Source organism: Manacus vitellinus, unplaced genomic scaffold, assembly GCF_001715985.3.
Source record: "Manacus vitellinus isolate BGI_N305 unplaced genomic scaffold, ASM171598v3 scaffold_33_pilon, whole genome shotgun sequence".
NCBI lineage: Eukaryota > Metazoa > Chordata > Aves > Passeriformes > Pipridae > Manacus > Manacus vitellinus.
Genome location: NW_021940478.1, coordinates 2,560,126 through 2,704,304, shown reverse-complemented (window position 1 = coordinate 2,704,304; position 144,179 = coordinate 2,560,126). Strand labels below are relative to the sequence as shown.

General features: G+C 35.0%; 1 protein-coding gene across 1 annotated transcript; it reads left to right on the top strand.

Annotated features, from left to right (window-relative positions):
• Positions 1-40,924: 40,924 nt before the first annotated feature.
• On the top strand, positions 40,925-112,319 carry CDH9 (cadherin 9). The gene is made up of 11 exons (XM_008919460.2): positions 40,925-41,167; positions 63,621-63,915; positions 87,176-87,295; positions 89,934-90,101; positions 93,920-94,107; positions 95,381-95,634; positions 96,904-97,040; positions 98,418-98,539; positions 108,260-108,377; positions 108,463-108,714; positions 111,417-112,319. Exons 1-11 carry the CDS (start codon positions 40,937-40,939, stop codon positions 111,902-111,904), a joined length of 2,373 nt encoding a protein of 790 aa, XP_008917708.2. The 5' UTR covers positions 40,925-40,936; the 3' UTR covers positions 111,905-112,319.
• The last annotated feature ends 31,860 nt before the right edge of the window (positions 112,320-144,179 follow it).

The window sequence follows — 144,179 nt, the reverse complement described above, 5'->3', positions numbered from 1 at the left end:
ATGGGGGTGGACTGTTTTCCCTTTCCCCCTTCTTCCACTGGGGGAAGGGTCCCCATTTTCTTTTCAGCTTCTCCGGCGATCCGAGACCACCCCCCAGACCCCCCTTCCCGCGTGGTGACCACCAGAGCCCAACAGCGCCCCCTGCAGGTAAACACAGAGCACTGCAGGCTCTGCACCTCCAGCGATCCAACAGCGCCCCCTGCCAACTGTGATTAGAACTGCACTAGAAGATAGAGAAGTATTCAGACTTTTTCTTTTGTTTGAATGGAAATTCTGGGTACAGGACTATTGTTTAGTTGTTTTTATGTTCTGTTACTGTTCTTGCCAATATAAATATTTCTTTTAATAAAGGGTTGTTATTTCTTCTTTTTTTTTTTTTTTCCCACACTTCCTCGATTAAAACCCCTTAATTTTTGAATTTACAATTGCTGAGAGAGAGGAGTTTGATTTGTCATAATTCATCCTCTTTAGCAAACATTCCAGTCTCTTCAAACTGAGACATTGTTCCAAAACAAAATTTAAAAAATGATGTGCACAACAGCTTAGATCAGAAACAGTAACACTTACTTTTTCCAGCTCATCTTTTCAGAACAATGTCTTTGGACATGTTTTGTTTTAATTCCAGTAACTGGCTAACGTCGCGACGGAAAGCTCTAGACACCTCAATATGAGAATCCAGGAACTTCGTTTATTGTAGATTGACAGTAGCTTAATATACACTCTATAATAGGTTCATGAATATTACAGAAATCAGGCTCATTATTGGTACTCGGTTAGGTGGTGATATCATCTTAGCTGCTTCCCATTGTTTACACAGGTGGCTCGTTAAGTGCCTTTGTTTTGGTAATGCCTAGCTCCTGTTTCTCAGCTCAATTTAGGATACCCAAGGACGCTGCTGCTTTCTCACGGCCCTGCTATCTCAGACTTTCTCATGGGCCTAGTCAGACTGCGTCTTATACTTTAGCAGCTCATCCATAGCCTTAGCCATGTTCATATGTCCTCGCATTTCTAACCAATCCACTACAACTGGCTTCACAAGTTTTGATCTTTGGTTGCACAAATTCTTCTGGCCACTCTTTTAATCAAATAATAAATAATTTTCTTAAGACAGAGGACTCTAAAAAGAAAGAAATGGGAAACTGGCAGGATATGAATATATTCATGTGAATGCTGTGATTTGCAACTGGACAAAATGTGCAAGTAAATGGAGCTCTGTTATTGCTACTTTAACTTCCTGAACAATGTGTGTAACAGTCATTTGGTCACTGAATGCAGTGGTTAGAGCTGAGAAACACTGAATGTCTCCTGACAAGATAGAAGACAGCTCAACATTGCTAAAGGTAAGCTACATTTTTGCCGATGGTAGTCTAATACTGTATGACCTTTAGAGGGAAAAATCCTCATCTAGGCACAGGTGGTATGTTGAACTGTACTGGAGAAAGACATACCTGTCCCCTCTCCCATCCCCAAACAACAGCAACAACAACAAAAACAAATAAGCAAACAAAAACCAGCAAAAAACCCACAATAAAAACTCCACCACCACCACCACCAAAACAAAACAGAACAAAACAAAACAAAACAAAACAAAACAACCCATCCTAAACAACCTCCCAAAAAGTCCCACAGACAAACAGAAAAATCTAAAACATCTCCATGTCAAAAACTGCTGCTGCTCAACTTGCAGGCAGCACACTGCTGAAGTTCTTACTGTGGTGTTAGACAGCAGAAGCTGCATATTCTCTATCTGCTAACCAGGGCAATGTGATGACAATTAAGTTTCCACAGGTTCAGCTAAAGTGGTTTGAAATCAGCATTATCAGGGGAAGGAAGATGCAGCACACAAGGGGAAATGCCTTAAGGTGCTTTATGATTGAGAGGAGTAATCTCAGCAGTTTGATATGTGCTGTTACTTTGCATCCTATACACTCACATTAAAATATCTTTGTCTATTTAAATTGTACCTTAGAATTACAGAATTGTTTAGTTTGGAAAAGACCGCTAAGATCATCAAGTCTAACCGTTAACCCAGCACTGCCAAATCCACCACTAAACTATGTCCCTAAGCACCACAACTACATGTCTTTTAAATACCTCCAAGGATGGTGAATCATCTATTTCGTTAGGCAGCCTGTTCCAGTGCTTGACAATCCTTTCCACGATGGAGTTTTTCTCAATATCTAGTCTAAACTTACACTCCATAATGTAAAATCAGTGTCTTGCCACATGTTTTCAAAACACTTTGCATAATATGTTGTCAAGTCCTTCAAAAGCCCTCTATTCTCCACAATAATAGAAATAGGTAATAGTAAAGACTGACTGTCACAACATAGAGACCCATTCAAACACAAGTTTATAAAACCAGCTACATCTAAACCACTTCTAGTCTGTCTGCTGAAGTAACTTGAATGTTTTGCTGTTTGGGGGGACTCAGAAACAAAGTACTCCAACACTCCATTTGGCCTTCATCCTAAGAGGGTGCCTATTCATTCCAGGACATTATTTTGAAGCTTGAGTTGTTCTGTGCCTCTTAGAATAATGCTTTTATGAGCACTGTTTAATGTTGTTCATAACATGCAAATATATTTTGGACTTTGAATAAATTCTGAGTCTGAATAATTTCTGGATGCTTTATTAGAAAAGAAGATAACCAGATAATAGGGCCTCGTATTTGGATGCATTTATCTAATATATTTTCTGCTCATCCATCTCTTCTTTTTATTCTTATTGTGAGTTATGGTGCCTCCTGTTTTCTTTTTTTCTCCCCATTTCCATACCTAATTTAAGGTGCTTGGAAAACAACAGAGAAGAGTTACTGATTTCAGGTCACATAAAGACAATAGGTAAATAAAAAGTATAGCATTTTCATCTTAACCTCTATAAGTTCAAGTGTTGCTGTGTACATACTTACAGAATATGATAATGGGGTTTCCATTACCCTCCTGATAATATCAAGGATTTCAATATAACCTAGACAATATTGCCTCTGATATTTGTAAACAACTTACACAGCCCCCACAAGGGGCTCTCCTTTAAAAATTACACTGCTGTGACTAGAGTAACATTTATCAAAAATGCCTGTATTTTAGAGAAAACTGATTACATGAGACTTGAAGCCACATAAGTTTTCTAGTTAAGATAATTCACATTAAAACAATCACAGTTTTATGAAAACAAAGGCCAGGGAAACAAGAACTGTGTAGTTTACAATTCTGAAAAACAAGGCATAGGGTTTTCATAATAAAAGGGTAGGCATATAAACATGAAGGCACAATATTAGTTCTCTTTCTCTTCTCCTCCTATCAGAGAGCACTGCTATTAGAGTTGACTGAAACAGAATTTTTTTAAGTAGCCGAGAGTGGCTTTTATATTTTCAAACCAAAATTAAAGGCAAAAAAGCTAATAATTGAAACAAAAATCAAGAGTAATAAATATGATGTTGTTGTTTACTTGTTTTTCTACTTTAAAATATTTTAATTAGAAAAATCTGAATCATCTGCTAATGCATGCACAACCAGTAGAATCTATGAATCATTAAACACAACTGGTGTGACCAAGTCAAACCACTTGATAGCATTGCTTAACCTCTCAGAACTGCTACATTTGTATGATCTACATAGATACCTTCTTGTAATTCAGCAGTATGACAAAGCCAAGCACTGAGATAACACTCATATTTTTTTACAAATAATAATATGCCAAAATCTTCTTTCTTGCCCTCTTTTTCTGGTTACCCTTTCATTCTTTCCTTCCAACCATGATGACTAGTAACATACTTAAATAAGAAATTGGGGAAAAATATGAGTCTCAAATAATTGGCATCATGAATTATAGACATTTCAGAACTCTGAGAGCTGGAACTGGAGGACAGGGCTCATCTCACCTATCAGGAGCAGTTGAAAGTTAGGCAAAGAGCTGAGTTCCTCAGCAGGGTTCCCTCCATAGACAGCAGAGAGAAAGAAAAAAAAAATCCAGATGAGGTTGCTTAGCAACTTCAATTTCTTCAAATATCTTAAACAGATATCTTAAAATGGGATGAATCTTCCTCTGGAGACCTCTTTTACCTTCCAAGCATTATACATGAAATAACTTGAAGTGGCTGCCTAACTTCTGGACTAGTAAAAGACGTGAAATTAATTCCATCTCAAGATCCAATTACAGCAAAATTAGAGATTTTGACTGTGCTCCAAGGACTGTAGTGGAAGGAAACTTGAATATTGCCACACAGAAGGTAAAGAATTTCATCCAAATAACCTGATGTTAAAAGAATAGATATTTCCCAAACTGGTGGAGTACAGCAATGGCGTGTGCTGAGAAGATTATGCATTTATGTGTTGTTTTACATCCATAAGCGCAGAGCAACATGGGAGAGGTCTGGGAATATTTTGCACCAACAGACTAAGATCACTGTTAATAGACTTATTTATGCATGCACATTTATCTCAGTTTAAAAAGAGTGAAAGCTAATTCATTCAGTTTTGGGTTCATGCTTTACCTTTGTCATTTCAAGGGGCAAAACATCATCTGACAGAGCTTTGTTTCATTTTAAAAAAAAGATCATGCTTCTGCTATTTCCTTTATTCTAAACCAGCTTCTTCTCCAATATTAGAGGAAAAGAACTCTCCTCCCACGATTTTTTTCAGAAACTCTTCACAACTGTCATATATCACACACTCTAAGTAAAGAACCTCGGCATCAAGTTTATGAAGAAATGACAGCTGAACAGTTAGTTGTTCGCCTTGATTAATTTTTGAATGCACATACAAAGCTCCTAAGGACTCTTGCTGTGGAATTAAGAATGGAAATTTCACGTGGAGTTAACATACTTTCTGGTTGTGCCTTAGCAATCACAAATAACACAGTATTTATTTTTATTTTCAGAAATTTTAACTGTGTCTATAGTTAGCTGGTGACATTTACACTCCAGAGCACTTTACTTATGTCTCTTCTGAGCTACAAGTATTTCTATTGTACCCTGATTTTTTTTTGTGTGTGTGTATAAACCTGAATGAGAGTGGGAGCAGTCTGAAATCAATGTGTCTGATCTAAGATGAGTGCTTTGCTGTGGACCATTAAAATCGTGTTTCTATAATATGAAAGTGAGGGTGGGTAATGTTTACCCATGGAAGTGGCACTGTTTCTAAAAGGTACTACATGTTTTGTTTATCTGCTTATTTTCTCTAGAAGATACTTAAACACTATTGTAGATTTAGTCTTCTGTTCTATAAGTGGTATATGTGGAGGTTTACCCTGTGCTGGGACATATGTTCCATTGGAGTCTTACATATTTTTATTAATATTTAATATTTAAGAAACCCTATTTTCTTAATGTTTGGAGATCAGTGTGATTTTTGGTTTTGAGTAGAAAGTGGATTCAGGTTATCCAGATCAAATTATTGCCTTAACTTTATTTCCTGTACCAGAAGAATATTTAACTTCATTGTTTCACCTCTGCAGGTAAACTAATTTGCTCCACAAGTACATCTTGTAAAAGTGTATTGCTATTGCAATTAATTGCATAGTTACTGTAGAGAGGTCAATAAATTTTCCACTCAGTGTGATTTTTCAAATTTCTGGGAAATGAGAGGCTTTATTCCCAAGCAAAATTGTTTCAAAACATTTGCAGACTAAGATGCAAATGAGAGCTATTAAGATTAGGTCAATCAAAACAGTGCATTTAAATAATTTTATAAAGTTGCATTTCATGCATGAATCATATGCTCACAATTTTGTTCCCAAAAGAATTGATACAGGAAAAAAACGAGGAGCAATCAATATTTGTCAATACTTTCAGTGAATCAGTATTTCCAAGAAAAAAATCTGTGTTAAAGATTGTTACCAGGTCTACAAATTCATGCAAAAAATGTTTATATAAGAATAAAAAATAAAGTTCTAAGCAAATCAGTTTATAAAGCAGTTGTGACTTGAAACTCAGCTTGACACACTTTCATGTAGATGACTATTTTCACTTTCTCTTCAAGTGTCTCTACCATCCATCCAATATTTGTCATTTTTACTTTAGCATACTGCACTTTACTTTTTGTGTATGCAATAAATCACACTCTATGACAACTTTGGTAAATTGATTGAAAATCTGCACATTTCAATTCTTATACATAGTTCCATTGGTTATTATGTACTTTCAAAATCTTAACCAGCTTTGAACTGATTAAAGGTGTGGAAATCATTAAGGCCTTGCTGCTGTAAAATCTGGTCTGTTGTTTTAAAACTTCAGTCAGTTCAGCAGAACCTAACCCAGATTTATCTTATCGTAATATTTCAAAACAGTATATCTGCAGACCGAGGAAAGAAAGCAAGATAGCAGTGGTCAATACCATTGATTTATGGATGATGAAAAAAACAATTCAAAATAAATTAATAAATTTGAAATGACTAGGTTTTTCTAAAACTATTTTTCTACACATTTAACCCATAAAATCAAGTTAAATATGATATTGAATTCAAGTTTTGAATCTTGACTTACTAAGATAAATAAGTTTTCTCATTGAAATAAATGGATAAAGGGTGCATGTATGCAAATATGTATATGCATGTGTGCGTATGCAAATGACTCCAATAATTTTGCACCAACTATCTAAATAAATCACTGGGTTTTTACCAAACCAGGAAATATTTTAATTTAGGGAATTAATTTACTTTAAAAATGCTGTATACAGACTAAGCTATGAAATGGATTATCACATATATTCTTAACTAAATATTTTACTACTGTATTTCTTAAACCGGAAATATAAATACGTCTGGAGATGTTAGCCTAATTCCATGGTCTGTGTTACACTAGATTGCTTTATACACGTGTTTTAACTTTGAGCTGTTTAAAACAAAGCAAAGTTTAGCAATGTCTAATTGTTCTTATCACATTTTGGTCTTGATATATGTTCCTTCCCACATACGTCTTCCATCCTCTCGTGTCTTTTTTGGGAATTTGGAGCCATATAAAGAAATATATTTTTCCTTCAAACAAGACAGAGTGGCTGTTCCTTGCATAATTGTATCAAAGGAAGAGGTTCAAAAGTGGGAAAGAAGTAGGAGATTTTTTATTCTCTCTCTTATGACCCATCCTCTGTATAGGATACACATAGGCTGGGGCCAGCCAAAGTCTAGTGCTTACCAGGTCTGACTCAGCAATTCTTGGGAAGAAAGGGTTAAAACTGGAAGAATGGCAAGGAGGATGGTAGATTCACTCAAGTGACCTTGCAGCTGGGATTGCTGAGGCCTGGACAATAACAGTGTGGGAAATCCCCTATATTACACCTGCTGCTGTTTATCTTCTATCTGTTTTGAGAAGCAGAATTTCTGTGTAGAGATAACGTAGGTGTTCTGAGAGACTGGGAGGCACTCTCGCTGATATTCTTGAGCTTCCTGTTTTGGGAGAGAGAAGATCAAAACTTAGAGATCATGAAAAAGCACAGAGATGACAGCATAGTGATAAACTACACATGCATGGGCCCTTGATAAATGGGTTCAAATAGCAGACCCTCCTCCCGCCAGAATGGACTGAGCATTACAATGCCTATGGTCTTACTTGTGTGTGTCTGCCCAGGTGTTGCTTCGTGATCCTCCAGTTAGTGAGGTAATGAAATAAATTTACTCTTTGCATTTCAGTAGTGGTTTTGTGGTGTTCTGGCTGCCTGCCTGTGGCTATTCACACAATGATGTTCCTACAGTCTTTCAAAGTTATGCACTTTATCATATTCTTTGACAAATGGATCATACAAAGTCTTTCACAGAAAGAGAGAAGAAAGCTAGAAGAAAAGCTGGAAAAGAAGCTAATGGCAATCTTTTGAAATGATTAACTAAGTAAAAATATAGATATGTTTCAGATTAGTTTTTCAACTAGTGGTAATTATTTGATCCAGTTTCTTTTTGTATCAAAATCTTAAAGGCTCTGGTGAAAACAAGCAGAGCTGAAGCTATCCAACTGTTAGCTTTGTTCATGTGTATCTCAGGGAGCTTTTCTTATTTATATGTTTCTTGATTGTTCCATTCTGTTCAGCACTGTTCTTTTTTGGCATCACACAGGGTCTCTTATTTAAGAAAGATTAAATACATATTTAAGATTTCTGACTATGGAAAAAACTCGAAGTGGCATAATGAAGGGAAGTTGTTACTACTAAACCCCAGACTAAGATTTCTTTGCAGACCCTAGGAGATTTGTGGGAAAATAGATTTGTGAAAATTCAGCTCTACCTTGGCTTATAAGAAGCATGAGAAGGGATCACATAAGATATCAGTTCCACTGGCAGATGTCTGGATATCATCTGCTGACTACATATAGGTAGAAAAACCTAGGGATAAAAATAGATTATTCCTTTCCCCTTCTGAAGTTTTATTTGCTTTTAGTTTTGCTTAAACTGGTTAAGTACAAACATGTCAGGAAACGAAAAAACGATGGGAAACTGTGATTGAACTCCGAATGATTTAACATGGCAACCAGCCCAAGTCTGTGCACTGCTGAGTGATCTTAGTCTCCGTGAAACAAGCAAATGTTTGGAATTTCAACGAAGAGTGGATATGTAACCGCTGTTTCCCATGGATGCTAGTCAGACAAATCTTTATAAATGTAAAAAAAGAAAGATGAATATAATATTTATATGAAATATGAAACACAAGTACAGCCTATCTTGCAATAAAAGCAATCCTGCCTTATCCTTTTGGTGCACTTTCTGTTTTTCCATATCTTTCCACTGCCCACGCTTTTTCAGAAGGAGCATTTTGTATTCCTCCCCTATATGGAGTAGCCTTTTGCATGTTAGAGCACAGGCTTAGATTTCCATCCATCTCTCCCTATTTGCTGTCACACCTACGCTTTTTCCTTTTTGGTCTACTTTTGATGTATATTCCATTTACAGTGTATGTTACAAAACTTTTTACCCCCATCATGCAACACCATTTTCATTAAAAAATGCTTCTTTTTTTTGGTGAACGCATGTAATTTCAATATTTTTCCTCTGTAGTAGTCACTGTGCCATATTTACAGCACAATGAAAAATACATGTTACAGAGCAGGCATTACACTGTCTAATATAAATAAAGTTGCTTGTTTTACTGCAAACCTGTAGATGGCATTAAGAAAAATGGGGCCACTCCCATTTATCTGAGTGTCCTATGACTGTTATGAACAGATCTATGACAGTATTTAATCAGGGGCCTGTTCCTCAGATGCCACTGAATAAGCTCAAGACAGTATTGTGAAAAGGTATTTTGTTCCTCTCACATTTCAGGGATTCCTCTGTACCTGAATGATCTCATATTATTGATTAGAGTAGCCACAATGTTCCCAAACAGAAGCCAAAAGAGCAAAAAAAAGCCAATACAATGAAAAAAGTAGAGCCATTACTCATGCCTTCTTATCATCCAGACATCTTCCTATTAGGAAAATATCTTTTTAGGATCCACAAGATTTAAGGCTACACTGGGACCTTAGGACATCAGAGATATACACTTGTCTGTAACTTTTCTTTTTGCTCTCCCATAGAACTACTGAGACAGAAGTTGTGCTAAGTATTTTTTTTCAGTAGTTCCACTGTTAAAGTGGACCAACTTTGGGATGAAACTACTAATTAAAACTTCGCTTTATGTGTTTTACCCGAAGTACATTAATTGATTTTTTTCTGGCTCTAGATTTGGTTTTTGATTTCAGAAATATTAGACCAAATTCTGCAGCCCGTTATGGATACACAAATATTGTTTTCATGGATGTGTAGCATTCACAGAGAAGATCTAGTTCATTCAGAGCCAAATTTGACTGCCATTTAAATCGATGAAAGGCTCTGACTTATGTCTATGTGAATTGCATTAGTCACTTAATAATTTCAGAGGAGATCTAATGGTGAATTGGTTCTCACTAAGAACAGTATACAGTGAGTATATTAGTCTGTTGAGCTCCTAAATGGTAGTATTAAAGCAATAACAAGAGCCTAAAGAAAAAATAAATAGTTTGCTTAGGTTTCCCACTTGTCTATTTGATGTAAACCTTCCTTTTGTTACAGCACAGTTTCTCCACAAGAATAAACTGGTATCTTCTTTCACTCCAACTACTGAAAGCACAGCCCTAATAACATTTCATAACTACAAATTAGACTCATGATTCATCTAAGAGGAAATTTTGGTCCTAAATTAATTATGCAACAAGACCGGAAAACTACACTTTGCAGCATTTCATGTTATTCTATTGATGCCCACAGTGGACTTTTGATGAAAGCTATCTTCAGGGTTTGTCAGTACCGCAACCAGTTCCTGAGAGTCCCATTTCAAAAGTTTATCTTATGTTGTTGACTGAAATAGTCATTAGTACCCAGAAACCCACAAAAAAATGAACAAATACATACATATATATATATATACACATATGTATATCCAAATTCAGAACTTACAATACTTTAGTTCTCTCATTTTATTAGGAGACATGCTTCACTTGAAATGTTAGTTCAAGCAAACCACAATATTCTGTGATATTGAACATCTATTGTGAGCAGTGATTACTTGTACCCAAACAGGCTGCGCCGGAAAGCAGGAAACTCATTACTGTTCTGGTAAAACTGTGTATTTCAGACAATGATTTGAACAATATTAGTCACAATTCCCAAAACATCCCTTGCAACTTTGTATTATGTCCACTTTCAGGTACAATGACAAGTCCATCATTATCAATAGCTGTAAGTGATGCTAGAGCTGTAAACCTACTGAGTTCAGGGGGAAATCTCACGCACCTTGCCTTCTTTCACCTTGAAATCATTTGTCACTGTAGTAGTGTTAGACGACAATTTTGCATTCTCCAATGTGTATTGCACACAAATGGCACTGTATTGCTAGTGTAGATATTTAAAATGATTTTTTTCTCCACATAATGCACAGGTTATGGGTATGCCTTTACTCCTATTATTAAAAAAGACCAAACTGAGGTGATAGCATGAGTCTCTGTATTTAAGCCTCAGTTAATAAGAGGGTCCTTAACAAAGCCCTCCTCTTTGAACCCTCCCACTGCATTCAGTTGCAAATCACTGTTTGGCTGACAAAGCCGTCGTCCTGTCCCCCACAGCCCCAAACCTTCTCACGCTGAGCACTGCGGCTCTATCAGCAGTAACATCTCTGTGAGGGGCAGCAACACCTCTTCCTGTGAGGAACTGTTCTTATTAATCAGGGGCACTGAATGGAAACCAATCAGATAGAGAGTCCCTTTTGCTTCTGCTCGCTGCCTGCCTGACTTAAAAGTGATGCTGGGAGAGAGAGAGCCCTAGAGAGATGCAAGTGCATTCAGCGCTGGAGATACGGTAACATGCAGAAGGGAGGAAGCAGGTAGAGAAGCAGCAATGAACGGACAGAGCTAGGCTCACGCTGACAGACTCGGTGAGTAGATTAACTTTCTTTAGCACCGGAATTCCTGACAGCAGAAGAGCAGATGCTTTCTTTAGGAGTGTGTTAAAGATGTCTTACAGACACTTTTTGGGGGGGGGGGGGGTGTGGAGGGGCAGTATCAGCAGAACACTTTGGGGGTATTTCTCTTATACAATTCATAAACACCTCCCTGCACACTAAATTGCTGAAATCTAAACATTTGTTTCTGTATATATGACAACTGATGTGCATATTAGAAAACTAGCAATGCATATGCTATTTGGCAATACTATTTGACATTACTCAGTTTTTATTGCCATATAGCAGTAACGATACAGCCTAACTTTTGTGCAGGATGCTTTTTCACCTGTCCAGATAGAAGGTATCCTCTTTTTCTTTCTTTCACATTTGTTTTCCTGATAAACATCTAGGATGAAAAAAATAGAGGTCTTTACTACTACTAAGAATGAAGTACCAATGCTTTAGCTTGTTTTTCTTTAGTGGGAGTAGCAAAATTAGCAGGTTTTTTTAATATGCATTGTAGGGAGAAGTGGCAACTCAGGGTTCAGAAAGACTGAGATCTGAGGGAGATGTCCCTTTGGATATCCATAGCAGTAAGTCAACAGACTTAAAGTGCAAGGATGCTTTCCAGAAGTGCTTCCAAACAACCTTGTCAGCCCAATATATATAATCAGAGATTCACACAAGAAAGCAAGACAGAAGGCACAAAAGGTCACACTGACCACTTGATTCTGAAGTAACCAGCAGAAAACAATTGCCTGATGAATGACATTTTGCCTTTTCTTCTCACATGCAAGAAACACGCTGTCACATCCATTCAATTTCACTCTATAAGCTTAAAAGACAGAATGATGCTTATGAATTGAAAGGTAATTTATATACTTTGCTGTTGTAAGGCAATGTGCATACAGTAGCTACTCACCTTGTCACAGAGTTAAGTCATAGGTCAGAAAATAGAATGGTATTTTCTTAAGATAATTTCCATTTTCAGTAGACAAATTTACAACCAATGTGTCAGTCTTGCTTTTATTAAAGTCAGTGTTAAAACTTGTATTTTACTGAAATTACAGCAAGATTATATTTCATTGCTGAATGTTACACTAGCTACTCATGGTAAGGATAAGTACGGATAAAAACACAAGTGTGATACTTGTAATAGTTTCAGTGATATGATCAAAAGGTTTGTTTGATAAATAATATTGGCTGTAGCGCTAGGAATTGCTAATGACAGATCTTTAAAAATATTGTTTCCAAGTCATTTTCCCTATTTGAAATGTTAATTTCTATTCCAAAAATTGAGTGGACTAATTAAATATTAATAAGCCTTGTGTTATTATTTTTCTATGATTTTTAAGAACTCTATTTAAAGAACTATCTTAGTTTAAAAAAAAAAGCATTTTGCTGTCTGTACGTCAATTTGACAGGTAAAATACATTGCCCTGTCATTTGTACTTCACTATGTAATAATGTAAATTCAAGACAGAATTAAATATGTTTATAGCTAATGTGATTTTTTATTAAAAAACATAAAACTTTTACAAGGTTACATTATAAAGTCAAATATCTATGAAAGAAATAATTCTTTTTTTAAAGTTAGATAAACAAGATTAATTTTAAATGGAGAAATGTAACTGTATTAGTATTACTAATACGTACTAATCTTGTGCTAAAATTGTTGCCAAGTCTTTTTAAACTTGATGGGGTGATTTCAGCAATCAAAGTTTTTCATGTTTATCCTGTGAATGAAGTAGAGTATTTAATTTCAGAGGTTGTCTTGCAGCCATTATTGTGGAAAATTATGTTTTGTATGCAACCAATACCTCTCACCTAAACATGAAAAGCAGTTTGGTGATGCAGTTTGTAAAGAAAATGTGGAGAGAAACAGCTCTGCCCTATGTTTTGTACAGCTCCACAGTAAAAGTGCTTCAAGCTTTCAGCATTTGCATGCTTTTCAGCAGAAGTGACCATTTTGAAAAGGCTTTCCTTCCCTTCAGGTGGCAACCCATGTGCAGGGATCTGTGCTCTACCCTCACCTAGCTGTTGCTCCACAAGGATGCTGATCCCAGCAGCAGTTGCATGGTGCTGGCAGAGACGCCCTCTCATCATGGGATTAACCAATAAGGATGACTGCATTCCCCAATTTATGCACCAAAAAAAATGTAATAACTCAAATCCACTAGTTTAAATGTCATCACCCACAATGCTGCAGAAAGAACTTAATTCTGACAGTCACTTATACCCTGGCATCAGGACATGGTTTCTGAATTTGTAAAATATGGGTTGCAAGTAATCTACTGGCAGAAGCGTTTGAGAAGTAGAGCCAGAAAATAACAGGACTGACAATTTCCTCTGAAGACAAGTTTGTTTGGCAGATAAAACAAGGTAGACTAGTGTCTCCTGTTGACTGATGATAACCGGACACATGAAGAAACAACCATTACCTCAGAATTTTCATTTATTATAGGATGCCACAAACACACAGATTCTTACAACTATTTTCAGAGAGAAACAGAAGCACAGAACTGTTCTCCTTTTCTTTCTCCTTCCCCATCTTTTCCCAATTTTGAAAACTGTTCTGCAGTCACAGGAAGACCTTACTGAAAATCAGAATTCAGTAATGATCACCGACTAAAAATTCTCCCAACTTCTGCACAAACCTTATGCTTATAAAAAAACTGGATTATATAGACTGGGATATAAGACAGTAAGACACTATAGATATATAATGTTATGTGTTTCTTCTATGAAGTCAGAACTATTTAACTGCAGAAGGCAACTGGAGCAAAAGCCTAGAGAAAAATGCATCTCCCACTCATATCAGAACATCTTCTGAATTTCTAAGGCTTGCAGCAGGTGTTACATGCAAATGTTATCTGTAGAAGCACTAATGTTTGAACATGAATAGGGATGCCTGAAAGCTAACTACATTCCACATGTGAGAGAGTTTATGAAAAGTCATTTGTAGGAATAAATTCAAAATTTTGCTAAAGGGGGTGGAAAGAGAAGGAAAATAAAGCAAAGGGAAATGAATAAAAAGAATTTTTATAAAAGCAGTCATGGTCATTTTAACAACTTTCTCCTTTTGCCTTTTAAACACATGTGAAATTTCTGAATGGCTAAAGGTGACTTATTTTCCTGACTTTCAGTGACTGATCATGATAAAAATACCCCAGTGGCATCAAGGACTACTTGCCGAGCATGATTGGAGAGGCATATCTTAAGCAGATCATATCATGTGTTTGCAGTAAAAAATCCCAGCAAAACTGAGCCTTGGTTACTCCCAGGAAAATGTTGTTACTAACTTCAGGAGAAAGAAAAAATACTGGATGTATGGTGCAGCTCAAAAGAAAGCTCTAAAATGAGTATGTTTTGGAAAGAAAATAATTTTTTAATGCCTAGTATGTAAAGTTATTATAGAAAAGATAGGAAATTAAGTATGCTACTTATAATCTCTGATCCACAATCTTGGAAAGATAATAGAAGGACGTGGGTGGCACTGTTTTCATCCCACACACAGGTATTATCGCACAGAAAGTTGACTTGATCTCAGTTATGGAGTAGCTCTGTGTCAGAGCCAAGGGTAGAATGGGGCCTCCCCTTTCACAGTCCTTCAATTTCTCTGTATGAGTACATCAATATTCATATATCCTTGAATACTTAAATTTGATACCATAAACAACCACAGATGTTTCTCTGGAAATATATTTCTGCCACTGCAAAATAGAATGCTTAAAGTGATGGCCAATGCATTCCATTGTTAGTAAAATGCAAAAGTCTATAATCAAGTTTCACACCTTTTAACAGTAAGAGTAATAGCAACAGGAAGACAGAATCGTTTTAGATTCTGTTTCCCTATCTCATACAAACATAGCTTTCATATTCGCTAACTCCTGATACGAAAATGCAAATACTAGAGAGGTTTATGAAAGTAAAAATATTCTGTGTGCTGGACAATATTCAAGTTGCTCCCTCAAAAACCCTATTTGAGGGAAATAACCCCCAGCTTCATGGAAATTCTGCCTGGAAGGATATTACAGTTTTAGACCATGCATGTTGATACTTAGAGATTCCAATTTCCAAAAAATACTAACAGCATTTTCCTATTGTATATAAGGATATTAAGAAAAGCTTCTAAACCAATTGCCCAAATTCAAAACATGATCTTTGTAAATTACACTCAAGAAAGACTCTGTGAAATAAAGAAAACTGGGAATAATATTTTTATGTTTGGGGATGGAAACAGTAGGCCTTTCCATCCTTTTAGACAAACTACACAACAACTTTCATAAGGAGATTATCTCAATTTACATATTTTTAATAGTTCAGTTGAAGTCAATTAATAATGCATACAGGCCTATTTGCAATATACACATGAATAATTAGATTTAGCCATTACTTTCAAAAAATTATGACCTATAATAATGATAATCAGTGGTGTAGAATTTGACATTTATATTTTGGCACCTCTTAAAAAAGAATTCAATAAAACATCGAGTTGTAAAAGAGTGTTCAATAAAGGAAATGTAAAAAATATAGTGATCTAACAACCTCAGTTAAAGATCTTACCAAAATAATTGTTCTTTATTTCCTCTGTATTCCATCATTCAATATTTGCTCCTAGGGAGATGATGAGGAGGCAAAGTGAAAAAGGTGTGAGTTGGGGATAAAGGAGAAGTTAATCCCATTACTTCTGTTTGAAAGAAAAGTAGTTACAGTAGAAATTAAAATTAGTATTTTGAAATCCAGCAGTGATAAGTTCTGTATGACTGGAAAGTATCAGTAAACTATTCAAAGCTGGTTTTAACAAATACAAATAACCCCAGTTTATGAACAGAACTTTTATATATGTATATATATACATATATATACATTTATTCATATATACATACAAATAGAAATGTAAACCCAAGCATAACTTATGCAAATTCTAAGAATGATAACATATTTTTAAAAAGAATATATTAAAATGGGTTTGTTTAAGTTTGCAGTGCTGTTTTCTGGATGAATTTGCCTGCTTCCTTTGTTGTTTATCAAAATACTTTTACATGGTTTGAATTATTCTTTGTAATTTTTTTTTATATTAATGGATTTAAATATCAAGCGTTGCAGCGAGAAGCTATTGCAAAAAAGTTCTTTCTTCTGATTCTTAAGACAGAGGTGCTGGTTGTGGGTAATCTCCTGGAACTCATTTTACCTGTGTAGTAAAAGAAAAACAATCAGGAAAACATACTTATTTCAAAAGGAAATTCTTGTAGTTGTTTAAACTACATGTCAGGAGAGCTGTTTGTACTTGTGCCACATTCCGGAACCCGTATTTAGAATGACTAACATTTTGCAATAAGACTAGTCCCACTGAAGCCAGTGAAATTGCTTTTGTGCATTTCCCTTACCCAGAGTAAAAATGAGCGCTGAATCTGTGTTCTTATAACAATTCTATCTGATGAAAATTTCTATTTCCCTCAGAGTAAACATAAAAATATTATGTTACAGAAAATATTTTCCCATTTCCTGAAAGATTTGCAATAATCCTTACATTTGCTTCCCAAATGTAAAAGGTAATTTCATTCTTAATGAGAATTCAGACTTGCTGAAAAAATGGAAATATATTTAAAAAATAATGTAGACTCTTCATTCCTTTCTGTTAATAGCATCCCATGGATTACCAGAAATTAAGCCAGATCTTGCTCTTAGTGGTTTAAATTTTTGTTATACATGACTTCTGTCCTTACCAAGACAGCTTTCTGGATTGTATTTATACCTTTTCTAGAGGTAAGATAATAAGTAAAACTTGTATTCTAAATAAAATTAACTAATCTCTTCAATTTCCTTAATGGAAATAGAACTACTTTATCTATAACACTGAAGATATTGTTCTTTGCTTAGTAGCAGTAGTAGTAGTAGTAATAGCAGCAGCATCAAGGCTGAGAACTCATGTATCACTTGAAGTAATGATTTTGTAATGTTTTAATAGCATTTGTCACATTTTGATAAAATCCAAGCTTCTGGTAGTGCCTGCTGTTCCCATTATTGTCCTTCTGAAAAATCTACCCATGATGGTAAACCATGCATGCAGCAAACAAAAGGACTTTCAAATCAGAAAAGTATATAATGCGTTTAATGTACTTCTAACCACTTTTTAAGGCAATTAAAGATGAGAAACTCTCAAAGACATTGGTACAGCTACAAGTGGCCAAAAAACCCCTACTGGTTAAGAACCTTTCCCTGAAGCTTTCATTCAAGAAAGGGGGAAATAACATCAGTGAAGTCAAAAGGGGGAGTAAATTAGGAAGTGGCTAGACTGCACCATAGTTTGATGGTTTTGTCCAAAATAAAAGAGAAACAAAAATTAAAATAAAAGATGTTCACCCATACTGAAAGGTTAAATTTAATAGATAATGCCTTAGGAATATACATAGTGTTGCACATTCAGAAATGTAACTCTTAGCACTGCTAGAATGCAAGATTTAGCACTTCTGACAATGGTGCTCATTATAATAATTTATTTGCCATTTGAACTTGTGCTCATGCAACTCACATTTACATTTCAGAGCAAATTTTCCTAACAGCTCCCTACAATGTAGATCCACAAAAAATAAACTTCTCAAATACATAAAGGCCCTCTGTGTTTTTTTCTCTCCCAAATATGTTGAGACTCTAGTTCATAATGCTCCCAAAACTAGAAGCTTACAGGTTGAATAGATTTTTAACTACTTTAAAGATTATGTTTGCAAAGCATTTGTTTGATTAAATAGTGAACTGCTGTTATACACAGACACAGGACCATAGTTACCTTGATTACTCAAGAGATACACTCAGCAACATCTAGTAATATATAAATGACGATTTCAAATAAATAGAAAAGATTTCCTAAAAATTGCATATGAGAACAAATGGTTCCTGTGTAGTTTGTGTCTAACACACTAGGAGAAGCATATATTCATAGTTTAAGTTTTGATTAGAACTAAAATGGGTCTTAAGGATTAACCAGTACAGGATTAAAGTTCCTGGTCTCATGACATAAAATGGATCTCAATTTCTATTTAAAAAGTATTTCACTACTTTTTAATTGGCAGATAAAGTATATAAACTCAGGAGAAAGTGATACTTTTCTGAAAGTGCAGATAGTTAGAAACAGTAGCATTGTATGTCACTGAGAACTTTCATGAGATCTACATGTGGTGGTCCCAAACAATACAAAGCCAAGGCTTTGTATTTACATGCATTGAGTAACCCCATGTAATTGGTAAAGTGCTGAGAGCTATTAGAAGAAACCTTACCAACCTGGTACAAAGTATCACTAGTTGGAAGGAATGAAGGAAGGGAGAAAGGAAGGAGGGAAGGAAGGAAGGAAGGCAGGCTTCCTCTCCAAGAAGAGTAGATTAACAAAGCTGAAGCAGCATAAAGATTTATGTAAACAAGGAGAAGATTCTAGATTACTTGTTTTGAGGTAATTTAAAATGTAATAGTGTGGGTAGCTCAATAAAAATAGGACCAAAATGAATGTTATAATTTATCTATACCCTTTCTGTTCAAATAGCATCAGAATCAATAATTTGTACAGACTGAAAACTGAAATCTGAAAAAAAATGCTTTAAGGAACATAAATAGGGGGGCATTGCAGTAGAATTGAAAATAAATGAGTCACATTAATTTTCTGCTTCCTTCACCTCTAGTTAATTGGCACTAATTAAATTTCATGCTAGTCAGCCTGTGAGTTTGGTAGGTAATTAAAAAAAGCCCTGAAATTTCATTGCTTGTGGTGAAAATATACATATATTAGTGTATACATATATCTATATCAACATCTGTGTCACTACTGATATAATTTTAGAGGCAGAGGTGACATAAAGAGATTTAGAGATCTAGATATATCCACACATGTATCTACATATATCTGTGTAAATATAGCTATACCTTTATATGTATAATTACATCGATAATTATACATATAATTTTTGTTTTATTTTTTATTTGCTCAGTATCTGTGTCATGAAAGTCATGCATGTACTTGCACTGTAAGGTCTCCAGTGGTACACTGAGTTCTAAACAGGAACTGGTAAGGTAAGATGCCTACATGCTCTGCGTTGAGGAGGACTCTGCAGGTCATTTCAAGTTTCTATTCTATCACCTCAAACCCAGAGAGGTAAATATCAGAGGAAAACACAGCAAAACATCTGTTCTGTCTACATTATCAATCCAGAATCATAGAATGGTTTGAGTTGGAAGGCAACTTTAAAGAACTTCTAGTTCAACCCCTCTGCCATGGACAGGGACACCTTGCACTAGATCAGGTTGCTCTAAGCCCCATTCAACACAGTCTTCAACACTTTCAGTAACAGAACTTCTACAACTTCTCTGGGCAACCTGTTCCAGTGTCTCAACACCTTTGCTGTAAAATATTTCTTCCTTATGTCCAATCTAAACCTTTCCCTGTTTCAGTTTAAAGTCATTGTTTTGCATTGAGTTTTTTATCTACCAGTGCTCCCAAGTCCTTCTCAATGGGGCTACTCTCAATTTTTTCATCCCAGTCTGTAATACTGGGAATTACCCCAACCAAGGTGCAGGACCTAGGAATTGGCCTTGCTGAACTTCATGAGATTTGCACAGGCAGAATCCTCAAGCCTGTCGAGGTCCCTCTGGATGATGTCCCTTCCCTCAAGTATATCAACTGCACCACTCATCTTAGTCTCATCTGAAAACTCTGAGTGTGCATTTAATCTCACTGTCTATATGGTTAATAAAGACATAAAATAGTATTGGTCCCATTAGAGAGCCTTAAGGAACACCACTGATTACTGGTTTCCACTTGGACATTGAGACATTGACAGTAAATTTTTGGATGAAGCCATCCAGCCAATTCCTTATCCATCTAACAGTCCAACCATCCAACCTGTAAGTCTCCAATTTAGTAGCAGGACTATTGTGGGGGCCTCAAAGGCCTTACAGAAGTCCAGGTACATGACCTTTGTAGGTCCTTGTCCACTGATGCAGTCAGTCCATCATCGAAGGCCACGAGATTAGTCAGGCAGGAGTCACCCTTGGTAAAGCCGTGTTGGCTGTCCCTAATTAACTCTTTGCCTTCCTTGTGCTTTAACAGGAGGATCTGTTTCATAATCACACCAGGCACAGAGGTGAAGCTGACTGGTCAGCAGTTCCCAGGGTCCTCTGTCAAATCAGCGTCATTTTATTCCTTCAAGATTATAGAAAAAAAATTCCAGTTCATTCAATAAATTTCTTTTTGAGGGAAAAATTCCATGAAAGAGGAACTTTTGACTATATCACATTAATACAATTACATGGCATGACTGGTTGGTAACTTTCAGTGAAGCACTTAAATAGCCATACACTGTCTACCTCACTACATGTATTGACAATTTTTGTACCTTCAGAAAATTCAAGCAATATTTTCAACATGGGCTTTTTAGCTTCTATCACTGTTTCTCATCTGAAAGAGCAAAGATTCAGGAAATCTGGAATCCTTTAGCTACAATGCAGTTTTTGGAATATCTTCAGCCTTACTGTGTGGTCATCTAAATGATCAGCCCCAAGGTAGACAAAGCAATATCTCTAATGACTTGAATTTAAATGTCCCTTTACAATGCAAATAAAAGTTGACTTCTTATTCCTACTTCACTTAATTTGTCCTGAAGTTGAGCTGTATCCTGATAACTGACAGGTCAAATGATGTGATAATCTACCTTAAACAGAAATTTTCAACCCAGTAACCACTATCAAGTATCTGAAGGACAGCAAGGACCAGGAAGACATAGACATGTTCTTTGGGTTTTTCAGGTAGTCAGTAGTCATTAATTCTAGGGCACACTGAACGAAGAATGAGATTTTCATCATTACCACAGAGCATCCAAGATTTTTTATACTACTTATAAAAAAAGACAATTGAAGATTTCAAGATTTAAATATGAAAGTAGTCATAGAACAGTTACCAACTTAATTTACAAGCACTTGCTTTCTCAGGTGTGGTTGGCAAACAGCAGCACCAATCCCGTTTAAAAGATGGAGAACTGTTATTTGCCCTGAAATATAATGGTGTTCATATTTGAAGGTAGAATGTATCGTAGTGTTTTTTTTTCTTCAAGACATGGAATGTTACCATATGATATGTTAAACAGTTGTAACTAGGAATTGATTTACCTTAATACTCTTCCAGTAATATTCATTACTGTATGTTAAAACTTGTAGGTTGTCTCACTGAGAATTTAATGAGTATTTGTCAATGTTCATTTGTTTTATTGACTATGGTCCTACAAAAGTACATGCAAAAGAAATTTAAACTCAGTGTAAAAAACTCAATATTTAAATGCAAAAACTTACATATCCTATATTTTGTTGATATATATATATATTTATGTGCATTTATGAGCATAAGTAAATGTAATTAAAAGTAGCAGCTGAAGTACTTGGTCATGAGAGTCATGTACATTATAATTTCTTAGAGTGCATTTGGTCATGAGCGGGAGTACCACAATATCCCAGTAGAATATTAATTTACGTGAAGCCACTTACAAAAATTATTATCTGAAAGAATGGCAACAGTATCGTAACATTTCCAACATTTATCTCTTTTCATACTCTGTACAACTCCCTTGGATCTAGCCTCACTGCCTTCTGGAGCAACCAGCCCCATTGTATTCCTGATGTGGTTTGAGCCAGAAAACTGTTGAGTTTTATGGGGACAGAGAGACATGCAGATTTGAAGAGAGGAAAGTAGAGAGTTCAGAGGTATCCTTGAGTGATCCTCAACCTGAAGGAAGCGAGGAAAAAGAGGGTTGGCAGCCTCCACTGTAGTGTGATGTATCAGCAAAAAAATCCTTTTCCCTTATTCTGGAGATGAAACTGGTGCAACAAGTGTAGGAAAAGATCTTTCTCCTTACTCCAAGTCTCACTGATCTGTTATCCAAAAGAATTAATGTCATCATCATGTTTATCTTAACAATTTATTGATATGAAAACAATGACATATTGAGAAGGTTAAGATTAAGAATCATTACTGTCTGTACTCCATCATTAGGAGAACTCCAGGAAAGGCCAAGAATTGGGCTAAAGCAACCCGGCCTAAGTACATGTACCCACAGGGTTGGATATCCAGAGCTTATCATACTCTTAGGGCAGCCATTGTTCAGATGAGTTATATACTCTTCTATCATATTTATGTCCCCTGATAGTCACTGCCTGGCAAAAATTATAATAATTAAGTAATATAACGGTTAATATTTCTGCATTCCCTCAACATGGAAAATACTACCTATTAGTGAAAGTCAACTTATCCTTTGTAAATTAAAGATACTGAACCCAGTTCTCACAGAACAGCACAATACTACCTAGATCACTAGGGATACACTGGTTTAAGTGAATGTTTCTCACCCTATGAGACTGCAAATTTTTAAGGAATCCATTTCTAGGACACCTACACAAAAATATACAGGGCAATTACAAGCAACTTGAAATTTGTCATACAGAATCCTGCTTTCTTGATGGAAAATATTTATAGTGTCTGTAATCTGTACTAATAAAAAAGAAAAAAAAAATAGAACAATATATATCTACTGCATTTTCAATAGAAAATGGTTTATAAAAAAAGATATGTGGCCTAAGTAGCCTTGTTTGTGTTCATAGACCGAAAATACTGAAGGAAAACAAAGGCAGAGATTGTAAAAGGATAGGGAGTGGAGAATTTTTTATTCATGCTTTGTTTTGATTCTGATACCACTAAGAAATCTGAAGGACAAGACAATAATCAGGAAGGCGCAGACAGTGAAGTTTTAAAAGAGAGATGTTTTAACCATTCTAGTTTTAATATGAAGCTATTAACAAGTTGCATGGATACAAGCCTGCATTTTTTAAGTTCAAGTTTTGCCTTTGACTTCCCCTTAGATAAGAATAACCAAATAATTTTACTTCTGAATTTGAATCCTGTCAATTTCCTGGTTCAACAGGATAGTGTAAACAGTCATAGCTTATTGTTCGGTAAAAAAAAATACATGAACTCGAATAATAGGCTTTTTGATTGAGCATAGAATAAAATACTGAAACCTTGAAGAAGAAATACTAGAACACAAGAAAATTATACAAATAGTATTATCACATCATATGCAGTGTCTTTGCAAAGATATGATTCTATCTCACTGATCTGAAAGAAGATCACTGTTATATTAGAGACCAAGTAAATTAGTATTCCCATTGTGTCCCTCAGAAATTGCCAATTATCAGTCAGTAATTACAACAAAGTATTTCAAAGTGTTCTATGAGAGCAGTCAAGTATAAGCTTCAGGTAAACAACAGAAGTGCACATAGTCCTGATGTAAGGCTCATCATGGTCCAGCTGAATATTCCCATGGACATCAGTAACATTTAGATACAATCTTTATAAAGGGAGGAAATATTGTCACAGTCATTAACAGGCCAAGCAGAGGACTGGAGAGCTGCAAAGGGACAGAAAATGCACTGCACGCTTGAGCACCAGCTTGTTCAGGAATGCCTGAAGTACCTGACCCTCACCAGGGTCTGCAGGCTGGGCGGTAGCAATAGGGTGGAAATGGTCAACTGTTGTACAGTAAGGGCTAATGTTAAATTATTAGATATTTTTCTTTCCAGTCTCTTCATATCCTTCCTGCTGCACAGAGGTCACTATGTGTGCAGAATCCATGTTAATTTGTATAATGTGCATGTGTATATAAAGTGAGTAGACAGCATTACATGGCAAAGTCAATTATGATACAATATGTGAACAAAATTATTTGAATAACTATTTTTTTTAAATGCATTCTGTTCTGTGCAGAAGTCATCAGTATTCAAACAAATAAGTGGAATAAAATCCATGTTCCTTTTAAGGTAAACGTCAGAGGAAACAGTATTGCAAAATGCCAACAGACTGATTACTAATACATCAGAAGATAAAGTTAGAGGAAAATACAGATAGTGTAAAGAGGCTTCTTTCTGCATAGGCTGAGAGAGAAAGTATAGCTTGTTCAGCTACCAAAATGAGATTGAAATATAATTTTAATATAACTTAAAATTATATAAATAGAATATTGTGAACTTATTGCTTATAAAAAATAAATTCTTTTATCAGATAAAATAAATATTTATACATGAGTACTGCCTAATAAGAACAATAGCTAAACACACAGTACAGATTTATAAATTGTACAGAGGGCTAAAAATCTTTGGTTAAAAAAATCAAAATCAAATATATACATATAAAATGTTGAAGAAGCCATGGCTTTAGAAGGCATTCAAATGTATATATCAGTGAATAAAATTTCATTAAAATTAATGACAGACAAAATGGAAAAAACGTAGAAATGCAGCAAAAACCTAACTGCAAGTTACTGCAGTTAGCAGAATATTTTTACTGACTTATATGACTTGGAAGAAAGTTCTATGTCCTGAAAATGCTAAAACAGGGAAAAATATGAACAATGTTATGCATACCTAAGAAGAGAAAATGCAGTGCATGTAGGAAATGGAAAAAAACCCAAAACATCCCTACAAAAATTAATTGCATATTGAAATAATGTCGTGTGTAAGTGATGAAGCAAAAAAGAATGGAAATAAGGAGTGCCTTACCACACTTAAGCTTTGAACAAATGACAAAATAAAGACATACTGAAATAAACACATCAGAAAAATGCAGAATACATAGGTTTTCAGAAAGAAAATGTAAAATTATAATTTTATGAGTCATAGAGAAGTCACCAGAAATTGGGAATTCCAACTATGAAGTAACTACCTAAATTCTTAGTAAGGCCACTTTTTAGTGTAGGTGAAGATACAACCTGCATTAAAAACAGACAGTAATTAAGTAATCATAGTTCACTGTACGACAGAGGACTTACATGATTAAGACAAGACAAATTGAAATTATGAATGTTTTTGACTTTGTTATGGAGTATTCAAAGTCGGATGACACATAAAAAAACTTCATTGAATATAATTAGAGTAAACATGAACATATTTTCAAATGCCAACAGGGAAAAGAGAAAGTAAAAACATGGCTAGAGTAAGCACTTTTATTTTTAATTACATTTGCAAGGATCGTATCCAAATGATGAAAGTTTCACATGTAGCATATTTTCTGATGCATTGTCTTTTATAATTTCTAAACACACAAGCTAGTGTCAACAAATGTATTTTCTTACGAATTCATCAGGACAAAAAGGGGCAGCTATAGATCAAGAAAGTTCAACCTCAAGTTCATAATTTCTTTTATGATGACTTAATAGCGGCTGATAATGTATTTTTTTATGGTATGAAATTAACTGCTCTGCAAGATTACTCACTTTCATTATGACAGAAATGGAAGGGGGGTTCAATCTGGAAATTAAGATAAAGGATTCCATTTTGTATTAGATAACAAGGCCTTCAACAATTAAAGTGATGTTATTATTTCATCTAAACTACTAAAAAATTCCATGTCGCAACAGAAATGGTGAAGTGGAAAGCTGTTTTGATATTGTAAGGCAATAAAATAAAAGATCATAAAATATCAATAGTAAAACTGAAAAGCACAAATTTTAAAAGATACCAACTAAAGAATGTCTCTTTTACAGGAAATTTGAAAAAATACTGGTAATGAGAGTAAATTAAAAAAGGTGAAATATTCTTAACAAATAAAACTTGTTGAAGATAAATATCTGTAAATGAACTTCTCTTTTTTTGTAGATTTTGAGTTCAAATGTTGGATAATTTGAATGTTTGAATGTTGAATAATTTGCTGTAGTAAATTATTGGGAGGCCAAGTCACAAGCTGTTACAACAAGGTGCATCATAGGTTGGATTGACCATAGGTCATAAAGAGATATGAGATAAGCAAAAACTATCTAAAGAATTTCAGACTGCAGAAGAAACTTCCTAGATGTTTTTTTTTTTTCAGCTAAACTCTTTTAAGGTGGAATGCTTATTCTCTTATGCTTTGTTTAGTTGTTTGCCTCACTCAAGAAAATCTGCAGTCCTTCTTGTCTACTTTGCAATGGAGTCACTCTTAAAACTTATCATAACCCAAATAACACAGAAATTTTCCTAAATCCTGTCTATATATTTTATTGCAGTAGAAACTGTTAGGTGACTTCAGATACCACTGGAAAAAATATTGATTTGTGTGAATGATGGTTACTCCCAGACGTGTATCTTTATGTTCCACTAAAAGTAGTAGAGACTCTTAAATACATGGAGAAAGTACTGTTATTAAGTATATTTCCCGTGAGAAAAAAAAATCTCAAAATAAATGAAACCGTAGATCCAGTGTAACATATCTGTTACAGAACTTCTGAACATTTATAAAACTAGTTTAATTTCTGGGCCCACTCAGCAGCTCTGAAAAAGTCAGATCCATGTTTCTTGAGATGTTTAACTGGAAAAAGTGATTCTAATGTACAGCCAAACTTTATCTAACAAATAGATGCTATGGATGGAATGTTTACATTTAACTTTATCCACTTCTCTGAAGAATACTTATTCTCCTATCCTGCAGCTTTGTTGTTCTCAAGTGTTTGTAACCTCTCTCCTTTTTCCTCATCTCCTTGATACATTTACTTTTTCCCTTCTTATTTACTCAGCATTCATTTCACCATGGTTTAGATTACATAGTTCAGGGTATGAAGTTTCATTTTACTTAAGAATAGGAATGAAAATACTAGAAGAAATCACATTCTATACAAGGAGGAGCATATTTTCATATATGCTTTCAGCCACAGACTTTGTATTTGGACTTGAATCTCTAGGATGTAGTCTGTCTTTTCTCAGTGACCAAATAGGTCTGTAATATCAACATTTATGTTTCTTTCTGCCAATTACATTGCTACAAAAGAATGAGATATAGTCACAGATAAACCATCAGGAGAGCTTTTTATCTACAAATCAACATGAAAATCAAACATTTAGTTATCAACATGAAAATCAAATACTTTAGTTAAAAAAAATATTACAAAGTGATTAAACAACTGTCAATACTCCTCTGATGCTAAGAATACCACAAGTCCTTCCTCACATAGGCTGATTGGGCTGTGCTGGAAGCCCAGTGTGGCACAGAGAACTCTCAGGAAGAGGAAAAGAGAATGCTGAAAAGAAATTATGAAAGTAAAGCCCATATTATTCATCACTATGTGCTTTTCTATTCTATTCTTTCGGATACATTGTTGTCCACTGACCCTTCAGATATGAAGGCATTCCAGTCCATTTTTTCCAAAATATAGGGAATGCATTTCTGAATACCGTGTTCCTCCAAGCAAAGGTTTAATAACTGGATGTCTCATTGGTATTAAGAGTGATATTTTATGTCAATCTCACTTTTTACAGAGATAAGCACAGTATGTTTAGAAAATACCTCAGACACTTTCCTTTGATAGTTGTGTATATATATATTCTATTTCAAAAGACAAAAAAAAAAGTAAAAAGGCACTAATCTCTTTTCTCAAAATTGATAAAATGAATGTAGTGGAATTAAGAGCAAGAAAAATCATTCCAACCTTTTTTTTTTTTATGACAGGATGTTTTGTTAAAGCATATTTGGTTTTAGTGTAACCATTTCACTCAGCTCCATCAAGATCATGAACATGTATTATCTAGTTTTGGGCTGTATTGCTTATCAATATGAAAAAACAAAAGAGTAAAAAGCCACCTCAGAGCAAGCATCATCTTTAAGAAAAAAGGAATAGAAGAATTTATGCAGTGGAAAGATATAGTATAATGTTATGGCTCCCTCTTTTGGATAGCAGATATCTAGTATTCAATAATAAGAAAACTCATTATGCCCTTAATGCAAAAAAATAACACAAGACTCTACTTTTCCCCCAGACCCAGTGCAACAGTAATTAATGCAGTCAATATAAACAAGATTTTTGTCAGTTTCTTGCAAAATGCAATAATATTGCAGGTCTCTACATTACATAATAGACATGCACTTCCCACACAGCACTGTAGTTAGAATATTTTTGAAATACGTTAAACATTAGTCTATCAAGTACCTATAAGAACTGGAACATGAAATTCTCTGATGGATTGCTCTTTATTTTAGCAGTGTTGTTGATACAGAATAAAGAACAATAAATGGAAGATTGATGAAAGCACTTGATCTAACTTACCCTCTGGACAAGTGACCAGAAAGGAACAAATTTTATTCCTAAAGTGTTATTACTTCATTTATAACTGTGAGTGAAAAATAAAATGAATGGTCATGTGGATTCTTTGCTTAAAATTTTCAGCATAAATACAGCTTAGTTGAAAAGCCACAGATTTATATGCATTGATTTGGGGAAATTTTTAAACATACCTTTGAAGAATAAAGAGAAGTATAGCATTTTTAGAATTAAAAAAAAGTAAATCTGTAAAATAAAATGTGTTTTATTAAATGGGAAAGTGAGAAAAGAGTAAAACTGTTAAAAGATGTCAATCAACACAAAACAGTGACTCCTGACAGAGCCTAAATTCCTATGGTTTAAGATTTTTCCTAATGTAAAAACTGGTAATCAATGCTAGCTTTAATTCTGCTATTTAATTCTGAATTCGGATTTTACTTTCACAAGTATTGGCAGCATATCATCATTCTTCTACATTAGTATCTAAACATAATTTCATGTTACATGACAGGTTCAATTTTCTCCATATATCCATGTATGCTGCTGTGAGACAAGTAGGAATAAAATTTTTGGAAAAAAATGTCCCTGAATTATTCAGTAACACTATTCATGACTTCAGCTGTGTCAGCTAGAAGTCAGTTTATTTCACTCAAAACCTCTTCCTGTTGCTTTCTTATTACCTTTATGTAAAATATTGATGGGGGCAGATATATAAAAATTAATTGGTTTACAGGTTTTGTTTAGCACTTTCTATTTCTAAAAATAGCCATTCCTGAACATTCATTAAGATGCTGAGCTATACAATTTTAAAATTATCTGGATTTATATCAACTAACTTAAAATTGTTATGGCATGATGCTCATTTTTATTACACCATTGCAATACGTTTTCCCTTCACAGCACCCTGACTGCAATAAGAAAATTGCATTTGGCTATGCTGGATCATTATTATTCATTCTATTTATTTGTAACAGTTACTATAACATGTTTATTATATAATCAACACTGCAGCAATGAGATTTAGACGAAGGTACATCTCTTCCATGAAGAACTGCCTGTGGACAGTGCATATAATGGCAGTTTTTCAGAGTCAGGAAAAAAAGGACAATTTAGCATGCCTTATTGAAAGTAGAAATTAAGCTGCTTCACTAACTGATACTTTGTACTCCAAGCCATATTACTAAAACATGACAAAAATATTGGCTATAATAATGATTGAAGAATCACAAAGGTAAAAAGAAGGAGGAAATTCACTTAAAGAAAGCATAAGTTTGTTTCATGTAAAATATCTATTCCTATTCAAACCAAGAAACGATTAAAAAAGAGTGCCTGGCACACACATCCCTATGGTTAGATGAACTATGCAATTTCTTTTTTCCTGTTACGTGCTTAAGTTGTTTTCTATGAAGTCACATGTTCTTGATTTGTCCTAACAGTATGAAGCTCACAAAGTTATATCTCCTCCTATAACCTTTTCCCTCATTTTTGTTTTGAATGCAAGAAGGAAGGGAGAAAGTCACAGGCATTTGAGTTTATTCAATAAAGTTTTGAAGTCTTTTCAGGCAAAGCTAGACAAAACACAAAGCAGAAATAGAGCAGGAAACATAAAGCAAATGTTTTGCTATACCAACTTTTTTCAACTGTATTTCTAAATTTTTTTCACTCTGAAATTGAAACCGTATACAAGTTTTCATGTAGTTATATTTTTTGCTTCTTACTGACTTTTAACAAAAAGGACAAGTAAAATATAGGGGATAATTCTGGAATGATATATGAAAAGTACTCTGTGTGTTTGGAATTGATCCTAATAAATCACATTAAAATCTGCATGTTCTGGGAATTCAGTCTAAGATATAGATTATTAAACTCTTACATCTGGTTCAGGTTTTACTGAAGGAAACATACCACATGCCATTTTAAGAGAAATAAACTGGTTAATTCCTTTTCTGGTAGCTAGAAACAAAGGAACAAAATAACAAAAGACATAGCAAAACAGTTGGTGTCTGCAATAATAACTGCAGTGTCATCAGAGTACAATTAAATTATTAAATGCATATGCAGATGACATATTTCTCTACCATTAGACTCAGTTCCAGGTGGGTCTGAAGTCTTCTGAAGTTGCCTATCATGGGAGCAACAATAAACCAACATATAAAGTCTTCACTTGTGGTACAAATTTGAGGGCAAATTCAGGAAATACTACAGAAAATCTTGAAACCTCATTGGGGAAAAGATGTAATCAAAACTTCAACACAAAACTGAACATTAACACCAGCAGTAGCTCAGAGTTCTCGGTGGGCTTCTCTGCAGGACCGACAAGCACCAGAGAGAGTTTGACTGGCCGCATCTAGGCTACTAGATCTTGGGAGAGAGTATAAACCCTTGCAAAACAAATAGCAGAACAGGTCTTCACTAAAAAACTTATACACCCAACATCCAGGGCTATGTATCAGTGTGATACACTGACTGTCATTTCCTCAGAGGCTGGGGAAACGAACTGCAGCGATTAAGAACTAAAAACTTGTTTTGGAAGTTCCATGAAAAACTTTACCATCAGTGCTGTGCTTGTTTCTACGCCATGTTCTGTGGTTCATTTGTCACGGTTTTCAGGAAAATATAGGAGTTATAAACCTCTAAGGAATAAATGCCACATTGGTTTGTTTGTTTATTAATTTATTTGACCAGGGACTCAGCAGAAAATCTCATTTCAGTACAGCAGGATTTCAAGTTGTAGTAAACGGTAGGGACCTCATGCATACTATCAAGAATCTTAAAAATTTCAGTATTGAAACCAATGAAATATTCATTATTTATTCTAAACTTTCACTTAAATTTCCTTGATACTTGAGGGTATCAAAAGCAATAAAGAGTTTTAAAAACAGTCTCAGTTCAATGAGGAATAAGTTGCAGGAACAAAGTCTGAGACCCAAATGAATGAAACTGTTAACAACACTAGCAAAGAACACAGTAGCTTCAGACCTAGACGAGTCCTCTGAAAGAGTCATCAAGCATGAGGATAGCTTTGATCACTTTGATATGATCTAGTTTTGCGAGAAGGCTTTTGACAGGCCACTCACCAAAAGCTCTCAAGCATTCATGAAGTAGAAGTGAAGGTCCCTGCATATATCAGTAATTGATTAAATAAAAATAATTTTAATTAATGCTATTTTAATTTAATTTAAATAAGTAATATTTAAATAAATCAATTTAATTTATTAAATTGATTAAATTATTGAAATCAGCAGGAAGAAGTAAATATGAGTTTTCACACTGAAATCTATGATGCAGCGTTCTGCAGGGATCTGTACTAGGGCCAGTACTATACATACTCATAAATGAAATGAGAACAGGCTTGAATACCATGTGATAAACTTTGCAAGTGACATTCAGCATGAGCTGGGATAAAGTTAATTTTCTTCATAGTGACTACTATGGGGCTGTGTTTTGGATTTATGGTGAAAACAGCACTGATAATGCAGAATAGTTTTCATTATTGCTGAACAGTGCTTACACAGAGTCAAGGCCTTTTCTGCTCCTCACAGCATCCCACCATTGAGCAGGCTGTGGGTGCACAAGAAGTTGAGAGAGGACACAGCTGGAACTGCTGACCCTAACTGATCCAAGGGGTATTCCAGACCATATAGCACCATGCTCAGCATATAAAACTGTGGGGAGAAATATACTTCATCTGGCAAAGAAACTTTGTAATGTACTTGTCCATAACTTTTCAGTGTTATTATGTCAATTTAGCTTGTACCAACTGGCACTCTCCCAGAAAATTCCTGGGGTGATTTCTCGTAGGTAGTATTGACATGGTAACGCTACTTTGGACTGAGGCAGGGGAGAGAAGAAGAAGAGAGTTTAGCCATATGGATTTGAGCCTTGCCATGCCAACTGATTTCTACCTTACAGTGCTCTAGTAGTAAGTGGTTTGTCATATTTACATTTGAAATCTATGTAATAGAGTGAGCGGGCACCCAAATGATGCATGATTAAATTGTTATGAAATTATGTAAAGCCACACACATTTTAAACCCCAGATTATACATTTAAAATAACAAAGTCTGGCTACTGCCATGGGGAATAACAACATAATGTAACAATAGATAATAACAGGAAAACTTTAACCCAGGACTCTGCAGCAGTTAAAAAAAGGTAAACGATGCCATATATCATGATGAAATTAAGTAGAGAAAGCAATTAAGATGCTGTTTATATATTCACAAAGCAACAAATTATGATTGCCAATCTCAAGAGACATACCAAAAAACCAGAAGAGATTCAAAAGAGAGCTACAGGTGCAATCAAGTCTGGCACAGCTTTCACACAAGAAATGATTAAGCAGGCAGTCCCAGAACTTTCCATCTTGGAAAAGAGACAGCTGAAGGAGAAATTGATTTGTCTATACATTCATCAGTGGGCGGAGAAGGAATGACTATTTATTGTGGCTTCCAACAACAGTACTAGTTGTCAAATGAAGATGTCAGTTACAATGTTCAAAAAACAAGCAAAAAGAGTTGATTCTTTTCACAAGTTCATTAAAATATGTGTCTCCTTGCAGAATATTGTTTCTCTGAGAAGCACATGTGCTTCCAAAGCAAAAGTTGAGAAAGTCATGGTGAAGAGAATCTACTGGGGACTATTAGATACCTAACATTTGGAGACTGAGAAAACATACTGAAGAAAAACCATTACATGCTTCTCCATGCTTATGCACTATCATGGGTATCTGTTTGTTAAAGACACTCACATTTTGTACTATCAGGATACTAACAGAATAAGCAATGCTTTTATTACACTTATTTTGAATTTATTCATATTTTGCATTTATCTTTCGTTAATCAAGTCAAATGACGTGCAAGTGAAAGATGCTTTTGTTGGAAGAATATTTTTAGTTATTTCAGACCCAGAAATAAGGAAAAGGAAAGTCATTGTACTTTGTGTTTCTGAGACCCATATTATTCTTGCAAGTGATAGAAATATGATTTGTAGGTATTTTAAGGTGTTTATTACAGAAATAAAGGATGAGGCCTCAGCTGCATCAAACTCCTTTCAGATTACTTTGAATAAACAAATTAAAAAAATTATGTTAAGTTTATGCACTATTTCTGTGTACAAATTCTTGTGTTTCCAAGAGTCCTGTTCAGCTCTGAGAATGAGACTTTTCTTGATTTTGTGATCCCATTGCAGACAGCAGAAGGGCATAAAGGAGGTTGAACTCTAATAAATGACAGCATTCAGCAGCTGCTCAATTCCTTCAGGAAGGAAGCAGCAACAATGGGCTACAATTACCTTCCGAATTTGCTAAGTAACTTTAATTGGTCAGCAATTAAGTTTTTCCAGTCCAGAGAAGTGAATGTATATTCCCTTGCAGGCAGTAATTAAGTCCTTCTCCATAGGAACAAGATTTCTAATGACTCAGATGTACATGAGTACAATCCCCCAACAAAAACATAAAAGGATGGCAGAGATTAAAGTTTTTTAAAAATCTTTGGGATACTAGCTTGAAGATATCTTTATTCTGGGAAATTCTGGCTTGTAACAAGCTCTTGGACCATTATAAAAGCTGTAGACTCAGAAAGTTTTTCAAACTCTCATCCTGGTACATGCCATGCTTAGGAAATATGCAGAGACAGAAGGTACATGATGTAGACTCTTAGAATGCCTAGTTAGTTGCTGATTGTGTGACCAGAGTAGATTGCTGTATAATGAAGCAATAAGAAAGAGGCATTTGGCAAAAGAATGTAGTCCTAGTTAACAGAACTGGTAAATCCAGTCATTAACAGTGCTGCCATAGGTGAATCTCATCTGCTTCATGCAGAGAGACTAATGAGAATTGATGTGGCTGGAAAATAGGGGCGTATGCCTCCAGATATGGCTTGGGTTTGTATCTGGCAGATAGAAGGCTATGCTGTTTACAAAAAGTAAAACAATCAATCAACCAACCAACCAAAAAAAAAAACAAACATAAAATCTCACAAAAATAAATGCCTTAATTTTGGCACCTGCAGGGTATCAATGTCAAAGTACAGACAATATGTTTATGAATGACAGAACATGAGACAATCTTAAAGGGGAAGCAAAGACAGGAATTTTGCTTTGAGGACAGCATTTATTTTTCTTCATGTGTCTGAAGGCTATTCTTTAAAACCATGAATGTAATGAATGTGTTGCATTTGTAAATAAGGTGTGGTATAAAAACTTATAATGCAGTTTCATTATATGATGAGTGAAATGTGTTCCCTCTAGAGAAAAATCAATACTAAAGATCAAAGGAATATCTTCAAAAGACCTTGCTTTAAGGGTTTACAAGTGCTATATTTCCTAGTTTCCCTCATGCTGATGAAAAGCAGATCCTGTAAAAATGTTCATTATTGGAGAAAAAGAGTAATCTTTTTATTTTTCAGTGTGAAATTGTACATTTCACATTTGTAATCTAGTGACCTGCTGCCTCAGAAGTAGATGTTTTAAAACTCTCTTTTTAGCTTCATTGAATGCCATTGCTAAGAATTGAAAGACTCATATATAGGATGGGTCAGAAGTGCTGCAGGCTTCATTCACTAACTGATAGGAGGGTGGTTGGAGGACGAACTGTTCAGAAACAGTTTCATTTGCTCTTCAGAAGATACTTGCTCCAGAGAAGGGCAGATGGCATTTTCATTGCCCAGGGACAGTTAAATCACAGCTGTATCTCTGCACAATTCTGCCATCAGGGATTGTTCAAATATGAATCAACACATTCTCTTGCCAGATCCACCCACCTTGGGCACTGGTGTTACTCACTGTATGTGCTATAGAGAAGGTGACTGAGGCCACAATGAGGTGAATTTGAACCTGTGTTTCCAATGTACATACCCAAGAGGCTGGTAAAGCTCTGAAATAACCCTCTTTTGTCGCAGCAAGATAAATGTTTCTTACAACGCACCTACAAACCATAGGTTCATTTACCTAAAGACAGTAATTCAACAGGCATTCCAGTACAAATTGCTATTATTTCACACTCCCTAAAACTTTATTTGTATTAGTGTGACTCCTTGAGTGAGGTAGCTACGGAAACCTGCACTGGTGTCCAAGACATAAAGAATTGCATTCAGCTGTTTCCTAGCAAAATTTTCAGATGAGCTTACCTCTACCGTATGTAGTGCTGAACAGATCAGCAACACAATGGCAAAAAGCAGTTCTGAAAATCTATTCTGAAAGGTTTGCAGTGGTAGCTGCTGAGTAGAGAAGTGTTTCTTTATTAGTGTGGCCCCTACTTCTGTGCCTGAATTAGATTTGAGTACTTGTATTCAAAGAATGGGTGTTCATCAGCCAAAAAACTATTCCTTAAGTTTTGGGGATCCCTCAAAAACTAATTCAGGTCTCATAGAAATAAATGAAAACACCTTTCTTGATTACCTCAGATTCAGTCTATATGCACATTGTTTCCTTTTAATCCTTTCAATCTCAGCCCCAAACCAATCTTTATCCATGAAGAAGAGAGAGAGAAGAAAAAAACTTTAGGAAGAAGATATATTCATGTCTATAGGATGACTGCTCTCAGAGGATGTGAATGCTGCAGCATGTGTATGCATACCTGGGCTATCTTTAGCGAGGGAAGTGATAAAAGTGAACCTACAGTGGCACAGATCCAGTCTCTACCTAAGCCTAGGTATTATCAGTGGCAGTGTGCGGTTTATTGCACAGCCTCTTGTTGCTATAGCTTCATCATTCTTAGTGTTCAGTCTAGGTGGATTAAAGCTACATTCAGATATTTTGTTTTCAAAAGAAAGACTGACAAAGCCAGTGAGACTTCTGCCCAATGAGACTTCTTCCGTTCATGCAGGCTACACAAGATTTATACTTGGTATACATTGTTAAAATACATACTTCAGTTTTACAGATTCTTTGGATCATCCTGAACATTAGTTGCATCTTTGTTATTTAGACATTAAAGCTCAATATCAAGTGCTGCTGCTGCAGTTAACTCTGCTATTTTTAGCTATACACGAGCACCACATCCTTTTTCTTTTAGAACAGAATTCTACTTCGCTGTTAACAAATGGAACAAACTAATGTGGGATACATCATCAAGTTGCCGAAGGTTAGCTTTTCTTCATGTCATGCTTGTGAGTGACTGCGCTGCACTAATTAAAAACATTGCCATGGCAATTGCTATAGAAACATTTAAATTGGCATCATCAGTAACAAATCCCTGCTATTGATCCCAGCAAGGCTTATTTCACACTACACCTGAAGAATCTAAATAGAATATTTTGCATTCAAAAGGACTTTAAAAGATAGTTTTTTCCAGTTGTTACTGTGCTCAGGAGGATAATATTTTTCATACAGAAATAATTCATTTACCTGGAACTGTTGCAGGATTCTGATATCACTCCTTACTGCAAGGAGACACTGCAGTGGTTCTAGACTACACCATATATCCCTCAAACCACACAAAAGAAAAAATACTTATTACCTCCACTCAGATCCGCTGATTTGCAAAATGGGGAAGAAGTGCAGGTTCTCCAAAATTTTTGGCTTTAAAATGTTTAACACATGAACACCCCGAGTGGAAGAGAAGTTTCCAATACAAATAGGAAGAAAACCATTTTCCGCTGTTTGACAAGAACAATAAATTGACATTGTACTGATTAAATGATGGAAGTGGAACAAAGTGGGAGAGAGTACATGTAGAATATTGATTGATGGCTTAGAAAAAAAATATTCTCTCTGTTTTCAGACTAAAGACCTTTGCTCCTCTTAGAAGAAATCAATTTAGATATTTATCATAATGTTCAGCAGACCCTATTAGATCGAGACTAATAACCCTCTCTTTACACCTAGTAGCACCAATTATTGTTAAAAAAGAAAAAAAAAACAACCAGGAAAAAATGGGTTGTAACTCTGTTTGTTTGTTTGCTTGTTTTTATTCTTCTTGACATTAAGGTTTCTTTCTCTTCGGTACTAGTGAATTTCTTCTCTTAATTATCAAGGAAATCAGTAGAGGGCAGCGCTACACAGAAAACCACATGTTTTCAGCAATCTCAGTTTAACTTCTGCCCTGGCTGGGACAAACTGTTGGAACCTTGATTCCTCTGAGAAAAAAACCTCCGTGAAAAATTGGTATTTGCAAAGAGATAATTTCTTACAGCGGGGTCAGAACATCTGTGTACAGTGCATTGAGTTCCTTTGAAGCTGGTCTTACTTTTCCGTACTACACCAGAATCCTTTGTTTTAGTGTTAAACTACACCTTCTGAGTGTACTAAATGCAACTGCTGACCCACTTCGACAGCTGACTATAAGATAAATTGTAAAAGCCAATGACCCCCCTGAAGAGTTTCTTTGAGTACAAAGAAAAGAGTAGTATAAACATCATATGGCAAATAGTGTTTGGACAGAAAGGAATTAGGGCAATTTCAGGAAATTAAAAATGTGTCGTTTTGAAAAATAAAAGTGAAGCATTTGAAATTTTATTTACATTTGAAATTATCATGAAACCGAACATGCAATCACACATCTCAAAATGGCCAAATGAAAATATATTGATATCACCTGTATCTCCCCTTGTTTCCAAAAAAGAGTAAAAACAAAACAGACTGAATCATCTGAGTGTTAGGCTTGTCTAAGTTTTGATATGAAGACATTTTAAAGAGAAAATTTGAACTGTTTGAAATTTTTGCATAACTTGCCTTTGACAGCAGTCTTTTAAGGATAAGAGGTTTTGTAAAATATATTTTTAGGATTTTTAGTAGTTTCATAGATTCATTATTTATTAAAATTTTGCCAAATTTGTACATAATTTTCAGAACTTTTTGTCTATTTTATGGTTTGTTATGTTTTAATCCAGAAAAGCTGATACGCTCCAAGAAATTAGAGAAATAAGTCAGTCATGACCTTAAATATATAAAAACATGTTTTATATATATATATATGTATATATATAAAATAACACGTATTAGAATAGTTGAGAAGTAAAACATAATTGGTATCAAAGTAAAAGTAATCAAATCCAAAATTTAATCAGTACAAACATTTGAACATTATCATTCAGAATGTTGTGATGATGAATTCTTGAATGACAGTCCAACAAAAAGTGTTGTGATGGAGCTATGAAGGAGCACTATTTGAGGGCACATTAAGCAAGACCATCTCCAGAAGACAAGAGATTTAATAAGAGTTACAGAGTATGCCATTTTTTGAAGGTGTCTCTCTTCAAATCGGAATCACACTCTAAAGCCAAAGTCTCAGCCTCACACTTTATATATATTGTGTGCAAAATTGTGTGTATGTATATTGTGTGTAAAATGCAGGCCCTGCATTTTACTTCATTGGACAAACTTGATAGTCTGCCTTTCGAATACTGTATTTCCAACACATCTACTTTCATTTTGCAACACCTTAAGCAGGATCTAATTTACAAAGCATGAAGAGTCTCTGCAATTTGCCTCAGATGTTGCAGTGCGATGAATTTGAAACACATATGATAATGTTCTACATTGATAAATAGTTTTATTCAGTGATAAAACCTGCTTCAGTCTATATTATACAGGGAATTCGAATCATCAAACTTAAACATGGATAAAAGATTGGCTGAGGGTTTTTTTCTTTTGATCTGTGTCCAGTAAATTTCAATCACTAGGCAAGATCATCATGTACTCAAATGTTTTCCAGTTAACGTCAAAATTTACTGGTATTAAATTAGCCACAGGAGAGTTGTACTTTGTCCCTCTGCCTGCAACAGGAACATACTGAGCATTACAAGGGAGAAAACAAGAATTCAAAGAAAATACATCCACAAATGTATGCCAAGATCTATGCACATTCATAATTTTATGCAAATAGAGTTAATTTACTTTACTCTTTGATTCTTCAATTAAAATAAAAAGCAAAAGAAAACAAGCTTTCCTGAACTATATACATGATCTTCTGCATAAATCTGACACCTATTGAATTGTTTTCTTTTCGTTTTGGAACATGATCTTAGAAAGTGATAAATATTCCAAGCCTTCACTTCTTTCTCAGCTAAAACTCTGTTTGAAGTTACTAAAACGTTGAGACTTTGATCCTCCTTCAGGATTGCTAGCTAAGATCCTGAGTCCATGCAGGATATAATCATTTTAAGAAAACTTCACACAAGGGTACAATTCTATTAATTTAATCATTAAGGTCTTTAGAGTACAATTCATTGAATGTTTTCCATTAAACAGACTCTCAACAGACTAATAATTTTCACAAAAAGCATCTTATTTCCAAAATATCTTTTTGTACAAAAAGAGACTGCCTCCCCTTCCACCAAAAAATAACACAACAAACAGCAGAGTGAAAGTAACTGTTAGTAATATTGGGTTGCAGAAGAAAGAAGGATAGGTTTATATGTGTTTTTTTTAATTTAAAGATTCCATTATTCTAAAATTTTTGAGTGCTGTGACCCCATGCTACAATCACTGTTAACGGACTAGGACTCTAAAAGAAAATGTACTTTTGCTGCTGAATTATTTTCCTATGATTTCTGTAATATACAATGACAGCTCAGCAAAAGATATCCTAATGCAAAAACAGATTTATCATGAAAAAGTTTGTGGAAAAGACTGAGACATTAGGTACCTAAGCTGCACTGCCAGATAAAGAGTATGAATTTAATTTGGTTTGATTAAATATTGCTTACAAACTTCCACACAAACCATCAAAGCCATTTTCAGAGAAATAATAATTACAGTAAAGTTCTATATCATGAAATTTTCCATTCATTCGTCCAGGATTCAGGGAAAAATAAATACATTCCAAATGGAGAATTCTGTTCCAAATGCAGAGGTTTTTTTAACCCCAGAAGGATTCCTATGAACCCATACTTATCTAAAAAGTAATTTTCTTTCTTGTTTAAAGAACTTGTTAAAGACATTAGTAACACTTTATAAATTTCATTTTATGAGTTCTTTTCTGCAGAAATAGAAGAAGATACTCTGGACAACTGGGGGCTAACAAGGAGGAAGAATGGGTTGTATTAATCACGAAGTAACAGACAATTCATATTTGCAGACCATTCTGAACAGATATTAAGGGAGGATACATCAGACTGAGTTGGGAGAGATTACATTGGAAGGCTTCTTGTTATTTGTGCTGTTTCCTTGTGTCAGGATGCTGGTGGTAGCTAAAGTTTTCAGATGAACTATTTTACTCAGATTGTGTTTTAAATCAATGTCTATATACCATGTGAGAGAGTGAACTAGAAAAAGATGAAAAAGACATTAAAGAACTTGATCTAAAACTCTCTGAGTAATTTTTATGATTATTTGTCACTGACATGAAGTATTGTTGTGATCACCAGATTGTGTTCCTGTTTCCTCAGGGAAAAAAAGTTGTTGCAACTTACCCAAATACTTTTCTCCATCCCCTAGGTTCTACTTACAAGAGGAATATAACATTTGAAAAAATTTTTTCTGGTGAATTATTAGAGGAGTGGAGGCTAACAGCATCTCTGTAAATGATGAGGACTTACTCCTTCCTGACAGTTTTGCTTTGGAGCTATATGTTTCATGTGATTCACATGATGCCATTCCAAAAAAGGACTAACAAGCACTCACACAGTGAAAAGATAACAGAATTGTCAGAGAATGATGGAAAAACACTGCACCGCACCAAGCGTGGTTGGATGTGGAATCAATTTTTCTTGCTGGAGGAGTACACAGGTCCAGATACTCAATACGTGGGCAAGGTAAGCCTTGTGTTTAAAGGATTCTCTAAAGATGATGCATCTGACACCCTTGGTAATTTCACTCCTTCTTCACAGCTGTTTTGCTTTTTATACAGCAGTGGCCCCAATTTCTCATTAAGTCAAAGCACACCACAGACCCCCTGGGGTTACCACGATTGTTAGAAGTTGTGAGAGATGTGAAGTAGTTCAGTGAAAAGAAAATAGGAAACTGTTCAGACTAAAACATTCCAATTTCTTATTACATATGCCTATGCAAGTTTTATAACTTTTTCAACTGTTAAACATAAATATTAGATAAGGGAATAGAAAAGTTATGCCTTCATTCATCTACCTTGAGGCATTTGCCAGTATACTGGGCTGTGTACTTCCTCAAGTGAAATCTAGAATTCTGTTAATAATAAAATTGCTGTCTATCCACAATTCCAAGTATGGATGAAGTGTTGGAGGTGAAAAAAATCTAGTTTTCATCACTTCTGAAATAAACTGATATCTTTAATTAATGACTTGAAGGACTTTACATTCTTTGAAATCTGTCTACATCCATTATTGCCAACAATGCCACCCCTGAATTAGTTGTCTGCCGTCCGATCTTTTCTGATAACACAAGACTCAAAGATTTCCAGATATTTAGTCGATTGTGGAGTCTCACCATCCATAGATATGACTTGTGGTCTGGTACAACCAAACAAACTTGGTAAATATCTAGAATATATCCAGAATTACTTAAAAATTAAGGAAATGTCTATCTTAATGGTTTAAGGTGAAAAATATCCTTTCTAGTTTCTGTCATTTATCCCCAGTGTTGTCACTGGCTCTTATTGTCAAGTAACTCTCTCATTTTGGGGTGCCTAGATACGAAATTGATTGAGACATTTATAGTCAAAAGTTCCAAAATGTTTCTGACCATTAACTAGTGTCTCTGGTCATGGAAGACATGATCATCTGGAAAATGTGAAAATCATCTCTCTCTATTAAGAAACCAATGTCAAAGAAGCTAAACGTGGTAACTATGAACTTGATTCTGACCTTGTTTCTAGCAACACTACACCATACAATTTTGGTTTTAGTGAAAGAAATTCTGACTGGCAGTAGCAGAAATGAGAGCAAATAATCCTATTGCTAGATCTGTTTATTAGTGTGTAAAATAGGAAGTTTTGTTGTAGAAAAAGGGGTCTTCAATAAAGAGTGAACTAATTGCATAGAGATATTTCTCAAAAAAATTGTTTGCAAGTATAATTTAGTATTGAGTAGACTTGCCAAGAAAACATACAAAAAGGTACACAATAATATAGAATTCCATAGATGTAAGTTCTACCTAGACTCACAGAATTATTTTTTTTAATAGAAAGCTCTCATAGAGAAGTGTCAAACATAAGAGCTGATTCCATCTTACGATTTTTCACACGTCACTGACAAATATTACACAAAGACCAGGAGAGAGGTCAACATCACTGATTCTCTAAAGAGATGGAAATCACCCCAAATATTACCCTGTGTTCCAAAGAGAAGGAGTTGCATTGAAGTGATGAACTCCATATGGTTGCATAAATTTTATAACAGTTTATAAGATGATGAAATTATCATAGTTCTGTCCTCTGTGGTATAAAACCATGGTAAATCTGTTTGAGTTAGTTCAAATTATCCTAGGTACGTGTGACATACAGAACCAAGAGAAGCTGCTACAACAAGAAGTCAAATAAGGAATCTTTTTTAAAGAAAAAAAAACCCAACAACTTCTTTGAACAATATTACTCTGAGGAAGGCTTAAATCTCAGGTTTACTATTCTCCTGCTCAAAGTGATGATAATTAGCAAATTGGTATGTGTGAAGAAAGAACACTTTTATTCCAACCCATGGGAACTAGTTCATAGCAAGTATTCTTATCCAAGCCCTTTTTAAGATGGATATGCACAGGCAGATGGATTACTGGGGTAGAATAATAAATGTAGCACTAAAAATTAAATAAACTGAATTAAGAAACTATCAGGAAATAAAATTCTTAGAGATCATAGCCATAATACTAAAAAATTATTTTTCCTACTCTAGTTCAATTTTCATACAATTTTTATCTGTTAGGTCATTGAATGTGTTTTGTTACTAATGCCATTTTATTGAAGCTTTATTTTGTTATGAGTGCATTCTGTTATTGGCAGTGGGGGAGCATCACTCAGTATGACATAATGAGATAAAATTTGTTTCCTAAGAAGGATGGGTACATAGAATGGGGAGCTATTCTGTGAAATCCACACACCTCTCACTGCTCAGACGCCAGCCCAGTTTAGACCAGAGCAGGGAAACTGGGTACTTGCTTTTACCGGTGGACTGTCCAAGTCCTGACTGGCAGTCTGGTTCCATGAGAGGACTTCCTGTGCTCAGGGTCCACTCAACATCAAATGTTCCTGAAGTGCAAAGTTTCTCCCTCATATCTAAGATATTATAATCTTAAATATTACTTTTTAATGTTAGATTGTTGTCAGCCAATGGTCTCACTAGCCAAGTAGCCCCAGGATCTCTTTCCCCATAACTAAGGCCAAGGAGCAGTTTTGTTGGGACCACTCTCAGCCTGTGGTCTTCTTCCCAAATATCCTCCAAGAATGGAAAGTTATCAACAGCTCCATGCCTGATTTTTTATTTCTTTCCTATACATGCCAAATTAATCTAAGCACTTAGAGCTGGCAAATGCAATCATGCCTCATTTATCTGAGTTGGTAGGTCTCACCCTGTGACAAGAAGTAAATAAAAAAAAGATCTCTGGTGTACTTGTAAGGTAGATGAAAAACTGAGCTCCATGCAAACCTGGTGCATGGCTCACAGGTTGCTAACAGAGCTAACACAGTGTTAATGGACCCTGAAAAGCTAGAACAGAGCTTATTTTGCTAATCACAGTTAGATAGCTTTTAGGTAAAAACAGTGATAGTGTTGATAGGTGACATAAAATACAGGCCACTAAGTGCATCTGATACGCTTGGCAGAAATTGAAAATATTGTTTGATGAGCAAAGGAAGTTAGCATTCAACAGCTGCCAAAAGGCTTGATGGCTAGAGCAATTTTAGTAAGGAAATTTCTCAGAGAACAATCACCCTTCAAGGACAGGGGATATATGCAGGACAGCTGTCTTGTGAACGTGATGGGAGTCAAAGTAAATCCAGACAACTTACAGTGTATCCCTCTCTCATCTTTCTTTTCTTCTCTTCTCTCTATTCAGAGGATCCGTCTCATATACAGGCAAATGCATAAAAAATAAGTGCATGGGAACTCTTTAAACTTGGGTTCTACTACTCATACCTGCAAAAATGCAAGAACTGCTTATGGTATCCTTTATTCTCTTATCCTTTTAAATTATATTCAGGAAATTATTAGAGAAACCAGTGGATCCATCATGCTAGATATTGTTTAAAAAATGCACAGGGAGATAAACAAACTCTGGAGAGTTTGCAACTGCAATATTCAGTCAGACACAGGTAAGGTAAGCAGTATCACAGTCCTGCTTAAAAATTTAACCAAGAAGAAAAAATAAATTCTAAAACATAAAAATGACCATATTCTCTCAAGATACCTGTTACCTAGTGTGAATGCTGAATATTTCAATGAGATCATTAATGTGAGGAATTTTCAGAGGATATAGTGAGAGGAATTGTAACTCATTCTGCCTACTGAAGTGGATTCAATATAGCATTCAGAATTAAATTTATGAGATTAATTTCTTTTTAAAGGAAAAAAAAAACTGATAAGTATTTTTGTGAAATATAATGGTGTTGAGAAAATAAGCACCTGGCGATATATCATACTGTGGCATTATTTGGTTTCTGAAATTTCTTTTTTTTTCACTAGTGAGGATCAATAGATCCAACTTCTCAGTTGCTACTAACTTTAAGCCTCATGCAGAACCTAAAAAATAAATGTTAAAACTGACTTTTTATGAGAAAGCATATCAAATGTACTCACTAACAAACGCTACAAAGAGACAATAATCTAAAAAAAAGGACATGCAATCCAGGAAGTATTAAAATCTTGATGAGGATGACGTTCATTAATTAAAGAAAAAACTAATAAAATACACAGAAGGCTTTTACCAGGTAGCCCTTGAGGAACAATTGGTTTTATTTTCCAAAGATAATATTGATTTTATGTGTCTCTATTTCTACATGACATACCTGACACCCACTGAATGGACATCACTTGTGCAAAATGAGAAATACCATGAACTCTGTCATTATGAAGTATCCCTAGACAAGAAGAAATAGGCCTAAGCAAAATCATCAGCCATTTTGGAAAACACAGTCCTTTACGTTTTGCAACAGTATACTGAAATGATTTCAAGGGACAAGATTTTTCCTTCCTTAAGTCATTCAATTACATTTTTTACATGAAAGTTAGTCTCACCCTATATTAAAAAGGCACTTTACTAATCAAAGGATGATAATCTTGATAGGCAGATAATGTGTGAAGTTTCATGCAAGATATGTTGGACCCAGTCATAAGCTTACAATCAAACACCTGCTGTATCCCAGAATTTTAAAATGAAGAAACAAACAGGAATAAAAACATTTTTGTAAGCTATCTGCAACTGTTCTTTCTCATATTAAGGGGGGAAATACAAAAGCAAATAAAAAATAAATTACACTGTTCAAAATTAGTTCCTCCATAAATAGACTCCTTTTTAATTACTTCCATAAAAATAAATGAAGTGGGTTTTGCATGTTATAAGCATCATTTAGACTGGATGCAAACCGAAGAAAAAACTGTTCTACCTCCAGCTGACCAATGAATTTGATTCATGACTCCTTTCAGTGTGTCTTCATAAGAAATATAAGGTGAAAATAAAAATAATCAGAGAGTGGATTTTTTGGGGAGGAGCGTTTGTTTTGGGTTTTGGTGGGGTAGGGTATAACATATATTAAATACAACCATTTATTTCTTGTAACCTACATTTAAAAATATTCAGATATCTGCAAATGAGGGCGTATGCTATAGCAATCTGCCATACAGAAAAGAGAGATACAAAACCAAAAGAACTTCATATAACAACTAAAGAAGTCTCACTGAATTGCCAACAGATTTGCTGTTATTTAATACAGAACTTCACTCAATTTCCCTTTTGTACTGTACATTATGTTTTTTTTCTTATTTAATGGAATTGGATAGTAGTTCCTTGTAAATATAGAATGAAAATGTACTAATGCCTGAAAATATTATTTCACAGTACTTTGCAGTTTGCCTTTGGTACACCACAGAATTCCAGAACAGGCTCCTTCTTAATAAGCAAAGCAGCAGAAAAGTCATAAAACGAGATCAGTAAAGCCCTTCCTTCTTTAGTCTTATCCCCACTTATTAATGTCTTTTCAACTTGTTGCTGAGGCCTTGGCCATACTCAGCCTCTGCTTTGAGCAGTTTGGGAAGAAGAAGCTTATGGCCCAAACAGGTGACCCACTGAGCTGACTCGACAGCACTACAGTGCCCAAATTGGCAGTAAACTTAATTGCTCCATCCCGAAGCATAATGTTCTCAGCCATAATAGTTTTTATTAATTATGTAATATTATTTTCTTTATGTAATGAAATCTTATCTTGATCTTGCCTTTAGAGTATGGGAGAGAACTTTTCTGCTTGTGACTTTAATCAATTTAAGCAATTTCTCCATAGGGATTTCTTTACAGCATTTGTTATTTTCCCTCTGTAGAGTCATTTTAAGAATGACCTGTTCTTAGGATGGGAGAACATGCAGATGCACTATCTTTTCAGTCTTTCAAATGTGTTCTCTACTTTATTATATCTGCATCCCACTTGTAAAACTGTTGCAATGAGTACAGCATATAAATGCTGCTAAAAACAGCATGTTTTTTGATATCTTTTAACTTAGCAGTATGGTAAGTTTCAAGAAAACAACAGAATCATAAACAATCATATGCTACTGACCCACAATCATTTAGAAGTATAATTAAACTGGGGGCAGACTTCATCACAATCTTAGTATGTCCCATCTAGTATGCACTATATCCCAAAGCCATCTTATAAACTCCAAATTTTGAAGAAGATTAAATAATATCTATTGATTAGAATCTCTGCTATTAAAGTAAAATCAATATTTTAAGATTAAACAAAAGAAGAAAATTTAGTGGGGTCTCCTCTGTCTCCTCCTTTTGTCTTTACTTTCCTCTCTCAGACCTCAAGTTCTTCCTTGTATTTGAATAAATACAGGGAAATAATGATGTATTAAAAGAGAAAGGAAAAAAAAGTAAGGACAGAAAATATCAAAGGAATGAGAAAAAGTCTGACCAATATTTTAAAAAATACAGAACAGAAAATTTATTTGATTAATAAATTAATAAAGTATCTCCACTTACATTGCATTCTTCAGTTAGTACATTTCTTCAGCAAATATTTGGTCTAGTTTCAAGCAGATATATCTCTAGGCAGATGTATTTCCTAAATAAAATTGAAACAGGCAAACAAACAAAAAAAAAGATAAAAAAGTGCCATAACAAGTTCTTGTCTTAGATACATGCGTAACTTAACTGCAAACACCAATGAAGAGCCATAGGTTTACTTGTTTAAAAATAATTTATTTTCTGAAGGTCAGCATAAACCTTATTGAAAAATTGTTGGAAGTAAAATTTATTTTTGTTGAAAAATAGTAAGAACCAAAGTTTTCAATAAAATTTCATTGCTAAAATGAAGGCTGAAGGGCCAGGGAAGAAAGAAGAAAATTGTGAAAGACAATTGTTACATCTTCCAAACACAATAGAACTGTTTTGTTTTGAAGGAAGGACAGCAGTTCATTTCTGATAACCTAAATACATTTTTAATTGAAGTTTCAAAAATAATGAAGAGATCTAGTCACATCATGCATAACCGGAGTATAAACAGTTTAAACACAAAAAAACTTGAATGTTACATTGCAATAATAGGCCTAAGCTAGAATTTTGCTGTCAAATTTGAACATCATATTTCACAAAGTAAAGAATTATTTCTGAAAACAACTGCAATGATCAGAGACTTCAAAGACATGAATAACAAGAGTGAGTTGGCATTGTTTGGTACAGATGGAGCAGCTGTCATGAGATCTGACAGCTTCTGTTTCTTCAACTACATAAAAGACTGCTAAAATATCTGAAGTTCTTGTCATGTTCAGGGCAAGAAGTTGGGTTCATATTGTCACAAGATTGATTTACATTCACCATCAGAAAAAAGTTTTTGATAGTAAATACAGTCAATATAGTGAAGTACTAGGTAAAGAATGCTCAGAGAAGCAGAATTGTCTTCTTACTGCAGGTTTTCACGAAAAACTAAAAAAAAACCACAGGTCAGAAAGTTGAGATTGATCCTACCTGGAGGCAGGAGGATGGGTATCTCTTTTGGTCCGTGTTTGTTTTCCTCTCAAGGATTCTGTGTGTGTTTTTCAAGTTCAATAGCTAAATTAGTTGGATTGGTTGTGGGAAAAAAAACAACCAAACAACAAAAAATAAATCCAAAGGATAAGAAATACAAAATAAGGAAATCCTCAAACCTTTTATTGCGAACTTTTCCCTTTCTCCTTTTCCTTGCTTTTTCCATTTCCTTGTCCCTTCTCCTCCCCTATCCTCTTCTGGGACAGAACATCCAGTATGCAATGATTTTCAATTTAAAAAAAAAAAAAAGCTGCCAAATATGTGCCTTTATAGGTGTTTTGCACTTAATGAAAAAAGGAGAATCTGCAAGATAATTTTCTAAAATTTTGCAAATCTAACTTAAAACTTCATCCGTGGCATAAATGCATCTAAAAAATTATTGAGCTATTTTTAAAGCCAAAGCCAATGCAAGACAATTCAACAAAGGCAAAATGACAATAATTTTGCAATTCTTTTCCCTTTTTCCTCTTTCCCTCCATGCTTCTTTTTGGAAAAAAATTACGATCGCCCAGCCCCCAACGTAGCAAAAGCTATTGTTTGGTGTTTAGTTTATAGTTCATTACAACACTTGCTTTTGGTTTAGCCACAGCTTCCCTTCCCCGGGTTTCTCCTGAGTGTACTCAGAGGACAAGGGAGGTGAGACAGGAAAACAGTAATGGAGGTCAGGGGCCGTGCACAGTGGAGGCCCCCCAGTGGAGTTTGCTGGGATTGAGGGTGTTGACAAGCTAATAAAAAATAAGACTTGAAGTAAAAACATCTGGTTTAAACATATAGTGAGCATGGAAAATGAAGTCCTCTTCTGCCTCCGGTGGTAATTTCCAGCTGCCATTTAAAATATAACTGTCATTTTAATAAAAAGTGACTTTTCTGAGCTTAAAAGGCTCTTGTTCTTGTCAAGCTCCTCATGTGAAAAGGTCTAAGAAGATCTGCCTCCAAGACCTGGCTGGCTCTGGAACCTGGCTCTAAAAGTAATTGTTATTCGTAGAATAGCCCTATCTTTTTACAATTTCATGGGCTGATATTTCTCAGCTTTGCAGCTTTAAGCCTGGAAAGAGAAGATTAGACTTCTGGCAATCTGCAGACCTATCATTGTCTGTTATCAGGTAATCACTTAGGGTGCATAAAAAGGTGAAAGGGTAAGGAAAATTGCATTTCACAAGATATTATTCATTATCTTGTTTATTTATTCCATTGATTACATTAGGGGAGCAATTCTGAAGAGGGGAAGTGTTTCGACTATATTGTGGTTTACTGATACCTACCAGCCTGTTGATAAAAACTGCTCAAAACTCGTCAGAACAAAACAATATATGACTACCTAAAAAGATCAATTTGACTGCATCGGAGGATGGTATGGTGCAATGTCTTGTCTCTCGGACATGTGTTTATGAATAGTCACCTTGATGACAAATAGGGAGACTGTCAACAAACAACTGCCAAGAAGAGCAAGTCTTTTATCTCTGTATGTGCCTGATACATCAACTCCTATCTATTGCAGGATTCATCACATGTTTCAGTCTTCTGAAAACTGAAAAAAAATGTTAGTCTAGTCCATGTAATTAGTCAATTTAGCACTATGCCAGGCATCAATCAAAAGAGGAACTTGTAATCTCTCATCAGTTACAGAAATACATAATTATGGACATATCATTTCTGTATGTATTGCTGTAGCAGTACAAACACACTGGGGTAACTTCTGCTCGCTCTTACATAACTCTAAGGTCAAGGAACTGATGAAATCGCTCTTTTCTGTTTTTACGCAGCAGAATTTAATAAAAATTATGAGAAAGCATTACAGCCTCCATGAACATTTTAAAAGTTACCAATTTCTCCCTGTCTTGTTTCACATTTTAGGGAAGTATCCCCATTTCAGATGTCAAATTGTGAGTGTGAAGAAACGACAACCAGGATGATAATATTAAATGAGTTCTTTAACTGAAGAGAAATTTTTGTTATGTATTCTCCATTTCTGTAGAAGGAGCCTAAGGAAAAATTCTCCTTTTTTTAAGTTGTAAAACTCTTAACAAAATCTCAAAGAGGTCTTTGGAATGGCTAATTCAGCTACAGGTGTAAATTTTTAGCCTAGATCCCATAAAAATAATAATTGGTATAATAAATACTTGATAATGCTGAAAATAATTATTAATAAAATTTGATTAAATATTTGCTTTGTATAAATTTTGCTTTTTTTTCCATCTGTAAAATGTAATTGCCAACACTTCTCTAACAACGCTTTTCCTCTTAACATGTCTATGTATGAGGTGTTTCCACACAATATTACAAAAAAAGCTCTAGAATATAATGAAAACAGTCATGAAGTATTGGGTCGAACAATATATCAGGACACACTATGAAAAGGAGGAAAATACAGAACCAAATATTTAATATCTGCTTACTTTGTGAACAGTGCTTGAATGCTTGAATTTGTGATACAAATGACAGCTTTAACTTTACCTATTGTATAACAATAACAAAGATAGAAATACTAAGTGGGATATTGTTATACTTCTAGTCAAGCATTCATAAAATGCATTTACTTAACTTAAAATTTGTGATTGTTGTCCACACCTCTAGCTATTTTTGCCCCTTGAACTTTCAGCTGTTGCTACATATTTCTGGTTAAGAGTTGAAATAAATTAAGTTTCCAAATATTGAGGATAAATATGGTTCTCATAAAAAAGTTCTGGTTTACAACTTCTACGCAGCTTAAGTGGAATTAACACTAATATATCAAACTGATAAAAATGTTGCAAGTACTGATGCAACTTTTAAAAATGGTGCTTTTCTGATAGTTCAGTCTTACAGGGACTGTGGAAGTAAACATATTTTTCTTTCTAATAAGCATTTGTGATGAATAAACACTGTCAAATACCAGGAGGTAACAGAGCATTAAATCTTCATATGTAACTGGGTCAGGTAGCTGACTGATAGGACCAAAGTAACAAATGAAAAACAAAATATTGAAAGTGTTTGCTTACCTTGTCTCTCTAGCACTGTAGCATTTGCATTTAAAATGGTAAGACTAAAGTTCCACATTAATTTAAAAAAATGGAAAAAATACTGTAGGTTCTGTGTAAAACAAGTAACTAAAAGAAATAATCATGTATATTTACCTTTTATTTTAAACCTATATTATATATAAACAAGTGGTGTGGACAATAAAATGAATTTAAAGAGAAATTTGGCATAGGAGCAAGTATTTCTGTATATATTGTCACTGAAGTAAATGGAAGTAGGGTTGTAGTAAAAAAGCAAAATCAATTATTCAAATTTTTTTTTTTACTATCTTTCTAAGTTTCACTGAACATTCAAATACACTAATCTCTGTAAAGCCTAGCAATTATGAAGTCAAAGAGGTAACAGTTTGATTCTCATCCATTCCATATGAAAAATGTAGAATCACATGCAGAAAGGCGTGAAGGGCAAAATGTGAATCTATAGCAGAAGGAATTCTTTAGTCCTTCAAAAGTACTGATAGAAACAGGAATCACTCATTCTGTTTTCATCTTTAATAGTGGTACTGCAGTTAATTTTCTTTGTATTTGAGGTGGCTAAATCTGGTCTAACTTCAAAATATGTAAAAGAAAAAGCAATAACAAAAAAGAGTTTAAAGTCATTCTATGCTCCTAAAATACTATGAGAAAATGTGTGTGTGTGTATCTCTATATATAACACTGTTTTATCTTCGGGATAAAGAAAGGATTTATGTTTATCCCTTTGATGAGGATAAAAGAGAACAGGATAAGTAAAATGTTATAATAATGATGCTGGGATTATTTGTAATAATTTCCACTTGCATAAGTATCATTCAATAAAATATATCAAAGTATTTTCCATTAAATGAACAGTACCTGTTGTGAGACAGGCAATTCCATATCTCTTCTTCTGAGGAGAAAACTGCAGCAAAATTGCTGAAACAGTGATTTGAGGTCAGAGAGTGAGTCAATGACAACAGTTAGATGCAGAACTGAATAGCCACTGTATAGGGACAAATTTAGCACAATGGCAAGGCTTATGTATTTGTAGAGGTCCAGACAAGAAAGGACAGTTCTCCTAAAGAGTAAAAACTAGTTGAAAAAAAAAAGAAAAAAAGAAAAAAAGAGTAGTTCTAATACCTTATTTCGAATATTAGCAAAATCTCAAGTTCTGTCTTAAAACCTATCTCCAAATGATTAACAAGACCATGGTAAACATTTGACTCCAGACAAAGTCATAGGATAATTAGTAAAACAATACGGTTTTATTTTATGTGCTGTGTGCTTTTCCAAAGTACAGAGCAATTCTTTAGACAAAAAATGATTTCACCAAAGAATGAAGACTGTCAGCACTGAAGACTCCAGTTCCCCCCCAAAAATCTATTTTTTTTCATAAATTTAATAGAAAGTTAATGTCAATAGATTCAGACTTTTTTCTGGTCTAATTATGTGCAAAAGTCTTGACTATCCTTGCTGTTAAACTAACAATAATTTAACTATTCCCTTATGTTCTTCCTGCTGGGCTTCTTTTTCATTAATATTTGCACTATGAATTTCAAAAAAAAAACCACACAACAAAAAAGCAAAACTCTTCAATAACTCCTGAATTTCTTAATGTCTCCATATTAATATCACTTCATAAGATCAGCTTGCAGATTCAGCTATTAAATTAAAAATTCTTTCGATGAAGCAACCTGTTCATCTACAGGGCTTTATGCTTGCTTTAGGGCCTTATGCTTTGATTTGTCTAGGCATAGACTTCTCTTTCATGGAGTTTTTATCTGAAGCCTCAGGCAGCCTTATCCTGGCTGTCCTCTAAGTCAAAGTCTTCATAGTCTTCATGTTTATTCAGACAGGTACAATCAGCCTCTGGTTTATGCAGAACCCGAAGCCCATCTCAGGCCCCTTCCAAATAGAGTTACACTTATCAGTTTCTGTTTTGCTATGAAAGTTATTAAGTAGTTTTGTTAACTATTCCAGCCACCACCTTGTCTTTGCCCCCATTACAGTTATGACCTTCCAAAGATGGTATTTTGAAACAAGATTTAAAAGAACCATACAAGTAAGCAATGAAAATTTCAGTAAATACAAAATCAATGACAAATAAGAAAAAGAAAAATAGTTACCCTAAATATTCCTTTCCTAACTACTGGTTTTCATCATGCTCTTCTTGAAAAAATAGCTTCACTTAGAAAGCTACATTATCACAAGACAAATTCAAGGCTTGATGCTTATTGAGTCCTGTCCTGATTACAAACCTTTTTCTTTGATATACCTTCCTTTGAGAATCTGCTTCCCAGATTTTACCAGGAGTTGGGCATGTGCCTATGTACCTTGGAGCAGGCATGGGGCAGGAGAATTGCAGGCAGGCTGATGAAGGCATGACATCGATACCTCTACAGTGTACCTTCACTGAGTACTCTTCAACTGGCATGGCAGTTTACATTTGCAATACAGTCACCAGGATAGAGAAACAGTATAATACTTTAATGTGTCTGTTTCTTTTTTTTTTGCTTGATGCTTTAAGTTAAGCAATGACCTTACCTACTTTCTACCACTGTTCATTTGAAAATTCAGTTGTAGATAAACATTCAAAATATCTAAAGTGTCACCACTTAACAACAGCATTCTGAAATGAATATTGAGGAATGAACAAAAATCTTTTTGTAAGGTGTGTACAGTGTCCACAAAATATTTAGTTTATCAGTTTGCAAAACAGGATCATAGGAAAAATGCGTCATTTTAAAGTGAAGCTTTGTGATAGAGATCATTATGGATCAATAGTTCAACGTAATATTTTTTTAGGTTTGAAATGCATTCATGTAAAAGCAAATATGGTTTAGGAATAGTAAATAATTTAAAATATTTTTAATATTTCTGGAAACTACATATAGTTGAACAGCTTAAGAAAAATGCGTATTCTGGGATCTGCTTCCTTTGAGTCAGCAGGACAACAGTCTGGTTTTGTTTGTTTGGTGCTGCAAACCTAGAAGTCTGTTTACATTTTTAAAGCCAAAAAAGACGCTTATCATATTGGTTTACATCTCAACATCTTACCATTCCATTATACTATATGAATTTCTAAAAATCATGCAGTTCTGATCTATAGATATTTGCCTGCATATATATCTGTATACACATATATATACATAAAATTATGACTAGAAGTGGTAAACTACTCCTGTTATTGATGTGTCCTTCAGGTCATTGTGGATGACCCATCCCTAGAAACAGTATGGCATTCAGGATATTCAGCCAATGCAGTACTTGTCCAGAGGTAGGGCAATGAGTAACCATACAAGTTCAAGGACATCAGATTCATAAAACAAAACAAAACATAACACAACACAAACCCACACACAGGTCTATTCTAATCTGAAAGTTCTAGATGCTGGGGCCAGGGAGGCAGGGACTGTAAAATAATTAAAAATTATAGTGGCCATACTGAATACTCTCTCAAACCAGCATCTCCTATTGCTTCTGAAATAAAGCATTTGGCTAGAAGAACAATTGGTCTCCCCTATTAGAGTATTTCTTATAAGGGTATTGGTGTAGACCTGAGCTCAGATCAATTGGTTTTGTAAAGGGTAAGGGATAATCCTTATCCATGTGACAAATTCATGTTGCTTCCATGGCCGGAGTTTTTATTCCTGTCTATCTCTGTGCACATCTTTTGGAACTACAGTGCACTTTGAGTGCCTCTAAAACAGCAAGAGATATTGCACACACAGACAGATTTCACTCAGGAGTTTCTAGTGAGAGAAATCCATGACAAAGATATCCTTTGTTATTGTGAAGCCTTTAAAATAATGATGGATTTAACATCCATTCCAGGGATTGATTAAAGTGACACTGTTTGATGTTATGATGTGATAATTTCTGACCTGTGGACACAACTGATAACTACAGTCACTTCCTGTAAATCTGTATCTCATGTTATGGAACAGACAACCAACAGTGTATGGCAAACCATAAAAAAAAAAAAAAGTTTGCTCTTTTTGTCAGGCTGAAAACCTGTGACCCAGCCATTGATTTCGAGAGTAGAGAGAGAAAAAATTTTATGTGCTCTGAAATCCCATTCTTTGTACAGAAGTAAGAATGTAACCACTTTTGCAGATTTGACTACAGCTTAGCATTTAGGGCAAAGGAGATACAAAAGGTACGCAGGGAAAGGAGATGCTTGAGAATATAGCTCTCATTTCCAGGACTTTCCCCTTAGGTATAAGGGGGTAGGGATATATATGGAATTTCCCTATATTGTCTTTGTATCACCAGAACCAAAAGACTACTAAAAATTCTGCTGAACCCTTCCAGAATGGAAACCAGATTTACGCTTACCTGCTAAGTCAAAATCAGCACCTGCAGCTAATGTCAGCAGTGTTTTTCACTATATCATTCTCTAGAGAATTCCTAACAATAGACAGCTGAACACAAGAACCAGATGCTGGAAAACAGAAGATAAGAAAAGTAAATGTCATTTGCCTTGTTTAATATACAGTCACTTAGGTTACCATCACACACAGAGTTTGGCTATTTAATTAAGAAGTTTGTGCTGATGTCACAAATTAAGTCAAGTAAATACATTGCCATTTAGAATATACATAAAACTTTTGATTAAACATATATAAATAGAAAAGTCAAGCAATGCTTATACTGCTACTTCAATCTACACTAAAGAACTACTGCAGCTATTAAGACAATTTCACAGCTTTTAATTACTTGAAATGATAATGAAGGAGAATATTGGCTGAGCTGCTGTTGATGATGTATCCTAGCTGCTGTGAATCTCACAGAGGTCTGAAATCATAGAGTAGGGGTACTGGTTAATATTCTGCCTGTCACTAGCCCTCAATGAGAGATTTTATGTCTGGGATGCTAGAAGCTCCTATTTCAAGTACACCACTTTCATTTTTTTGATAAGAATTAATCTATTTTATTTTAAGTAATATTCATCCATCCTCTTTCACAAATACTGTCTCTTTCCCACCTCTACATAAATAACCTTTTTTACTTGGAGTAAGCTTAGAGCAATAATTACAGTCAAGTTTCCTGGGATCAAATCAATTTGTGGTTTAATACATATTGGGATGACTTGGAAAACTCAATTTCTTTGTGTTCCACATCTTCAGAATAAATAGCATAGTATAATCACCATATATGAATAGAAATTTGATGTAAATAGACACATGACTTTTTAGAAGAAACATATGCATGTTTTCCAGTACTTAGCATGTTGCTTCACTCAGGCCAGGAGCTTTAGTTAAAAACTGTGATTAAAAGATGTTTGAGGAAACCTAAAAATTAAGAAATTTTCTTTATTTTCCACTAGTTTCAGAAAGGGTCACTTTGGACACTTATGAATAGCTTATGCTTCCCTGTTCTTTCCCATTGCTTTCTATTTATGCTTATTGCTTTCAAATTTAAAAAGATATAAGCATACTTGAAAGGATCATACTAAATCTGACAGTTCGTGACACTTTCTCAGGTTCAGAGTTCAAGCTATGTACAGTCTATTATTGTTTCTCTATACATTTTCCAGAGTCAGTAGGTCTGGATATATTACAGCCAAAACTCAACATTTTGTAACTGTCAAGTTATTAATGTAATGCTTCATTATGTTAATTTCATGAAAAATACTTTCAAATTTAAGTTATATCTGGTTTGAAACCTTTGCCTTAAGCTATAAAGAAAGCAATGCTATGAAAGATAAAGTCAAGGAAAAGACTTTGCAGCCAAGGTTAAGTTATGACTGCCCATGACATGTGGGATGGAACTAAATGATCTTTAAGGTCCCTTACAATCTATGATTCTATGTGAAAGCACCTTAGCTGCGCCAGGAACTAAGAGACTAAATATACAGTGGTTTTGTGGTGGAGGAGGAATATTTTCCATCTGGAGCATAAATTCCACATGAAACAAAAAAAGAGAGAGATATGTTTGGACAGCTGAATTTTGGCTTATCAAAACTTTAAACAGAAATACATTTGGCATAATAAGACACTACCAATGCAACTTTTTTCAATTTTCATTTTTACAGGGAGGAAAAATCTTTGTCCTTTATAGCTTTCAGTTTTCTTCTGCTGACTTATGATAATCTCAAAGTAAAATAACTAGCACCATTTACACTTCATATTTTATTGTTATTCCTCCTGAAACTGGAAGAAAACAGCCCCAGCAAGTAAACCCTAATATACTCTTTTAAGAAAGGCCTTTGAATTATACATACTGAAATGAAACCCTATTCCAGCCAAAATTAGTGAACAACATGCAATAGGCTATGCTCCAAACATCTGGAATCCATGTCCAGGTATTCACAAATTCACCATTAAGATTTTCAGTGTTTCATGCAAATACAAATACAATCTAAATTTACTGGTGGAAGTGGAAAGAAATAACAGAAAAGACTGCTGTAGAGCAGATTCCTTAGAAATTGCATCACAGAGATGTAATACAAAAAAAAATTAATCCCATTAAATTATCATAGCAAATTACAGATATTATGAAAATACTTCTACGAGATGTAGTTAACAAACACTCTGAGGACATTAAAATTGTCTAATGCAATGTGTAGGACTTTTGCTCAGAGAACTTTTTACTTCAACTTATACACAACACTAAATAGCAAGTAAGGATGAACATCCAAGCACAGTATTGCACAATATACAATACAATGTCTTTGACAGTGAATATAGGAAGAAAGGTAACACACTGTAAGTATATCTAGTGTATCTATCCAGAACTGCTTCCCCATGCCAAGAAAAGACCCAGTTTTGCATCTTCTTCTCATTCCTCCCTGTCACGGTCTAAGAAGAGCAAATAAAAATAGCTAAGACAGATAGGAACCTCCAATTACTCTTCTGTGTGACCAGGATACTACAGTGTTTGGAGTTTCAGATGTTTGGGCCCGGGACTGGGCATACTCAAGAATTCACTTGTCCTCCAGATCATATTTCAATCACCTGCCTATCTATCTGGTAAATTTTTGACACATCTGAAAAAAATCACACAATACTTCTGACTTTAAAGCTCTGTATTTGCACCATTTGGCCCTTCAAGGTGCATCCGCATTCTAACTGTGATTGCTGCTCAGTGCAATCCTGACTCTTTGACGTACCCTTGGAGAGGTTGACTTGTGTTGTGGTAGCAGTTTCGCCACAACAATGCAGAAATAAGCATGGTCTTCATCTCCCATTAAAATATGCAGATTTTCATGCAATTTAGTGCCACTAAAAAGAGTTCATTTGACCACAACAACCCCCCAACATATCTTCTTCACTTTAAAATAAGGAAAGAAAATTTTTCACTTACTAGAAGGTATTTACAGGAAAATAGAACATGAGGTATCAGGATTCCTCTGCTGGAGACAACTGTGTGGGTGCAGGCAGTGAAGGTAAGAGATCTGAAGTAATAAACCTTTTTCTGTACCATGATACAGAGGTAGGATGTAAACCACCTAAGTTGAAAACATTAGTAGAGGGTGTACCTTCTCCTGATGTGTTTATGTCTTTACCTTCCCCTCACTCCTCTCTACAAGAGAGATTATACCTCTTTTCTGAATTTAGGCAGCAAATAAATGTTTTCACTGTATTTATTCATAACAATCTTGCTAGTGATAAATAGCTCTTCTTGCTCTTTTTTCTCCTTTTCTTCTGCAACAATAGTTGTACAGAAATAAACTGCAAATAAAATGAAAGTTAAATGATGTCAGGCAATTTCTTGCTTCTAAATGCAGAAAAAGCATTCATATCACTATATAATTTGGTAACTATGTTCATTGATTCTCCCCTCTTCCATTGATTATATGTCTACCTAACTTGAAAAGACATATTATTTATTAGAAAGAACTGAGAAAGATCAGCTGTAGAGTTTACAGGAATTTAAATTTAAAATTGAATTGATAAGAAACAGTCAAGTACTCTTAAACATTGACCTTTAAGAAACTCTTTTCTAAGGTAGCAGTTTTTCTTTTTCCTTTATATTTTGTTTTGCCATTCCATACTAATTCCTGAACTTGATAATTTATGAGCTATATTTTTACTCTAAAGAATGATGATATTATCTTCTCTGGTGTATAATAATAAGAGTTTTGAGAGAAGTCGTGAATTAGGCTCAGACAGAATGCATAGTCAAATTAAATACTTCTGAAACCAAGAAATGTGCTATAGCCACCTTTTGTTGACAAATATTGAGTACTTCATAAGCGTGAAGTGTAAGCCAAAGGAGCAAGGTATTTGATTTAGGGAAAATAGCATGCTACAGAACTGTGAGATAATCTACTGCTCGTTTACTCATTTATTTATTGGAAATTACAGTAACAGTGACCCATGTAAATTTATGTCAAGATTTTTGAGAACATCAAGATTTCAGTTATCACATCATGTAAAAATTCAGTTTTGCAAAACTGAATAGGCAGGCTAATTTGAGATGAACATTTTTCCTATGTAAATAGAGAAAAAAAGATTGAGAGAGCATTTATAAGTATGCCAATATTTATCAGACATATATTGTTACAGAAAGAGCTAATCGTCACTCCCATAAACATTAGCAATGTCTTTATCTCTGATGATCCACAGGAAAAGTTGTATTGAGAACTGTTTAGCCAGTCACACAGAAGACTATAGAAAGAGAAATATGTGAAAAATAATAAAGAAATCCAGATATTCAGCAGTGCGTCTGGGTTATGTTTTCATTCCAACATGTTTCAAATTAATTCATGGGGATGGCATTTGTTATTAGAGTGGTGACTATGTACTCAATGTATTTATAATGTCTGATGCAATATATTACCCGCTTTTGTTTGAGTTTGTTTGACTTTTTCTTTCTTAGTTTGATTTGAGGTATTTTTGTTGGTTTGTTTTTTTTCTTTATAATTTTTTAAAGTGCTTCATGCTTTCTCTGATCTGCAGAGTGAACAATTTATGATATAAGAAAGGAAATATTTGACAAGTTCTTTTTTCCACCCATGTAGGGTTTTTGCTTGCTAACCTACCCCACCCCAAACAGAGAAAAAACCAAACCATTTCAACTTTCTGTGATGTTTCTATTAGTAAATTGGGAATAAAAGGTGGAACGCTTAATTCTTAGGAAATCATTATCTATTCACAATTTCATCGTGCTTGAAAATCCTGTTTATCATTTCATAGAAACATGAGATAAGTAGGAAGCTTAAAATCCACATCACAGTTTGAACTAGCTGACATCTTTGCAGTTAGTTTGAAAAGACAGATAAAATAAATTAACCTAATCTCCGTGAGTCTATGAAAAGCAGGGTAAAGGAATGCCACTGGACAGATGTGATTTCTTTGTCAGAACCACTGGTTAGCACAGAAAAGATCATTGCTCCCATTACTTGCTTATTGTTGTCACTTTCAAGATGTTGTTGACCCTGGAATACAAGCAGAGTTGCTCATCTGAGCAGTCAAAATGAGATTGCCAAACTAACAGTATTTACATTTACAGCCTGATACTCATCTGTATCTGTATTCTTTCACTATATAGGACCTCTTTTTAACAGATGACCAGCTCTGTGCTAACTGCAAGTTATGTTCTCTGAAAGATTCTTTAGGCAGCAGAACTGCCTGGGAAAAATATTTAGAAGGTTTTCAAAAATAAAATACATTACTACCACACTTTACCATATTAAAACATAATTCCAGATATAATTTCCAATAAAATGCATATTATGTAATTATTATTTCTCATAAAATTTCATGCATACTGTATATGCCTATTTAAATAAAAAATTTAACTTTCTGTTCTAAATCAAGACGAATTTAAAAATGTCATTCTATTTCCTACCACATTCTTTTATTTTTCAGTTCAGAACTGTGCAATGTTTTCCTTCAGTAATGAATGTACAACTACTTAACTTTTGAGAACTTATATAATGTAAGCATGTACATGACTAATGTTAGTGCTATAAACAGTTTAATAAATTGCTGATTAGTCAGTGATGACTCATAGTGTGAAAATCAAGAAGCGTTTCCTTATATTAAGTGTTGAGAAAGGATGTTATTTTCTCAGAGGCTCCAACTTCCCTAAACCTTATGTTAAATTATTTCCCTTCTTTTAACCCATGGGATTGATCCCTCATGGTGTCCCTAGGCACAGTTCTTACTCTGGCTGAACCCTTGGCTGGCTGAGCATGTTAAGGAGGCACATAAAAACAAAGGCATTGTAACAAATAATTGGACATTTTAAAGACTCAAAAAAAAAGCTGACTTGTCTTCATGAGAAAGCTGAGTCCAGGTGGTACTCATCAGTCCTAAAGATCTGATTCTTATTTGCACGTTTTAAAAAATCTTCTAACTCAAGAAAGAAGATAAAACCATGTTTAGGTCACCAGGTGAGGAATATCTCAACAAGAAGGAATGTACACTGCTTCTGAGGAACAGGAAATTGTCCTTTGTGACACAAGACAAAATCATCTGACCGAAAAAAATATGCCATATTTTGTATTTGACATGTCGACCCTTTTTTTGCTAAATCAGATATGAATATACGAATCAAATATTTTTCATGAACTTTGAAACTGATTACTTAATGCTCTGTATTCTGTGTCAAGATTACCATAAGGTATTGAAGTTTATTTTCTCTGTATTGCCTGTAGAGCTGCAAGTTGATAGGAACATCTTTTTTTGAGTGCTAAAGGCATGTTGTGTATAACTGTTTCAACCCACTGTTTGCAATCCTTAATAATTTTCACAGCTATTTATTACATATATACTCTGAGTATGCTAAGTGCTAAAACTGGATGGTCATCCCATATAACCTTACCTCTGGAAGCCCAAAATAACAACGACATAATATTTGGTGACTAGTGTTATGCTACAATGTTAAAATAAAGGGAAAAATTAAAGTGAAGAATTTGAACAAAATCCATTGCAATCATTCTTCAGATAGGTAGAGTAATAAAAAATTTGCAGTGGCTCATGAGGCAAACACTGGCAGGAAGGCAGAAACAATTCAAAATGTGGCAAAAATAACTTACTGCTCTAGTGACTATTTGGAGTCATACCTTTATTGATCCTGTATTTTCTGATACTGATAACTGATATTTTCTCAGGTTGATGATATACTATATTTTTCTATTCATAGAAGTAAAAAAATGCTGGGATAATCCTCTATCCACATTTGATAAACACTCAGGTCACTGATCTGTGGCCAGATGTGACTATAAGCATATATCTAAGGAAAGCATCCTGCAGAAGCTCAAAAAAGGGACTGTGTGTCCCTGCAAATGAAATTAGAAGAATAGACTTCTGAAGAAGAGTATTATGTGAGAATTTCTAGTGCCTGTGTCAGCTTCAGTGGCTTGTTTTGTCTTTGGTTTCAGACACTTTTTCATAATGTGCTATATAGAAAAATAACCAATGCCTGTAAGTTCACAGTGACAGTGTTTTGAACCCTTAACAAGAGATGGAGTAGGAAAAGAACTGTTAAACCCCTCTTTATCCTTTGAAAATTTACCTCCTAGTGTTCTCGAAAATTATTTCTCCTGTGTGGGGAGGACTAGAAGGAAAAAAATAATTAACTGAGGTAAGATGTTCCTGAAGGAAAAAAAAATGAAAGGAAGACAACTAGAAACATAAATTACTTAAATCAGAATGGTTATAGGTGATTTGTGGAAGTTCAGAAGCTCTAATCCTTAAAACCCATTTCTTCTATGTTGTTTCAAGTTAACTGGTTGCCTTATCAGCAACCAATAAATGGCAAGGCAAGGATTATTTACCTGGGAGTTCTACACCCCCTGTCATCTTCAAAAAGGTGAGTTCTGGTCATTTCTGGTCAGACTGTTCAAAGAAATATAATTTTTTGTTTTAAGTTGGTCATTTTAAATACTATTCCAATATATTCTAATTAAATACTATTCCAACACATCCTCCTGTGTCCTTATGAGTTTGATAAGAGCTATTTTTTGTGTATGACTGAGTCTAAAATTTTCAATTTTTCCAACAGTGAAACAGAAGATAACCACTACTGACCCCAATTATAGTCAAGATTGTACAGACTTATTCATATATCCTGAATTATTTGGTCTGTAATAATAATACATATATTTATAGAATTCTTCTTTTCTACCTCTCTGAAGCTACACACTGACCAAGATAAAGGAGATGGAAATTTAAAATACATATTAACAGGAGATGGGGCTGGCAGTCTGTTCATTATAGATGAAAATACAGGAGATATTCATGCTGCAAAGAAATTGGACAGAGAAGAAAAGTCCCTGTATGTGCTACGTGCCAAGGCTATAGACAGAAAAACTGGAAGACAAGTGGAGCCAGAGTCTGAATTTATCATTAAAATCCATGATATCAATGACAATGAACCAAAATTCACCAAGGACATGTACACCGCCAGTGTTCCAGAGATGTCTGGAGTCGGTAGGTAAAAACTTATCCTTATGTCGAATACAAATGCGTTTGAGCTGATTTGGAACTTATAAGTAATTTTATTTGAGACACTTACTACTAGCTTCTCTGAATATCCATGGAACAATTTCTGTTGCCAGTAACGTATCATAAATGATTAGTTTCTGCTTTTATTCATTTGTTTGATCTTCATCCACTTTTTAATCCTATTTCCATGCTATAAGCTACTCTTTGCTCTTTTAAGACCAGGAGAATCATCAAGGAAATGTAGCATATATGGTTGTCTTATCAGTTTTGTTGCACCTGAGAATATCACTTACATAAAATGTATCATCTTTGTATTTTGAAGTATAAGCTTTGAAAAACTTCTGTACCTTTAGACAAACAATTTTAAACATCTAAGTATGTAAATCAATTAATATATCAAAATGATGCAAAATATATTCCTACAAATGTATTTTTTTAATTATTTTTTCTCTTTGGTATCAATATTGATTGTTGTGGTGGTGGTAGTGTTTGGTTTTTTTTAATATGAATTTGTCTTTTTGGTCATGACTTTTTTGATACCATATGAACTCTGTCCCCAGAGAACAAACTGGTTTTGTCTCAAAAATATTTGTCTTCATGGGTAAAAACTTACAGCTACTTATAACTGCTGCACTGAAAAATAAAAATGTGGAGTTACATTAGAAGTTCTTTGAGAAATATATCATAAAAGTAAAAGTAATTATCTGAGTTTTGTTTAAATATAAAAAGTCATAGATAATATTCACCAACACACATTCATCAGAAGTTATCATGATTGCCTAAGTGCTCCACTCTCTTACAGCTGAGACAGTCTCTTTGAAAAGATGAGTAAGCATAAAACACATAGGCTAAGGAAAACAATTACAGATAAATTCTCAAGAGTTATTTATTTGTCATGAGTTATTGTAATGGTTTGCAAAATCAGTCCAGGATGATGGCATTGTTAAGAGAGATAATAAAATACCCCTTGACTCTTGTGATTAATATGCATATTTGCAAAATAATTTCCAGAAGCTAATAATTATCTCTAAGAGCAGTAGAAGTAAAACAGAACAGGATTTTATTGTATAATTGTGATGCTATAAAATATTATTTTATAAAAATAAAATATTGTATATTTAGAAAATATTTTATAGCAATAAAATATTATTTCATGATAATGAGAAGGGAACACCTACACTACTATGTGTAATGAGAAGAGTCTTAGTATGCTTCTTTTAAAGATACATGGAAAATAGAGAAATTCTTTCCATTCAGAGTTTTCTCTGATGATAATCACTGAAAGAAAAATTTTGTCAGTACACCTGTCATATGTAATTTGAAATATATTTTTAAGGAAGGAACTCTCTGGGAAGAGATTGGACAGAAAAGATGATGGCTATGTTTAACCTTATCACTTAATTCGAGTTCATTAGAGTAAATGGAGACACATGAATAAAAGAGAATCAAATAAAATCCAGTGCTTTGGCACTGCCTGAGAAATATAAAGTCTATGAAATGTCTATATTTGATGAGGAGGATGACAGTATATGTACTTTAAGTTGAGAAAGTGTCCACAAAAGACCCAAGTAAACATGAGTTATACTGTGAAGAAGAGTTTATATCCTTTTCCTCAGGAAAAAGGACATAAACAATAAAAAATGCCTTTTGGTTTCCAATATGAAGGCAAAAATAGAGATCTGAGTTATTCTTTCCTCGACATTTCCATTTAGGGATATAAAAACTGTACTGGAATGGGAAGTCTTAGTGTGTGAATTTGAATGAGTAAAAGTAGTTTTATAATTTATTTAAGTGGAAGAGAATAAGAACCAAAATCCAGACCAGTCCATTCTAGAAACAGACATTCTATGTTGCTGAAATCAGTCATAAGAATACTAATTCAAGAGTCAGGATGTACATACAAGTAAATAAGGATTATGCACATATATATTCCTTCTTGGAGTCTCTTTATTCTGTTCTTCCAGATAAGGAAGTGAATGCTATAACTGGAGAAAGCAACTTAAATAGAAGCCTAAATTCTATTTTTTTAAGGCAGACGGGCCAAACTTTTAGTTTGTTTGGTACTGTAGAATTTAAAATTGAATTTGACGTCGTAGAGTTGTGGTAATTAAGTCATAGAATGATAAAATTATAGAATATCCTGAGTTGGAAGGGAATCTCAGGGACATTGAAGTTCAACTCCTGGCCCTCCATGAGACAGCCCCAAGAATCACAACATGTTCCTGAGAGCATTCTCCAAACACTTCTTGAACTCTGTCAGGCTTGGTACTGTGACCACTTCCCTGGGGAGCCTATTCCAGTGCCCAGCCATCCTTTGGGTGAAGAAATTTTTCCTAATATCCAACCTAAACCTCCCCTGACACAATTTCAGGCTATTCCCTCAGGTCCTGCCACTGGTCACCACAGAGAAGAGATTGGTGTCTACCCCTCCTCTTCCCCTCACAAGGAAGTTGAAGACTACAATGAGGTCTCCCCTCAATCTCCTCTATTCCAGGCTGAACAGAGCAGGCGACCTCAACCATGCCTCATACGACTTCCCCTCAAGGCCCTTCACCATCTTCATAACCCTCCTTTCTATTCTTTGGATACCTCTCTAATGGTGTCCAAAGATGCTAATTTCTGTCTTTCTAATTTCTGTCTTTCTAATTTCTTTCTTATATTATGACACACAAACCTGCACATTATTTGAGATAAGACTACAGAATACAGCAGGACAATCACCTCCTTTGACTGGCTGGCAGTGCTGTGCTTGATGCACCCTAGGACATGGTTGGCTCTCCTGGCTGCCAAGTCATGAAGTAAGAACAAAGTGAAAAATTATTGATTGAGCAATGCATATAAGGGCTGTTGCTGCTGTGAAAGTGCAACTGAAAGAAAAGGACAGAAAATACAGTGAAAGATGAAAGAAAAGCAAAAGAAAGAAAAGCAAAAGAAAGAAAAGCAAAAGAAATAAAGAAAGAAAGAGAAAGAAAAAGAAAGAAAGAGAAAGAAAGAAAGAGAAAGAAATTACTATATATATGTTATACACATTTTAAGAAATAGATATACTCAGGATAAACAAGTCAAAAATCTGTGGGAAAATCCCAGTTTATTCCAATTCTTTACCTCTTCCCAATTTTCTGTCTCAAAATGCAATTCTTTCTTGACTATTATATTTATTATGTTTGCCAAGTCCAACAAATACGACAGCAGATATTTATGAAAGCTCAGAGAAATGTCACTAAGATTGATAAATTGAAGAGGAATCTTCACTAGCAATGTTTCCAGCCGCATGTATATCTGTTATTCAAATTACATATCATACTATGTACTTCTCAGTGTGTTACTGACTGTTTCTTGGAATAAGTATGTCTAAAGCACACAAGGGAAAATGGTAAATCAACACCTTTGACAGAATGTGTGATTTTCAGTACCAATGAGCAAATCTCAGTCATGTTTAACTAGTTTGATTGTAAGAAGAGTGAAAGCATAACATGGATTTTCAGCGCAACCTATTCAAGCCTGGGGGAAATACAAATGCTTATTTGCGCACTAGTTTGTGCAGCCATCAAGCTATAAATAAATTAGCCTTGCTATGTCTAAATGGGATCCAGTTCACCATTTACCTAAAATGATGTGTAGCAAATTTAGTACTGGAAACACTCAAAGCCACTGAACTGGGCTGACTGCAGTGGCATTTCAGATAAATGTTACGGAAATGATCACATTAAACGTTCACAGTGATATTAACTTAAAAAGTTAAATGAGAAAGTTAGTTTAAAAGATTCTAAAACTCAATCATATGGAATTCTTATTAAAAACATCTACTGTACTGAAGAACTGGAGGGTAATAACTGCTATAGATATATTTTTGAAGAATAGTGGAGTTGACTGGAAGAATCCTGAGATTTATGTCAGATTTGTAAATTAATTCAATAAAAAATAATTCCAAGAATGGAGAAAAAAAAGTCAAGAAAGACTCATAAAGGTTAATCAAATCATAATATAGAAAGTAAATTTACAAAAAACATTCACATTTTAAATTGATGGAATACTAATGTTGTAAAGTACAATCTTGATCACAATGAAGAATACGTGGATTTGAAGCATGATCTATTCTGATTTGTCTATCAAAAAACCTGAAAACTTCAGAGAAGTTAAATACATATTTTGCATCATGAGAATAATCCTTTAATTTTCTCTTCATGTAGAAGGAAAAGTACAGCCTTGATCATTCTTAAAATCTACTAGTTTCATCTTCAAGGCTTACATGGGTGTAAGTTATGGTCCAAGTATTTTTCCCAGTGCAACGTAATTGCTAAAAAAAACCCAAAATAAAATAAAATAAAAACTAACATCACACTTCATGTTGAAAAACACTTATTAAGAAATTTTTAAAAAGGGAGGTTAGCAATGAGGTGTCCTGTAGAATTCAATCCCTTTGGGCACCAGGATCAATATTACATCTTCTGTACCTTCTTTGTTAATTTTTATCTCATTAAGCATCTTTAACATGTAGCTGATGAGTACTTCACAACATATTTTTAATCTTTGCATTTATCTTATCAAGAGAAGGGACAATGTCTAATTTAACTTAGCAGTCATTTCTTCAGACTTAACTGCTTCTTTCTAGATTTTATGGATCTAACCAAAGACATCTAACATAGTTCAGGATTTCTACATGACAAGATTTGTATAAGTATAGAGGAACTTATTTTAAATGGTTAAATTTAGAACATATAACTTTTGCATTATACTACTTTTATTGAAAATAGAATATAAGAGGTTTTCATTAGCTGATCAATGAGATTTGATGCAAGAATGTTATATATGAAATATAAATATGGCCATTTTTATCTCAGGCATACAGGATTATAGCATGATTAAACAGGCCTTGTATTTAACATCTACTTTAAATAAAATATATATAAATATATAAAAGACATACATGAAGAAAAAGAGAAATCAAATTGCAGTAAAACACACAGGGTAAAATGTATTAACATTACCATTTTTATTACTGCGCTATTGTCTGTGAGCACAGTAGTATATACAGAAACAACAATTATACAATTATTCTCTTAGAAGTTCTAATATCATTGTTCATTTTTTCTATAGTATCTCTTGAGAATCTATAATCATCACAACTACTACTGCATTTAAGTAAGACTACACTCCATTCTGATATTATTTTTAGTTACATCATGTTTTCAGCATCACACAGCCATAAACATATTTTTCAAGAACAGTTTGTTCCTTTGTATAGGAAGATCTTATAAGAACAAGTAGGCCTTACCGTAAAAAAAAAAAAAAAAGAAAGAAACTGAGCCAAATGCAGTAACCATCACATTTTCTATTTTTGAATTTGCTTATGTCAGTAACCATTAATCTACAGATGTGTATAAACAACTAAAAGGAGGCAGCTTTCATCTTTCATGTTTCAGCAGGAAATAATTATATTTTCTCCTCTGCATATTTTCCCTGGTTTCAGATGTTTATAAAAAGAAGCTATGAATGACTGTCTTTGACACAAGCTTATGAAAACTACTTTGCTAACTTGCAAAATTTCAAAATGCTAATTGTTAATCTGCACTCTATTTTAAAATGAATTATTGAGTTAGCTTTAAGATAAAGATATATTTCAAATAAATATTTTATTCAAAAACTTCATATTCTACATTCTGCCACTAAAATATAAAATTAGAATTCCTTTTAGTCAAAATAGGCATGACAGCATAAATCCAGCAGCTAGAATACTTCCTATATTTGTTTTTTATTTGCACTAGAATTAAAGAATTTCAAAACCTCTAAAGCTGTTAGAATCTGCATACAGTTAACCTTTTTATAAGCAGATTTTTTGTCTTAATTTATGCTCTTTATTTTTTTCTTACAAGAAAAAAATCCCTTCAAAAAATAATAAAAAAAAAAAAATAAAATAAGAGTTCAATGCCCAGTAACATTTTCTTTAAACCATCAAGGTGAAAAAGTTATAAACCTCTTTTTGTTAAATAGCTAAAAATTTGCATGTTTCCAGGATGTTTTCCAAGAACTTTGGAGTATTTGTGTTTGTTTTTTTTCTTTCAATTTTGATCACGCATTCTGTTAAGGACATGTATAGGATTTTTATTTACAATAAGCTTGCACCACATTTTTATTAGGAAAATGTATAGAAGGATTTTACATTTGGCATGAGGCAGAACTCTTTCATAGTAGTATCACGGGGTGCTCTAGAACTTCAGATGTCCAGACAATAAAAGAAAACCATTGGAACACCAAAGAAATCTTATTTAGATCATGAGTATTTTTGCTTTAAATTATTCTATCATTTGTCTATACGTTTATCTATGTATATAATACAGATAGCATTTTCTTAGCAAAAAGGATGTCTACTCAACAAGCAACTTATTGCATCTCTGATACTTTAAAGAGGTTATTTTGAATTTGTACAGCTCTGCTGATTTCAAGCTGGATGTTACATAAGTGATAGGATCTCCCTGCATGGTCTTCAGTTCATGATCAATGTATATACTCTATGCAATATTCAAATATCCATTTACAACTACTATTATTTTTTGTTACTGACTGAAGGTAAACACCTAAAATATAATATAAGCAATCATATAAAAAACTAATATGTATATATTGTGTATATCATATAATCATAGAATGGTTTGAGTTGGAAAGGACCATAAAGATCATCTAGCTCCCCCTTCCCTGCCATGGGCAGGGGCACCTTCCACTAGGTTACTCAGAGCTCCATCCAGCCTGGCCTTGAACGCTCACAAGGACTGGTCCAACTTCTCTGGTCAACTTGTTCCAGGTCCTCACCACCCTCACAGTAAAGAATTTCTTCCTAATATCTAGCCTAAACCTACACTTTTTCAGTTTAAAACCATTTCCCTTGTCACATAACTACATGCCCTTGTAAATATTCTCTCTCCCTCTTTCTCGTTGTCCTCCTTCTGGTACTGGAGGGCAGCAATTAGGTCACCCCAAAGCCTTCTTTTCTCTAGGCTGAACAATTCCAATTTTCTTAGCCTTTCCTCAGAGAAGGCATTTTCCATCGTGCTAATCATTTGGTGGCCCACCTCTCAACTTGCTCCAACAGGTCAATGTCCTTCCTGTGCTGGGGGCCCCAGAGCTGATTGCAGCACTGCAGGTGTGTTCTCACCAGAGCAGAGTAGAGGGACAGAATCACTTCACTTGCCCTGCTGGCCACACTGCTTTTAATGCAGCCCAGGACACTTTTGGTTTTCTGGGCTGCAAGTGCACATTGCCAACTCATGTCCAGCCTCTCATTCGCCAGCAGCCCCAAGTCCTTCTTGGCTGCTTTTGATCTGTTCATCCTCCAGCCTGTATTGATACTACGGGTTGCCCCAACCCAGGTGCAGCACCTTGAGTTTGGAATGTTAATAGTCATGAGATTCCCATGACCTCACTTCTCAAGTTTGTCCATGTCCCTCTGGATGATATCCAGTCCTTCAGATGTGTCAACTGCAACACTCAGCTTGGTGTCATCTACAAGTGTGCCGAGGGTACACTCAATCCCTTTGTTGATGTCATCAATGAAGAAACCAAATAACACTGGTCCCAGTACAGACCCCTGAGGGACACCACTTGTCACTGATGTCCACTGGGACTCTGAGACATTGACCACTGCCTTCTGGATGCGACCACCCAATGAATTCCTTATCCACCAAAAAGTCCACCCATCAAATCCATCTCTTGCCAGTTTCGAGAAGGATGTTGTGGGGGACTGTGTCAAATGCTTTACAGAAGTCCTGATAGATAACATCTGTAACCCTTCCCTTGTTCACCGATGCAGTCACTCCATCATAGAAGGCCACTAGCTTGGTCAGGTAGGATTTACCCTTGATGAATTCATGCTGGCTGTCTTGAATCACTTCTCTGTCCTTCATATGCCTTAGCATAACTTCTAGGAGGATCTGTTCCATCATCTTCCCATGCACAGACATGAAGCTGACAGGCCAGTAGTTCCAAGGGTCTTCCTTTCTACCCCTTTTAAAGATGGGTGCAATGTTTCCCCTTTTTCAGTTACCTGGGACTTCATCTGACTGCCATGAATTTTCAAATATCATGAAGAGTGGCTTGGCAACTACATCAACCAATTCCCTCAGGACTCTGGTATGTATCTTATTGGGTCCCATAGGCATGTATATTTGGGTTCCTCAGTTGGTCAACCTGATCTTTATTTACAGTGGGAAGCACTTTGCTTCCCCAGTCCGCATCCTACTATCCATTCTGTCGAGACATGTGGGAAGAGTAGTTATCCTTGAAGACTGAGGCAAAAAAGTTGTGTATGTCAGCCTTTACCTCATCCATTGTTACTGGTTAACCAGTGTTGTTTATCAGCGGGGGTAAACTTTCTTTGACCTTCTTTTTCTGGTTAACATATCTGTAGAAGCCCTACTTGTTATTCTTTGCGTCCCTTGCCAAGATCGGTTTCAGCTTTGTCTTGGACTTCCACACCCCATCCCTGTACAACTGTATTTCATCATTATCCTCTTCCCAGGTTATCCGTCTTTGTTTCTACTGCATGTGCATTTGCTTCTTTTCCCTCAGTTTGACCAGTCATTCCCTACTCAGTCATGCTGGTCATTTGCCTTCCTTGCTTGTTTCTTGCTCCTGGGAATTGCTAGCTCTTGTGCTCTATGGAATATTTCCATAAAGATCTGCCAGCTCTGTTCCACTCCCTTGTCCCTGAGGTCAGCCTTTCACAGGATCCCACTGACTATCTTTCTGAAGAGCTGAAAATATACTTTCCTAAAGTTCAGGGGCCTAACTTTACTCCTTATGTGACCTACATCCCTCAGGACTGCAAACTCTGCCAAGACACGATCACTGTAGCCCAGGCTGCCTTTGATTTTTATGTACCTAATTAGCTCACTTTCCTTGGTGTCCAACAGAGCCCATAACACACCGCTTCTGGTAGACTTGTCTATTACCTGGCTCAAAACTCAAAGTTATCCTTCAAGCATTCGAGGAGTCTCCTGAATTGCCTACAATTTACCATGCTAATTTACCAGCAGATGTTGGGGTGGTTGAAGTCCTCCAGAAGGAGGAGTCCTGTAGCTGGAGCGAGCAGACTTCATCAGTAGGCTTCCTTGATCAGGCAGCCTGCAAAAGACGTAAGCCATAAGGTTCCATTTGTTGCCTTGGTCTCTGATTCCTACCCACAGGCTTTCAACCTGCTCATGGTTGTTCTTCTGAAACAGTTTTTCACAATCAATCCACTTCTTTACGTAGGGGACAATACCTCCCCCTCTACTTCTTCCCCTGTCTCTTCTGTGCAGCCTGTAACCATCAATAGTTGCACTCTAACAATGGAATTTATCCCACCAAGTTTCAGTAATAGCAGCTAGGTTCTAGCAGCATGGTGGCTTTCAACTCCTATTTCTCGCCCATGCTGCCTGCATTGCTCTAAAGGAACCTCGTCTGGGCTGTCAAGCACGTTGCCTTCCTAGAGGAACACCACTGAATTCCTTTGAGATATTTCACTGGTGTTTCCCTCTTGGCTTCTGTTTACCTCCAGAGTCCATGTCTCATCTCCTTAGGAGTGCAAGTGTGCTCCAGTGTAGCTGGCACACTTCTGAGTCACCCTTGCTAGCACCCTGTCCCTTTAATCTTTGCATCTTGTCCCACAGCTTGCTGGAGGCAAGCCTGATATCTGTGAAGGTAAAGAGGAAATTTAAGTAAATAAATCATGTTTATAAAATTTCGGAAATTTCTGATAAGTCATCAGAAATACCACCTTTTCTTTGAAGTTTATGCAGAATACATTAATGTCACACTTGAAAAAATTGAGAGACACCGAAAATTCAGAAAAGTGAGGAACATAAGATTTAACAAGATTCAATGTAGTGCTTCTGAAGAATTCAAATAATTTACAAATTTAAGATTTCCAGAACATTTTAATATTACAGATAAGATCTCAAGCTAGAGACAAAAGAAATGGCTCTCTTTTTCTCCTTTTGGTCTCTCTGCTCCCAGGTGTTCTGTCTTATGCCTTTTCCACTGTCTCTGTGAACTCAAAAGAAGAAAGTTTAAGCAGCTAAATCATCATAAAAGTGGGTTGTTCAAGGTCCTTTTCTGCTACTCTTGTTCCCTGGTTCAGATCACATGAGGTTAAATGCCAGAACTGGTGCTAGGGAAGTGGCAAGAGTGTGGAAAGTATAGCAGGTAAAAGCAGGAGAGACTCTTTCATCCAGCAGTATCAAACTTCAGCTAAAGGATCACTTGACATATCTATTTTTCTTCAGCTCCAAACTCCTCTAATCTTTTTATTTTATTTTTTTTGGGGGGAAGGGAGGTGGAGGGAAGTTTGGTTTCTTATTAAAACACCACAATTCTGAGACAGCACAATGGGAAAACCAGAACCATTTACTCACTCATTGTGAGTAACAGCTCACTCATGGTACTATAAGAAATTGGGGTTTTGTAGATGCGCTGTCAGCAAGTAAAAGTAGCTAGTGCTTGCTGTTAACATAGAAAAACATAAATATGTCTGTCCTGTGAGAACTGAGCCACTGTCAACTCATTGTCAGTGTGCGACCTACTGTGAGCGTCCTTAGACCTCCACCTGCTGACCCTTCCTTATGTTCTGGTTTAAAGTATTTCTCATAGGAAGAAACAAGATGACAGCAGTTCAAATGCAGCAATTAGTAAGCAGGATGGGTGACTTTTAAAGCACTCTATGGGACTTCAGGATTTGTCAGCTGGTTAATCTAAACTTTGGAGATGCATCTTTAAACTGACCACAAACTCTTAAATTCCCACCAATTAGTAGAAGACTAGAAAAGTTCTACATCATAAATATGTCTTATTGTGTTCAGCTACTACAGCAATGGACATTGTAGTGCCTTGAAGTGACAGTTTCCTTGCCAAGTGGAATTTTCAGGCCTGGGTTATGTTAAATATACCTCCCCTTTATATCACTCTGAAATTATTCAGTGCAATACTGTTTACCTGGCTGCTTTATTGCAAAAAATTTATAATTTTTCATTATCTGTGTACATTGAAAACAAAACAAAATGGGAAAAAAAAAACCAAAACCACATACACCAAAAATCTCCCAGAAACAAAATAACCAGAGACCTGCACCTCTCTAAATTAGAACCAGAAATTAGCATTAAAAGTTCCTGTCCCGTACTTACACTAAACATTTTTTGATGTATCAATTTTTCTTAATTTTATTTCATTAGATTTTCAGCTATAACACTATAATCTCTGAACAGAAGCATAGTGGACCTGGATTCTTTACATCAGCACTTTTGCTCATACTGCAGTGCAATACAATGGGATACATTTTGCATCATTAGAGATATTGTCCCTCTGATACAATGATATTGTCCCTCTGATAAGGTCCTTTCATCTTTCATGGCTTCACATCTGAAAACTAAAAATCTCACTGACATTCTGAAGCTATTAAGGAACAGTCATGTTGCTTCAGCCAATATGTATACCTCTTGATACGAATATACACACTTTTACACATCCTTTGATATAAACATGTTACAATTCACAGCCATGTGCAACCTGTTTTCAGAGCCACAGTAAATAGAGTTCCTATGCATGATGCCAGTTTACAGATAGTTAATTTATTCCCTTGTGAGCTTTTGCAGCTACCAGCCACCAAATAATCTTCCTTGTTTTGAGAAAAAGTGTACAAGTTACAGTGAGCCCCTTCTGACATTTATGGGACCATATTGAAACCTGCAGCAATTGAACAGCTCGTACTAAGGACTGGTACTAATTAACAGCACTGATATTAGGAACACTTGTGTCTTTATCAGAAGGAACATGTAAAATATAGGCATACATATGTTATGTCCTTCTTTAAAACTAAAATATGGCAGACATTAAATTAAACAGGTTAGTAGCAGAGAGGAGTTAATCTGTCATCTAAGGACAGATTTTTGCCTTAAAAGTGCTGATGTTAATGTCACGATTTATATTACGTTGATGCTCAAGGTTCTTTCCTGACACCATGTAATTAAGTCCTTTGTGCAGTTTTGGCTGTTTGAAAAAATTCTTGCTCTTCATTTAAATGATTTTTGAGAATGGGATTTCTCATTATTGGTTCTGTAGTTGGCTGGGAAGGCTGTTCACACAGATTTAAGTCAAGAATTATAATTAACTAGATATAAGGTAAACCTGTTTGAGAATTGTTTATATATAACCATAAAAGATATTTACAAACTACATCGAGAAATATAATTTCTTTTTTATTATTATTTTTTTGTTAAATAATTTTGTTAAATCAAAGCATATCTGGGATGCTCAGTCTAATCTACTGAACACAGAATATTTTCAGTTGTTTATAAAAGGAAAAACAGCTTTCTGAATGCTCGAATATATATTTTAGTTGCTAACATTATGCAACTAAGTGTAAAATTTCAGGGATTTACTTTTGTATTTTCTTTTTAATCCTACTAACACATATATGCATGTATTTTAAAAGTAAAACACAACACTAGGGTTGTTTCTGTGGTTTTGGTTTGGTTTGATTTGGTTTGCTTTTGCATACCTCATTTCTCTATAACTTTTAAGTATCTCTAAAATATATAAATAAGATAAAATGCATCATATTTGGGTGCATGATAAAACATATTTTTTCTAACACAATATAAATCAAAGTAATTAGTCATTAAACACAGAGTAAAATGTACAGAAAGATGCTTTGACATAATTTTCAATCTTCCAAAGAGGTAGTAGTCTCGTCAAACAAATCAATCTGTAACAAAACAAAGGTCCAGGCTCAACTCTTTGTTTATCCTGTACACCTCTTTTTGTGAGCTATCCCCCTCCAACCTAATCCTCAATTTTAGTAGAGTCACTGAAAAATGAAACCTTTATGTCTTGTGAATCTTAATTATTAGAACCACTTCTATTACAAATGATTTAGCCGCAGCATACCAGCAGCCTAAGAGTAGGAAGATCAGAAAAGGAACATTACCTGTCCCCAAGAAGTCAACTATTTGCCTTAACAGATATGATAAAATAGTTCTTTACAGAAATAGAAGGACTATGAAATCTCTGCTCATAATGGATACAGTATTAATAAATAAGTAAATTTATCACTTAAAATGTGCTTATGTGTATATACACAAAAAGATATGTGTATATATATGTTACATAAACATGACATTTTTAAACTTAAATTGTTAAAGTAAGTATGAGAATTTATTACAATTTTTTAGCAAAGTAGATGATGAATTATAGAAATGACAGTTACTGCATTTGTGGTTTCTTAGTCCAATTAATAATCAGCTTTAATTCTGTTATCCAACAGTATTTTTCTTTTTGCCAATCATATAGTAATTTTAGAAATTTTCTGTACTATACACACCCTTCACAGAATCAAGAAAATGAAGGGAAAAAAGCCTTATCCTGCATTAACTTGTCTAAGTCCTGCCTATTTGAAAACTATTTTGTATTACTCCCACTGATACTCATCTGTTACTAAGTATGTGGAACAAGATGGTTTACCGCATTTCTCTTGGAAATCACAGTATTTTTCTCAGTATCTTGCAAAATGCACATCTGCAAGTTTTCACAATTGCAGCAATCCTGATGTTCACATTAACTTTATTATCTACTATCTCACCAAGTGCCTGAGAACTGTTTCCAGAATAGCTTTTTCCTACAACCTCATAGATGTGTGACACTGTGAAATTAAGATCAAACATGTTTAAGATCTGTACAAGTATTAGTTTTATTTCTTATAGAAGTTGTTCGTATTTTCATTTTTAAAATATATTGCTCACACAAATGAAAACCCCCATCAAACCAGAACAAAACAACTTAATGTCCTCTGAAGTATGTACACATGCATGAATATCTTGCATTTAACTGTCAGTAAACCCCAGATTCTCATCAAAGCTTCCTGTCAGAAAGCCAACTTAATAACAGTTATTTCATTCTGCTCTAAGGCAAATGATAAATAACCTGTGATAAATAAGGCTATGTACACAGTATACTGGAGGTGTAAACAAAAAATTGAAAGGTTTATTTCCTCATAAAGTCAAAATATGTGACAGTTGCAAAAAAAAACCAACAAACAACACCTAAAGGAGAGACACCTCTTTAGCACACAGAGGTGGTTAAGAGAGAGGAAAGGAAAAAAAATAATCTTATATTTCATGGTCTAGAAGACTAATACTTACCGACTTCATGACTACGATTTTAAAAGACACCTTGACTATTGGGAACATGTGTCTACCTGAGGAAGATAAACAAACTGTTTAAATGCATATGTCAAATTAATTTTCGCTGAGATCTAATCAACCCAGTGTCTAAACCTTTTGAAATTGGCTCAGGTATTTTTAAGAGTATTTCCCAACCAAGTAATTTGTAATCAACACCTTTAATTTTTCTCAACCAGAAGTTTTCAAATCCATATGTCCAAATGAGATTGTCCTCATGATGTGCATCATTTACTGTGACCGTAATCCTGCAGTTAATAGCCAATGCACTTGTAATTGATTTGCCAACATTGTGAAAAGTCTTTAGCAGAACACTTCTGCCTGTGAATCATTTGACAGATTATTCTCAAGACCTTTAAACACTTTTGAAGATAAATAAAATGTCTAGAAATAATAATAGAAGAGTCCCATTAGTGACCTTTGTTAATATTCTATCTCTATACATGTATCTACACCCACACATATATATATAAATACATCTGTATTTACTTTTATATGCCTATGCAAGCTCTAGAAGTGTTTTGCTTTTGTCTAAAAATGGTACTTTAACTGACGTAACTTTAAAAAGCAAACGATGGAAATAACCCTGAAATTTACTTCCTTTTCTTTGCTTTAGACTCCATGTCTCTTCAAAATTGTAGGTCTTTATTGTTATTTTCACAGATGACACCACAATATCTAAACATGACAGAAGCAAGAGATTTTCATGAATCACATATTATAAAATAATGCAAATTTGGTGTTACCATAATAACTTCATTAACTACATTTTCATGGAAAATTACTATTTTCCACAGTTGTATTAATGTTTAAAGAGAAAAACTTTATCCAAACAGGATTTCCCACAAATGACAAAGATGACTCCAAGTAAAATAAATATAGGACCAGCCTATAGTGTTAAAAATAATTATTTACATTCTCATGGTCATAATAGAGATTCACATGTGATTCTAAAATGCATCTGTTTGCAGAGCTGGCAAAAGGTAGAAGCTCCCTAAAGGTTTCTATTAATTCACATTACAGACAAATTTTGAAGACATAAATGAGAGTAAGCTTCTAGTTCCCTTTCATAAATAGAAATCCAAAGCTAATAAGTAAATGTAGAAGCTGAGCTCAGAAAAGGACAAAATGAAAAATAAGTACAGAAAGTGAACTTGTTCCTTCTAAAAAAAAAAAAATTCATAAACTTCTATGTGTTGCATTGCAAAATAAATAACAGTATAGGAATGTATTCTTTTAAGCTTGCTTTTTTTTTAAATGAGAACTTTACAAATTGTATGGAGGACCACAAGTAACTTCTTTTGAGAAAAGGGCAAAGCAGAAAGTGTCTTAAAGTTGTGCTACATGAACAAAGGGGCCTTCTCTGTAACTGTTGGCTAGGAATAGAGATTTCTAACCAACAGATAATCATGCTGCAACCTTTATGAACTACTGCTTTGTCTAATGGGATCAACAGGGACAAGTTCTTCCTATGTTTATCATAAAAGCAGCTGAAAGTTTTTTCTCTCTGTTGGAGTATTCCAGAAATTAAGATGGGGCAAAGGATGAAAAATATTAGCTCTCATCTTATAAAAGGAAGTAAGTAGTGGAGTTGTGATTGACAGTTGTCAGGTCCCACAGCTGGCCCATTTCCACATACTCTGTAAAAGCATTGTGGTCAGATTAGGAGTAACCAAGGTAATTAAGTGCCATATTATAGAATTACTTGTTGCTCCTTCAACATGTTGATTTCATTAGACACTATTTCTATTTGGAACAACTCTACCATATGCATAGCAGCTTCGGACCCAGAAACATGCTACTGGTGACGTTCATCATTATTTTGAATAGAAATTTTGAGGATTATTCAGTGATTATTTTCCCAAATCTTCGTTCGCGAAGCCTAGCCATGATTTTAATTTTGAGGTTTAGTTAATTTTTAAACATGGACTGTAGACATTTGTTCTGCTTAAAAGTGTGTTTTCTAATTGTAAGTATATACAGAATATTGAACAAAATGAAGAGGACTTCTAAGATGTAGTTCGTTTGTTATATACGGCAGATCACTTTATACTGTACCTCTTTATTCACTAGAAAATGCAATGTAAAAGCTAATCTACATTAACACTTAAAAGAGTCTGACTACTCTTTTCTCTGTTTCATCTCTGACATTTGATTGCACCAGTATTACTGTTTCAGGAAAGAGTAAAAGACTTTATGATGCGAAGGAGGAAAAGGAGCTTCACAAAAAAATAAACTTAGAGTTGTTCACCCACCAATCGTTCAAATTATTCCTAATTTTTTTACTGTTTCCCACTTGTTAATGCATATATAATACTTTTCAAATTCTCATGCAGGGTATCTGATACACTTCACAGTTACAATTACTGCCAAAGGAAACCTAAGTTACTGTATCAAGGTATTGAACAGCAGGAGAATGAGGGCTAGAGGCTTTGTTCAGTTTTAGCAGATCTTTTCTAGTTCAAATTTCGACATTATGTTACAGTAGTATATGTATTGTATTCACTGGAAAATGCAGCATTTCAGGCAGATTATAGACAGGTCAGATTATAGTTTAGTCACATTGCACCTTTCTCACTACAGTAAGATAATCATTAGCAGGTAGTTACTTCTTTAATGCAAGTTTTGATAACATAGTTTAAAATGGGACTTCTTTGTCATTGAAAAGAAAACATCAAACAAAACCCAAAACCTTGAAAATGCAGCACACACAAAAAACTATAAGCATTGTTTCCTCATAATGTTTACAAAATAAATGAGACTGTTTCTGAAGTAAAACTGCATAGAAACAGCATCTTGTATTTCTGAAATGGATGGTAAGGTCCATCTGCTTTTAATGCTTGTCTTTCTTACATCTCTCACAATTTACTTTTGGTCAAATTAGCAGGGGTTGCAGTGACTGTTTGTGTACACCACGGTGGTGCAAAGTTTGTGATTCCTGCATGAGAGATCAGTGGACATTGAAATTCAAGGCACAGTACCCATTTGCAGTAGCTGGCATATCAGCTGACTTCTCAATCAGACATTTTCTGAGACAATATACACAAAAATAAGACAACATGTTTTCAAGTGAACCTAAGTTTCATCTCATATCTATGCAGTAGAATAGTAAAAATAAAAATTGATTCTTTATTACATGTCCTTTTTATGTCACCTTTTTCCATCAGCTCTTTTTTTTTTCCCTTCTTTTTTAGATATTTCTTCTCAATATATACGGCTGAACTACATTCTAAGTTCCTTTCTAATTTCCCATTGTTGTTTATTGCTTTTATTGAATCTGGTTCCTCAGGTTCTTTATTTGTTCTAAGTTAGCTTCATTTTTTTTTCTCAGTAATGGCCATTTACTCCTCTTCTAGTGTTAGATCATTTATCTATTTACCTGTTGACACTTGCTCCTTTTCTGCTTTTACTCTTTCCTTTCCTTTGCTCTATGAAATCTTTCATGTTACCAACCTCCTGTCCTTTTCTGCATCGAAGGAAGAGCAGTCTAGTGAAAGCTCCACTAAATTGTGGTCATGCACAAAAGAGCAAAGTTCACTTTACAGTGAAGTTGAAATTCCTTCAGCTTCCTAGGTAGATTTGTTTTACAATCAAAATATGAGAGTTGTAGCTCAACCTTATTTAGCCCTGCCTTTTGTATACAAAGTAGTCAGAAGTGAAGTCATCCAACTGATGTGGTAATGAGATCCTTGATGGTGAGTCCAATATTTTTGGGCTTGGGTGGTGCCATCTAGCTCCTATTGCATAATGTGTCCAGTTCATTGCCTAAGCACAGCCTACTATCTGGAGAGAACAATCTACTCACAAAGAAAAAGGTAGTTTAACATCTCTCAGTTTCTGTAGCTCACTTAAAATTTTACTTATGTCTTCATCAGGGGCATCTCCATAGTAGGCCTGCATAATCATTGGAGCCTTATTGTCTGAGCAAACTACCTGTCCACTCATTTTCTTTAGGCTTCTAGCCATACAAAATTCCTTATTCCAGAGGTTTTCCAGAGCTCATCCAAATCTTTTTTGCTTGTAAAAGTAATCCTCTTCTAAAATCTTCCCTCTGTAAATAAACTTGACAAACAGCAGATTGTCATTGCGCTTGAAAACAGGAGGCAAGCACAAGAGTGCTTTATCTCCTTTAGGGAGATAAAGTCCTTCCTGCCTCTTCACTTGCCCCAGCTGGTCTTCTATTTCTGAAAATGAAGCAGACTTTCTGCACATGCACAGACAAAACTTCTCTGTAAAAAACAGAACTTTTAAATAATTGCCAATTTTGACAGAAGTTGACTTGAAAAAAAGAATAGAAATGAAGCTGTCTCATAATGTAAGAGACATCCTGTTTCAATGTTTTCAGATTTTTTTATTTTCAAATTATTTTTGAATGCTTTATATTAGAGGGCCAAAGTCTAAGCCTTTTTATTTTTCCTTAAAATGAGACTTTTTAATTGTTCTGAAATCCTACTTTTAAAAAAATGTCAGAATCAAAATGCATTTTGAAGTTAGAGCATTGCCTTTTGTAAAAAAATTGACATGGTTCTGAATTATATTTAAATCACTATCTGTCATTTTTTGATCCAATATTCATGGTGGAATTTTGAAACATACATTACTAACAACATAATCTGCTCATTTTCTTCACCCAAGATTGAGAATACTGTTCAAAATGAAGGTTACAGAACAAGTTATCAGTAAAAATAGCATTTTCCAATAGAGGCATATATATTCTTCTGATTGGCAGGATTCATGTCAACCAAAGGAGCCAAGTAGGAACAAGAGTTGCATGCTGAACAGCATGACTTCATATGAAAATGTAGCAAAATGTGTTCCTCTCATCTAGTGGAAGACCTCTTTTGCACTACAGCAATACTCTTCAGGCTAATTACTTCAGTGTTGCAATGCACTCTGGTGTCATGCTGGGAGACCTAATTATACCAGTGGGACTCTTTCAAACACAGCACAAAGGATAGAAAGCATTTTAAACATAATTTATAAAAACATTCTCATTTCAAATGTTGAGGGTTTTTTCAAATTTATGTCTCACTCCTCATAAGTTCTAGTAACTTGTGTTAGCGACATTCAGTTCTGACATTTGAATTATATCGTCCTAGATATGGAGTGATGCTCTCTCTAACTCATTTTTCCTTTTTGGACTCTACATTCTGACATGAACATACATCAATACATATGAACAGACAAACACACACGCACCAACACTACTTTCACAGATTTAGCATAGATTTACCTTCACAATTATCCTTCTGCATTTTTCTGCCCTTACATTGGGACCCCATACATCACAGATATGTTATCAAAGTGCTTGAGCTTCCAGACTCAAAACAAAGAAAAAAAGGGGGGTAAATGCTGATGTTATAGCACTCATGAAGCTTGGTAAATCCAACATATACAGCAAACTCCTATTTCTTGCCTACTGTGTGCAGATAGAGAATCCTTGAGAGACAAAGCTACTAAAATGATCAGTAAGCTATGTTAAAGAAGTATTGAGAATTTGTTGAAACAAAGAAAAAGAAAAAGAAAAAGAAAAAGAAAAAGAAAAAGAAAAAGAAAAAGAAAAAGAAAAAGAAAAAGAAAAAGAAAAAGAAAAAGAAAAAGGAAAAAGAAAAAAGAAAGAAAAAGAAAAGGAAAAAGAAAAAGAAAAAGAAAAAGAGAAAGAAAAAGAAAAAGAAAAAGAAAAAGAAAAAGAAAAAGAAAAAGAAAAAGAAAAAGAAAAAGAAAAAGAAAAAGAAAAAGAAAAAGAAAAAGAAAAAGAAAAAGAAAAAGAAAAAGAAAAAGAAAAAGAAAAAGAAAAAGAAAAAGAAAAAGAAAAAGAAAAAGAAAAAGAAAAAGAAAAAGAAAAAGAAAAAGAAAAGTACACATCTCTTGAGAACTTTGAGATTTATTTATCATCCTGAGATGAAACAGGCTGGCTGGTTTGGGTTGAGTTGAAGTGGACTTTGTTTTGCAGAGGAGTGGTGTTATCACTGCTTAGACTGCTACTGTAGTCATTCTCACATTTTCTTGGTGATCTTTCACACCAATTTGCTCCTGTGATGTATTTGATCTTGACTGGCTACCAGAAGCCCACCCAGCTATCTCCTTCTGCTGAAAAAAAAAAACAGGGAGAGAAAAGAAGATGGAAAAGCTCATGGATTGAAATACAGACTGAGTGATTGCTTATCAATTACCATCATGTCCAAAACAGACTTCACTTGGGAAAATCAATTTAATTTATTGCCCACTAAAAATAGTTGGATGGTGAGAAAAAAGATAAACACTAAAATACATTCCTTCACTCCCAGTTCTTCCCAGGCTCCACTTCCTCCCTTCATTCCTGCTGTATTCATCAATACAGGTGCTAAGAGGCTTCATGTGAAGTAATCTAGACTATAAATGAACAAATGAATAAATAGATAATTCTATGGGTAACATTCAAATGGGGTAAAGAAAAGACATACTTTAATTAAAAAGTTCCAAACTGTTTTTGCTTCATTGCCAGTGATTTCATAATTGGTGTTGAGTTCCATTATTTCACCACCTTTTTTTCACTCCCATTTCAAACCCAAAAAACAGAGAAGTTTCTTTCCTCATGAAAGAACCTTTCACAAGCATTGCCTATCTTTTGTGAGTATCCTCCTTTACGACACAGCAGACTGTGTCAGAGAAGAAAGTTAACTGCAGGCTGACACTGAATTTTCTGAGGATATACTTTTGTTAATCATTTTTCACAGTTGTACAGTTAGTTTCCTAGAAAGAATGAGCTTTGTAACACTATTTATTCACCATCTCAAAAGTTTCTGTAGGGTTACATCTTCTGTACTCTCCTCAGCAACCATAATCATATGGCACTTGAGCCTCAGGAAAGAAAGATAGACATTCCAATGAGACAAAGACAGAAATTTCCCAAAGACTGCCCTGAGCTCTGTAATATACCTGTCTTAAAAAATAAATACCAAACCAACCAAACAAAAAAAAACCCAACTCAAAAGAAATTCAAAGATTCAGCAACTTTTTTCATCAAAACAGCAGACTAGGAAAAGAAAGAAAGAACATTGATGTGCATGCATTGTTATAACCATGACAGTGTCTAGATCAGGAGGCCACACCAATAACTTTTCCTGATGAAGGTATTTTGGTTGGTTTTCTTTTTTGTTTATTTTGGAGGGGCAAGGTGGGAGGGTGGGATGGACATATATACATACATTTCTCTTGATTCTTAACTTCTAGATACCATAATGACAGACAGTATAAGCATTTGAGCCTACTGATTACCTTTATGGTTTTTTTTTAGGCTAGCAAGGGTTATTGACTCTCCCTGTTAGTCTTGAGGAGGCATGGGATTTAACTTACTTGCTTTTCTGAAAATAGATGAGACTAATGGAACTTTACCATTCTCAAAAAGCTGTCTTCATTTTTTGTCCAGATGAGCAGTTCTGCTGAACAGTTAGTGATAAAAATGTCCTTAAATATTAATTTCTTTGGGATTATCTTTGCAGCTAAGCTTGGCACACAGATGACCTCCAACTGTTTAACCAGGCAAAAAAGTAATCCAGATAGCTGATGGCAAAAATCCTCTTTAGAGTTTGATGACTTGTGACAGATCATTTTTACAACTTTGTTCTGCTAGTTTGTTGCAGAGAAAGAAGTATTCCTCCCCTCTTGACATGCTTTTCAGATAACCTGAAATAGTGGAAATTGTTGCTGTTATATAGGTAAAATTATAATTTGTAAAGCTGTATTATGTACTATGAAAAAAATAGTTGCATCTAACAGGATTTCATATTAATATGAAATCTATTTTAATTACTCTGGATTTCTATTTTCCCCCATGCCCTGCATATGCTGAAAAGCGACAGTAGAGATGATTCATTTCAATTCCATTAGTCCCAGGTAAATTAGTATCTTCTAAATTTTTAGTCAAGTTGCAAGTTATCTGGGTAAACTTCAATCTAGAGAGGTGGAAGATCTGAAAAAAAAGAATAGGGAATGATGTTCACTTTTAAATGAACAGTGCTCAATAGACCTTTTCCTTTCAAGGAAAGTGAGATACATAAAAAATACCTAGCCAAAAATAGGGTAAAGAGCTTCTACTCAGTCAGCCTTCTTCCCCTGGCAAGGAGTGAAGGACCTTTACACTTCCAGCTATTGGACTGCCTGCATTTGTCTAGGCATTTGTCAGCTCAAAATTTGGTTAGCAAAATGCATTCTGACATCTTGAAAAGTACTAAGAAATAAAAGCTTGTGAAGAACAGCTTTGTCCTTTTATATATCTTATAAAAAAGTCTTTACAGACTTTCATTTGCTTTTAATCCATAAACTATACCAAATTTATTGACTCACAGTGCTCTTGATCCCATATAACCTATAGTGTCTTCATTATGATCACAGGACATGGGTGAGCTATTATCACACAAAACAAGTGAATGCTGAAAAAAATTAGTTATCATTTAATGACATTTATTTGATGAATAGATGGATAACTTTGACAAAGAGAGGAAAAAAAAAAGAAAGAAACAAACCCCCAAAACTCAATTTCTCATTGCAAAACCAAGCTATTTTTTAAGAGCATCTTAAAAATCAGTTAGGATGAAACAAAATTTTACATTCAGTCTGATTTCAGATATTTGGAGTTTGCCATCTAGGCAGAAAACGTGTATGGGAAAATTTGCTTTAGGTTTATTTATTGATTAAGGCAAACCTTTAAGTGAACAGTTTCAGCTGAGGTCATGTACCAGAGAACAATACTCAAATCTGTTTGATCACCATTGTATTGGGTTTCAAAGATGTGTCAGTCCCTATGTGTTTACTCGTGTTTAATTGAAGCATGAATCTTAAGTGATAATGATTTTAGGTTTAGTCACAAGGAAGATGAGATTTGATTTTATTTTACTGTTTCTTGGGTAGGGTAACTCTGGATTTGTCCACTGGATACTGTTTGACTTCTTACTGAATTCAGCACTGCCACAATTGTATGCGGTTTACAAGAACGATGCCTTGTTTACAAGAAGTAGATGCCTTCTTAAAATCTGCTGATTCCTTGTTTGGTACCCATTTAGGTACATCTGTTATTCAGGTGACAGCCACAGATGCTGATGATGCCAACTACGGAAACAGTGCCAAAGTGGTGTATAGCATCCTCCAGGGGCAGCCATATTTCTCAGTGGATCCAGAAACAGGTTAGCAATTCATTCAGTCTTACTTTTTGCAATAACAGAGACAGGATGCAGAGACCAAGATACTTTTTGTTTCCATTTCAATGCTGGAACAGGTGTATGACATCATATGACTTGACACAAAGCTGATACCATTAAATGAAAACTGGAATCACAATAAAAGTACAGCTTTTCTGTTAAAATGAAATTATTGAAGAAGAACTGTTTTAAATGCTAAGAATTCCAGAAGATGACCATTAATTGTAAAAGGTCAAAATGAGTCACAAGCCTATTTTACACCAATTTCTGGGATCTTCATGTGTTTGTCCTTAAGAAAAGGAAATAGCAGATGAACAAATTCACATTATAGGGTGTAAACAAAAGAAAAATCTCATAGGTAATTAATTATTTCTAAAAGTTTGGAATTGATTCCTGACCACTGACAGTTTTTAACTGAAGATGCTTTTTGAAACTGTATTCTAATTCCAACACTTTAGAATGAAGTAAGAATGTGGTGGTTTGGAAAAAACCTTTCCCCCCGGGACTGGTGATAGTCTGCCCCAGGGGTAGTGTTTTTAATACTGGGCCAATTAAAAAACTTGGTGCCCCCTGCAGAAATTACATACTCACAGAACCGGAAAAGAAGAGGTTAATTTTAATTGTGTAGCTGGAAGAGAAGCAGCCATGAGTTGAGATGACACGTGTTAAACGGCGGTTTGGGTGGGGGTGGGGGTTCCCCCCGGTCCTGCTGTTGGGGCCGGGGGCTTCTTTCCTTCCCCGGCCCTAAGTCAGTGGGACCAGGCACGGCTTTGTAGCTGGGCCAGGATGCTGAGTTAAGACCGCGCCCTCCCTCCCACTGCCAGGGAGAGGCGGCGGCGCGGTGCCCAATCGGCCAGCCAGAGGGCTGCAACCCGTGGGCAGATATGGGACTGGAGCGGAGCCAGCGCGAGTCGAGAGGTGGCTGGAGCATGAATATTGTAAAGCACGAATGAAAGTCTTTTTTCACTGTTATGCAGAAAATTGTATAAGAAAACCCCAAAAATTTAGAAAAATGTGTGAACTTCGGATATCTATAATTCAAAATTAGGGTTCAAAAAAAGAGAAACATTCAACCACAGCCTCTCCTCCAGACGAGTTCTAAGGGACTCAAGACTCAGCAGGAATTGCATTAGCTTGTTCCTGCATGTTATCAAAATTGTTCTAGTTTGAGAACTGAGAATTTAAGAGCTACTTTGCCCAGACCCCCTGAATTCCTAATCCACTGAGCATGATCAGAAGATGGCTAAAGTCCTTTTGAAACAATTTTCTTTTTAGAATACAGCAAGGGCATGGTATAAAAAAGAAAATGAGTCACAAGGCTACAGTTTTAAAAGGGAGCAAAACAATTTTGTCTTGGATAACAGTGTTTGGCTTTTTCCCACCTTTTTCAATTTCTCTCCTTTTTCTCTTTTCTCCAGTCCCTTACACAAACATCTTTAACAAGCATGATCAGGGAAACAGGACCAGTATCACATGGACAATAACTGATGGTAGCAGATGGTTAGGCTGGCAGTTGTTTTGCAGCAGACCTGGGCTCTCACCTTTGGTTCAGGGATTATCTTTCATTTTAAACCAATTTACTGTTTAATGTTACATATACTAACAAGCCTAGGTATGGTAATCAGAATCTGGTAATCCTGGATCAGATATAAATACCATAACCACTAAACTACAAAGGGGTTTTTTCTCTCTTTCTAGAAGTAGAAATTTTCCAGAGTTGTTTTCTGGTTTTTTGGGTGGTTTTTTGTATAATATCTAACATCCTATAACAAGAGTATTCTTCTGAGAAAGGAAGAGCAGGGGTGGGAATCCTCCAAGCAGAAAAGGACAAAATATTTAAATTTTTCCACTTCACAAGAGAAAAATCTCATCACTCCAGCCCTGCAAAGCCACCACCCTTCTAAATAAAAATAAGAAAAAGGAAAAAAAAAAAAAAACAAACAAAAAAGCTCTGCTTGGTTTTCTAAAAAAAAATGTGTGTGCCCACGTTAATGAAAAGGTCTTTTGGTTTTCTCACCTGAGGCCCCTATTCTTTTTGTGTGCCATACAAGACCTCGATGTATTTAAATTACATTTATGAAATTTTTGAAACTGAACACCCAAAAAAGAATTTTCCAACACTAATTTTGCAGCCTTGTCCTGTTCTTTTGTAGCTATAGCCCTAGCTGATTTATGGTGTCCATCACTGAGTATTACAATCTATGATCTATTGTGGCCCAGAATAATGAATACAGGTTAGAGTTAGCCTTGTGTTATAATATTAAAACTTCACCAGGGCTGGACATAACACAATGTATTAAAATAATAACTGGGGTTAGTAAATGAAAAATTTCATTAATTCAACAGATATATTGATATTTTTGTCATTGAAAGAATAATTAAATTGATTTAGCACATCAAAAACAATGACTAATGTCTCTGTTACATTTATTTATCTTTCTCCTTAAGATCACAGTAAATCAGTTATAGATTTAAAGGCTTATTGCTGTATATCTTGTTGTGCTTGCTATGGATTATCATCTGCACAGTATATCTTATATGAATCCATTTAAAAATTCTGAGTTCAAAGTGGGTGGTGCTTCTCCTTCACTGCTCTGTCTCTCCTTTTTCTCACTTCTTCAAGGCATAATCAAGACTGCTTTACCAGACATGAGCAGAGAAAACAGGGAACAGTATCAAGTGGTCATCCAGGCCAAAGACATGGGAGGCCAGATGGGAGGACTATCAGGGACCACCACCGTGAATATCACACTGACTGATGTCAACGACAATCCACCTCGCTTCCCCCAGAGTATGGAGCATCTAATAGTTCTGTTTTCCAAAAAACCTTTCTAGAATCACCTGGTTTGCTTTGTCCACCTGGAAACTTCTTTTTTTTTTTTCATTATTTTGGTAGTGTAAATACTGGCCCACTGCTGTGTCTGTTTACACTGCAGCATTATTAAGGCAAATGGGAATCTCTGCCTACATTTTTTTAATAGCAAATTATTTCTTGGTATGATAAACTTGCTTCTCACTCTTACTCTGCTTACAGGTATATAAGATGTAACAATGACTTAGGCTAACTGAAGGGACTTGAAAGCCTTCAGAGGAATTTAATTACAAAATATAGGGTTCAGTTTTGGGAGACACTTTTAGTTCCGTATGTTTAGGCAAGCAAATAGGTCAGCAAATTTTCTAATGTTCTGCCTTGCCCAAAGTTGATCAGGTGGTATGCTGTGCTTGCAGTCTAAATATTTGTTTTAGGTACTTGTAATTTCTGTTCAGTTCTTGATGTTAAGTGATTTTGAAAATCTAAGCCAGTCTGATAAATCTGTAGAATAAAAAATGGCAAATAACAGAAAGCTGCACAATACAAAAAGCTTTACAGTAGCACACTGCAGGTCTTTTCATCCTAGGCCTCTGGTTTAAATCCAGTCTCAAGTTGTTATAGTCAGTGTCTGATAACTGTTTGATAGGCTGCAGATAGGAGAAATTTACAGCCTCAGTTCAATGCCTGCTGGAAAAATGTCCACATTATAAATTTTGAATTGTTCATTCATGCTGATGAGGGACCTGGCTCTCTTTCAGATTCACTTAGGACTGAACAAACAGAGCTGATTTAGAAAATGTTCCTCCAGACTTGAAGAAACTTGAAAAGCACTTCAGTACCATGACAATAAGTACAACCAGAGCAGTACAAACAGGTCAACCCAGAGCAGATTTCAAAAAAATAATGAAAAATTTTGGCAGGATGGAAGAATGAATTACAAATAACTATTTTAATCTCTATCCATGATTACTGATAACTTTAAAAAAAGAATGAGAGGAAGTACTGCAACACTCATAAAGAAAAGACAACTTGAATTCACATTCAGAGTGAATTTACTTCTTGAGAATTCACTTACTGAAAATCAACTTCACATGGCAAACTCAAACAGCAATTTTTAGCTAAATTGCCTGTTTGACTTTATGAGGGGATACTTTTTAAACATGTATAGCATGAAAGAGCCTGTTATATTTCGGCAAATAAGAATTCTTGAACCTAAATTATAATTTAGTATAGTAGATTGCATTGCAAGTCTTGCTATTGAATAAAATAAAATAAAATAAAAAATGAAAAATGTATAGAACTGCAAAATAACTTAAGATTTCCAGTCTCCTCAGCATGTGTTCCTTATGATGCTCCTCTTTCAAAATTAACTAAAGGCTCGGGTCTATGGAAGTTCTTATGATTATTTCAATAATCTTTGTGTTTCGTACTTTATAGAGAAATTTACACAATTTGATGCCTCATACAATATTCTCTGCAGCGTTCGACTTCAAACACCACTGAAACCCATTGGATGGCATATAGAAGGCTTGCTGTGGAATCTGTTCAGTGGTGCAATTTTAATTTTGCTGATGACCCTTCCCTGTCATTTTCTTTCTCCTCAGCAGGGTGGTTTTCAATACTTCCTAGGAAATCAAACATAGAGAAACATCTGAAGGATTTGAGTTCTTCTTAGATAGCTATGAAGCAGGGCATACCTTCAAAGAACTATCTAGTTCTGGATGTTTGCTTCTTACAAAAACATTTGTCTTCCATTTTCTCCTGTGTGAGGTAACAATAAGTGAAAATGTTGCCAGAACTGAGGGTGAATGGCACTTGCAAGCAGCACCGGTTAATATCAAGGTATTTAAGAACTAAAGCTTAATTTTTTAGAGGGACAGAAGAAAGTAAAATGGCACTGTGAAGTACTGGTTGTTCAGACTGCATTAAGACGAAACAGATTTTCTATTTTGTTTTGTTTCCTGAAAGAAATCCTGGACATCTAGAAGACTTAGGTCTAAATGGAATTTAAATGGCACTATAACGGAAATCTTACACGTTTTGAATTTTATTGTTCTCTAACCCAAACATCCACCTCACATGCCAAAAATGTGTGACGTTCACACAGGTTCACAAAAATGAGGAATACTTTCAAATGAAAAAGCACTAAAGGGAGTTATTTGTCTGGAAGGAGTAATAAGTACCATGATTAAATCTGTTCTTATGGTATTTCTGCCTCACCTGCCAAACCCTTGAATTTGTCAAGGGTTCAAGCCTTCAAACTCTTGGTTTAGGTTTCAAGAATCCTACCTTTTTCCCATTTTCAGATTGGTTTAAGGAAACAAATGCACTTTGGTCTGTGTGTATTGCAGTCAAACAGGCTGCTCCGAGTTTTCACTTACAACCTTGAATTTGCAACAGTTTGGCATCAAGCATTAGATTCCATTTTGTTGCACATTTATATTAATATAAGGTATTTGCAGTGATTCTCTTTTGTGCTTTGCACAACTGGGGGCAGAAACTCATCCAGCACTCAGATGTTTGGTATTTCCTTGTATTAAATGGAACATTGAGGATCCTTTAGGAGTCTTAAAAGAGGAAATATGGTAGTTGCAAGAAAGATAGTTGACTGTACTTCGCTACAAGTCAACACAATTTATATGGGTTCTTACTGGACCCTTTCAATAAGGATTGTACATTTTATCAGGTGCTGATTTTGCCAGACTCTTAAGGTATTTTTCCAATGCTACTAGCTCACTCAGTAAATTAATATGAATTTACATGGAAAAAAAAGATCAAAAGAAATACCAGATCCTGGCATCTCATGCAAAATCTGAACATATCAAATTTAATTTTTTTTACATTTTCTTGGTAGTAAATAACTGAAAATACTGATTTTGATTTTTTTTTTTGTTTTGCTAGTGATGAAAAGTCTTCAATGTCTTGTTCTGACGGGTCAGGAAATCCATCCAATTAATACTTCTGCAACAGCATGTCTTTATAATTTGATTTTTATTACAAATATTGTCAGAAAATACACATAAATTCACTTTTCATGTATATAGGCAAGATTAAAATGTCTTTGTAATCAGATTTCTTTTAGAAAACCCTGATTATAAAAAGATTAAATGAAACCAACCATTAAAAGAGCACAAAAAGTATATGCAGAGTAAATTAAGGAAAATCTGAGTGAATCTGCATTTCAATTAACTGTAGTAATTAACATGAACATATATCCAAATGAACATATATCCATGACTCTTTAGTAGGTTTTGCCAATAGTGGATGAATTAATTACTTTCACACAGATCACCTACCTGAATACATATTTCAAAAGAATAAAAAAAGATCCTGATTTTATTTTAGTCTGTTTCCAAAATCCTCTGTGCTTTTTACAATGCTTATGCATTGAGAAAACAAAACTAAATCCCCTCCTATATCTAAATATATCTAGGAACATTTCTAGAAAACTGAGAGAATATATTTCTATACATATAATCTTAGATAATCAAGATAAGAACTGATACCTTATTGTTTAGCTTCTCTGTACCTTACAGATGAAGAAAAAAAAGAAAAAAACCCCAACAAAGTAAAGGCACAGTACTAAAATGGCTTTGAAGAATAACTTCAAATTTTTGTAACAGTTTGTCAATCAACTCTGAACCCTGTTTTAAAGTTTAGTATGATGACTAACAGCACTTTTCTTAACGTGTTTGGAACTTCAAGTTACTTAAATAAATTCATGTGAAATTGGAGGGGGTTTTTATTCAGAAGAAAAAGTTTCTCAAAACAATAAATGCTTGAATTTGCTCTCCCAGGAACCTACCAATTCAGCTCTCCTGAATCCGCACCACCTGGGACTCCTCTTGGCAGAATTAAAGCCAATGACCCTGACGTGGGAGAAAATGCAGAGATTGAGTACAGCATCTCCAGTGGGGATGGATCAGACATGTTTGATATCGTCACTGACAAGGACACACAGGAAGGGATTATAACTGTCAAAAAGGTTTATTTTTTCCTCCCTCTCTTTTATATGTACTTAGCTCTCCAAGTGTTACAGTTATTTTTCTTTTTCCAGGGGAAGGGAGGGTAGATCTCACAAGGGGTCAGGCTGCCAAGGAGCTGTTGTATTAGTTTTGTTCTTCTCTTTCTTCAGCAGATATCTGTTATTTTCAAGTCTCAAGGGAAATTTACTGGCATGTCACTTCACATAAAGCAATATTTCAGTGGCTGCTGTCTGTTCAATATATATAGTCTTGCGCACAGTACTTTCAAATTAGGATTGTGAAAAGCTAGAGGGGTTCAGTTTATAGTGGGATTTGTCAGTTGATTGCTGTGGTAAGACTCACCAGGTTGGGAGGCTCACCTGAAGTTTGATGAACTTACATGTCCAAGCCTAAACTCTCCCCTCTAATTGTGCAACAGCCTCCAGGACCTGAAATCTGTCTCAGTTTAGGTCCAACCATGGTGAAACTTTGGTTGTTACATATTATGTCAGTGAAAATCCAAGGAGCAAGACATTGGTAGAAACTTAATTCAAAATACCATCTCTGACATATTTATTGGCTGTTTTTCAAAATTCAACCTGTTAAACTCTGAACACTCTTTCCAGTTCTATTGTTATTGAATATATTGAAAATTAATTGATTTCTCTCTATATAATATAGATCTATAAACATCTTTGGAAACATGTATATTTATGTATGTACATATGTGTAGATATGAATGTCTGTATATGTATGCATATATGGATATGAATAATATAAGTGTCATATTGGAAATCAGATTTCACAGTTTTTCTTTTCACTGTGGAATATGGAGTTCAGGGACAAGTCTGGGTTGCTCCTGATGCCAAACAGGCAAGGGTAGATGGTAATAGGGGAGGAGTAAAGAAAAGGCAAATATGACAGAACATTTAGTAAAAGAGAAAATTGCTCTTCTTCCTACCAATAAGACAAATAAGACTTTAAACAACTCCTACTTGTGGACTGAGTGACAGTTCCATCTTTCTTTCTTTGTATTTTATATAGGTTGAACTCTTCTGGTTTTTATAAACCTAAACAAGTAGTAGGCAGAGGGATCATATTTGCCTTATTCTCCTATAACAATTCTTATTTTTCTTCTGCCTAGAAAAAGATCTAATATACTCAGTCTTCCCCAGGATGCATTAAAGTTTAGAGCTTTCACTTCTAAAAATGTTTCCATTTTTAATTCGGCATTATAAAACTCACATTTTTTGTAAAGTGACATAATTTTCTTTATTATTATTTGATCCTCAGCATCTGGATTTTGAAAACAAGATGCTATATACCTTAAGAGTGGAAGCAACGAATGCTCATCCTGATCCTCGTTTTCTTCAGCTGGGGCCATTCAAAGACACTGCTTTGGTCAAAATTTCTATTGAAGACATTGATGAACCTCCAATGTTCAGCAGACCCTGGTATTTAATAGAGGTAGATGAAGATGCCATGGAAGGAAGCATTATTGGGCAAGTTGTAGCCCAAGATCCAGATATAGCAAAGAATGCAATAAAGTAAGACTTTACACAATATAAAATGCTTTGGATGTGGGGCAAGTCTCATGCATGGAGAGTGATGAGAGTGAAATGTATTAGGAGGCTGAGTAATTAAGCACATGTGGTCTCTTGAAAAGTGTCGAACAGAGAGCTATGGAGCTTGTGAAAACAGATACAAATAACACAATTAACAGTGTAGACAATGCTTTTGAAGAATAGCCTATAGGTACTATGTAAAAAGAAAGGAGAGGTCAGCATTTAACTGCTGGCATGTTCTAGTACTTTCACCAAACTCTTCATAAAGTTATGTTTTATATCATGCAAAAACTCAAAATTATGTATTTCTATGTTCCGTGAAGCTTGATAGCAGTCAGCCTTCTGTACATAATATTGTCTACCATGTTCTATACCTTAACAATTTAATGATCACAGTATATTGAATAAGAAGCAATTGCTAGAAAGTCATAACAATTAGAGGTGAGGGTTCAGCACTGTAAAATTTCTGAAATTCTGCTATTATTATCTGCAGTGACAAATACAGCACTTAAATTTGTGTATTTACCATGCAAGTGATTATGAAACCTGATCTCTGCATTTCTGAACAAGCCTTTTATATCTTGCAGAAGAACACGTTGAGGTAGGAAGTGTGAGAGGAGGAAGAGAATAAAATATTTTTAAGTAAACTATGTATAACATCTCAATCTAACTTGATAGTGACTCGTAACTAGTAGGCTAATTAAAAAACACCTGTAAAATAAGTTTTTCTTTGCTGGGTAAGAACAAAGCAAAAGCAAGAATCATAAAACAAGATTTTAAGAAATTTCATCTGAAACAGTAACTAACATGAAGATTTTTCTGGTGAGCTTGATTGTCCTTGTGACACCCCAAAAATATTATTTTAAAAATTGATAGTTACTTATATCTGCAATGTGTGTCCTTTGGTGACAGAGTTCTCTAAGAGACAATTAATTTGCATAAATCTTATCTAAAAATATCTGCTTTTAGTTGTTATTCCAGAATTCACTTTATGAGCTGAAATGTAAGTTCCAATATCGATCTACAAACCGCCCACATAATAATTTGCTCTTCCTCCTGCTCATTAGTCTTAAAAACTTGTTTCTCACTATTTGTAGCATGTAGGCAGCTACAGGAAGGGTTAGGTTACTTGTTAAGAAAACATTCTTGATTAACCACAGTTAAAATTAGAAAACTTTTAGAGATGGCTGTAAGCTAAACTGGAGACTGCAACAGCAGAAAGTAATGCTCAGTTCTACTGTATCTTGACAGATATTCTGTGGATCGACACACTGACCTTGACAGAATATTCAACATCTATTCAGGAAATGGATCCTTATTCATCTCAAAGCCACTTGACCGAGAAGAAACTCCCTGGCACAACATAACTGTCATAGCAACTGAAATCAGTAAGTTGAAGAAAATTTATCTCAGAGGAATATTAGAATTGAGAAAAGAATTAAATTCTGCAGTATCTATGACTTATTTGTTTCATTAGTTTTGCTATTATTTGGATATTATCAATATACACAGCAACTTTAAATGCACATCTAAAATTTCAGTTTATTACTTTAAGATTGGTTTTGCCCATTTTTAAAAAGATAATTTGTAATTCTCAGGCTCAACAAAACCATGTACTATATATATATATGACAAGTTAACTGGTTCTCTGATAATTCACAGACAATAATTTGGTGCAGGTGTGATGCACTGGCTCTGACCCAAGTTAAGTCTTTGGGAAAATCATTGGAAAAAAAAAAAAAATTGTCCATGACATATCAATAATACATTGCCAGAATGGCCACTGTAAATGGGAAGAAGTTATGCTTTACCTCAACTGCTTTAACTTATTTCAGAAACTGGCTTTGTTTGAAGCCAAGGAAAATTCTTTCCCTCCACTTCTGAAGCAAACCTTAGGCCTTAGTCTTTCACTTGGATTCCTTACTATTCTGCTAGAAACTCATAGATATGGATGTCTCTTGCCTACTTTTTTTCCAGGCAACAGTAATCAAAGGGGAAACAGAGACATTAATTTTAGTGAACAACTTTTCTCCCTTACCTCATTCTCTGTGTAGATTCCCCAGGAGTCAGTGTGCTTAACAGCTTGGGATTTAGGTAATATGGAGAGATGAATCCTATCCCCATTTTCAGAAAGACTGATATCTTTTCCTCGTAAATTCTTTTCATTTTTTGGTCAAACGTTCTCTGTTTTTGATATGTGTAGTGTGAGAACCTTTTCTGGCAAGAGCTTGAGATTGGAGGTCAGATTTGTGAGGAGTGATTGATCACATCTTACCTATCTCCTTTTATTGTTTTGTTTTTTACATTTTGGGGAGAAAGGACAACTTTGTTTTGTTGGGGGTTTTTTTGTGGTTTTATGTGTGTGTTTGTGTTGTCGTTGTTGACTGACACTGTTTTACTGCTTTATTGATTTGAAAAAGTAAATGTTCTTGACAGCTCGACCCCATGAAACAACTTTTGCAATGAATCATTTGCTGTACTGATGTATGGAATACAAAGCAATAATAACTCTGTCACCTGTTTTTAATGCGAATCCATTTAAGTATACTTTATATTATTTCAAAACATACATACCATAATAAAAAATTGTTTCAGATATAAGTAGGGCTTTTATATAAACGGAATGTACATCAGTAGAAAATGAGACATAATTGTTTTAGTATAATAAAAATGAACATTTCTAATGTCTGTTGGAAAAAATGTATTGGACTATTTTCACAGACATACCTCTTTGTATTGTAATATAAATAATTTTCTTTTTCCAGATAATCCCAAACAAAGTAGCCAGATACCTGTCTTCATCCGGATTTTAGACATAAATGATCATGCACCAGAGTTTGCCAACTACTATGAAACATTTGTTTGTGAAAATGCAAAAGCAGGACAGGTAAACCAATACTTATGTTACTGAAGAACTTGCAATGAAACTATCCTGGAATGCCATCATGGATACTTCAACATATGTTAATTTGAGCAGCTGCAAAATAACCCAGCCTCTTTATTTCCTATCTTATACAGAAAATACCAGTTGATTCAAAAAAGGAGGAGATAAAAGATGAAGGATAATACCCTAGTATAATAACATAGAATATAATACAAAATGATAGGTTTTGGCAGCTTTCCTTTTCTAGTATCAGAACATATTTTTGGGAAAAAATGTGTATAACGCTACAAAATCCTTTACACTGTTTTATAATTCAATTTCTTTCTGGATTTTATCAAAGCCTTAGTTAATGTAGCCACAACTTCAAGTACACAAAACAGGAAATCTTTATTATACTTCAGAAGAGAAGATGCGAAAAATGAAGTCTTACAAAAATAAAAGGCAATGCAGCTGCTTCCACTAAGTTGAAACCCAGTTTGGTATTGTGTTGAATCTGGTCAAAGCTCATATATATCCCTTTATAAACAATCTCAGAATTGGATTTGAGTAATAGAACTCAGAGCCAATATATTACAGAAATCTCTTAATATTACTGATGTTACAACATCATCTGCTTATGGTAATGTCAGTCAGTCTTTCAGTTTTAAATCCTGTGAAGAAAGATATATGTTATTATGACCTTGAGATTATCTTTCAGGAATAGGCCTAAGATCATACATGAGCCTCTTGTCTAGACTGATTCATTCTTGACAGGAAGAAAAATCTTGAGATCATTATTTTTGCCAGCACAAACGTGTGTTCCTACTCCAGCAAAGAAAGTCCAAGTTGGAACCCTAAGCTTGGTTTAGGTCTATCGTCACGTCTCACTAATTTTATGCTGTCATCATCTAACCAAAGCTGGCTGACTTCACAGACAGTATGTGTATAATATTTTGGTTTTAGAGCACAGTGACCATACAACATTCAAAGACTTTACAAAGATGATGAATATGGATACACATCAGGAAGCATAGCATGCTTATGTTTTACCTTGGTTGCTGCCCACTATTGTATTTAACGTAGTTTCAGAGGTTCTACTGAAAGTAGCATAGATGGTACCTGAGATGAGTCTAGAGTTTCAGGTACTGAGAACTCTGTACAGAGAAAGAACACGTAATTTACCAGTCGCAATTCAAATGATGCTTTATGAATAGTTTAACAGATAGAAAAAGAGAAAAAGAGGAGAAAAAGAGGATACAAAAGATTATTGTAGACTGCATTCAATTCTATTTATTATAGTTAGAAGGACAGAGGATAGTTGGATTAAAATTACTTGGCTTTAATGGTACTTGACCATTATTTTAATTATTTTTTTAGAAAGTTTTACTATTTTTCATGCAAATGACATAAATAGATGAATATACATATCAAAAGCAGTGATGAATTAAATTAGAAAAGTGGAAGGAATTATAATATCAGAAAAATGAGCAAAGAGCACTTTTCAAAACAACTGAAGTTTATGATCATAACATTCTGTCCTAACCAGTAGCTTAAATTGTCACTGTAAAAATATAGTTTAAGAATGTACAAAAATTCCCTAAACTTTTGGCTATTCTAACAATATTGTTTTGGTTTATGATTTATAAGCTGTTTTTTCAGGTGGAATACATTCAGAGAACTCTACCCACTTATTTCAAACAGATATCATAGAACCTAAATTCTGTCTGTGCATCAGTGTCATTGCAGAAGATGAAACTGAAGCAAATAAATCTTAAAATCTCAGTATAATGACTGATGATTTTTTTTGCATAGCAAAAAAATTTTTTCTAAAGCTTACAAATGAAGATTTTATTGAAATTATTCTTCTGCAATTTTATCAAGCAGCAAACACAGGTTTTGTTATATATTTGAAGAAGTTCACCTTTCTGGTAAATTCTGTGCTTTCCTAAAAACAGAGATGACCGAGACCCATACAACAGGTATACTGTTGTTCAGACCTCCTGTACATCTAGTTTACCAACATAATTTCAGCAATTATTTTCCCTCACTGGAAAACTCCCCAAAACTACTACAAAGACAGTATACACCGAGTGTAGCTACAGAAAAATGACAGAGCCAGATTGTTCTTCTATTTATTAATAATTGGATTCCTCAAGACAGGCACCTTGAATACATGTATGGACATTTACAGATAGTTGACTACCTTTAGTACATGAGACTACTTTTATTTTGGTGCTTAAAAATAACAAGTATAGAGATAAAAACTTGAATATTTTGGCCAAGGATGCTAAGTTCCAGATGGCCTGTGTTACTTGTGTCTAGCAGTCCCCTGTAATACAAGAAAGATATGGAACCATGTGTTCATTTAGTACTGCTCCACCTTATTTTGGAGATCACCTAAACCAGCTGTCTTATTAGAAACATTGCTGCTTCCTGACACATCAGAGCACTGCTTCTACGTCTGACGCGCATAACAAAAGAGACAGACTGAGAACATAAATATATTTAGTTAATTTCTAAATTTATTTTTTAGCTACACATTTTTTTGTTAATCACACTGCTGTCTAAATCTCAGGTGCATCAGGAAGCAGTCAGACTGATCAAACATTGCTCTCTGCTAGCAAGTGACATTACTTATTTGGATATTAGAGGCTGCACTTGTGTTTTTCAGGTAGCCTTAGGAAGGTCAGAGGAAAGAAAATCCTGCAGAGTCTCTCCTCCTCTTTTGCCTCCAAATAACAATTATATGACTGGGGAGAAACATTATCACTAAAGGTTCATAAAAAACTGTGTTCACTAGGCTGGAACACATTTGTCACCATGTGAATCTTGTTCCACCAGCTAGTACACTGTCTAAAGAAAAGTATGAAGCAGCCTTCCTCTCATTCAATTTAGAAATCCCTAATCCTTTAATGGCATACTGGAGCCCCAGGGACTGTTGTGGGGAAGGCTCTGGTAAAAGTTCTCTCATGGTCTTGTCACAGGAATTAATTGGGTCTTTTTAGTTGGATTAGAGGATGAGTCCTCTCCATGGAAACCAGGAAGATTTACTTGAAAAGGAAACTGATTTAACTGAACAATTTGTTGGTTAAAAAGTTGGCTAATTTCAACACCCACCCATAATAATATTGAAGAAAATAACCTGGATCACTTTTTTTAAAAATTTTTTTTTTTAATTTTTTTTCCCACTGGTGCTATATTCTTTCCTGCCATTCAGAGGCTCTCAGACATCAGAATGGAGAAAGTTTGTTTCCTCCTTCAGAGAGCTGGCTGATTTTTCATTTCGTTACTCTCCATAGCCTCCCTCTCTTCTAAAGATAGAGCAGACTCCTAAAGATAGAGATCACTTTTTCTCATGTGGCCTCTGATAATTATGAGTCATGACTTGTTTATACATTATAGCTGCTTCTCTAGGTAGACACCTATTGGCTAGATTTAGTAAGAGACCCATGTAACAATCTGTCTCTCTTTTGAAGTAAGAATTGAACTGCAAGAGAGTTTTCCAACTCCTGATAAGCATTCAGTCCTGCTTTAAAACTGCCAAGAAATTTCTGGAACAGAGCCAAGATCTGAAAACCAAACTGCTTTGCTTTACTAAACACGAAGCTTTGTTAAGTGGCAGGCATGTATTCTAGCTTGTGCACATGTGATGGAGGCTGTTTTCTGCAGCCAGGAGCTTACAGGTGTATATCCTAGAATTGTGTTTGTTCATGTGTGATCACTCAAACCGCATAATGACAAGATGGACATCCTGTGACAGCTGGATTGATTTTGAAACACTTCTATGAATCATAACATTGCTTCACTCCTAGAGAAATGTAGCCACTTCAAAACATTCCACATAATCTTCATCCCTCACATTTACACTGTGCTGTTTGTTTACTAACTGTTACATTCAAGATTAGTTAGGGATTGGCCCTACTAGATCATACAGGCAGGAAAAAGAAGCAAGGGAAAGAAAGGACAGGAGAAACACAAAGATGTTCTTCCGCTGTTCCCCAACAACATTTGCACACTACTATGTTCTCATGATTGTATAAAACACAGTCTCTCTCACCATATATTTCCCCATAGTTTATTGCAGACAAACTAGTGAGATCTTTTCAGATTCCTAGAAAAATACTTGCAGCTGAAAACAAGATTGATTACTTCAAAGAATGACAAAACCAGTGCACTGAGGTCTAGAATTTGTTCTGTTCTCTCCTATACCACTTCTGAAAAATGTTAGACAAAAACAAATGTTAAAATTTCCCCAACATTCCTTCCTTGAATGCCTAGTAGTATTTTAAAGTCTAATCTCTGAAACAGCTGAAAGTAGATAAGTGACATTAGACAATATGTCTGTTGTACAATAACCAGATTTAACTAAGCGAATAATATAACAAGAATGAAAGCCCAAATGATTCAAGTGGATTAAAAGCCTAGACTCTGCAACTCTACAGTTGCATACAGAAACAAAAAAATTCAGCAACTGCTACTGTATATCTAGCTTAGCAACATCTGTCTCCAGTGGTCTTACTTTGTGACTAGAAGTACAATTTTTATGTTATATGGTAATGATATTATTTTAATACTTCAGAAGGCACTGTCTACAACACTGACCATCTTTAAATTATTTTTCACTGTCTTATAGGGAATTTCAAAATAAGGAATTTTGAAAAAAAAAAAAAAGAAAAAAAGAAGGCTTAAATACCAGACAGCAACTACAAACATGCTGCTGTTTTAAAAAGGAGTAGCAGCAGATTTAGTTGTGTACATTCTATTTGTCTCAGATTTTGTTTTATTAATTGAAATGTTTAACCTGAAAATACATCATATCTGTCCACCCATGGACTTCATCTTGTTCATCTTTCTTCAATGAACTTTTCAAGAATCTTTACGAAGCATGTGGCTGTAGGTTTAAGTGTATACCCTGGACCCAATGTGCAACTGTCATTTATTTGCATGACATGCAAAGCCAGCACAGGCTGAAAAGCTCATCTAAAATGCGACTAGCTGTTACCGACCTCTGTACTGTTAAAAATGCACTATTATCTTAACATTTGCTTATGGTTCCTATATTCCTTTTAAAGGCATTCCCAAGGCTGAGCTCATGACCTAAGTCTTCTACTTCTGCAGGTGTCTGCATCCACAAATGCAGCCTCAAGAGCACTAAAAGCATGCTCTGATGTGCAAAGTGAATCTTCCTATTTCAGAATTCCCCCACCTAGCTTTTACTTGCTTTCTCTCTTTTAAACAACTTGAAGAAAACTAGAGAGTAGCCTTTGTCTAAGTACGTATCAAGTACACATAAGAAATCTGTTACTAGGCTTTGTATTTAGCCTCAATCACTTTTTCAGACATGAGTATGAATAATTATAAACTAGACTGACTGTCACAATTTTGACTGTGATGTAAAGTCATGGCCTTAAAAACACAGCATCCAGGAGAAAAAACAAACAAACAGTACAAAACAGCATTATAATTGAACCTTTGTTTGGAAAAAAAAAAACACAAAACAATGGGAAACAGGTCCAAACCCTTTAACAGAATCTCTGTCTTCATCATTAAAGAAATAAACAGACTAATGGAATCCTAGAATCATGTAATGATTTGGATTGGATAGGACCTTAAAGATTATCTAGTTCCAACCCTCTTGGCCATGGTCAGGAATGTCACCTACCAGACTGGTTGGGTTACTCAGGGCCCCATCCAACCTGGCTCGGAACACTTCCAGGGATGGACCATTCACAATGTCTCTGAGCAATCTGTTTTAGTGCCTCACTATTCTTTGAATAAAGAATTCTTTTCCAATGTCTAATCTAAATCTCTCCTTTTTTAGTTTAAAATCATTCCCTCTTGTCCTATCACTGCCTACCTGTGTAGAGAAGTCAGACTCCCTCTTTTTAATAAGCCCCCTTTAGGTACTGGAGAACCACAATAATTTCACTCCAGAGCCTTATCTTCTCCACGCTCAACAATTTTGCTATCTCATCCTGTCTTCATAGTAGAGGTGCTTCAGACCCCTGATCATCTTCGTTTCCCTCCTCTGGACTCGCTTCAATAGACCCACATCTCTCTTGTGCTGAGGATGCCAGATATAGATGCAAGTTCTCCAAGTAGAGTCTCTCAAGGGCAGAGTAGAGCGGTAGAATCAACTCCCTCGATCTGCTGACCACACGACTTTTGATGCAGCCCAGGACACACTTGGTCTTCTGTGCTGTGAGTGCACATTGCTGGGTCATATCCAGCTTTTTTCCATCAGAACCCCCAAGTCCTTCTCTGCAGGTCTGCTCTCAATGAGCTCTTCTCCCAGTCTGTACTCATATCTGGGATTGTCCTAGCCCAGGTGCAACACTTTACACTTGGACTTGTTGAAATTCATGAGATTCTTGTAGGTCCACTTCTCAAGTTTTCCAGGTCCCTCTGGATGGGATCTCTTCCTTCTGCTGTGTCAGCTGCACTACTCAGCTTCATGTCATCTGCAAACTTGCTGAAGATGCACTTTATCTCGCTGTCTGTCATGACAAAGATATTAAAGAGCATCTGTCCCAAGACACTGGCCTTTGTCAGAGCACCAGTAAAAATCATGACTAAACAGCACTAGTCCCAAGATCTTCGAGAAATGTTTCCATTGAGAATAATTCACAACACATTTTACATTGTCAAACTGCTACCAACACCTTGTTCTGAATGTAAAGAGAAAACTTTATGTCAATGCTTATGTTTAAATTTTCATTACCCTCAAAGAAAAACGACCTCTAAAAACTTGAATCCATCGAATAAGATCCACTCAAGAGTATGACACTGTTTCTTAAAACATACAGGAGTGCACATGCACATGCACATGCATAGGCAGCTGTCAAAAAATAGTGACAATAATGCTGTATTTTCTAAAGTGTGCTCATTTGCATAGGAAAGTATGAAAGAAAGAAAAGAATGGGAATGCTTTTTATTTTCTCTAAACCTGATACTCTTGAAATATATTCCGGTAAAAGTAATTTTCTTGAAATAAGTCTTCCCTCATAAATCTTACAGCATCAGAGATCTTTCTCTGAAGCCTTGGTGAAGAGTGATCGTAATTCAATGTCCATAACTGCATCTAAATGGTAGAATATATTTCCAACATGAAATTACAAAATGTACACAAAACACTAAATTTATTCATATAAATGTGATACTTAAAAATAGATTTGTTTCATTTCTGCAGAAATTATCATCAACATCATTCTCTGTTATTTACAGCTGTATAACTGAAAAAAAAATCCTTAATTAGATAAAATCTCTAATTTCCTTTCACCTATTCATCATTTAACACAATTCACCTGCAATCATCCATTCTCATTGTTCTTTTATTCTCCCGTCTTTTCTGGTAGAAGAACAGCTGGTTCTCAACTTATGAATCCAACAGTTAGAACAGGTAATAAGGTTGGGTTTTTTTTATTTCTTCTTCTGCCTTACCCTCAACAATAATTTTTCATTGTAATTAGGTTCCTCTATGCCTCATACAATTGTGCTTCTCCATGTGATTTGCACATGAAGAGAATCAAATCCAGATCTTACAAATACCCCACTGATTGCATCTCAAAAAACCCCAAGATACTAAATTGCGATTTTTGGTAGTTATTACATGAGGATATGGGTATTTTCTCCTTAGGTTTTTCAGCAGGTAACTCCACAAATAATGTCACTTATTCTCTCTTCTCTTCGGTATTTTTTTTTTTTCGGTAACACTATTATTAGACATTGTAAAACTAAAATTAAGTCCAAACCTTGTCTTGTTTGCTGTACTAATGGTCTCAGAGGTAGATTACAGCAAAGATCAAAGCAATGGGACATTGGAAAAATGTTGGCATAAACAGAGACTCAGAAACATACTGAACAAGGTACTTAACCATAAATGAGAATTTGAGTAATCTTGGGAAAAAATAATGATTTAAAGAACAGTGATCTTTAAGTGCTTTAAAAGTGATCTTAACATGTACTTATTATTCTAATTGCACTTAGAAACTGCGTAATCCTGCTTTCAATATAGTTACATCTTTTGTGCAAGGCTGATGCTCACAAATTACCTTTCAAGTTCCTCAGTATGCCTCAAAAATAAAAAGAAATTATAAAAAAAGTATTGTGGCTGTTTTATAAAGAGTTGCTAGGAGTTGGACAAGCTAAACTCAGACCTCTCTACTGTTTTTGTGTTATGTTTGTTTTAATTGCACCTTAATATTACTAGCTGTAATAAAATTATCCCAAAGTTAACTAGAAAAAATGGGTTGAATACCCATGATGCAGTACAGCACCCTAGCAGCAGCATGTTTCTGAATGTTACAGTAATAAAAATGCTTTATTTTGTAACCCTATAAATGTTTGCCTAAAACAGTGTTCCATTCTGTGAGATACTAAATGCCCTCCAAAATTTAACTGTATCCTCAAGTCCTACTCAAGCTGATGCTCAGAGAAAATACATACGTAAAAGTAATTCCTTATTTGATTTGTGCAAAGCCAAAGATTGTATCAGTGCTACTTGTCAACTACTGTATTTCTTGAAGAAGTCATGCTGCACCTTCTGTGGAAATAAAAGAAAAACAAACAACAAAGTCTTTGATAAAAAGTTGTTTTGATGTCTGCAGGATTTCAAGACAACCTGTGCAATGGAAATACCTGAAAACTCAAGACAGTCATTGGCTCTCTTGTAGCTTTGAAAGAAACAAACTCATTCTGCCTTTAAGTTTAGGTGCCATAGGAATGCACCTCTACTGAGTTAAAGCATCCTCAGTTGAGACTCTTGGTCTTATGCCAAGAAGTTTTGTCATCTTGTTATTGAACCCAAACATGTCCTTGCAAGCCAAGGTGGACTAGGGGCTACTCTCTAGTGTGACACCCATCAGGAAGGGCGAAGGATAGAACAATCATTTATACATCTTACTGGCATTACTGTGACTCATGTAGTGTGGCATTTTAACTGTTGCAAGTTCATTCATAAACCACAGCTACTCCCAGGCAATTTCTCCTTCCTCAGTTCTGAAGCTGCTTCCCTTAGCCTCTATCTATCAGTCCAGATAGACAGAGAAAGCAGAAAAAGAGTCAAATTACTAGTGCATATGCATGCCTATACACACATGAGTACACATATTTGCACATTTTGATGCAACAGAAAATCTTGTGCAATCCAGAGGTACTGCTGAGGCTTCCTTTTTTTAGTCCTCTCTGCTCTCACCCTATACTGCTACGTTTATCACTTGTTCCCAGCTGGGCTTGAGTGGCCTTGTTAGGGCAGCTATTAAGTTCCACAGTAAGAGCTTTCAATTTAGGAGGGAGTAAAGCATCTCTTTTTATTACCTCAGGAGAATCAAGCATCCTGCCAGTGCAGTACTCCAATTTATCGCCAGGAGCAGATGAGGTGGATTGAGAATTAGACCCAGTCAACAACTGGTTTGCACAATATCATTGCTACGATGAGGCCACAGGAGGTTTACAGCTTATACAGAAGGGGAATTGTTTGTGTAACACTGCAAGACAATGAGTACAAATCAAAGCACAAGGCTGTTTTGCAGTGAGGACTGGATCCTTTTCCATCCTTCATTATGTATTTAAATAATAAAACAAAGTATTTACCAAAACCTCTACTGGTTTATGTAGGAAACATTTGGCTTAAGACATCCATTTATGTCTTCAGATAGAGATTCATTGGATTATTACTGGACATGAAAAGCGGAGGTTTGAAACACATGATTTCTAAAATAGCATAAAATACTCTTTTCTTTATAGCTGATACAGACTGTGAGTGCAATTGACAAAGATCAGCCTCCTCGAGGACACAAATTTTTCTTTGAGTTGGTGCCAGAATTTGCTGTTCACCCCAACTTCTCCATTGTAGACAACAAAGGTAATTGCTGACTGTACCACCCCCTCCCCAATATCACATAAAACTTAATCCAGAAACATTTATTGATTCTGCTTTTCCGTTCTAGATAACACAGCAGGAATTATGACTAGAAGAAATGGATACAGCCGTAGTAAGATGAGTACCTATTTTCTGCCAATCATAATATTTGACAACGACTACCCGATCCAGAGCAGCACGGGCACGCTGACCATTCGAGTGTGTGCCTGCGACAGCCGGGGGAACATGCAGTCCTGCAGTGCTGAGGCCTTGCTCCTCCCTGCTGGCCTCAGCACAGGGGCACTGGTTGCCATTCTCCTCTGCATCATTATCCTGCTAGGCAAGTACCTGTGATGAGATCTTTACGTGACTAGGCAAAGGTCATTATTCACATGACCCACAGAACAATATTTCATACCTGATATGGTCTTTTTCTCGATTTTTATTTTTTTTTTTACCAACTGTTGTCTAAGAGGGAAAAGGAACAGGGAGAGGGGGAGAGGCAGGTACTATGGGCTGTTTGTCATCATTACTATTCAGAAGAATATGTAAAAGGAATGAGACTGCGCTATTTAGATTAAATAAATTAAATAAATATAGGTCAGTTTTAGATACCATGCTTATTTGAATAATGTTTTTACTATAATCAGATCTTCATTTAGATCCAGAACTTTAAAATCATATTCCTGAATCTGAGTGTTAAGTTTTGCAGTGACTAAATGATATCAATTATACTAGCTATTAAATGGTGAATGGTTTATATTTTTTTCTGTTCAGGAAATGTTTAGCTCAAAAACAGAAATTTTTGATTGCTTGCAAGTAATAGCAAGAACAGCTGACTAAATAAAGTGTGATCACAGAGTTAGGTGAGTGTTTGGAGAGTGGAAGCATTAGAAAAATGCATTGATAAATGAGAAAAGTAGATTAAATGCTACTCATACCCTGGTGTTAAGAACAAAAAAATTGCAACTTGCATGTTTTGCTTACCAGAGAAGTGCCTCTTTAAAACTGCCATCATCTTAACTTTCCAGTAAAAGTCTGCAGAAAACCTCTTCCACCTGCCGTAGCAAACACAGCTAGGCAAGGGGGCAATGAGAAGCTACAGGTATTGGTTTATATAATTATAAGGAGATCACTTTTTTTCCCCCCAGTTTCTAGACTGGATTCAAGATACCTCCAGTAAATATTCAGAAGGTCACAGAGTTTATTAGGAGAGGGGCAATATCTAGGAACTATATTTGTAATGTTGGGCATAGGGAAGGGAGGATACTTGAGCTCTGACAAACTGATTTTCAATGGGCAACATTGCCCAGGCATAGTTTGAGCAGCAGAACTTGCAGAGAACCCCTACCAGCAGACAATTATGCTTCAATTCTGCCAGACCTAGCTGTTCACCTTGCAAAGTTCTTAACACCAGTCAACAGGCTCTGCATCTTCAAAACCATCCTTCATACCCCAACATAGAGCATGAAAAGATGGAGCATGGAAGGCTGCAATCCTTTTAGTACAGAAAGAATGCTCTAAAAAAGAAAATCTAAATGTGCCTTAGGATCACATCAATAGCACATGAGACTCAGAACAGGATCAGGGACTATTGTCATGCAGAGCAAATATGACCACGTCCTGTCTCTAGCCCCAGGGTTAGAGGCCCTGCTCTACTTAGTGTTACAGACATATCTGAAATGAAAGAAGTATATGGCTGTAGAGCATCTAAACAGAACTGTTAGTCTACAGCTAGTGTGATACTCAGCATCTTATTTAATTTTTTAATGAGGTGCAGTGTTTTAGAATAGTAGTCTGACATCAACATGCCCAACATAGGAGAAACCTATTAAGTACCAGGCTGTGAAAGACACTTCTTCATAGTAACCTTTTAGTGATCTGCCCTTGTCTCATATATGGAGTTCTTAAACTTAAGTGTGCTATTTCTTGTCTAGCATTATGAAAGCTTGAAAAAAAGTGGTTCCTGAAAGAAAAAAAAACTAACAAAACAAAGCAGAACAGAACAGAACAGCCTTTATATTCACAACATTATACTATGGCATGTGGAAGATTTCTGTTCCCTTCTCCCTACCTGCAGCACGTCCAATCTTACCTTTTATTCATCAGTACTCAAATCACTCAGAGTAAAAACTTAGCTCCTAAGACTCAACAAAAGCATTCAGCACTGTTGTAATGTATGGTTTAGCAACCACTGTTGTACCTCATTGACAGACAGTCTTTCTGGCCTCTCCTATTTACTCCAGCTACTGCAGCTAGGGTCAGATTTTAAAACGCAATTAAGCATTGAATTCCTCCTAAAATCAATAGCATTACAATGTATTTAAAAATCTTAACTTCTTTTTTTTTCATCTGCTTTTGCAGAGGTTCATTTCTGTGTCAATCCTCACCTCTTCAGAAGAAAGAGTCATTCAACTAGCACTTAAACTAGGAGGATCATATTTTTCAAAAGAAACAGTAGCAAAGACTGGATTTCAATTCTTGCAGTCATTGAAGCCAAAAATGGTTTTGTCAATAATATTGATAGCTGAAGGTCTTCAGGTTCTTATTTTCAGAAGGACCTGTAGAGCTCATATTTAGAAGTGAATTAGACACTTAGGAATACCTAAATCACAAGCTTTCAAGTGTGCAAATTACTTTTACCAGGAGATTCAACTATACTCGAGGAAATCACCCTTAATGACTGCCAGAAATGTGGTACTTCACAAAACTAAAAGTAAAGTCAAACTTTAGTAGGATCATATATTGTAAGGCATTGTCTGCTTTTTAACTTCAGTTTAATTGTATATCTATTTAAAATATATAATATTTTGATCATTGCTCCCATAGGTTTTAAAAAAGCATATTTTTTTCACTGCTATAAAATCATTAATACTTTTTCTTATTACCTTCAACTTGGAGACAGCTTTTATCAATATTTTCCTACTAAAAATCCCATTCCAGCCTAAAAACTTTTCTGGTTCAACAGATGACATAAAATATTTGCTCATTTATTTCATTGCTAACTACATATTTCTTCATTTATCTTTTGTTTCCTTTTAGTATTAGTTGTCTTGTTTACGGCTCTCAAAAGACAGAGGAAGAAAGAACCCTTGATCATCTCCAAGGATGATGTTCGGGACAACATTGTGACCTACAATGATGAAGGAGGTGGGGAAGAAGATACCCAGGCTTTTGACATTGGTACACTGAGAAATCCAGAAGTGAGGGAGGAAAGTAAGATGAGAAGAGATGTCATCCCAGAAACAATATTTCAGATAAGGCGGACCGCACCTCTTTGGGAAAACATCGATGTCCAAGATTTTATTCATAGAAGGTTAAAGGAAAATGATTTAGACCCAGCTGCCCCTCCTTATGATTCACTAGCAACATATGCCTATGAAGGAAATGATTCCATAGCAAATTCACTCAGTTCCCTGGAGTCGCTTACCACTGAAGGCAATCAAGACTATGAGTACCTCAGTGACTGGGGACCTCGGTTTAAAAAACTGGCAGATATGTATGGTGGAGAGGATAGTGATCGAGACTGAGAAAATAATCTGTGACCTGGTCAGTGTTAGTGGAATTCATGTCTATGTTACTAGATAAAGTGGCCTACTCTCTCTTACTTGGGAATAAAAAATTTACAAAAAATAAGTGTTGTCTTAGTAAGGGTTTGCTTAATCAATAAGTCAACGTGAATGAATATGAATGATTTAGATTTTTAAAAATCTATAATTCACCCTCTCTGCCTAGAAGCCTCAGATGAAAGGGTTTTATTTAGAATGAAAAAAAAAAAAAAAGGCTTTTTGTGCCTTTAATAATGACATGGAAACTCCATTTTTTTAAATTGTTTTTCATTACTTTTCCTACTGTCTTGGACAGTGTGCACCTGCATTGTAACATAATCTCAAAAATATACTTCAAACCGATTAATATTACTGCCATATTTCTTGAGTTAAAGAATTTCTGTGTGTTGATTCATCCCAATATTTTTATATATGTATATTTATATTTTTGTATTTTTATTAAATAAATTAGTATTTATAAAAACACTACCTACTCACGTACTTTGTTAAGCGTGAAGAACTGTCCAATCTGTCTGAACAAAGGAAACTGCATATTGTGCAATACTTCATTTTTTAATGCATCTTCTTATATTGGATTAGTGATTAAAATGTACTGTGCAAGAATGATATAGACAGAGTGCTCTGTAATAGGAATGCAGTGTAGAAAAAGAAAAACTATTTTGAAAAAGTAATTATAAATAAATGCACTCTGATTTGCAATGTGTACTATATGACACAATAATATAGTTTCATGGTGAAACTCACTCCCACTTCTTATATGAACAGGTGACCAGTTAGCAGATTTAACAAGTATGTCTGAAGATTTAAAGAAGTATAAAAGTTTAGTCTGGTATATATGAAAACAATTTTATAATATATCTTTTTAAAAATGAATAATTAAGCAAACATCAACAATGAAAGGAAGGCTTTTGTATTCTAATTTCATTGGAATAATAAGAGAAAATTGGAGGGCTTTGAGAAAATTAGACAAATCTAATGCTACTAATAGTTTCTTTTAAATAAAAGTGAGCCAAGCAATAAAACCAAAGTCCAACTAATATTTTATTAAAGATGTTAATCTTCTATCCCTTCAAAGAAGTGCATACATTTGCATATTTCCTAAAGCCTTAATAGCAGTCGTCAAGTATATATTTGTGTTTAAAATATATTTGCTGGATCAGCTTTAATGTAATGCACATTCTTTTTCACAATAAGAGGAATTTAAATGTATCACGTTATCTAACTGGGGGTTGAAGGGTTTGTCCACATTTGTTTAATAAAAAAGAAAAATAAAGACCCTCAAATGTATGGAAAAAAATGAAATATGTCAACAATGTATGATGTACACTATCCATAGAATTTCCACTTTTAGTATCAACTTCAAGGAAAACCAATTTCATACAGATGTTCAAAATAACAATGTTTTAAGGTTTTCTCTATGTTACCGTGCTATTTTTCAGGTCCTTTCAGAAAGAAACTTAAGAAACACATTGACAATGTAATATGGACTACTAAGGCACTCATCTCTTATCAAAAAGATTATAAAGAGGCTCCAGTAAAGACCTTTCAGCCAGACATAGGAGCACACTCCTGCCTAATATTTTCCTCTCTATTATTTTGACCCTTAGATTATTTATCAAAAATATTTCTTTATTATTATTTATTTTATCCTTCTACTAGACCCTTCTGTCAGCCCCAAGACATCTCACTTCAAGTTTTCTCACACTGAACTCCTTTTTGTGGGGAGCAGAATGTGTGTGTTTGTAACTGTGGTTCCGAGCAAGCACTTGAACATCTTGCTGTGAGCTGCATGTCAGGTCTGCAACATTATGTTGCAAACAAAATACTCTAGTGACACAAAAAGGTCAAAAAACACATGCAGGTATGTGTCAGCTATGTACCTGGATGTGATGCAGTGGCAAGACATCAGTGTATAGTTTGATGGCATAGGAAAACATGTATCTGGTTTTTGTCTTTTGGGGGTGAAAGCAAAAGATTTATGAAGTGTATGTCCTCAACATTGTTGCTGACAAAGTAAAGTACACAGAAATCCATTAGTCTTTGAATTCAATTCCCATAATTTTAAGGCACTGCCTTAAGATGAGATAGAAGAAAAGAAAAACAACAACAACAAAACAAAACAAAACAAAACAAAACAAACAAACAAACAAAAACAAATAAAGAATAAAAACTATGTCCCTGAAGAGAAATGACTGGGGGTGAGGGAAGCAAGAGGGAGTGTGGTGAAACCCAAATAAAACCAAAATAGAAATAGAATAGAGCATATAAACCTCTTTGACTTATAGAAATTGTACACCAGACATCATCTTACAAAGTAGATTAGGCTAAGAGGAGTGTTTCAGCGATCAGAAGTTTGAATATCAAACAGTGAAGTAAAATGGCAGGAGAGAGGAAAATGAAAATATATCTGTCCTCAAGTAAGGACAGATACAGACAAGGTTTATGTCCATGGAGTTGACTAAATTTTTAAGATGTCAAGACTTGGTCCAGGACACATCTGAGATCCAGTGGAATTTCAAAGAGACTTCTAGTGAAAGCACAATGAAAGAAACGGTGTGAGAAATTCTTATTCCTTCAAGACATATAAAATTAATTAAGAAATTGTATTTTCCATAATGAAATAATCTTATTTCTGTATTTTAGGATTTTAGTTTGCTTTTCTTCAATGACAGAAAGAAAAAAGGAGTACTGTAGAAGTCACCTCACAAAAGGCTCTGGTAGAGATATGTCCTCGATATCATTATGTCATGGTACCATTGTTGTACTTTGGGAAGAGCAGAAAGTCCAGAAAATCAACAAATAAAAGTACCTCCTTGCCTTCTCTTTCTGTAAGTTTTCTCATCCCATGAGTCACTGTCACTAAAGAGAGGGATCTTTAGCCTCTCTTCAGCAAGAGAATGAGACTTTCCCATGCTTAGGAAAATGAGTTGTTACTCTAAGAACCCTGCATTCCTTAAAGCAACATATGTTTAAAAGATGACGTACATGGGTTTAGAGCTCACAGAATTTCGCATAGTTGACATAGCAAAACAAGTAATTTCTCAAAATTGCTAAAGATTTCAAGCATTCTTACAATGAATAAAAGTAGTTGACACTTTATCACCTGACATGTCTAACTGGTAGTTCTTTGAGCTTGTTCATTCAAATGGACTACATAAACTATATATATTTTTTTTAAATTGCCTTTTTCTTTTTTTAATGGATCTTCTTTTGCTCTTGTGTTTGAAACAACACAGTAAACAGCTCATCACAGATGGGGAATTTATATTCACTGTGGAAACTACTGTGAACAGGCAAAGGGCCAGGTAGAGGAACTAACAGGAAATTGCATAGCATTGACAGATCCAGAAATCTACATTTTCAGATGATAAAGGTGGTAGAAAAACTTCAGATCACCCTTTGACTAACTTCTATTTTCAATTAGTAAGTTCAAACTGATGGACTTATGTACATAATTTTTTTGATAATTTAAAAATATTTTTGTGAAACAAATACAAACATAGTTCATAATTCAATGAACAAACAGGAATTTTGATGGAGAAGGAAAGGAGATTGGATACTAAACATGTATCTGAACAACTCAATTTGAAGTCCAGTTACTAGTAAGTCATCTTTTAACCATCAGTGAAACAATGGCTATATGATTTCTCTAAGTCCTAAAGGCAACATCACACCCAGACCTTGCTGCTACATTGTATTTGGATTCCAAAAGATATAGAGAAGGAAAAGAAGGTTATGAGAAACCTCTTGGAATTTGGTGGCTATTTTTGGTTTCACATGTCTATATTTGGAGGATCTGGGTGAGATCCAGCGTGGATACCACTACTCTCATGTTATGGAAGGAGCTAACTGACACGGAAAATGTCTTTGACTTGTCCAGTCTGATAGTACTGATGAAGTTATTAGCTTCCTTTGGCATTTTAAGATGAGTGACATTGATGGATACAACTTACAAAAAGTCCAACAAAAAAGACCAGGATTCATCTGAATAGGCAAAAAATATTGGTCCAATAATGGGCAGAAGTGCTAAATAGCACAGTAGGATATGCCATACCAGTTAAGCATCAGGAAGTAAAGAGAGAGATAAGAAGTCAGAACTCCTTCCAGTGATGCTTCTGCAGATGTTCCTCCCTCTGTGAGAGAACAGAGGTACAGAAGTGCTGGGTATTTCATGTTTATATACATCTTTATCCTCTGTGAAGTCAACAGTGCTTAGCAAAATTCTGGATCCATGGGATTGCCTAAAACTTCAGACATGTCTCTCTGGGGAGTTCAAGGCCATAAGACCTTAGAACAGCCTCAAGAGAAAGGAGAAAACTATTTTTTTTTGGTGTTAATCTTTCCAAGTATCTAATTTTCTGCCACTCAGATGTGTTGTGGTTCACTGCAAAGGAGAAGAAGTAGTTGGAAACACTTAGAATTTACAAGACTAACTCAGGATCTTTTGCAGAAAAACTACTTGTGACTGCTAAGACCTAAGATAAATTTAGTAACTTCTGAGGAAATAACGTTATATTTGGTGATCATTCTGAATTGACTTAAAGCAATTTTGAACAGACTCTTTCTAGGCTTAAGAAAAAATAAGCTGAGAAAAAGGAGTAAAAATGTACACAGAAAAATTCCAACTGAATGTTCAAAAAACCCCCAAAACAACAAAAAACTAAAAACAAACAAACAAAAAACCAAAACCAAAGCCTAACAGAAATCCATTCCACCTTGATGGAGGTCTTCTTTGTAATGGTTATGTATTTGCTATTTCTTTTCATTTAAACTGAATTTTTGTACCATCCACGTAGAGTTACAAGCTTATTCTGGTAAATTGTCTTATCAGTAAAAAATAATTCTGGAGACAATCTCCTATAGAAAGTTACGTCTTTCAATTAAATACTCAGACAGACTCCTCATTATGCCAGATTAAGCGTTCTAAGTACAACCACCATTGTACATAAACATTCCCAAAATTTTTAGTCCTTTCATTAAATGGCTGTTTTCAGAACAGCATAGTCACACAGAGAACAGAACAAAAAAATATATGAAACTTTCCCTTAGTGCTTTTCTTATGCATTGATGACAACAGATATTAACACCTTTTGTTCTGCCAAAGGCATTTCAACTGCTAATGGTCTAATTTACACTGAAAGTTGTATATTAAAGTTATATTTATACACCATTCCTCACTTATGCTAAGTAGACAGCACGCATAAGTGTTCAGGTCATTGCATATTGAAGTATTGTTACATAAAGCTTACAACTGAACTTTTAGAAAAACTTGAGCAGTTCCAGAAACAAAAGCAAACACAAAAGAAAAAAAAAAAACAACCAACCAAACAAACAAAAGAAAGCAGATAAATTTTAGAAGCATTTTCAGGAACATGACATGTATATTATTTGTATGCATCTGTTTTTTCATTTTATATGTAGGGGTGAGTGAATATATATGCCTATATTAAAAAAATCCCCACTTTATTATATATAGGGTTAACCTTTAGGTACCACACTTATTCAAACAGAGATGCCCATCTAAAAGGAAAAAATCCATGGAAGAACACAAGACACGTTCAACTAGGTGTAAACCAAAAGATATAAAACAATCTGATTTCATAGATTTATATGTTAGCATCCTGTTGTTAGAAGGTACATTTTACACTTCAGTTCAATTTCAGTTCACAAATCAAACAAGAAGAGATTTGGCCTGAACTCTGTTTAAAAATCACTTCCAAATCTGGGATTTTTCATGTTCATTAAAATCTTATGGAAATGAAATGCAGAAAAAGAGTGTTGTGAATATCAATGTTCTTGTGTTCCAAAGAAATCACGTTGACGTTATTCCTGCAGGGGAAGTGAGTGCCTTTGCTTGGAATCAGCCCACTGGCTGTCACCAGGCTCCATGCAGCAGAGGAAATCCAGGAACACATATTTCTTTCCTTTTACTCCCTGCTGCTCCACCACCCCCATTCAAAGCAAAACACTCTGCAGCACCCTTCGCCCACTCCAGTAAAATTCATTAGAATACTTTTTAGCAAATTTCAATCACCAGTAAATGCTGAAGAAGTGACAATGTCTTGTCACCACTTCAATGTCTTTTTCTTGTGCTCTGTTTTAGCAGGAAATATGTTTTCATAAAAGTCCTGTAACTTAAAGTATGAGCATATTCCTGATTTGTTCGTTTTATCATGGAATTTGACATAGCTCCTGTCATAACACTTATTAATATACCTTTATCAAACTTGGAATGAACTCTATAGTTTTAAAAGCATTTGCTTTTAGAGTCAGTGTGCCAAGCATTTCTCCCATCACTTCTCATAGGGGAGTGACAGGTTGTACAAAGTAAGCCTGCACAAACACAGGTTTTGACTTTTGGTGGGTATTAAATGGTAATAACATTGTTCACTGCTTGTAGTTCTGTCCTTCAATTTACCTTTTGAGTTACTGGTAGACATTTAGACATTTAGGATATCTTTGGAGCAACACAGGACCCCAAAACCAATCCTTGAAGCGTTTCTTTTGCTACAGTAGCCAGAGGTAGAAGGACCCTCCCAGGCACTACATCACATAAGTATATAACTGGCACATACTAATGGAAGAATAAGTGAAAGCTATAGTTTCACAAGTAAAAATGGTGAGAAGGAAATTAGGGCTGGGATTTTTGTCACTTGAGAATTGCTCTTGTGGCTGTCAGGAAGCAGGCTGCTAGTTGCTAGGGGCAACGATAATAATACTCACTCCTTATATAATGCTTTTTATCCCTAGTTTTTAAAGCTTTTTTACAAAGAAGGTCAGTGTCATTATCACCATTTTACAGGTAGGAAAAGCACTTATTTGTGCACCAGTTTCCCCAAGGACACCCAGCAGGACAACAGTGAAGACAGAAGCAGAAAACTGCTCTTCTCTCCACAGGTCACACTGCCTTGAGGACAGTTAACCATTTAGGAGACATTAATTTATGTCTTCACTGTTTAAAATTATCGGAAATTTTGCTTTTAATTAGCTATTGCTGTCCCTCAAGTGTCAGAAGAAAACCTTCCATGTGACATCATCCATCAAAGATCCTTTCCAAACTAAGGTTGTGTTTTGGACAGGTATGTGTTTTGGAGACAGGTTCAAGGTAGTTTCATGAGGACATGCTGAGTTGCTTTCCTGGGCTTGCCTCCTGCAGGAAGTGAATGAAAGAAGCGATTGATTCCGGGTACAAAGGGAAAAGGACAGACAAAATGTGCAGTAAGACCTAAAAACTGCAGGACTGTGCTGAGATTTCACAAAGAAGCAGTTTTAACTTAAAAGTTAATCATTCATTTAAAGCAGATAATGGTGGTACAGAAGGGGTGGACAGTGGAAGAATATCAGCTTGTAGTACCCAACAGCAGCTGATCTCCACTCCCTCAGAACTGATTGGTTTTTTATTTCTAAGGACTCCTTCCATGCCTTTCCATTTGATTTCTTGATGAGACATTATCTTTTGATTGCTGAAGAAAAAAACAAATTTTTCCCCAGCAATTCCAGAATTGTAATTTAATGACAAATCTCTAGGAACAAGCCTGAGCAGCCCTCAGCAGAGATGCAGAGAGAAAACAAGACATGAAGAGGCTTTTCAACGTCATCCCCTGTGTAAATGAAGGGCTTTGTTTCAACTAACACTCAAATTAGAATACAGAATGGACACTAAGCAGCACAGCAACATCTAACAGGATCCAGAGTGAGAGCCAAAGAGAGTAAACAGTTTCCCCACCTGCTAACACATATGCTGCCATCTGCAGCTTACTGACCAAGGGGGAAGTTTGATCTTTTCCAAAGCAGTGGCAGTGTGTTTTTTTCTGTGCCATGGCTGAGTGCCTTCAGCCATCCTGTACAATAGTGCCAGAATATTTGTTGTCACTGATGTTCAGCCAACCCTGAACTGTTTTACGGCCAGTTTTTGCACAGTACTACCAGTAAGGGCCAGATTTCACCCACTGCATTTTTCTTCCAGAGTCAGTGATGTGTTGATGTACTTACCAACACCAAAGTCATTGCAAAGTATTATGAACACTATAATATTTCAGAGGTAAAAAAATCCTCGTGTAAATGGTCTTTCTCTTGATTTTATGAAAAACCCTTAAAAATGTAATGAAAATGAGTTTTGCATTACATTTTTCTACAAATGCATGCTTATAATAGTGATGTAATCTGATGTAATTCGCACATGAATTCAATGACATAAAGGAGATCTCTTTCAGTATGTTAAGCCAGATCGTTGCAGGTATATTAAAAACTTGATTCTAAAAACCCTACAAAGCAGGTTTAAATAAATTTTAAAAGGTTAGACAGTATCGTATATTGTTCATATAATTTGCAGAAAGACAGTGTACAGAATTTTAAATAATCTTACAAAAACTGTGAATCTATACTATCTTAGATAAAGTAGAGAAAAAAAATGGTGATATATTTCTTCCTAGCAAATAGAGGCTTTCCTATAAAAAAGATTTGTACACTTGCAATAGAATGAAATTCTGAGGAAAGTGGTAGTATCTTTTATCCAAGTATATTAGATGCTTTAATAAAGCCAGACAAACTTTTAGGCTTATGAATCCCTTCTCATCAGGACTGACAAAGACTTGATGAAAAATTTTCAGCGTCACTCTGCACTATAAGCTTTCAAAATCCAAATGTCAAATTAAATTTTAAATTGTTTATTAACAAAGGTTCTCCTTGATAAATTTCAAATTTGGGGTGCATTTGTATGGCAACATTTGCAACGTAGATATGCTGATGTGCCCTATAGCTAAATTTAGGGACATTTTCTAATTAATACTTTTTCAATTCAGTTTTACCATATGCACATAAATACAGCAAATCAGTTAATGAGAAAACATTCTTGTAATCTCACTTTTCAGTCAGTAGGGCAACACACTGCCTGAATTTTGTAGGATATGACTGTTAACATACCCACAGAGGCAGATGAGCATAATCTCTAAGCAGTTAGTTCAAAATCATTACATAAAGCAGTTGCAACAAAGTAGTGCAACACTCTTTTCTATAATAGGAATATATTCTAAATAGATTTTATTATGTAATTAAATAGAAATTCAGTCCATGGCTTTGTAATATATGGAGTTTTTTAAATTATTGCGTGCAACTTCAGAAAAGTCAGTGGGTCACAGTAGTCAAATGTTAGATTTTAAGGAAATTCCTTCCATATCATGGTTGTCCTGCCAAAGGTGGAACTCTGAACTGTCAAGGTGCAGCTTTGGATGGCAAAAATCAAGAGTAAGAACATAACATTTGACACCAAACATTCATAGGTCCAAAGTAAGTTACATTTCTGATTTGATAAAGGTCTCATCCAAGTCTTACTTCCCAATAATGCCCAGATGTAGAGTACTTTCACATGCAACTCCCTCAAGTTGCAATATTGTCATGGAATCAGGCCTGAATGATTTTGCGAATATCTTCAGTTCCATTTAGTGATAGTATTATTATAAATATCCTGGTCAAGGCCACTGCAGACATGGATGAACAGACCAATGAAAGTGAAAGTTCATTGTTTCAGTGGCTTCTAGCTTTGAAAAGAACATTGTGAAGCGATTATCATATTATACTTAGGAGTTACAGATTTAAGTTTCTGTTCCCCAAATAGCAAATTATTTGGATTTGGATAGCCATCTGTCTCATTGCATCATATCCTTTCCTTATAGAGTATGATGTAATTGAATGATGTCATGTTTACAAAGTTGCTGTAATAGAGACTATACACTACGTAAAGATATAAATCTAGGAGTATAAAATCTACATAATACTTAAATCACTGAACATATGCAGTGCCTATCAGTAGGCCTGAACAACACTGTCATGCTCACTATTTTCAAGAACAAATCCATTTTTCCCCAAGTTTCTTTTTCTCCATTGTCCTCTCTACATCTTTTACAAGTAACACCAGGATTTTTACCTGCAGACTCTAAGTATATATAGGAAATTATTTGCTGTTTTATAATATCTAATGTGTCCATATACATCAGCGTAGTGCTGCCTTCTGATTCTGTAGTATTATTTTCCTTCCTATAAAACTACAAAAGCAAATGTGGATGTGGTTCTACTCTTCAGAATATTGTTACTGCTGTTGATTTGCTACTAATATTTTCCTCATGCAAGAATCCACAACTGTAGAGTGAGAAAACTAGTGTTCTTTTGTTCTTTCTCCTGATACACAAAGAGATTTGTCCAGCGGTTCAACTGTTTCAAATTACTTAAGATATTGGAACATTATTATTTTTCCTCTGTGTTAAATCAGTAAATGCTAGGAAGCAGCCTCTAGAAACAAAAGAGGAGACTTTGGCTCAATATTCATCTTGCCCTGTTCTGGACCACTTTAATAGCTGCTTATAGATCTATCATCCACAAAGTTTGTAGAAGTTTCTTTTATGCTTTAAATTGTTTCTATTCAATTATTGACTAAGTTTGTACTTGCTTTAAACCTGTTACCTGATTTTCTCAAAAAACCTATGAGATCAAGTTTTAAATTTTTTCAGTTAACTTTTTAAAGTTTTTTTTACTACCTTTCAATGCATAAATAGGTTTGAGTAGCTAATTAAAAAAAAATGAAAAAACCTAACCCAACTGGAGATTAAATGGCATTGGCACTTACCAAAGTTTAGGATATCATTTCATTTGCAATTAATTAATGCTTCAGTTTTGTAAAAAAGATAAGTATGCTCATTAGAGACTATAAAGCCTTCTTGTGGCACTTATTTCCTTAAAATTAAAAGAAAATATTTTTTTTTACTTTTATACAATAATCATGTTTAGAGAAAGAGTGGGATAAAAGAGGACTATATGCATATGAGTTCTTTACAAAATATTATGGATCACAGATTTGAAATTACACTTTGGGAAACATCAAAATATATCATAGAAGAAATATATATATATCAGAAAGACGGCATGAAAAAGGATAGATATGTGGGAAGATGAAAGATAACCAAAACTTGGGAGCAAAAAGAAAAATCAAACATTTTAGTCACATATTAAAGACAAGAGTTACAGAATACAAACAGACTGACCAAGGGACAGTCAGCGGACTGCCAGAAATGTGGTTAGTGACCAAGAATAGAAATTGGCTAACCAAAAGTCAGGGTATGTGTCTGCATTATGTTATTGGTTTTAGTAGTGAAGAGAAGAAAACTAGAAAAGGCTAAATTTGTGAATTGGTTTTGTCTATCATTGGATCAACAGTGATAGCTTTCAAACCTCTTTCGGCCACCAATCCTACAAATATTGTATTATTTGTATTCAAAAGACTGCTAATTCTCAAACTGGACTTTCATTTTTTTAAACTCCTTTGTTCTTATTTTAAGAACTTCGTGTAGTGTCCTCAAATTAATTTCAAGTACAATTTCTCCTCCTGAGATATGAGCTTACATATATTTTGTCACTGATAGTAGGCAAGAGAGTGTTTGCCTAGTAAACAGTTCAACAAAAATGAGGATTCCAAATTTATTAACTGCCAGTGTATTTAAGATCATATTTGCTCATTCTCCTAGTAGAAATATTGTTTTCATACTTAGTCATACCTCAAGTGCAACGTGGAAGTAAGAAGACGAGCTATGTCCATTTTCTGCTCACGCATCACCCATGGTTCTGCAGTTAGAACTTACAGAGTGAAAAGTGAAAGGGAAGGAAAGAGAAAATTGTCAAAAGGTAAAGTTTCCTCTGATGTCACATAGGTTAAGAAATAACCTATGGTCAGTTCATGAACAATAGAATGTTTAAAGTAATTTAAATAAATGAAAGCAAAAAGTGTCCTTTAAACAAAGCAGTTTTCCACAGTAGAATTGCACCATTCAAATTGGAGAAGACCAGGGTAAAAAAAGTCTAAATACCAGATGTGGTCTACAAGACACTTCTCTTCAGAACCATAGGGTATTCAATTTAGAATTCCAAATAAGGATATATAGAGGGACTATAAGGAAATTCAATATCAAAGCACTGATATTTGTTAAAGTAGAAAATTATCTCCTCGGGAAAAATGTAAATGCTCATTTACTTCTTACAATTTAAATTAGCTAAGAGAAGAACAAACAATAACACAGTAGAGAATCATTGTGCTAAGATGTAAGGGGTGGAAACAGAATGATGGAGTAATTACTAAGAAAATATTACTCTTTTACATCAGTATCATCTGCATTATTAAATAATTATACACAGACTCCTTTTCTTAATGCATAGTACTGAGATGCAGGACCTGGTCTTTCAGTTTCTCCACTGATGAAGTTTTCTAGACCTGCAAAATACCCCTATCAAATTGTCTTGCAGGACAACATTTTACTTTTTTTGAAAGAAGAATCTCATTTCCTAGCACTAGTATATAAGCATAAATCCTCTGTGGCATGGAAATGCCAAACTTACAATCCTGCTGTGATTTTTATGTGTGTGTTTTCAAAAAGGAATGTTTATGTTAATACAGCAAAATGCTTGAATCAGCCCAGTATGTGTCATTTATATGTTCTCTTGCACTCCTAAGGAATATTAAAAAAATATGATGTTTCATGGGCCTTAATTTCAGCATTATACTGAAGAAACCACAAGAAAATATTACATATTTTGATTATGTTTGAAAAACATTAAACATGACATTCAATGTATCAGCTCTTAACAGCATACATTTCTTATGCTGCTTCTCGGGATGTAATCAAAGAAAAACAAATCACCAATATGTCAGATATGGAAATTTAAATCTCAGTAGCATAAACACATTTTGTACGCTACATTCATATATAAATATTATCATTCCCATGTGGACCTTTTCTTTATTCTTTCCCATTTTTTGGTATAATACAGCTCTGAAGCTATTTGCTGTACTGCCATTATCATACTGAGATATATACAGAGCAAAAGAATGTAAAAAAAAAAAAAGGAAGAATACTTCCTTGTTTTCTGTAGTAAAAATCTATCAGGTACAGAGTTCTCTGACTGGTTTCTGCTGTTTCTGTCCCACTTCCTCTGCCACCTAGAAGGCTACCAAAAATATCACTCACAGATAAAACTGCTAACCCTCACAACAAGAAAGGATGGGCTTCTGCATTCAGAGAAATAGAGCCAGGCCTCAGTGCCCTAAATCACAGTCTGTGCCACTGGGGAGGATGGTGAGAAGGGTGAAAATAAAGCAGAACATGGATTAGTTCTCCATCATGGAGTTTCCCACACAGAAAGCTGGAGGAAAAATGTTCACAATTTTGTGGCAGTTTGCTTATATTGAAATCTGAATATTTGAGGACAAATCCTTGACCTCAAAGCCTATTTCAGGATGGGAGTCTCAACACTTTCTGGTTTCAAATAAGAAAATTATTATTTGACACAAAGAATAGATCAATTTTCATTAAATTTTATTCTATCTAGAAAAAGATTTTATGAAACCAATATTTCAAATATATAAAATTAATCTAAATTATTACAACAAAATTTTACTTATTACATATACATTTATAATTATTCCTAGATTTTTTTCATATGAAACTTTCAAATGTACTTTTAATTATTATTTTCTTACTTTAAGGAATATCGTAATTCCTTCTGGAACATAAACATACTATTGATGGCTCTACTGTATTGGTATAACAAGTTGGAAACCTATTCTATTGAAAAGATTAAAAATTCTTATAAAATACTTTCCTTCAAGAGTTTCTTGTAACAAAGAACAGGAAAATTTCACTAAAGATCAGTATTTTTAGGTCTTTATTGACAGCTCCTACCTTTTTATAATAAGTTTTAAATTATAACGAAGTAGATAAGGTTTCCTTAATACTATACTTTGTTAATGTGGCTCTCCATAAAATTCTTTGGACAAGTAAAAAAATTAGTTGAGCAGCAATATATATTTCTCAACTTAAACCTTAGTGGTACAGGATTTTTAATACTAGTTAAATGGTCCTGAGGAAAACGCTAAAGCAATTATCTGCCATAGAACATCACTGAATAAAAATATGGTTTCTACAGAAACTTGTGTTTAAAGAAAAACAAATGTTGCACAGTGCCCTGCATGTTTACAAACTTGCCTTTGTCAAATTCATCAATTGAACTACTATATGACATCTTGCTCAGCATATAAAACTGGGTGAAAAAGAAGGAAGAGGGAGACTTTTGGAGCTATGGCCTTTGTCTTCCCAAATAACAATTACAAGTGGTGGAGTCCTGCTCTCCTGGAGATGGTGGAACATCTGCCTGCCCATGGGAAGCAGTGAATGAATTCCGTGTTTACTTTGCCTTTGTACATGGGTTTTGCTTTCTCTATTAAACTGTCTTTGTCTCAGTCCACGAGTTTTCTAGCTTTTACCATTTGGATTCTCTCCTCCATCCAGATAAGAAGTGATGTAGTGAGTGAGTGGCTGTGTGGGGCTAAATTGACAGGTAGGGTTAAACCACAACACCAAAAAAAACCAAAAACAAGGCCTCAGACAGCAACTTTGAGCTAAATTGAATATATTTAGGTTAGTACATTAAGTTTCTGGTTTTTAACCTAGTCTCAAGTCAACACTGTTACTTTCTCTACCCTTCTTCATTATTTCTGAAATTTTTTTGACATATGCTTCTTACCAGAATCTATACTCAAATCTGTGGTATTGTATCCCAATACAGATTTCCAGTTGAATGAACATTTAGATAAGCAGACAACTGCTGCGCTCCTCAGAGACATTTGGCAGAATATGACTTTCTACTCTGCCAGCTCCCCAGCTTCATGGAGAAGGATGTAGTTGCCCTTGGCAGGGCTGTTCTGCCCACCTGGAGCAGTTTGTCTGAAAATGAGGATACTAGCCAAAGACACTGCTAGACAACACCATGCAACTTAGGCAGAAAATACACATGACCCATTTACAGTGTGGTTACATTGCGGTCAGAAGTTAGAATATGTCAAAACCCATATTTTGTTTACGTTAGAATTGGCAATCTGAAATGAGCATCTTTTTTCCTTCATTTCAAGCATCATGTCTTCATGTTTCCAATGAAACTGGAAATTTTAATTGTTGATCAACCCTTCTATTTCCTATCTCTGTATTAAAATGCTTAATCTTGTAATGAGAATTCTACCTAATTAATCAGTTTTGCTCTCTAAATTGACATATTTATTTACATTTTTATAATTTTTATTTATATATTTTAATGTATTTTAAGTTAATATTCAAAACAATATCAAAGGATATTGATATGCAAATATCCGTATGTCAAATGTAGGCATGCATTGAATCTTTACTAAACCTTAGTTAGGATTTTTTTAAAACTCAGCAATAATTATTTCTGCTACATAACTTGTTGACTCTTCTGAAATACAAAAACAAAAGCAAAATGAAAAGAAATAAAAAGTCTGCATTCTTAAGTGAAGACATACTAGATTTTGTCCTTCTGCATATGCATTATGTGGACAATATTTATTCACTATAGGTTTTGACAAACTTTCTTATTAGAGAAAATTAAAAATTAATTATCTGAGGATACTGTGGATACTGTACATCTCCGTGTACACCAGAAAAATATTGTAGATGCAAGGATACACCTTCTGTTAGTCCTTTGTGGTTCACCAAGAATTCCTTCAGTCTCCCTGATGGTTTTGTACTACTACTAGGATTTATTCTGTCAACGACTAAAATTACTGACCCTATGTTATCATAAATCTTACTGCCAGGAAGTCTGTTCTAAAAAGCCATATGACCACTAATTATAAGCTATCATAGCAAATCAATGCACCTAGATAAAAATAAAAAGCAGTGTCTTGGTTTGCAACCATCGTACACATATAGTTATGCTAAAATGATTGTTTTTCTTTCATTTCTTAAAAAAAAATTAAGTAACTGCCTTTTATATAGCTATTTTACATTATTTGTGTATTATTTCACAATTATGACTTTTTTTTGTGAACCCATGTCTTAGTAATAATTCTAATGCCAATAATTTAATTCATGGTATTCCTCTCCTTAAAACATGTAACAAACCACTCAAAATTTATTATTGTAAAACATAGTTGGGAATCTACTAAATGTAGACAAGGAAACAGAGGAAGACTGTACGGAAGATCGTGGGTCCAATCCTGTTATTTTACAAACAGAAGGTTTTTCAACACAAAGATCAAATTTGAAGGACAAAACCAGGTTAGATTGGTAGGATAACTAGGATTTCTGTGGAGAGAATTCAGGAAGATGGGATTATCAACAATGTCAAATACTTAAATCAGATTGAGGGCTCTTCATTAGCAGAGAATAAGAGGACATTAACTACTCCAGGGAGAGTGGTTTCTATGGAAGCCACAGCAGAACCCGTATTGAATTTGGACAAATAAATTGCCTCAGGGTAAGAAAACACTTCTAAGAGCTATGATAAACAACAATAGACTTCTTACCCCTATAAAAACAACAAAAAAAACACCCCCAAAAAATCCCCAAAATTAAACAAGTTCAATGTTAGAGAAATTCATAGTGCTATTACAGACACAAATCACCCCAAGCACTATGAGCAAGAGTGAGAGAGGATGACAGTTTACTTCCATGTTGCTTCTCTTTCTTCTTGACCTTTCTTGTCTTGTCCAGAATCAAGAGTACATGTAAGATATTATAAGTTAACCGGCAAATCAAGGGGAAAAAAAAAGTAAGAGTAAAAGAGGTAAGAAAGAGAAATGGAGTGGAGAGAAAAATGATGCAAGCTCTTTGTATCTTTCTGGGAGATGTAGTTATGGAGGAAAGGTGGGGCAGATATAAGTCACAGGAAGACAGGCTATTTCGTTTGTCTTTTTCAACGACTTGTAAACTAGATTTTGTAGTTCACAAGATTTGCCTGTCGATGATTCTGATAAAAAACTCTCACATTACTCTCTGAAACCAGTCATTTTATGTCAATATGAAAAACTAAAGGTCACAAAAGTCATACACATTAAATACATTAAATGTTAATTACTCATTTGTGAAACACAATACAAAACATAAGGAGAATAATTCCCACCTGAGCTCATAATTACAGTGAAGTTACAGAATTTCTATATACAGTTTAATATTTACTTTTAAAAGTCTGGGAAAATTTAGAACTGATATGTCAAAAAATGCCTCTGGTTTCAGCCTTAAGCATGATTTTTCATGCACTAAGCAAGAGAGTAGCATAAAGGAAATTCTGGTTTGTTGGCAAAACACCATGGGAATGTTCTCAGATACTGTGAAAACTTCAATTACTTCTTGCAGTTGAGGGGCACAGTCTGTATTTACTGAGATCAATCCCAACACTAAGTTTTTTTGATTATCATTAATTTTATTATTGGCTAGTAGAAAAAAAAAAAGGAAAAAGATGAAAGAAAACCTGCTACACTTCTGAAACCATGGATAAAAGACTTACTATGTTGTTGCTTCCTCTGTTAAGTAGCACATTAAAATGGACTAACATAAATAAACACAGCAAAACAGGATCCAATTTTCTGGGCTAGTTAGTTAAATGGCAGCAACTTTACTGATATTTTGATCAAACTATGACCAGTATTGCTGACGGCTGTATAACTAGATAAGGACATAATTGTTACACTTTATTTTTAGGTGCTTTTAATGAATTAAGATGTTTTGTTCTAACAATAAAGTTAAAAATGCAAATAGGAAATCAGTTTTGTATTCCACCATTATACTGATAGCAGTCAGTAGGTTCATGTTTCACAGAACTTGACATCTAGTTGTTTTTAGAAACCTATCAATATCTGGGAGCATTTTTATTATAATCAATACAGAGTTTTGATCATTCCTTTGAAATTAAGTCCTCTCATGTTTTGTGTAAAACTGTTAATCTGGCAGAAATTTGTTGTTCACGTTTAACCAAATTAATGATTGTGCTCTTTCCCATTATGTATAAAGCTAACAAATGTAGATTTTTTTTTTTTTGGCTTTTATTAAAAGATATTTAAAAGTTATTCTCAAGCTGCTCTGAAAAAAACCCATGAATATACAAACATCTATACTAGCCTTATACTACATATACTAAAGATGATAATAAAAAAATAACAGTACTATTTACTTCACTTCAGAGGCAACTGCTGCTAATACAAAGATAACACAGATCCCTAATGTTTAATTGGAAACAATTTATTATACCTTCCTTAATAAAATTTAGGCAAATCTATTAATATAAAAAAGAAAACTATTTTGGATTGCTCAATATCATATATATTTACTGTGAGGGTTATGAGGTAACAAGACATGTTGCCCAGAGAAGTTGCGAATGTCCCGTCCCTGGAAGTGTTCAAAGTCAGGTTGCATGGGGATTTGAGCAACCTGCTCATGGAAAGGATGTTGGAACTAGAGGAACTCTAAGATCCCTTTCAACCAAAATCATTCTATAATTATAGAAATTGCTTATTGGTCTGAAAGAAAGCAAGATTCATGGACAGCTAGAAGGTACTACAAAGAAGAATGCCTGCAGAATTGATAACTTATCTCTTAGTATATATTCATTACAATACAATATTTAATATACTATTTACATAGTAACTTCCCAAAGGACCCTCTCTACCCTCCCATTTCATATACAGCATACCTGGCTTCATAAAGGAAGAACTACTTCATATTTTCCTATTCTGTTATTACTTAATGTTTGTCACATAAATTATCTACTGCACACTGCAGACAAAGCATTGAACACAGAGTTTTAAATTTTCTCACTATTTACTGTATGAGATGGATCTGGCATATCCATCAGATACTTTTATTCAAGAATTCTTCCAGAGTAGAAAACAATTCTTTAGGCTACAGTTGACAAATGGTATACTGTGTATATTATACACTTCTCTATCTATAGCATACTAATTGCAGTCTACCTCAGGCGTAAGAATCATCTTTCCAAACTGTTTGCATAAGCACTAAAAAATACAAGAAAGAAGATGCATTACCCTAGGATGCTGCTGTGAATTGATATGACGTGACAGGAAGTTACTAGATATTCTGATTTAGTCATTCAGGGGTATAAAATCAAGAGCCTTGCAAAAAAACCCCAAATCCACCACCAAAACAAATAAAAACCCTAAGCATATATTAGGTATTTCCTCCCAATTTATGAGACATTCGAACTACAAAAATATTAAAGTCTATGATCATAACTTGCATTCCCTAATTTTCTGTGACTTACTTGAAACACTGTTTGAAAAAATATAGAAATGGTTCTGAGAAAAGAAAGGAATCTGAACTCACTTTTTTTCAAATAGATGCTCTAAAAAAGTAGGTTTTTTCAGCCTTATTCCCTTCAAATGACTCTCTCCATCTCAGGAAACTTAGTTGTTTGTTTTTTGGGGTTTTTTGGTTGTTGTTTTTTTTTTCACCAGTACTGACAGAGTTTCAAAGTTATGAATGAAACATTTCCATTCAACTTATTGTCTCCAGTTTGTCTCATGTCCCCTCCTCACCCCTGCAAAGATTTTTTGGTTAGCAGGAGGTAGAAGCAGCTATGGTTCACTACAGGCAATTCTCAAAAGTTGAAACATGCCCTGACATTGGAAAATTCCCTATCACCTTTTAAAATTATTTCATATATATTTTATATTTTTTTTACATGTATAGGTATATATGTGTGTGTATTTATAAGCACACACATATATAAAAGGTACCATTAGCTATCTTTTAAGAGAGAACTGAGATCACTATTGAGTTCTGTAAAAGGGCATTTAACACATGGCTACCTTGCCAGCAGAGCTGGAGGAAGCTGAGACTTCCCAAAAATATATTTCCTGGAGCTCTGCATCCCAGTGCTGTGAAAGGCTTCACACTGCATTCATCAGGCTCAGAGCTAGTCTGTCCTATTTCCTCTTCCCACTTGTCCCCTGCTCCGGGGTGGGGCCCCTCCTGAAGGAGACAATCCTCTACAAACCTCTTCAATGTGAGTCCTTTCCACAGGTTGCAATTCTTCACAAACTGCTCCAGCATGGGTCCCTTCTACCAGGTGCAGTCCTTCAGGAATAGACTGTTTCAGGGTGGGACCCCACAGGGTCATAAGTCTTGCCGGCAAACCTACTCCAGTGTGGGCTCCTCCTCTCTTTCCGAAAGTCCTGCCGGGATCCTTCTCCAGTGTGGACTTCCCATGGGGTCATAGCCTCCTTTGGGCATCCACCTACCCCAATGTGGTGTCCTTGAAAAGCTGTAGGGGCGTATCTCCCCCATGGACCTCCATGGGCTGATGAGAAAATCTGCCTCACCATGATCCACACCAGGGGCTGCGCAGAGGATTCTCTGCTCCAGCACCTGGAGCACCTCCTCCCTCTCCTTATTCCATGACCTCAATGTCTGTGGAGTTGTTTCTCCCACATATTTTCACTCCTCCCTTCTCTGTCTGCAATTGCTCCTGAACAGTGACTTTTCCCCATTCTTAAATATGTCATCCCAGAGGTGCTACCATCATCACTGATGGGTTGGCCTTGGCCAGGAGTGGGTCCATCTTGGCTGGCTTTGGCTCTATTGGACATGGGGTAAAGCTTCTAACATCTTGCAGAAAGCACCCTGTAGCCCCCACTGCTACCAAAATCTTACCATCCAAGCCAATATAAATCAATTTGTGTCATATCAACACTAGGTAGTGTTATATAACTCTACTAAACATATATTGTGCTAATAGAATTAAGACATTGTACATTATCTTTCACTCTCCACACACAGTTAAAGGATATTACTTACAGGAATTTGGCTTGATAATTTTTTCCTGAGCAAAAAACAAGGGCTTTTTACCTTTCCTAAACACTAGACTGCCTTTTACAGAACAATATTTTGTTATTCTGGCTGTTACTGTTGGAAGGCTGCTAAACTGTTGTACCTCGGAGAGAAGTGCTAGAGAAATAGAAAAAAAACCATTCAGGTTGTCTTCTTGCTACAACAGAGTTATGAACCTTTTGATTTGCCATATGTCAAGAGGAAAAGCTTTGAGCAGCTATTCAATACTTAGGAATGATTGTAATGATGTTAATACCTTCTTGCATAATGTTGTTACTATGGCAACTAACAATTCTGATCTGGTAAAGCCAAAATTTCTTTCAAATACCAAAATATTTCAGTCGTGCTTTTCTGTGTGTGTGTTTTGTTTTTTTTTCCTCAGTAATGCACTTTAACTTCACAAGTTTCAAAATATATGAATAATTAGAACACAATCCTATGTGGACACAGTAAATAGGCAAACGGTAACTTGGGAGAGAAGGAGCTCAAGAGACACTAATAAGAGTCTTTTTTGGTAATCAGGACATTCAGCAAGGAAAAGCATATGCCTAAACCAAACACAAGTAAGCACATCTAGTCTGTCATCTTTGTAAGAGTGATTGAGCTAAGGAGCTAAATCCACACCTTCACAGAGGCAGAATGCTATTTTGCTTCCCTTTTTTCTGCCTATTAGTTTACAAAAAACACTGTTTTGTTTGTTTGGTTTTTTTGGGGCCAGAAATCTTCATCCTGTAGTCTGATTAAGAGGAATTTGATGAGAAGGGAATTGGCTTGCTGCCTATGCAGAGAAATACTACCCTAGTGTTCATTGCACACCCTCACTCTTCTCCACTAATGCTATTGCTTAGAGACTCAAAACTTTATTGTAACTTTTAAAGGCAAAACTAAGTATTCCCTCAGCATCCCCTGGCTTGGTCTATAACAAGAAATATTCACTTTGAGTAGGAGTCTACATTCCTTGTAAAAGTAGCTTCCTTGATGGTTTCAGTGGGAGTCTTAGTAGCAAAAAGAATTCAAGAAAGAGCTTATAACTGTGATGTGCAGCATGTCTGTTTGCCTCACAGGGCAGACAGAAATACAGAACTCTGCTTGTACATACCTGTTTTCCAAGGCTACTTAATAAAATGACATTGAGTTGCAACAAATTCAAAGTGTTGCATTTGTAAAATATGTTTGGATCATTCTTGGGGAAAAACACTGTATTTTTATACAAGATAACATTAAGCACAAATAGAGAGAAAATGAGAGAGGAAATAAATGGCATCATAAACCAATGCACCTCCCTTGGAAAAGCTCAGTAGATCATGAAAAATCTCATGGGCATGTTAAATGTATAAAGCATCTAAACACCTTGAGGAAGCATAGTTACTCATTTCTATGCTCTGATAATATTAAAATCTCAAAACATGGTTCTTAAAGGTAAAATAATTTTGATATACTTGAGTTTCAAACAGACAGTGAAAGGAAATGGATTCCATTCCTTATTTGTTTCCTTATGGTTTCATGTCTAGTTTAGACAGTTATTTTCAAACAGCTCAAAAAGCGTTTTGGACTTTCCTGGCTCCTCATTACAAGGCACCAGAAAAGCCTGTCCCAAAAGCAGCTAACATAGGAAAATTAGAGGATATATCATCCTCATAGTGCAGTGTATGGTAAGAGCTACTATGAGACCTCAGGTGCAGTGAGAAAAGAGGCATCCCACTTATGGCCTCTGCATGCTTTGCAGGAAGACTCCAGACCTGAAAAGACAAAAAACAGTAAGCAGCTATAGAAGAGTTTAAAGTGGTAACACAGAAAACACAAAGAAACAGGACTTGTAATAGTTTCTGAGCCAATAGTTATTTTAGTAGAACAGAGTGGCAGTGATTGGCACTGACTGTGAATGTTTGAGATAAATTCAATTCTGAACCAACAGAATTCATTCTCTCTCTGGAGAAGATAATCTGGAGAGAAAATAATTGTGACCTATCTGAGCACAAACAACCAATGGTTATGGAAAAATCCACGAAGAGTAAAAAACAGAAAGCAAAAGAGTATACAGAAATAAGTTACAGTGAGAAGTTCACTGTGATTTTTTGGAGAGAGTTACTTGCATCCACCTGCTTGAACAATGAATGTGAATTATTTATTTCTTTTTAAAAATATTTTTCTTTCTAACACTTAAATGGCAGTTTAGTATTTCAGTTCCAAACACACAAGGACTTCAACTCTAACTGTAAGGTTATAGCTTTGTTTCACATTGATTGGAGGTGGGGGTTGTGTAGCATTTTTTTTGTTTTCTTTTGTGGTTTTTTTTGTTTGTTTGTTTGTTTTGTATTTAAAAAAAAAAAAGTCATAAACTTAAACTTGAACTAAATTTAACCCAATATCGTCTCTTAAATTAGGGTGAAAAAAACGAAAGAAGAGAGAAAAATATGTAAGCTTAATGAATATCCCGAAAGACATTGTAATTGCTTAGGAGGAAGTGTACTGAAATCTCAAGTTTGGAAGTACACTCAACATAGTAAAACCAAAGGAACTCTGAACTGTCAAGTGCCACAGTGTAAGCCTTTTGCAACGTATTCCATGCAACATTTATAAAGAGACCTTTAGAAAACACCTAAATTGCACATATAGTTTCAGCCTAAAGGCAACGGTTATTCTGTTGTTGCTTTTAGTGAGACACTATATCATGTACAAGTTATAGGTACATATCAACATCTTGCATTGAATAAGCCTACCATACTTCGCTGAAATGTTAAGCTTTCAGCACTCTCGCCCACAATATGATAATTACAGCCATTCAAGCACTAAAACTGGCACATTTCTTTTCCACAGAATATCATGGGTTGTTCAGACATTTCACACTCCACCTCCTTCTACAATTTTCTAAGTAGCACTAAGATAGATATAAAAAGTAAGATGGCAAACTCTGTGCCAGATAAGACTGTGAAAAGCAAACCTTTATCCTCAGTTCTGTTCTTCACCTGCAACACCAAACTCCAGACACTTGTTCTCTCTCTTCCTTCTCTTCTCCTTCCCCCATCATATGATAATGTAAGATATTCCTCTTTGATCTTTCCAAACATATTTCAAGCTCTTTTGAAGATTGTGCATATGTAGTTTTTATAAATCCTTTTAAATTTTTTATAGTTTTAAAGGCTTCCTGAAGGATAAGAAGCTTTTAAAATTTAATATCCACACAGCCCATCCTCTCACGTCTATCTTCAAGAATGCTGCAAAAACCACGTTGAGTGCCCTTGTTCTTGATGTTACCCTCCTAGAATTTTGTGACTTCCTGCGTGTAGTCATACAAATTTAGTTAGTAAGGAACAACTTGGATATTTTCAGCTAGGAAGTGTGCCTCTTTATCAGATAATCACCTTGATTTTAGGAAGCCTCAGAAAATGGGTGTATTGTTTCTATTTTTATTACAGCAGTTAAATAGTTTTACAAAAATATTTTCTCTTTTTCTTAAAAAAAAAAATGAAACCAAAACAACAAAAAAACCCACACCACTTTTACAAAAGTGTTCATGATTAGCTGTGTTCATGACTGAGAAAATTCCTGGAAGTACTAAAGGCTTAGACAAAATGTTGGAAAGAATAATTTTGCTAGTCCTGTTCTTAGTTTAACGATTCATTTGAGTTTGAATTATATTTTTAAGTGCTTTTAGTTACACAAAAGGATATATTCACAGAGATTCATAAAATCAATTAGGTTGGAAATTTTTTCAGAATTTGTGCAGATTTGTCAAATAAAAAAATTGCCATAAAATTTTTAAAAAATTAAATATCAGAGATGAATCTGATAAAAGGAATTGTTTGCAGCCTGACATTCACAACCCACATAAGAGTACAATGATGTTATTCCTCTGCTCTGTGACTAAGTGGACAGATGTAAATCAAAGTTGCAGTGATCACAAGAGAGGAGCTTTTTTTTCTTTTTTTTTTTTTTTTGGCAGAAATATTGTTGTCTTCTGCAACATCCTTTCAGAAAATTGATTTAGATATTAATATTCACATGAATGCAATAGGATGTAATTCACTGATCTTGGACAGTAGTAGAGGACTGAACCACTGAAGTCTTTCATGAATCACATACTAGGTTTTTATATTTCATTGTTCAGTAAGAAGTTTTTACTATGACACTTAACAGAAAACAAATTAGAAAGTTAGAAAAAATTACATAATGAAGAAAATAAAAGTTATTACAGAAGTATGGTATGTTGATTTCTTACTTCTCTTAAAAATATCCTATTAGGGTAATTTAGTTATTTTGTAGAACCACATAAAATGTTTGAAAAGACTCAACATAAAGGAAATTTGTTCCTGAGAAGTGTCTCTTCTATGTATAAAATGACATATCATAAAGGTAAAGGGATTCAAACAGAGAATATTATGTATGTAAGCTCAGGCAGAAAGTTAGGTATTTAAAATAAACAAATTAAAAAATCTGCTGACATAAATGCAATTTAATATTCAGAACCAGTACAGGACAAAGTGCTTGGATATTCCTTTCTAGTTGTAAATGGAGCAGCTTTCAAGGGTGAACATAAATAATTGGTAGAGGAGTAACCAGGGGTGAGATAGCACTCCATTGTTTGAAACCACAATTATCGGGGAATACTTTCTCCAAACAGCAATTCAGGTCATCTACAGACTATTTATGCTGACAACGACGCCCTTGTCACCCACACAGAAGTAGCTCTGCAGCGTTTAACATCCTGCTTTGCTGAGGTTGCTGACCTTTTTGGGCTGGAAGTCAGCTTAAAGAAGACAGAAATTTTCTGTCAGCCTGCACCTCAGGAAGTCTTCCATCATTCCCATATCACCACTGGCGAATCAGAGTTCAAATCAGTCCTGCAAATGAAAAAAACCCAAGTGATTTGTAAGACTGTGCTAATATTAATTTTGTAAACTGTCATCATATTTGCTACCAAAGTCAGGGGTGTTCTCTTGTTCTCCTAATCATCTGCTCTGAGCCCACTCATGACTTTACTCTGTCTCCTCTCCACGCTCAGTACTCTGTCTTCTCTCTCCAGTACCAACTGGCTCTTTACCAGCAGCTTCTTCCTACTCCTACCCCATCAGCAGCTTTGGGAAGCCACCTGCAAATACAGTGCTGCTGGATTACAGTCCTGAGAGTCAGCAACCAGTGTGGACATCTTTGCTTCCTCCCACTGCCTAATTTAGACAACACTGTTATTAGTACACTGCCCATGTTGATTTAATGTGTAACAGATGAAGTAAATCATGACTTTACCTCAATCTAGCAACTGCTGTGATATTTGTTTCACTTTCTACTACTTAAAGAAATCCCCATATTCCTCATTTTAAGGGCCGAAACTCAGCTATCATCATGAAGGAGCTTGATGGGTTTAAGCAGCAAGCCTTGGGCAACAGGGACTGAGAGAAATTCCATCATCTGAGGACCAGACAAGACCCATCGATATTCAATCATGTTGATTGGCCTGTCTCCTGCAGCAGGATATGGAAAGACTTTGTGATAATGTCATCAGACCATGTTGAAACCCGTTTGTTTTCTTCCCTCCCATGTAATCGTGGACACAGAAAATGTTAACCATCTTCCCCCCACATGTAATCCTCATTATGGGAAATGTAAATCAATTGTGTAATCCCCTAGTTAACATAATCTCTCCTCTGGTTAGCATAACCCATCCTCCTCATTAACATGTCCTGCCCCTGAGACCCTTAAATTGCATTTCACATGTTCAAGAAATATTCCAGTTTTCATCCCCAAAATTGGGATCGTGTAGTTTTGGACCTTTACACTCATTTGTTTGAGAAACTCCTCCATACCGAACTAACAAATCAGAAGACTCTTGATGCTGTTACCATAAGGGAATGCAAGTCAACAGTAATTTTTCATTTCCATGAGATTTGTCTGAAATGTTTCATACCACAATGATTGCTTTTACTTTGTTGTTAGGGATTACTGTCTGTCTTTGTAAACTGTGTCCTGATTTTTTCACCTCTGTACACAGAGATCTGCAATGTATCCACTGCTTCATTACCTACAAGCCATCCTGACACCAGCAATAAGGAAAGTGGAGGTGGTAGGATTTTCCTTTTCAAGCTTGGTAGCATCAGAATTGCAAGTATGAGCTCTGTCTATTAAAAGAGCTCTTTTCTTTTGTGCAGAGAAGCCAGCTAGCATTTGTCACTAGAGTAACACAGAAACAGGAGCTGCTTCTTTGTTGCTGAACATTCAAAGGTATCTATTTTCCTTCCAATAGGTCCAGCAATTCCCACTAAAAATCAATGAGGTTTAAGCAGAGCCCCAGGATTTCATTCAAAGACCAGCACCATTTCTTCACTGGTCCACAGGAGAATTGGTTTCCTTTGTGCTGATTTCTTTCAAAAATTCTTAATAAATCCTTTGGGTTGAACATGATCAAAAATGCTGAAGTTACAAATTAATTTGTGTGGATGAGTAGAGTAAAAAAAAATAGTAACTAGCTATTTACAACATTACTTACTTCTTTTCATTTCGATGCTTTCTCTACTAAACAGTATTAAAATGACTGGCATATATTTAAAAAAAAAAAACAAAAAAAATTACTTTTAAATTTTAAAAAATAAGGAAAATACATAACATGAAACAAAAATAAATTTTATTGAACCCTCAAAGAATTACCTGTCCCATTTAGATTTGAAACATTCACTTAAAGAACCCACATGAAGCAATTAGACAACATACCACAAGGACCTACACAGCATGGGAAATTAAAAGGAATCAGTGAGATGACAGGCCTTTTCTTCCTTGATAGAACTCCATATTTTACCTATTATTAATCCAGATTTCCTTTTTAGGTCTAATGAAGGTAAAGAGGGGTGACAAAAATGAATGTAAATGTTTATTATTTTTAAAGGGGTTTTATACTGCTTTAATTTGACTTATTTCTCTAGTCCAACTCCTGTATTATTTTTTTATTTCCTTGTGGTCATTTCCAATGAGAATTAAAAGCATTTGTGGTTTTTTATATCTCTGTGCCACCAGAGGTGGAATACAACAAGGGAGACGAAAAATATTTCACTGTAACAGGGGAAAATAGTAAGACATAAAAGAGAAAAGAATAAAGAGAAACAAATGAAAATTAATTCTGAACCTACTGCAGGATAAAATATGAAGAATATCAGTCAATGATCTGTAGAAGACAGTGAAACACAGTAAATAATCTCTTATAGTAAGGAAATTACCCTTTTTATGTGTATATTCCTTAAAGGCAATATTTGCATACTATGAGAATCATGCAGAATACTCTTTTGATCTGTTCTCGAAGTCCACACAAATACTTTCCAAGCCTGGAAGAAATTGTTAGTAAGGCTTCAGGTGATTCAATTGGTGAAAAAAATTCAGGCATGTTCAAAACTTGCTGGATTCAAGATTTCCAGCAAAAATACCTAAACATTTCCAATAAAGCTTGTAATGAGTTTTTTGCTTAAAAAAACCCAAACCCAACCCCCCCCCCAAAAAAAAAAAAAAACCAAAACAACAAAACAAAACAAAAAACCAGGGTGCATTTTTGGAATAGTTAGGGACATGATAAATTTATGCAAGATCATTGGTCAGACTGTACAACAAATACAATTTTGATTTTCACAATGTGACAGAAAAAATTGCCAGATACTGAATGGAAGTGGAGTTTCATGGAAACTCATGCAAAGTTGGCACAGATTGAGGCTGGAAATGGAGGGCTTTTGGAAGTAAAGACTATTAAAGAATAGAGCTCTAGAGGAAGGAAAGGATCTATAGCAAAAAAAAAAAGATATAAAGAGTGGAAATGTTTGACAGAAATGACAAAAAAAATTCATTTAACTGATGAAGCTTGCATATGCATACATATCTACTTAGTTTTCCTTCCTATTGCTTTAGCATTAATTTTTCATCCCCGAAGACAACGAAGAACATTGCTGCCAGAGATAAGCATACCATGGCTTGTGGGAAGCATGGACTTTGTTGATCAGCATGCCAAAGAAACTGAGTGTTTGGCAATACCTAATTGACAAAATTAATAGCTCCTTGCCTTTTCCTCACAAGCAGAGCTAATTGATGAGGTAAGAGAAAATCTTCCAATCACATCTAAAATTTAATTACCATTTAGGAAGGGTTCAAAATTACTGACAGATGAACTATAAGCAGAAAATCTTAGTATCAGAGGGAATCAAATTGAAAACCCTTTGGAGAAGAAAACAAAAATTTTCATCATGCAGAGACTTTAAACTGTACAGTGCAGCTGAAGCAATCAATGTGGCCTATGTAGAATATTAACAAGTAAAATGCTTTGAAGTTTATAGTCAGTGTAGACTGGAGAAGGAAGGAAAAAAACCAACAAATTAAAAAAAAAAGAACTGAATCTATACATGTCTGTCTTGCAGACCACAAAGAGAACTGAATAATTCAATCCCAGGTCTGTGCTGTTACAGGTTACTTTGACCAAAAGACTTACCATATATGTACTAAAGCTTTTTTAAAAACAAGTAAATACATAAATAAAAATGTAACAAGATATGTTACATCAATACAACAGTTAGAATAAGAACATGAGTGGGAAAGAATTGATGAAGGAGAACAGAAACATGTTCCAACACGGTATTATTCCCTTACAAAGGAGGGGAGCTGTTTTACCTTCAGCTCTCAGTCTCCTCAGCTCCCCTTCAGTAATAACTGAAATAATTAGCCTCTCCACAGCAGAACAAACACCATTTGAAAAACCTTGTCCCACTCCCTCTTGATCCCAAAAGACAACAGTCCCAAACAGGCAAAACCAAAAGGAAAAGGTAACCATGAAATTGCCTTTCATATTCCACTCAAGATCATGCTCCCTTGTACAATTAGTGTATCCCCTTTTGCAGTCAGTAGACCATTTCTGACATATTTACTAAGCCATACTATGTACAAGGCAGTTTTTTGGGAATCTTGAGCTTCTCTTTGATGTCCTTTCCTGTAAAGATATCCAAGTGGGAATTGCCCTGGCAAAACAGAGAGCTGCCCTTGAACAGTTGCCTCAGTAAAACAGAAGAGATGTTTTACTGAGGCCAAACACAGTGGTCAAACATAGAGATTTCAAGTTCCCTTGTGAAAGAGAAGCTATATTAACAACACTCAGCAAGTAAATACACAATCTATCCTCAAACTCCTTTTTCAAGTATGGAAAAGTACTTCTCTTCAAACAGGAATGTGTCTGTTGCATAAAAAAAACTAATGCCACTGCGTATTAGAGCTCTGAAAATTAAATTTTCATGTCTGGGAAAGACTAGAATTACAGGGTATTTGTTTTGTTTTTGCTTTTCTTGAATCATGACTAAGCATTGTTGCTCAAGAATTTCTTATGGCATAGAAATTCCAAAGCATTTAATTCAGAACTATCAAAATATATTGACTCAGCTCTGTTGGAATGGGATCATAACAGAGCATAAATAGAATTAATTACTTAAAATAAAGCATTAGTATTTCCTCTATTGATAGAGGCATTTCCAGAAAAGCCATCACATATGCAACTGATCAAAATTTTGACTATCTCAAAACCTGAGTTGTAATACCTACTGACTGAATCCACATGGCAGTGTGTAAGCGATCTTGAGGTCAAGATTTATATTAAATTACATACTATTTACCCTCAGACACAATGTGACTCAGTTTGTATGCACAAAGGGCACACCCCACATTTAAAAGTGCATCCTGGTATCTGCCATCTAGGTAAGCTTCCAGAATGCACGACCATCTACTCCTATCACCTTCATGTGATCAATATCAAGCTAAAAATACAGTCTGACATCCTTCACATAAAGGCCCACCATCATTTGCTGTGAGGGTAAGCGGAATCTCAATCTTCTTGCGAGAGTAATACGCAGCTGGAGCTGTGTCTTGGGACTACAATGGGACTTTCCAGCCTAGAGACATAGAAATAGTCTATTTGTAAGCAAACAGTCACTTATGTCCAATAACAGTATATTTTTTACAATGACCAACTGAAATTTACCTAATCATTACTTCTGGGATGATGATACTTGAAACAATGAGGATTAGGGCAAGGCAACAAACCAAACATATTCTACCCTCCTGAGGTATGTCATAATCTGCACATGCACAAGAGCATACAGGAATTGCACCACATTTCTGAACGGAAGGAAGAAAGGACACCATAATTCTGCAAAGCTGACATAAAAGTTTTGATAGGGATTTGAAAGAAAAAAAAAAATTGAGCCTCTCACCCTTAGCCGGTGGACAACCACAATAATGCTGCCACTGACATTGGGAAAAATACTCAGCTTTCATCTTAGTTTTAGAAGTGAATCTTCAAGCACATTATTACACTTCAAATCAATGCTGCACAGCTGGTAACTCTTCATATAACTTAGCTTGAACTAGAGTTAAAGAGAGAGCAGCTTTAATAAGACTGAAATGGAATTGCAGTTGTTTTTAACAGTATCCTTTGAACTGAATACTTTTGCAGCTGCTCCTTGACAAACTGTCAGTTTGTTTCACAAGGTCTAAATACCAATCCAATGTACAAAAAGAGGAATAACAGATGTGTTGCAGACTGACACACCATATCCCCTGAGACCCACAGGCCACCCAATCACAGGAGCAACTTCAGAGGGGAAACTGGAGGACCATCAAGTGTGACCTGAAATTATACAAATCGCTGGCCACAAACTCAGATCAATTGTCAATGGTGCATAAACTGTGGTTTCAGTTACAGAATGGCTGCATATATGTCTGACTGTAGTGGGTGAACAGGACCATAAATAAATGAAATGGTTCAATTCTCTGTGCTAAGTGAAAAGCGTCTTGCAAGAATTATTTATTCCTCTAATTTATATGAAGGACAAGGGAATATGACTAACTAAAAACCCAGAAATTTGATTCTGAAAAATGTATCCATAACTTGATATCTTTTTTATCTTTCTTTTCCTCATAAAACAAGGAAAAAAAATTAAAAAATCCACACTAAACACAGTTTTAAGGATGCTTTGGAGCTGGAGGTTTGGGCATTTGTTTTTTTGGGGGATAGAGTTTTGGGGTTTTTATTGCAGTTCTTTTTGAGGAGGGGATCAGAAGAATGGAGGGTGAAAATGGAAAAAAAAAAAGAGGGAGAGAACATCTTTGATTCCCACACCAAAAAGACTGAAATATATTATGATGCACAACTTAGTCCTTATGATACTTACAAGAATTATTACAAGAGAGTGAGTGAATCTTTCCACATCCTTTCTGACAATATCTTTATTATGAATGACATTACCACAGATGGTGATATTTCTGTTTGTGGTCATATTTAACTAGAAAGTTGATAATGTTAGAATTAAAAGGCAAATGTTTGGTACAGAGTCAAAAATTTAACTCAAATAGAAGTTTCAGGGCATTTGAAATGTGTTAAAGTTAGTTGAAAGAAGAAAGAGTGGTGTGTCTTACTATCATAATATAATGACTGATTCCCACAACACAATTTATTATTCTACCTTCTGTTCTGTCTCAGAACACCATCGCTACCATTTCTTTTTAACTTCTAAAATCTTGTACTGCCTTTTAAATTGCAAGTAAGAAGGATATAT

Coding starts and splice junctions, on each gene's coding strand:
- CDH9 (XM_008919460.2), top strand. CDS start 40,937: ATGATGAGGACTTACTCCTTCCTGACAGTTTTGCTTTGGAGCTATATG. Junction 63,916..87,175: donor TCCAGAGATGTCTGGAGTCG/GTAGGTAAAAAC, acceptor GTACCCATTTAG/GTACATCTGTTATTCAGGTG. Junction 94,108..95,380: donor GGATTATAACTGTCAAAAAG/GTTTATTTTTTC, acceptor TTTGATCCTCAG/CATCTGGATTTTGAAAACAA.